Below are 144,179 nucleotides of genomic sequence, written 5' to 3'. Positions count from 1 at the left end.
TAAAAAATTGGGGTAACTCCCACTTGTTGCAATAGACAATGCAAGATTGTTTGAGGAAGTCTACTAAGCTGAAACTTCCCATCTAGTGGATATGCATCTACAATACATTTCACATTGTCTATCGCAATAAGTTGGAGTGTTGCCTCACTTTTTATTTTTGGAGGCTAATATTGGGGTGAGTTGGACTAAACCCCACTGTGGAGAGCAGACGCCTCTCTACGGTATCTTCAAACATGTACATGGAGTGTTGTTCCTCCACATATTGCATTGCTCCTAGGAAAGTGACATTACAGGTGGTACTCCTTTCTCTCACCTGTAAAGCTTCTGTTGCAAAAATGAGTGAATTTACCAAAATTAGTTTTCGGTGAGATTTAGTCAAATCCGCTGTCAGATTCGATTTGATCCAAATAAATGTTGTCAGAATCTAAAGTGCCCCAATTGCCCTGAAATGTTTAGTATGACACCCTGGGATCTCCCTGGACTATATCCAACCCCTTTAAAGTTCTTTAACGCCAAAACAGCATAAGTCAAAGTGATAGCAAACAAATCTGTCTATGGGTACACAGATGGTAGACTGTTAAATAGCACACTGCAGATTTTTTTTTTTAAAACAGTCCCAAAAAAAATCCCTTTTCGGGGGCAGATGTCTTCTCTGTCTTCTGAACTGTAAAATGGTGGTCACTATTTTGCGCAATTTGGGCAGGATGAATCCCACAAGTTTCAGCTTCAATGAAATCTGAAGGTTTTAAACAAATTTGATCTGCGTTGAATTGATTTGCTCATCTCTAAGTGGGTGCCATCAGACTTAAGGGCCTGATGACTCCTTAAAGAAGTTATGTAGTGGCAAAGAAGGTATTAGAAATATGACAGGAGGGGGACACTGCTGTAAGCTTCTTTGTGTGGTGCTAGCCAGGAAAGCTTAATATTTAGGGCAATATGTGTATCAAAAGTGAGGTGATCGTGGTGCTCCTCTGATAGGTATAAGTCCAGGCCAACTAGGGCGAGATAGGGTCAGAGACCCAGCACTTGGATCCTAGAGACCCCAATGGTGGCACCACTTTGAGACCCTGTGGTAAGACTGTTCCTTTTTTACTGAGTACTGGTAATCAAGGCACACTCGTGCAGCACATATTTTTGTATATTACTGTACTTACGGGCTATTATCTTAGATTTCTTGTTGATTAAAAGTTAAGCTTTAACAAGGTCACCCATTTTGTCATTATATATCCTGTTTACAGGGTTGCCCAACATTTATCATTATTGACCCATTAGAGTTTTGTTTTCATCACTATCTTTGACAGTCCCATAGAGAATGAATGGAGGGGAAGAATGCATGATTGACCAACATTCATTAATTTGAGGAACTCGAGCGGTCAGACCACCACCAATCACATGCTTATGCCCAATCATATGGACAGGGGATACGTTTATATCTTTGTACAAACCCTTAGAAGTTGAGTGAAATATTGGTTTCATGGCATAGGTCACTGGCCCTAAAAAAGTTATTCCGTTATCTCTTTATTGTGAAATTTTAAACAGAATAAAAAGGAAGTTTAGTTGTGAGAAATCACATTTTCGCAAATACTTTGTCATATGTCTTAGACACCTCATGAAGAGTAAGATTATACCACAAAGAGGAGCATCCAGACAGCTCATAAATATAAGGGAATATGTATGGCAGAATTAGAAAATGACTGTCTTTGTGTGGAAGCCTATTTTGTCTGTGATTAAAAATAGCCAAGACTAGCTTTACACATTCAAATGGAACACGATGTCCAATCTACTTTTTGACTCATACGTAGAGAAAAGACTTCTCCTAAATACACGTATGGAGAGCTGATGTTTTTTCCAGACAAATATTTTATAATGCTAACATCTGGATCAGAACAACAGCAGATGTCTCTGTGTATACTGCAATTGACAATAAAAAAGACTGTGCTTTTCTACGGCAACCTTTTAAAGATGTGAAAGTCTTGAATGACAGACATGGTGGTTAAATAGCTTCAATGGTGGCTTCACATGAAGAAATGGAGTACTCACATCAATCAAGGTTTAAAAAATGTTCCTACCTGTCAGATTTTCAAAGTTACCAATGATAACATCACCCATGCAACAGCTAATGACTATTGGTGGTAACTGATGTAGATTGTAGCTCACCTCTCCCCCATCATATCATGAACAATCTCACGGTGAAGACCCTTTGTTTTGTTCTGACTTTGTCCTTCTCCTCCAGACGTTCCTTGTTGCCAATGCATAACCACTCAAGATCTGGGCAACCGACCAGTAAAGTTCATATCTTCTTAATCTAGGAATAAGGGAGATGAACAGAGAGGTTCTTAAGACTCTGCAACTCCAGCCAGTGCCAGACCAATAGTGGTTTAGGACTCACTTCTCTGCTGAGAATCAAAAACATGAAAACCCCAAGAGCAGAATCAGTACATATATGCCAAGAGTCCCTTACAATTCTCTACACAAATAGCTGATTGTTCCAACAGACCAACCCCTTTTCTTATGTTCTAGTAGGGAATATGAACATCGTAGAATGAGGTTACCAACTCCAAAGTAAAGTTTCTATGCTGGGAAACCATCTTTGTGTTCATAAATTGAAACACACCCAAAGGAGTAGAGGATAAGAGTGATGGTAGCAAGAATGGTGGTTGCAGTTGGTGCTCACTCTGACGTGCAGTGATGGGAAGGGCGCATCTCTCTTCCTATCAGGGCACACCCTGGTCTTTGGATTTCTCCTGCCTAATGGTGGTTCGGGGTGCCCTTGATTGGTGACGAATTGTGAGGTGCAAGGCAGGGTGGCCTGTAGTGTTGGATAAGGCAATAATGCAGCAGCCTTGCAGTAGAACAGTTCTTAACTGAAGATTCAAGTTCAAGCACATAGTTACAGTTCTTAGCAAGCATGCACTGGCAGATGTTACACAAATGTACATTACATATATCTTACAGGTTACACGGCTGCAAAGGTAGTTAATAGGCTAAGATGTCTCTTTAAAGCAATTCTCCTCATACTACACTTCTGTAGCTGTAGTATTACACCTAGGAATGAGGTGTAATACTTATTTTTATGCAATGCAACCACAGGGTGGACCTCAACGTCAGACTATGTTCTACACTTTTTTTCCAGGTTGTTAATAGGCCAAGATGTCTCTTTAAATCAATTGTCCTCACATTGCACTTTTGTAGCTGTAGTATTATACTTCATTCACATTCACACACCTCATACATACCCTATATTGGCACTAAATTAATTTCTGTTTCCTCAAGGTGGCTATTACAGAAAGAATTACAAGGAACTATTTCAATAAAAGAGGCCTCAAGGTAAAAACCAAAGCAAAATTCATTATGTTCTTCTCCTCAATCAACAAAAGCCATATGACAGGCACCAGTACAAGGGTTATACTATAATTGTAGAGAATGAAAAACTTTTACATGAGGGATAGCTGACATCTGCCAGGAGTCCAGGTCCACAATCTATGTGTTTTACTGTGTTCTACTGAGTAATTTCGTAGCTTTGCCAAGAATGATCTCAATGTGTTTTCAGCACACACAGAATCAGAACTTTAGAGTTTTCGACATTTACCTGTGAACTTGGAGACTGGTTTCTGGAGCAGATATAAGTTTACACTTTAGTTGCCAGAGCATTGAGAGATACAGAATGTAATCTTAAGAATTTTATTAAAGGAAAATAATTTTTCAGGTCTGACAGTTCTTCAAGACCTATGGTAAATGGCATGGTGGTATGGATTGAGCTGGCCCTAGTACACTATGTACAAATCAATCTGTTCCTAAATGTCCAGTACTAATAGTACTGGACGTTCAGTAAGGTACATAAGGTAATATGAAAATCGACTGATTTGGTCATTGTCGCATAATAAAAATATGTACCTTTGTTACAGTCTTGTTCATACAGAAATTTGTTCTGAGGTCAAAAATTTAATCGGAGTAATAATATCGGACACCATATGACAGGAAGGGAAAAGATCATGTGGAATTGGTTCAAAGACAAGACCATAGATAAAATAAAAAATATATCAGTTTGACGACATAAATCAAAGGAGAATTGCATTTGTTCACTGGGTAAAAGAGGTGACTTGATTTCAGTAGCAGATGAAGAGGTCTCCTAAGTCCTTTCTTCTTCTCGCCCTACTACCTGCATTAGTCACTCTATTGCCTCATGCCTCCTCCAATTTCTCTACCCAGCTGCCTCCAGTCACTTAACTCAGGGGCGGACACAGACAGCAGAGGGCCACTGTGCAAGGAATGTACCTGGGCCACCCCACCTCAAACCATACATACAAATATAAATACAGTACAGACCAAAAGTTTGGACACACCTTCTCATTCAAAGAATTTTCATGACTATAAAAATTGTAGATTCACACTGAAGGCATCAAAACTTTGAATTAACACATGTGGAATTATATACATAACAAAAAAGTGTGAAACAACTGAAAATATGTCATATTCTAGGTTCTTCAAAGTAGCCACCTTTTGCTTGGATTACTGCTTTGCATTCTCTTGATGAGCTTCAAGAGGTAGTCACCTGAAATGGTCTTCCAACAGTCTTGAAGGAGTTCCTAGAGATGCTTAGCACTTGTTGGCCCTTTTGCCTTCACTCTGCGGTCCAGCTCACCCCAAACCATTGGGGTTGGGTTCAGGTCCGGTGACTGTGGAGGCCAGGTCATCTGGCGCAGCACCCCATCACTCTCCTTCATGGTCAAATAGTCCTTACACAGCCTGGAGGTGTGTTTGGGATCATTGTCCTGTTGAAAAATAAATGATGGTCCAACTAAACGCAAACCGGATGGAATAGCATGCCGCTGCAAGATGCTGTGGTAGCCATGCTGGTTCAGTATGCCTTCAATTTTGAATACATCCCCAACAGTGTCACCAGCAAAGCACCCCTACACCATCACACCTCCTCCTCCATGCTTCACGGTGGGAAACAGGCATGTAGAGTCCATCCGTTCACCTTTTCTGCATCACACAAAGACGGTGGTTGGAACCAAAGATCTCAAATTTGGACTCATCAGACCAAAGCACAGATTTCCACTGGTCTAATGTCCATTCCTTGTGTTCTTTAGCCCAAACAAGTCTCTTCTGCTTGTTGCCTGTCCTTAGCAGTGGTTTCCTAGCAGATATTCTACCATGAAGGCCTGATTCACACAGTCTCCTCTTAAAAGTTGTTCTAGAGATGTGTCTGCTGCTAGAACTCTGTGTGGCATTGACCTGGTCTCTAATCTGAGCTGCTGTTAACCTGCGATTTCTGAGGCTGGTGACTCAGATGAACTTATCCTCCGCAGCAGAGGTGACTCTTGGTCTTCCTTTCCTGGGGCGGTCCGCATGTGAGCCAGTTTCTTTGTAGCGCTTGATGGTTTTTGTGACTGCACTTGGGGACACTTTCAAAGTTTTCCCAATTTTTTGGACTGACTGACCTTCATTTCTTAAAGTAATGATGACCACTCGTTTTTCTTTACTTAGCTGCTTTTTTCTTGCCATAATACAAATTCTAACAGTCTATTCAGTAGGACTATCAGCTGTGTATCCACCTGACTTCTCCACAACGCAACTGATGGTCCCAACCCCATTTATAAGGCAAGAAATCCCACTTATTAAACCTGACAGGGCACACCTGTGAAGTGAAAACCATTTCAGGTGACTACCTCTTGAAGCTCATCAAGAGAATGCCAAGAGTGTGCAAAGCAGTAATCAAAGCAAAAGGTGGCTACTTTGAAGAACCTAGAATATGACATATTTTCAGTTGTTTCACACTTTTTTGTTATGTATATAATTCCACGTGTTAATTGATAGTTTTGATGCCTTCAGTGTGAATCTACAATTTTCATAGTCATGAAAATAAAGAAAACTCTTTGAATAATAAGGTGTGTCCAAACTTTTGGTCTGTACTGTATATACGTGCAAATAAAAAAAACATCTTGTTAATATGGGTCAATATGTTTACAGTTGTATACATTTTTTTTTTTTTTATACTAGGTCACGCCTCTAACTCTGCCCAAAGCATAACTATACACAACTAGTCCCCTTAATGCCCCCACATAGTAATTATTCCCCCTTTGTACCTGTACATAGTAGTAATGCCCACACTGTGCCCCCTTTCACATTAGCTATGACCAGAGATGCCCACTTCACAGCAGTTATGCCCAGATATGTGCCCCCTTCACAGCACTGCCCCTTCACAGTACTTATGCCCAGATATGCGCCCCTTCATAGCAGTTATGCTCAGGCCTGTGCCCATTTCACAGTAGCTATACCCAGACATGCCCCCTTCACAGCAGTTATTCCCAGCTATGTGCCCTCCTTATAGTAGCTATGCCCAGATATGTGCCCCCTTCACAGTAGTTATGCCCAGATATGTGCCCCTTCACAGTAGCTATGCCCAGATATGTTCCCCCTTCACAGTAGTTACGCCCAAATATGTGCCCCCTTCACAGTAGCTACGCCAAGTATGTGCCCTTTTCACAATAGTTATGTCCAGATATGTGCCCACTTCACAGTAGTTATGCCCAGATATGTGTCTCTAACAGTACTTATGCCTAGATATGTGCCCCCTTCACAGCACTTATGCCCAGATATGCACCCCTTCACAGCAGTTATAACCAGATCTGTGCCCATTTCACAGTAGTTATGCCCAGATGTCCCCTTCACAGTAGTTATGCCCAGATATGTGCCCACTTCACAGTAGCTATGGCCAGATATGTGCACCATTCACAGTAGTTATGTCCAGATATGTGCCCCTTCACAGTAGGTATGCCCAGATATGTGCCTCCTTCACAACAGTTATGTCTAGATATACCCCCTTCACAGTAGTTATGTCCACATATGGGCCCCCTTCACAGTAGTTATGCCCAAATATGTGCTGCCTTCATAGTAGCTACGCCAGATATGTGCCCCCCTTACAATAGTTATGTCCAGATATTTCCCCCCTTCACAGTAGTTTTGCTCAGAAATGTGCACTTCACAGTAGTTATGTACAGATATGTGCCCCTTTAACAGTAGTTATGTCCAAATATGTTTTAAGTCAATGTACAACCTTTTGAAAGGCCTTTTTAGACATGACTTGGATAATATTTAAGCCAACCTCTCATCTGCAGATAGTTGTTTCAGGGTGATTGCTCCTCATCAGAGCAGAGCAGAGGGTACTGTGTGAGAGGCCTAGGTCAGGATGGAAATACAATATCTCCTTATGGAGAGGGCCTTAAACAGTGTGAGGAGTCTTATAGGCCATACACACTCCTCTGGAATTCTGGGAAGAGGTTATGCAAATGAAACTCTTGGTCTCTTCTCACCTAACCAGCTTCCTCTCTGCTCTCTTCTCAATCCTTACAATTGTTGTCCGCACTCTACTTCTCCTCTTCTTCCCCTTGCTGTTTAGATTTCTCAGGGGTCAGTCCTCAGTCCTCTCCTGAAACCAAATCTGTCAAAAACAACTAAACTTCTTGTGTTTCCACCATCTAGTAATATTTCTGTTTCAGTACAAGGTACAACCATAACTCCTAGGAAACATGTCCACTGCCTTGGGATTATTTTTGACTCTGATCTTTCCTTCACCCCCCCTATATTCAATCACTTGCTCACGTGTCCTGCACCTCAAAAAATATCTGCAGAATCTGAGCTTTTCTCACTGTGGAATTGGTAATAACTCTCATTGTTGCCCTGACTCATTCTCATCTTGATTACTGTAACTCATTACTAATTGGGTCTTCTAAACTCTCCCCTCTCTTCTGAACGCATCAGCCAGGCTCATCTTTCTATCCTGATGTTACTCCGATCCCTCCATCCTGTGCCAGTCACAACACCGATGCTTCCACCCTGTGCCAGTTACTGCACTGGTGACCCTGGTGATACATACATAGAATACAATTTAATCAGGATTACCGAATTTCCTCCTTTAGGCTGGGTTTGGACTCTGATGGCAAAACCTTCTGCTTTCTGATGCGGGTTTTCAATTTGAATGTGGCACTTTTAGCCCCATTTAATGGGACTATTGTACGAGCAGACTCCTGACATGATTTCCAGTGATGTCCATGCAGAAACTGCACCAGGAATGGACATCTGTGGAAAAAACACACTTAAATAAATCTGCATCTGTGGTGGCAGAGACCACCAGGTGTGGATGCCACGTTTTTTTAGTACAGAATTTGACCTGCAATCCGTAGACAGAACCCACCGTGGGAACTCACCCACATTTTATATAAACTATATACAATACAAGGTGAAGAAAGAGAAGTATCTGATGAGGCTGACAGTCAAATCTGTAGACACAGCTGCTAGAACTTTCAATTTTTCTTTCAAAAAGAAAAATTTTGAAAATGCCATATTATTTGCATTCCTCGTTTGGGGCAATGGCCGGTCGTAGAATACAGTGTGAACTCATAATGTAAGAAGTTGAAACACGCCAGACATTTGTCACATTACCCATTTGATTTATGATTCAGAATTCTTCAAACTTGATTTGGTTGTTATCCAATTTTCCGTCACCACTGTGCCGAGCCAACAATGAAAGCCAGAACATCGGCAATGAAATAACAATGCCCACTGTGCAGAGGCAATAACAGAAGGAATAACAGCTCCTGTGACTGGAAGAACAAGCTCAATGTGTCCTTCAGGGCATGTTTTTACAAGAAGCGTGGCCTGTTGGGCTAAATAGATATCTGATATGGTGTATTCATAAACCTGCAGGACATTTATAGGCCAATAAAAATCTTACAGCTAATGAAGAATCATGCACACAGCCATATCTGATTTTCCATCCACAAAAAAACAGGTCTCGGAAAAACATGTGCACTGCGTTTTTCCTCACTCTAGTCAATAGTAAGGGCAGACAATGAATAGGACCTGCAGTGAGTTTAGCAAAACGGGCACATGGATCTGTTAACCCCCAAAAAAACGGATGCGTGTTTGTGTGCATGGCACCACTGAATCGCATGGCTCAGTAAGCTATCTGTTTTAAAAATGGAGAGAACACTGAGGCAATTACAGTCTTAAGCATGACCCCTAAAACCATACACATATAGGTAGGATATGGATTTTGGAAAGTCTTAAAAAAAAGTCTATTTAAAAAAAAAACTCATTAAAGAGTTGTCCCACAAAAAATATTCTACAGCACCTGGATCTGCATATATTTGAACTGCATGTAAACATTTAGTATAGCCACTGAGTTATTCAATAGCACCACCTGCTGTTTGTTATTCTCCTTACTTCTCCGTCCGGAGGAACCCGGAGTAACTGGAGGAAACCCACGCAAACACTTACAGGAGTTGCAGAAGAAACGACAAGCCCCCCCCCCCCCCCCCCCCGAGCTTTGATTGGGAGAGAGTTGGAGCAGAAAGGACATATCCCTAAGAAAGGACACTCCCCCTGAGATGCCAGGTTAAAATAAATCTAGCAGAACAAATGAAGCAATGAATGGGGAGATCTTTGGATCCATGTGAGGTACAGGGCTGGTTCTAGCTCAGTGGTCCCCAACCTTTTTTGCACCAAGGACCGGTTTCATGCAAGACAATTCTCCCAAGGACCGGGTGGGAGGGGGAAAGGGGGCGGGCGTTCTGGGGCGGGGCTTAGGGGGTGGGCGGGGCTAACCGATTCACGCGCATAACAAAACACAAGGTGCATATTAAAATATATAACACTATATAACGACTATATAAACTGACTATGGTCTCTGCTGCACTGGTCTCTCCTGCACTGTACCGTATTTTTCGCCCTATAAGATGCACCTAGTTTTAGAGGAGAACAATAAGAAAAACATTCTTTTCATTACACCTCAGGTCAGACCAGCAATCAGACCCCCAATGTTAATCAGACCTCAGATCAGACCCCCAAACCTTTAGCCATCTATTAGCCCCCAATGTCAGCCATAAACCTCCCCAATGTCAGCCATAACCCCCCCAATGTCAGCCATAAACCCCCCCCAATGTCAGTCATAAACCCCCCCAATGTCAGCCATAAACCCCCCATTAGCCCCTTATGTCAGCCATAAGCCCCCATTAGCCCCTCATGTCAGCCATAAGCCCCCATTAGCCCCTCATGTCAGCCATAAGCCCCCATTAGCCCCTCATGTCAGCCATAAGCCCCCCATTAGCCCCTCATGTTAGCCATAAGCCCCCATTAGCCCCTCATGTCAGCCATAAGCCCCCCATTAGCCCCTCATGTCAGCCATAAGCCCCCCATTAGCCCCTCATGTCAGCCATAAGCCCCCATGTCAGCCATAAGCCCCCCATTAGCCACTCATGTCAGCCCAATGTCCCCCATTAGCCTCTCATGTCTGCCCAATGTCCCCCATTAGCCCCTCATGTCAGCCATAAGCCCCCCATTAGCCCCCCATGTCAGCCATAAGCCCCCCATTAGCCCCTCATGTCTGCCCAATGTCCCCCATTAGCCCCTCATGTCTGCCCAATGTCCCCCATTAGCCCCTCATGTCTGCCCAATGTCCCCCATTAGCCCCTCATGTCTGCCCAATGTCCCCTATTAGCCCCTCATGTCTGCCCAATGTCCCCCAGGTCAGCCATCAGCCCCCAGTGCAAATAAAATAAAATAAAAACACTTACCTCTCCTGCTCCTGGTCACCATCGCGATCCTCTTCATTCATTCTGCTGTCGGCTGTGCATCGCGGCGCACAGTGTGAGGTCACAGAGCGACCTCACGCTGTGCGCAGCCCTGCACAGCCGATAGCCGAGCCGAGGACCAGGAAGTGGTGAGTACAGATCCTTCACCACTTCCTGGTCCTTCTGTACTAATGAAGCGCTTCCATAATGGAAGCGCTTCATTAGTACAGCGTTAAAGACGGCCCTGATCGCCGCGGCCCGGCAAACCATCCTCCAGGGCCCGGTCCTGGGCCGCGGCCCGGCGGTTGGGGACCGCTGTTCTAGCTGTCTTAGAAAGAGATCATCATGTACTATATGATGTCTGATTTTCGTTTTTCCCATTAAAGGGGTTGTGTTAAATTTTTTACATTTAATTATGAAAAATGAATCTAGTCTCCTAAAGGTCATAATAGTATACCTGTCAACTCTTCCTGAGTCTTCACTTCTCCATGCTCCCACTGCACTCCATTGTTTACAGCCTGAACCTACAGGTTGTGGGTGTAGATGATGTGCAGGCACAACACTTCCCATAGGTCTACTGCAAGATCAGCCAGAGATGTAAATGCCTACTTCACCCTTCTCTGCCCTCTATACCCTCCATCATCCCCTTGCTGTCTCCTCCTAATGTTCCCTCCCACACAGCTTCAATATGAGAAAAAGTGGTCTCCTCTCGCCCATGTGACCATCTCTGGAGCAAGACCGAAAAATTAGCGCAAGTAGATTAGTAAGATGCAAGGCCTGGCAGGTGAAGCCCAGGGAAAAATTTATACCCGGATATCCCCTTTGATCATGTTGCGGAAATGCTGTGGATTTTCTGCCGAGGAACCACAGGTACAAACTACACAGTGTCTTACAGTATGACCGCCGATACCACCACCGACAATATCCACAGTGGGGGCCGCTAACAGTGAGTGGTTTCTACTGTGGTGGACCCAGTCCTTCCATCTACAGAATGGTGCTATGTGATAATAATTACATGCAACACTACCGACATCCGTATGTAATATCTGTGCAAAATTGAAGTCAATAAAAAGTTATTAGAAGGTCCAGGTAACACAAGGTCCCTATGGTTCATGAGCAGGAATGACCTGTTACAATCCATTGACTCCGTTCACTGACTTTTAGCTCTTAATAAATATCGCAGCATTCTTCGGATTCCAGGGGACTGCTTCACAGCTCTGACTTTTTTAGAACAAGTGACTCATTTAGCTGTCTGCTCTCAGGAAGCCCATGTTGGCCAGGCTCCACCACAGAAGCTGCAGCTGTGATCTTTTCCATATAAGGCTGGTGGAAGCAAATAGTACAAAAAAGGCGTTATATAGCCTATTATCGGGAAAAATTTAAAACTATATAAAACATGTAAATTACATATAGATTCATAACAAAAACTTCTCCATTTATATAAGGCCATACAACGAATGTGCTCTGATTTGCGACATCTTAAAGCCACCCTCCGAAGAAATTCACATAAATTGCATAACGAACAGAACACTTACCTGGTGACCTCCTTTTCATCTTTTTAGCTGTAGATCCACCGATTCCCAGGCTCTTTTTCTCTTACCTAAGTGTCGTTCGGTAGACCAAGACACTTCCTTCTTTTCCAGTATGGAAAAGTAAAACCTATAAAAACTATACATATTTGGTATCACCAAGTCGTTATTTTTAAAGGGAATGTGTCATCAGAAAATGACCTAATGTTTAAATCACATTTTTATGTTTAACATATTTAACAAAAAAGTAATTTTTAATTTTCCATGTCAATATCTATATTAAAAAAAAAAAAAAACATAAATACTGCAGTTTTTGCACTGCCCACTAAGTTTAATAATAGGCATCACTTCCTGTTCTGCAGTTATCTGCTTATCTGTCAATCTAATCCTGCCTGAATTGATATCACCTCTGTGTATAGATAAGACAGGATCCACCTTTCACAATAGGTGATTATCAAAGTTTATCTCTTCTTTCCTTGTGCAATGATCTCTTCACAGGTCACGGAGCATGCCCAGAAAACTGCCCCATAGAAGTCAATAAAGGTCCCCTCCTGTCCATTGTGTCTATGGACCATGGGGCTGCAGTAAAGCTATTTTCTTTCTAAATGCTGTTAAGAACAGCTCAGGCAAGATAGCCGACCACAGGAAAGAGAATAAAGAAATCTACAATCAGAAAATAAAAACAGATCAGAAAAAAAGGAATATGTGTTGCTATCTGGTTTTAACAGGCAGAAAAAAAATTATGACACATTTCCTTTAATGAATGGCAAACAGCAAAATATTAAAAAATGCACGTTTTTTTCCACTACCCCAAAAAAAAAGAATAAAAGCAAATCAATACATTATACTGGAGACCACAAAATGGTGCAAAAAATATAATTCAGTCAGAAAAAAAACAAGCCCCTTCATGCATTAATGGAAAAATAAAAAAGTTATGACATTGGAATAAAATGTCTAACTTTTTTTTTATTTTTTTATTTCAACTTCAGCCTTTTTCAGAAAAAACATAGTCACCTGGTCCCCAGCACTCCTTTCCGCCTGCCTGGCTGTCTTCACTGGTCTTCTAGACCCCGTCTGTAATATTCCGGATGGACAGGATCACGTGCACCGCTATAGCCTGTGACTGGCCTCAGTGGTGATGTGTCTCCAAGTGGCAGTTGACCCAGCAATGATATGCTTAAGGACAAGTCACCCCTGAGGCAAGTCAATGGCTGCAGTGCGCATCTGGCTCCGTCCATATAGTGGTCAAAAGTTGTTGACATTTTTCTGACTCAGGTAAAGTTAGAATTTGATCAAGTGAACATGATGGCCTTCACGAATGTAACAAGTAGAACAAGTACGATATGTCATAAAGAAATAATAGAATCATGTTTTTGGCATGAAGCAACATTTTTACAACTAAACTACTTCAAATGAAATTTCCACAAATCATCCCAACCACATCATGGTTTAATCAAATTCTTAATATAATACAAAAAGGGAGATTTATCAAAACTGATGAAAACTAAGTCAGGCATGGGCAACTAAGCCAGTTTTCCTTCAAACCAGTTTTGATAAATCTCTCCCAAAGTGTCCTTATATCCAAAATATCTAGTGTGGCCTTAGTTGCCTGTTCTTCTGATAAGTAGTTGTCCCTCGAGGTCCATCAATGATTTCCTTTACCTCACCAACACAATAGCATCTCAGCAGGGTCAAGAATTCAGAAAACAATCCTGAAGAAGGACTGTAGCTTTAGTCACTGATAGCTCTGATACAAATGTTCTGTTAAGTGGCCATAAAATGGTGCAGACCACTCACCTCCACCATGCAAATTGAGTCTACTGCCAAAATACTGTAGTATGAATCTCCAATATTATGCAAGTCAAAAATTACTACTAACTACTGCTGTTGGCGTCAACGGCTCCTTATCCTCACTCCCAGCCTCCATATCACACATATTCTGTCAGCCCCTCTATCTACCCTATGGCCATGCAACAGATGACAGTGGCTTAGTATTTGGAGATAGGTACCGCATTTTTCGCCCTATAAGACACACTTTTCCCCCCCAAAGTGGGAAAAATAGCAGTGCGTCTTGTGTGGCGAATGCTGCATTTTGCCGAATTTTCAATGATATACCGCGATTCAGCTGAGAGGGAGGAGGGGCTGGGGGCCGGCATCTGGTTTTATAATGACAGCGGGGCCCGTGCAGTGACTGTATTCTACTACACGGGCCCCGCTCACTGTATATAATCTTATCTATAATTGTAGGCATTGTTAATATATAAAAATTCAGGGTAATCAGCGCCTGTATACTTACAACAAGCGCTCGGTAGCAGAGAGGAGGGAGGAGGCAGGCCGGGAGGACGGGCGCTGGCAGCGTGAGTCACTACGTCATGCGCCCACGCCGCCTGCTTCATTCATAAAGTGGGCGGCGAAAGCGCGTGACGTAGTGACTCACGCTGCCAGCGCCTGTCCTCCCGGCCTGCCTCCTCCCTCCTCTCTGCTACCGAGCGCTTGTAAGTAATACAGGCGCTGATTACCCGATTATATACATAACAATTAACAATTACAGATACGATTATATACAGTGAGCGGGGCCCGTGTAGTAGAATACAGTCACTGCACGGGCCCCACTGTCATTATAAAAGCAGATGTGACCCCCAGACCCTCCTTTTGATATCGATATTGATATCGATATTGACCGTATTTAGTCAAGTTATAGCAGATGGTAATCTCGGCTATTCAGCCGCTTACCTCCTTTCTTCAGGGATTGTTTTGGCGTCTCCGCTGGTGTTACCGGGGGGGGGGGGGGGCAGTGCGGGAAACTCCGGCGTCTTGCATCGCACTCCTCGATTAGGTGTTCTCGAGTTCTGTATTAGCAAACTCTCGCGGGATCACGCTTACAGGATTTCTCTTTCGTCCAGAAGTGATGTCTCTGGTATGTCGAATAAGAGCCCGATCTTTCAAATTCTTTTATGATGATGTCTGCATCGCCATACGACTAGAGATATTTCGACAGGTGTGTGGCGTTACCAGACGCGTTTCGGGATATGTCACTACCCCTTTCTCAGTGGTTGCGCTACACCTGTCTGCCTCCATCTTATATACTAAGTAAAGGTGAAGTCAATACATGGAAACCAGGTCCAAAATCTAGGATTCGATGTTTGCGATTTTTTGTTTGCGATTTTTTTTTTAAGAAAAGGAAACATTCATTGTGATTTATTTGCGATTTATTTCTTACAATTTTTCTTCTTTTATATGCTTTCTAGATCAGACACTGTAGTTTACTAAGTCAAAACCCATTTGGAATTCAGTTTCTACCGTGTCCGTCTTTAATATGGTAATTATTTCATATATTTCCCTTGCGGTTTTTTTGCGATTTTTCTTCATTTGTTAATTAAAACACAGAGTTAAACTGCTGTTATACCATCATTAAAATATGTGGACAATTGGTTTCAACATCAACATGAGACAATACTATGTCATATCTTGATAGACAAATACATCCAATCGTTCAAATAATGATAACATTCCCTGAACTTGAGGGTGAATTCAGGGATGGACCTCGACGGTGAAAGTGGAGGCGGGGGCCCCAGGCCGAGGGAGGGTCGCAGTGCTGATAAACGGCCGGACATGCAACCCCCCATCAGGCCGGGGGCACCCACCTACAAAAAAACTAAGAGCTCCAACTCCGAATTCAGCCCTGCTGGTAGCAAAGTCCCAAATTCATATATTCGTCGGGACTCCATCCTAGACATCTGTTTAATGAAGTTCCCTCCTCTCCAGTGCTGATCTACCTTTTTCAGTGCCATGAAGACAAGATTGGTTGGGTCACTATTATGGACCTCTTTATAGTGTTTAGACAAGAAGTGTTTTTCGTAGCCTCTTCTGATATTGGCTATGTGTTCAGCCAATCTCGTCTTTAGTAGTCGTTTAGTCCTACCGATGTACTGTCTATTACATGGACACTGGATCAGGTAGATAACACCAGTAGAGTTACACATAAGGCAGTCCTTGATATGCCAGCCAAAAGTATTTTGTGTGGAAGAGACTGTTATAGTCTTAAGAGGTTTATTATTGAGGAAGGGGTAGTGACATATCCCGAAACGCGTCTGGTAACGCCACACACCTGTCAAAATATCTCTAGTCGCATGGCCATGCAGACATCATCATATAAGAATTCGAAAGATCGGGCTCTTATTCGACATACCAGAGACATCACTTCTGGACGAAAGAGAAATCCTGTAAGCGTGATCCCGCGAGAGTTTTCTAATACAGAACTCGAGAACACCTAATCGAGGAGTGCGACGCAAGACGCCGGAGTTTCCCGCACTGCCCCCCCCCCCCTCGGTAACACCAGCAGAGACGCCAGAACAATCCCTGAAGGAAGGAGGTAAGCGGCTGAATAGCCGAGATTACCATCTGCTATAACTTGACTAAATACGGTCAATATCGATACCACAAACTTTTGGACTGTGTCAAAGTATATTTGAAAGTAATAACACCACGTGTATTAATTGCGACTGTTTCTTCTCGATATAAGACCAACCTTCTTAGCCCCATAAGGAAATAAAGAGCAGAAACAACACTTACAGCAATTGCGATTATTTTGTTGATCATTTTGTCGATTATATTGTCGATATAACACTAACCCTTCAAGCTCCATAACGAACAAAAAGCATTATATGCACTTATATGGTAAAAGAGATCTCCATTTGTACCACGGACTCTCACAGTGGCACCCAGTAGTTGTCCCAATGTGGATATTGTGATTTAATTGTTTTCATTTTTATACTGATTTTATGTGTCTGATATCATTTTATAGAATAAATGTGTGTTTTATGTTAGAGTGCTCGCCCAATACATTTTCTATTACTGTACATATTGTTATTTATTATTCACTTAAAGGGGTAATCCTATGATTAATTTAGAAAAATGAAAAATCTGACATCATACAGTACATGACAAGTTGCTTCTAACAAAGCTAGAACCAGCGCTGTACCTCACATGGATCCAGAGATCTCCCCAGTCATTGCTCTGCTAAATTCATATCAAGCTGAAAGCTCAGGGGCGTGTCTTTTCTGCTGCAGCTCAGGAGGCGTGTCCATGCTCTCCCTATCACAGCTCAGGATGCAGTTGAAGGATGAAACTGAGCATGTGCGGCCATCTCAGTGAGCAGGTCAAAGAAATAAGAAAATGACAAACAGCAGGTGACGCTATACAGATACATTTTACTAAATAACATTTTTAATTACATCCAATTACAAAAGTATTCAGATCCAGTCGCTGGTTTGAAAACTGTAGAATAATTTCCCTGTCCCATCTGCACAGTTATGGCCATATGTGTCCGGTAGGTGTTGGTCGCCTATCTTGAGAACAGGGGCTGGCTAGGCCGGGGGGGGGGCAGAGAGGCAATTGCCCCCCAGGCCGCCCTAAAAAAACGGCAGAGGAGGGAGAGGCGTGTCCCTCCCCTGTTCTTCTTATAGGCCGCAGGCACTAATGCCTGCAGCCTATCAGAGGCCGGCTCAGGCAGCGCGATGACGTCATTATCATCGCGCCGCCTGTGCCGGGCAGCACACAGCAGGGACACAGGCCAGAAGAAGCCTGCATCTCATCGCTGCTGATGGAGGTAAGTATTAGTGTTTTTTTTTTCTTTGCGGGGGGAGCTGGCACTATGGAGGAAGCTGGCACTATGGGGGGGCTGGCACTGGGGGGGAGCTGGCACTATAGGGGGAAGAGGGCTGGCACTATGGGGGGCTGGCACTATGGGGGGGAGCTGGCACTATGGGGGGGCTGGCACTATGGGGGAGGCTGGCACTATGGGGAAGGCTGGCACTATGGGGGGCTGGCACTATGGGGGGCTTGCACTATGGGGGGCTGGCACTATGGGGGCTGGCACTATGGGAGAGCTGACACTATGGGAGGGCTGGCACTATGGGGGGAGCTGGCACTATGGGGGGAGCTGGCACTATGGGGGTATCTGGGGGCTCTAAAGGGGCTTTTTTTAATTATTGGCACATTATGGGGGCACTATAGGGGTAAAAGGCACCATGGGGCACCAAAGGGGCCTTTTTTATTGGCACATTATGGGGGGCACTATGGCATTTAGTGGCACTAAGGGGGCATTTTTTACTGGCACATTATGGAAGGCACTATAGGGGAGAGCGGCACTATGGGGCATTATTTGGGCCACTATTGGGGCATATAGTGGCACTAAGAAGGGGCATTTTTTACTGGCACATTATAGGGGAGAGGAGCACTTTAGGGACATCTGCTGAGAGCACTAAGAAGGGGCATTTTTTTACTGGCATATTATGGGGGACACTATGGGGAAGGGGGAGAGGAGCACTATGAGGGCATTTACTGGGGCACTATATAGGGGTATTTTATACTGGCATACATTATGGGGACATTAGCTCAACTGAGGGCACTAAGCGGGGGTATTTCATGTACTGTCATATTATAGGGAGAATTATTACTACTAGGCGGTATTATGGGGAGCTTTACTACTACTGGGGGGCTATGAGGAACATGATTACTAGTATGGGCACTATAGGGGCACTATTACTACTAAGTGTGCTCTGGCAGAGAATTATTTCTATTAGTGGGATTTTGGGGAGCACCGTTACTTTGGGGGGCACCCTGGCATAGTATCAGCTTAGCACAATTATTTTTGGGGGACATTATCTTTATACTATTAGTTTCTGGGCGCAGTTATTTTTTAGAGCACTGTGTGCCAATAATTGTTTCTGCAATATAGTATTGGGGAGCACAGTGGGCACAGTATTGGGGGCACTATCTGTGTGGTAGTAGTATTTCCAGGGGGACTGTTTCTGCAGTATAGTATTGGGAGCACAGTGAGCACAGTATTGGGGGCACTATCTGTGTGGTAGTGGTATTTCCAGGGGGACTGTTTCTGCAGTATAGTATTGGGGGCACAGCGGGCACAGTATTGGGGAGCACAGTGGGCACAGTATTGGGACACTATCTGTGTGGTAGTAGTATTTCCAGGGGGACTGTTTCTGCAGTATAGTATTGGGGTGACAGGAAAGGGTGTTCAGAAGATGTGAACATGATGGAAATGTGGGAAACTAATGTCTGTTTGTCGATCTCTGCAGAGACGGGAGATGGCTGAAAAATCATCATGGCGCTATGTAGGAGAGGAGATGCCATTTGCAGAAGGAGGATTCAGAGTTGGGTGAGGACGGCCAAGGGGGGCAGCAGGCCACGGGCAGGTGGCAGATGGTGGGGGGAACCACAGGCCTTGAGCAGGATCGGGGGAGGGAGGAGAGCGGAGGAGCTTCCTGGCTGTAGCCTGCTGTCTATTGTATAATGTGAAGCAGACAGTGCAGCCAGGACAGACCTCCCCTCTCTCCGTATGATGTGTAGAGACAGGCCGCAACTATAGAATGTCAGCTGTAAAGTTTTTGTTGGGAGTGGCCTATTGTATGTAGGAGGGGCTTTTAATAATGGGCGGGGCTAAAATGGGCCACTTGACTGGATTTGCCCCCTAGGACTAAGGCTGCCAGCCCTGCCCTGCTTGAGAACATGGCCTTTTCTTGCACTGCTGTGAATGGAGGGGTGGCCGTGCACGAGTTGTGAAACAGGGACCTGTTCTCAAGATAAAAGGCATGTCCTGCACCTATAAAATAAGCCTTAACTGTCCAGATGGGAATACCCCTTTAAGCCAAAGCCATCTAGGCAAAATATTTCACCAACTCCATGGGCAAATAGAAAATAATTTGGTGCCATTCTGATCTAAAAGCTAAATCATGTTGTCCCTGAGCTTGTTCCACTTATCAGTGCGTTCTGTTCATTTTCAGTAAGTCGTCCAAGGGCAGAGCTGTCATCTACAAGTCTGAGGTCTTCAGATTGGGTTGCTATGGACTCAGTTTAGAGGTTTGGCATTCCAAAAGCATTTCATATACTTAGTGTGAAAAAAGACATATTTAGGCATACTTCAAGTACTTCGAGATGCTTGAAGTGAATAAGCAGCAGAGTCAACTTCAGCCAATCATACACATAGGGGGACGTTCTCTGGCATAAAAAAGTCACAAATTTGTAGCATTTTTCAAATGTTTAATGCTCTTGCCTCTCTTTTTTCTTGTTTTTGTGTGTCATCCCGAAGTCCAATAGTTATTTGCTTTTTTGGGCAAACAATGTACACTGCCACTCTGATTAATTTTAGCTTCTGATTCATTTTAGAATTCTGGTCTGGGGTCTGAAGTAATTTCAGGGCGTGATTAATTTTAGGACTCTGGTATGGGGTCTGAATTCATTTTTGCAGTCAGGTTTGGGGTCTAAAGGAGCCTGGGAATCTATAGTAGATTAATTTTGGGGTCTGGTTTTATTTTTCTACTAACAAACAATAATACCTCGGAGACATTTTTACTAATGGTGTTCAGCTCCGATCTTGACCTTCACACAGGTCCTTGCAAACTATGAACCTTTACTAAAACTGGTTGAGTACCTACCCCTACAGATCTAGGCTTTATTTACTGAATGGATAAATCATGTAGTTATCACGTATTTACAGAGAAGCGCTATCCGCAAAATGCCTTTAAATGTGTGTGTGTGGCTCAGAGGTGGGTTTCCTCTTATGATTTAGATCATTGTCATAAATATGTTGCTCATTGAGCTTCAAATCCTGGACTAATGACTATAAATTCTTCCTCAGTATGGTTCCATCATTTATGGCAAGTTGTCCAGACCATGAGATAATAGCACCCCTACATAATCACACTACCCCCCATTAAGTTAGATTTTTGCTACAATGTTCTTATTGTAACATGATGCTACCTTTAGCAAAATCAAAACCCATGTCAGACAAAAAGCAATGCTGTAACTTTTTCTGGATTTAGTCTGCTGTTCTAGCTTTGTATCTAAATACTTTGGTCACTGTACAGGGGCATGTTGGTGGACCCTCTGGAATCCAGCACCAGAGGCCCTGCCAGCCACCCTCTATGTCCCTGCAAAAATTCTACTTTCCACTCATCAATTCACAGTAAATTATCCCAAAAGGCTCAAAGAAGGGGATGGAGAGGTAGCAGACCTAATACCTTAATTGGCCCAAAGGCCACATAACAATTTTCTAAAAGCACGTGGTGGGTTAGAGGCTCTCTTGCAAATTTAGGTGGAGATCATTTAGGTCTCCGGGAAGGTGGTCACCAACATGTTTTTGGAAAATGTAAGAAAAATTCCTTGTGTTCGATTGGTTAGCAATAGTTTTCTTTTTTTTTTAAATCAGATAGTTTTTTTATTGGCAGAGAATCAAGATGATATTACAGCAGTCATACAGCTTGACCATTACATATTGCAAATAAATTGTTGGAAACAACTCTTTGTATACTGTCATAGTTTCATCAGTTACATACTTAAAAAACACAAGAACTGCAAAAATAACCCAGATTCACCTGACAACCACCCACCCCTGACATTAAGCTTATTACCTTTACCATCACATATTAATGCGTTGAGAAAGTAGCCAAGTACCCCACAATTTCTCAAATTTTTGGGGACAACCTCTCTTAAGAAAAACTGCCTTCTCGCAAACCAGCATATCATGCACTTTAGCTGCAAATTATTCCTTGGTTGGAGGACACGACTGTATGCAATGTAAAGCAACAAGCTTCCTGGCCACATATAATAGCCTACCCACCGCGGTCCTACTATATTCATCCGCCCCTAAAGCAGAGACATATCCCAAGATACAAACTTTGGGGTCTTTTTCAACTCTAATCTTCATACACAGGTGAATTACCTCTAATAAATCTACCCAATACCTCCCTATAATGCTACAACTCCATAACATATGGAGCAGATCCGCCGGTTCCACCCCACATCTCGGACAACAGGCATCAGACCTTACACAGATACGGTGTAAAAATACTGGCGTTTTGTACACTCTATGAATAATAAAGAGTTGGGATAATTTCCCTTGCCTACTGAGAGAATCCAGCGGAACCGCCTCCAATACATCATTCTATACGTCACTTGAAATGTCCCCAAGGTCGGACTCCCACTTATCCAATAACATAGCATACAGTATGGATATCATTCCCCTTTTATCACAGCCTGTAAGTATATACTTTTGAGCCGCATCCAACTTGACTACCTGAACAGCCGTCTCCCTCCCTCCTCTCCTTCTCATGGCATCATATGCGTGTCGTACCTGTAGGTATTGGTAAAAATGCGTAAGAGCCAACAGGAATTCCTTTTGTATGTCCGAAAAAGCTTTAAAGAATCCATCAACCACTAAATCTCCTATCCTTAAGATTCCCTTTTCCCTTCAGACCTGGTATGGAAAAAAACTCCGGGAGGAGAGAGTTATTCCAAAGTGGTGTAAGCTCACAAATACCCACCACTCCCCTCACCTGCTTAATTTTGGACCACACTTTTCGCATGAGAGTAATTAAAGGCAACTTAACTTCTAGAAATGATAACCAAGCTCCCGCCAGTATCCACATGAGGTCATCTTTACCTAATTTATACTTCAGGATTTGTCCAGTAACATCGACCAGTGTGTAAGATTTCCAACCCATAAAGTACTGACATTGTGCTGCTAAGTAAAACAGCCAAGCATTTGGTACCACCAGACCCCCAGGCCGCCTTAGGATACTGTAGCGTTTCCAATTTAATCCTGGGACTACCCTCTTCCCCCTTCCCTGAAGTTAGTATTAATTTTGTGAAATCTATCCTGGGAGATCCAAACTGGAGCATTTTGAAGTACATATAACAATTGTGGCATCAGTACCATCTTGGGAAGGTTAACCCTACCCACAACTGAAAGGAAAAGTTTATTCCACACCTTAACTTTCTGCTTAAACTGCACAAACAATGGGGATAGATTCAAATTTTCAAAATCCTTTAACCTGGGAGAAATCTGAATTCCTAAATATTTGATAGACTGCACCCAAGGAATATTATGAGCCCTAGCCACAACGGAAATCTCCTGCCCATCAATAGCCATCAGTGCCGACTTTTGCCAATTAATGGTCAAGCCCGACAATCTGCCGAACCTATCCATTAAGGACATGGTCGCCTCCAGAGAGGAAGACGTATCCCCCAAAACAGGGCTCTTTGCCACTTCAAGTGCAGCTCTTGCGGTGGAGATGGAAAGCAGCTGCACAGCCTAATAGAGAACATGGTATGCGCCGCTTTCAGCGCCTACCATGTTCTAATCACTAGCACAGTGGAGAAGGAGGGAGTCCCTCTCTCTCCACTGTGACACGGCTGCCGCTGCCACCAATGGGGAGATAGCAGGGAGGAGAAGGGGAGCTGCTGTGGCCACTGCACCACCAATGAATGTAATTAATTCAAGTATAGGAGGCAGCGGGTGCCTGCAGTGGTATCACATACCCGGCACCAGGCTTCAATAACAGGGCATGCGATCCGCCGAACCGCGGAAATTAACCCCTCGGGTGCCGCACCTGAGAGGTTAATTGCCGTGGTTCAGCGGATTGCATGCCCTGTTATTGAGACCGGGTATGTGATACCACCGCTGGCACCCGCTGCCTCGTATACTTGAATTAATGTGTTAATTACATTTATTGGTGGTGCAGTGCCCCCCCCCCCAAGTATTAGTATCATTGGTGGCAGTGGCCGCAGGTTCCCTCCCCCTCTTGATTGGTGGCAGTTCCGATCGGAGCCCCAGCAGTGTAATCCTGGGGCTCCGATCTGTTACCATGGCAGTCAGGATGCTACTGAAGTCCTGGCTGCCATGGTGAAGTTCTATTGACCCTAATAGAGCTCTATTAGGCTGAATAGGACAAGAATTCTAGCCCCTAAGGGGGCTAATAGTGAATAAATATAAAAAAATAAAAAGTAAAAAAAAGCACCAAAATACTAAAAGTTTAAATCGCTCCCTTTCCCAATTTTACACATAAAATTTACAAACAATAAAAAATAAACATATTACATATCGCCATGCCCGAAAAAGTGTGAACTATTAAAATATAAAAAAATAAATCCTATGCGGTGAACGCTGTAACAGAAAAAAAAAATCACAAACGCGCGATGTATGGCTTGTGGCTCCTGGTAGTCATATGTTTTTTTTTCTGGCTCTTTGTGTCCGTAAGGTTGGCCACCCCTGCCCTAAAAACAGAAGAGTGTCATCAGCATACAATGCAATTTTATTTTGCAGCCAACCATATTGGAAACCTTTAATGACAGGAGACCTCCGCACTGTTGCCGCCAAAGGTTCAATAGCTATTGCAAAAAGAAGAGGGGACAATGGGCATCCCTGCCTTGTACCCCTCGCCAACTGGCAGCAGTCCGATACCCCTTCATTAGCCCTAATCCTTGCTTGACTTGAGTACAACACCTGCACCCATTTAATAAACTGTGGACCAAAGCCCATAAATCTCAACACATCCCAAAGATAGTTACATTCTACACTGTCAAAAGCCTTGGCAGCGTCAAGCGATAGAACAGCCCTGTCACCTCGGTTATCTGCCTCCACCTGCAAGCTAGTATACACCCTACGGATATTAATAGCTGTGGATTTCCGGGGCATAAAGCCCATCTGGTCCGGGTGTATTATATTAAGTATTACTTTTGACAGACGCTTCACCAAGACCTTGACATCTGAGGTCAAAAGGGATATGGGCCTATAAGAGTCGAGATATCTCGGATCCTTCCCGGGCTTGGGGAGTACTACAATAAGGGCTTCCTGCATTGTAGCTGGTAAACTACCCACTTCCTACGAATAATTAAATACTTCCAACAATTCTGACAATCATTTTGAGGATTATATAGTATTATGGAGATACTACCAGATAATGGAGGTCATCCATAGGAAAATATGTCCTCTACTTTTCAGATGTTTTATTTTTCTTGCTTCAGACCAAAAATAAGATCCACATGTTTTAGTTCCCGTGTTAATGCAGACATTCTCTTTTTCCAATGAAAGAAAGGAATGTGAGCGCTATACACTGCTGTTCAAAGCTCGGAAACACAGAGTGCCTCCCAACATCTATAAAAGTTTCAGATTACTTTTATGGTATCCCAACCAGTAAGTAGCAGAAAAACATTGCATTCTGTACAGGGAATAGCTGTGAACAGGTCATGCTGCCAGACACACGTAAAAACACCAGAGACTACTCCATATGACTCGTATATACAGAGCAGTTTTTTTTAACACTTTGGACAACCTGAAGCTTGCTGAATTCTGCGGCAAATATGTCAGGATTCAGCCAGACAAAAACAGCTACACACAACGAATCCTGGCATATTTGCTGGGCAGTGTCCGGATCTCCACCAGATGGATAGGCCAGCGAGCATGCGGTAACATCCAGCTATGACGAATCCAGAGAGCTCTGCAAGAACAGCCTGCCGGAGAGTAAGATCCAGATGTGAAAGAAGCCTGAAATGGCCGCCTTTGACATTGCAGCCATTGATATAAATTTCCTTTGACACAGTGATTCTCTCTTTGGACAGGATCCCCTCTATAGTCGTCATATAGACAGGCATATAGACAGGGGTTGTCTTCATGAGACAATCTTCTTAATGTTTGCTGGACTAATGTTGTCATAACTCAACAGTAATTTTCTGTAACATATCAGATGGTATGGCTCTTGTCCATAGAACAAAGATATTACAAGTATTGGCTAAATTATAATGTCACAACAGATACAACATATTAAAACCATATCTGGTGGAGAACAAGGACTTCATAAAGGATCCAATTTCTCATCTTTTTATTGGCACTCCTAGGAACACCATGTCAAAGACATATATCCAAAGAGGACCAACCTGCTTCTAACCTGGTGCTGACTTTTTAATATCCGAGTCGTGTCTTAAGGCCTATTTAAAGGGTTGAACATTGACTTAGATGATAGCTGCCTTCCATCTGGTGGCATCAGAGGCAAAGCTTGTGAAGAGCTCATTTGTATCCCTTTCTTCCCAGAATTCTAGAGGAGCGTGTATGGCCTATAAGTCTCCTCAAGGCGACTAAGGCTCTCTCTCCCCAAGGATAGATAGTACCCCCCCAAATCCTAACCTGTAAAACCAAGGAAACCATATGAGAAAACATCAAACATAGTTTCATATATGCGAATGAGCATCTATCTATCTTGTATAGTTTATTATAACAAGGACGGTTGTTGTTGGGAAAAATTTTGTACAGATAAAAACATGTATATCAATAAATTTTGAAATTTGTGAATGCTTGAATTATAAATTCAAGCATTCACAAATTTCAAAATTTATTGATATACATGTTTTTTTCTGTACAAAATGTTTCCCAACAACAACCGTCCTTGTATAAAATAGCAAGTAGCCTTTCTGCTGCCTGTGGTGAAAATTGAAATGGCGCCCCCTGCCCCCCCCCCCCCCCCCCTTCCTGGACCAAATTCTTAACCTAACCCCTTATTGTGGGCAGTCTAAGGCACACCTGTGCAATATTCCTGCTGTCTAATCAGCACCTTGATATGCCACACCTGTGAGGTGGGATGGATTATCTCGGCAAAGGAGAAGTGCTCACTAACACAGATTTAGACAGATTTGTGAACAATATTTGAGAGTAATGGGTCTTTTGTGTATGTAGAAAATGTTTCAGATCTTTGAGTTCAGCTCATGCAAAATGGTATCAAAATCAAAAGTGTTGAGTTAATATTTTTGCTCAGTCTATATAATTACATTTATAGGCCCAGCATAACAGCAGAATATACTGTAGATATGCCCTCAAATTCACTTGATTATTCTTCACTAACTCATCTGGCTGAGTGGCTCCAGACTTCTCCCTTGCTGCTCTGCTCACTAATGTGGAGGGTCAGGAAGCTTGTGTCACATGGTCTACGGTTGGGGATAAGGACAAACGGAGCACACAGCATCTGAGAGAGAGAGTGGCTGCCTGGCTGTGAGTTCAAGCTGCATCTCACTCCAATGAAGCACAGAACAGGCAGTTTGAGCAGAGAATCCTGACCTGATATTAGCACCACACCAAGCACCTCCAAAGCCCGGCCCTCCCTGCATATTGCCGCCGCCCCCACTTTCTTGTAGGTGGCGCCGCCTGAGGCAATCGCCTCACATCGCCTCATTAGCGGTGCGCCCCTGATTTCCCCACTCAGTTACTTAATTAATAAATCGATAACTGGATACCATAACACAAGACACATGAAATCGGGAATATTTTTATGGCAATAAAAGAAGAACATAAGGTATAATTAAAAAGTGTTTTTATAGAGATTAACTAGCCCCTGGTTTGTAAAGACTGTATGAAATAAATCAGAACAGAAGAATGGAATAAAGTTTCCAGGTGATGCTATACAGCAGCTTCGTTACACCGGATGTGAATCCTGCCTCAATGGGATGGCCAGCTTTGGAGAATTCCTTTTTGTTAAAAGGATTTCTTAATGATTAGCTGGTTACATTGTGTCCTGCTGCTGAGACCCCAATGATCAGCCTGATAACCATCCCGTAATTCCTATGCAGCACCACCACTGGGGAAATTAAGTATTACACAGTCCCCATAGACGTTACTGGCCTGTCCATGTATTGTATGGATTTGAGGGGTCCTCCACAAGAAGAGATGCTCTTTGTAGACACTTTCTGCTCTGCCGAATGAGGATCCCACCTCTATCAGTACATTATTTCTTAATAATTTTAAAATAAGGTTAAATAAAACTCTTTTATTTGCTTTACTTGAGGAAAAAACATGAGCACTTTATAACTTTTTGGAAAAGAGCTCTATAGTTTGATTTATCTTCAAATGCAGAAAATGTTTTCTTCTTGTCATAAGACATTCCTTTGCTTCTTCAGCAGTTTTTCTTGTAAATTGATTTAAGTTCTATGAATAACATCTCTTTTCGTTCAAGTTGTGCTCTTCTACAACTTAGTTATCATTGTCCTCTTGGCTCCAGAACATGATAATAAACAGATTTTATTCAAATGTTCTGAGAAATGACACGATTCAAAGCCAAACATCTACTGGATATTATTTCTTGATATGGTATCTTCTATTTCTGAGCTATATTTCAGGATAAAGACAAATACATACCAATATCATGACAAAATCAAGATAAATGATGAGTGGATTGGGTGCCCTGTGCATCGGGAACACTCGCCCACTACCCCAGACCTCTGAACATCCCTTTGAATTGTCTCCACATCTTCAGAGCTAAGAAGCATTTCCACCACAAATTATAAGCCAGACTTTTTTTTGTATCATTCATACTACACAGCAAAAGTTAGAATTGGGCTAAATAAATAAAAAATACACATTACACCACCAGTGTAAACATGCATTTCAAATTGACAGGATGGAGTTATTTATGACAGACTAGTTACATACATATACCAGATTTTTCAGATTCTAAGACACACCTTACCATAGGACGCACCCAGAATTTAGACAACATTCAGCATAAATAAGCTACCTTTGTTCTGTGGGTTAGTATGCAGTTACAAAGGTATACAGTATTTCTCAGACTCTAAGACACACCTGACTATAGCACACCGCCAGATTTTAGACAACAAAAAAATGAAACTAAAATATATACATATTTTTTACAAGTTTAGCACAAATAACGTAGCCTTTATTCTTTGGGTGTCACTGAAGCCCTGAACTCTACTCATACCACTGTCTCTACTTGCACGATCCATTCTAAACAACGGCCTGCAACTGGACGACAGTCCCTTCTTGACTAAGTACAGGGCCCTATGCGGAAGCAATGTAAAGGATAAAATAATAAACAAAGTGACAGACAAGCACAAGAAACAATATACCAAAAATGGCAAGATAACAGTAACAAGCAGACCGAGTCAAACCAGGAGAGACAATCAGAGCCAAAATCAGAAGACAATAGCGTATACCAAAGCCAGCTCAAAATCCAGGCAAGAATCATCAGATACGAAGAGAAAAACACACTAACGCAGAAGACCTAAATTCACAGGCAACTGTGGGCAGCAGCTGCCTGTTTAAATAGGCCACACGTGAAGTCATATGGGACATCTGGAGTCATGTGTCCTAGAAGTGCTGGTGTTCGCTACACTTGGAGGCCCGGCCTAGTCACTATGATGATGGAACTCCCGGAGTCACGTGTCCCCAATGACGTCATCACACCAGCCAGGCTAACATTTCCTTTAATTGGCCGGCTGTCTGCCAGCGATCATCAGCGTACAAAGCATAACGATGGGTTAGTATGATATGTGTAGATTTTTTATGTTCACTTAAAAAAAATCATTTGATTTTTGCATTGCCTCATTTTAGAGAGCCATGAGTTTTTTTTTTCCATCAATGGAACTTTGTGAAGGCCTGTTTTTTTTTGTGGGGTTGAGTTGACATTTTCATTGGTACCGTTTTGGTTTACATGGGACTTTTTGTAAAACAAATTTAAAATTATTTTTTATGGTGACAGTGAGCAAAAATGTCTAGTATATTAGACATTCCTCTCTAGTAATAATCGTTATCACTATTACTGTAGCATGTAACTGGTATCGTTAAATATCGGGAATGGAATAAATAAGGACAGTGTAAAATGTAAATACATTGATGTTTGTGTGTACGGGGAGCGAGTGTTTGGTGGTCCAGATGCTGCTAAACACTTTGGTAATTACAGGTGAAACTCGAAAAATTTTTATATTGTGCAAAGTTCATTTATTTCAGTAATGCAACTTAAAAGGTTAAACTAACATATGAGAGACTCATTACATGCAATGCGAGTCTGTAAGCCTTTATTTGTTATAATTTGGATGATTATGGCTTACAGCTTATGAAACCCCAAAGTCTTAATCTCAGGTACCCTTTGCTCAGGGGGGTATGGATTATTTAGCGGACTAGAGTGCGACACTTTGAGCCTAGAATATTGAACTTTTTCACAATATTCTAATTTTAAGTTGCATTACTGAAATAAACTTTTGCACGATATTCGAATTTTTCGAGTTTCACCTGTAGATGTGCATGAGTTCATCTAATTATGATCTCTCCTTTTCTGGGAAAAAAAGACCCTACCATATATATAAATCAGAGAGTAAGTATCCTCTCTGATGGCTGGAATGATAACATGCACTAAAAATCCATGTTACACTTCCCCCTGGGGTTGTGCACTTATATAGGGAGTAGATGCATAAGAAAAAAAGAGGCCAGTGGAGCGCCAAGGGATAAAGAATAAATGGAAGGGTGGTGAAAGAAAACAACAACAATGCAGACACCTCTTGTGGCTATAAGAGGTTTACAAAGCCACCCTATATACCATAGAAAGAGGCTATATAATGTGAAGCCTCATAAATTAAGAGGTATATATGACGTGAAGCTGCATAACACACTCCTACACTGCATTTTCTATATTCACTACAAATAGAAAAATGTGTTTTATTGAATATGTGCTCCATGGGTGGAACACACTTCCGGTTCATGTGACCAGAACTGAGCCCCCCACCACGTGGAACAAAATTTTTCATGTGCCTCATGACTATAAAATACCTGTGAATTGTTGCCTGTGTGTACCACATGGTGCTCCTGAGGAAGGGGTTTTGATTGCCCCGAAACGCGTCGAGCTAATTACAATAAAAGTCACCTTGTACTACTTTTGAAGTCCATTGGGTCATCTATCAATAGGACGACGAATGGACCACCATTCTATAGGCGATCTCGGCGAGGGAGGGTCTGGCGTCAAGTGTCTTGACCTTATCTTGCACCACCCTCCCTGGTGAAGTGAGTAACACACAAGATTGTGTGCATACCCCCATTTTTTGCACTTATAGGGAGAGGGGGAGCTATGCCTCATCTCCTCTCCCTGAAGCCTATTAGCAGGTGTTAGGATTCTCCACACTGGTGAGAGTTCCAGAGGTGGGACCAATATCTAGCACACATTTATTGCATATCTTATGGAGATGACCAAAGCAGGAATACCTCAAAAAGTGTAAAAGGATGTTATGGTTCATCTTGGAACATTAAATCTAATGCAAAAATAGTAGGTCTCACTCGGCTGAGCAATGGCAAACTCAAAATTGCTAATTCAAGTCTGATAACAAACCCACAGACAATAACTACTTCCTGCAGCTGGAGATCCCTAAACAACATTTAAAATATATTTTATCACTTCAAACCAGAGGCATGAGAAATAATAGAGCATAATGATATCAGTCACCGTCAAGGAGAGAGAGTGCAAACAATTAACTCCATAGAAAATATTGGAACTGGCTCCACATTCAGTGCACCCTCAAGCTAAAATATGAATTTATTCTAGGATGAACAAAAGTATTTAGTAATTGTCATTCAAACACCAAAAATGTCTGCTCTGTATAAGCAAAAAGGTAAAGACAACAACATAATAGAGATAAAGCAAGAACTTAGGCTACTTTCACACTAGCGGCACGGACCTCCGGCAGACTGTTCCGTCGGGGGAACAGCCTGTCGGATCCGTCCTGCCGCTAGTGGACGTGTGCTCCCTGACTGCTGACTATAATGGGGGAGGAATTCCGGCGGAGGCACGGCAGCGCATGGCGAGAGGCTGCCCGAATAAAACTACATGTCCGACATTTATTCTGGCAGCATCTCGCCATGCGCTGCTGTGCCTCCGCCGGAACTCCGCCCCTATTATAGTCAATGGGGACGGAGCGGCAGTCTGGAGGCACACGTTCACCCGACGGAACAGCCTGCCGGAGGTCCGTGCCACTAGTGTGAAACTAGCCTTACTCATAACTTCTGGAAGCTGAGTTACTTTATATGTTAAAGACATCTTATTAGGGTTCTGTACCATCAGTAGAAATGAAGCAGACTTCAGCTGGTACCTGAAGGAGCAGCGGGTTGTTGCACAGGTAAAGGACAGTCTAATACATATAGTACAGGTAGAGAACCGCACAGTACATATAGTACAGGTAGAGAGCAGTACAGTACATGTAGTACAGGTAGAGAGCAGTACAGTACATGTAGTACAGGTAGAGAGCAGTACAGTACATGTAGTACAGGTAGAGAGCAGTACAGTACATGTAGTACAGGTAGAGAGCAGTACAGTACATGTAGTACAGGTAGAGAGCAGTACAGTACATGTAGTACAGGTAGAGAGCAGTACAGTACATGTAGTACAGGTAGAGAGCAGTACAGTACATGTAGTACAGGTAGAGAGCAGTACAGTACATGTAGTACAGGTAGAGAGCAGCACAGTATATTTCAACCGCTCAATGCGGTCTTTCTCAAGCATGCTGCCTCATCCTTTGATGCTATACTTTATGATAGCCGTTTGAGCCTGCGGCTGTGAGGATTACTTGCACCCACTTCATCGGTCTTGTGCTGCTGTGGCCCTTTTTTTGTTTTTTATATATATATATATATATATATATATACACACACTCACCTAAAGAATTATTAGGAACACCATACTAATAAGGTGTTGGACCCCCTTTTGCCTTGAGAACTGCCTTAATTCTACGTGGCATTGATTCAACAAGGTGCTGATAGCATTCTTTAGAACTGTTGGCCCATATTGATAGGATAGCATCTTGCAGTTGATGGAGATTTGAGGGATGCACATCCAGGGCACGAAGCTCCCGTTCCACCACATCCCAAAGATGCTCTATTGGGTTGAGATCTGGTGACTGTGGGGCCATTTTAGTACAGTGAACTCATTGTCATGTTCAAGAAACCAATTTGAAATGATTTGAGCTTTGTGACATGGTGCATTATCCTGCTGGAAGTAGCCATCAGAGGATGGGTACATGGTGGTCATGAAGGGATGGACATGGTCAGAAACAATGCTCAGGTAGCCCGTGGCATTTAAACGATGGCCAATTGGCACTAAGGGGCCTAAAGTGTGCCCAGAAAACATCCCCTTACACCATTACACCACCACCACCAGCCTGCACAGTGGTAACAAGGCATGATGGATACATGTTCTCATTCTGTTTACGCCAAATTCGGACTCTACCATTTGAATGTCTCAACAGAAATCAAGACTCATCAGACCAGGCAACATTTTTCCAGTCCTCAACAGTCCAATTTTGGTGAGCTCGTGCAAATTGTAGACTCTTTTTCCTATTTGTAGTGGAGATGAGTGGTACCCGGTGGGGTCTTCTGCTGTTGTAGCCCATCTTTCTTTCCCATTCTGACATTCAGTTGGGAGTTCAGGAGATTGTCTTGACCAGGACCACAACCCTACATGCATTGAAGCAACTGCCATGTGATTGGTTGACTAGATAATCGCATTAATGAGAAATAGAACAGGTGTTCCTAATAATTCTTTAGGTGAGTGTATATATATATATATATATATATATATATATACATACAATCCAAGATTAATGTTTCTGGAAAAACCCATCTTTTTTCCTCTCATCATTTCATACTGTACCTCCCTTGTAAGGTGCTCAGACCATGCACCATTCATGCCACATTTTCCCTTTAAATGAAATGCGTTCAGCCAAATAATATCTTTGAGATATTTTCCGTCTTGGTAATGCTTTGTTAAGATGCGTACGTTTTACCCAGAAAACATTTGACTCCAGGGATGTTTCAGTCTAAACAGTTTACTGACCTTGCATTTTTCATTAACATGGAGGCAGTGATCTCATGCAAGATGGAGTCATTTTACATATTCTACAAATCACTCAGAGGTCATGGCCTGACCAATCTGATGCCAAGAGAAAGGATTTTCTCACAATGGTGAGGTTTTCACGTCTCGTTGCATCATAGATCTGCATGGCTAGGTCATATTTTCCTGGAGCCTTTACTCAGGAACAGGAAATACTGTAGTAATCCGTCATCTATTAATCTGGACAGATTCTTCTCTGTAGTCTCCGCTCCTGACGTATGGCTTCAATTAAATCATTTAAAGTTAAAATATACAAATGCGCTATTTTTAGCGTATAGGACTGAGGACATTGCATTGTAGCAGATGGAGCACTTGGCAGAGATGTATAATCTAGTAATCCGTGCAGCATAGATGGGAGTACATGAACATGGGTAATTACACCTGACCGTCCTTATTGGGTTGTAGGTTTAACGCCATCCTTAACCCCTTCACGCATTATGACTGTACGTCATAATGAGTGAAGGGATGTATGGAGCGGGCCCACAACGATCTCATTGCCCCCGTCATTTAACCCCTCAACGCTGATCGCGGCACCTGTGAGTGAAGGCAGAGCGATGCGGCTCCCCCACAGTGAAGTTAATTGCCATGGCAGTGTGGACACTGCTGAAGCGCTCTAGGCCTGCCATGGCTTTCTCCATACTGAGCTATGCACGAGGCACAGCTCAGAAGGGAGAGTGTAAAAATCCTATTCGCCCTAATAGAGATCTATTAGGGTGAATAGAAGAGGGGATAAAAAGATCACATGTACTAGGCCCCTAAGGGGTCTAATAGTAAAAAAAATAAGTGAAAACAAGTAATCACCAACATTCCCAATTTTACATATAAAAATATATAAACAATAAAAAAAATAAACATAGTAAGTATGGCTGGGTCCAACATGTCTGAACAATTAAAAAAAAAATATATATATATATATATATATATATATAAAAAAAAAAATGACTGTACAATGAACTCCGTAATGGTAAAAAAAATTTAATACACGCAATTCGCAATTTTTTTGTCATCTTGTCCCCCACAAAAATTTTTATAACAGTGACCAAAAAGAAGTACATACCACAAAATGGCACCAAAAAGAATTCAGTTTGTTACGCAAAAAACAAGCTCTGTAGACTGAAATATAAAAATGTTATGGCGTCCAGAATATGGCAATGCAAAGAATTTTTTTAATTTTTTTTCAAAGGTTTTTATTTTTTCGAAAGTAGTAAAACAAAAAAAAAACTGTACAGGTTTAGTATTGCCGCATTCGTATTGAGACGCAGAATAAGAACTTCAGGTAATTTTTAGCTGAACGCTGTGATGTCAAAACCCCCAAAACCTTGTCAAAATTCTTTTTATTTTTTCAATTTTCATTAAAAAATGCATCGTGCCCCACAAAAAATAAGCCCTCATATAGCTATGTGAACAGAAAAATAAAAAAGTTATGGTTATTGGAACTTGGGGAAGAAAAATTCAAAATGCAAAAATGAAAATAGGCCTCAACCCCAAGGGATTAATGGCCATGTGGTCATTCAGAATATTTCAAAACCTGATATATAGCTGTCCATTATTGGTCAGCTTTCATGGGCATATTACACTTAGGCCTCTTGCACACGTTTACGTTCCATTTTTTTTTTTTTTTAATGGATCCGCAAAAAAAAAACAGAAGGTACTCCGTATGCCTTCCGTTTCCGTATTTCCATTCACAGATAGAACATGTCCTATTATTGTCCACATAACGGACAAGGATAGTACTGTTCTATCAGGGACCAGCTGTTCCGTTCTGCAAAAAACAGAATGACCACGGGTGTCATCCGTATTTTTTGCGGATCCGTTTTTTGCAGACCGCAAAATACTGAAAAAGCCATAGGGCCTTAGGCTCAGCCTTTCTGTGCTCCTGCTCTGTTTAGTAGCAGTAGAACGGAAAGGACGGATTCGGCACAAAACTGAGCCGAACAGCGCCTACGGACCCCATGGACTATAATGGGGTCCGTTAGGTTTCCGCTCAGAAGAAGATTTTGAAGCAGAGACAAAAGTCCTGCACGCACAACTTTTGTCTCCGCTCCCAAATCATCTTCTGAGCGGAGACCTAACGGACCCCATTATAGTCTATGGGGTCCTTAGGCTCCGTTTGGCTCAGTTATGTGCCGAATCCGTCCTTTACATTCTCCTGCTCCTAAACGGAGGCTGAACGCTGATGTGAACTAAGCTTTAAAGGTTTTTTCCAGGATTCCTATGGTTTTCAATAGACGTTCTCGTGTAGTTGCTTACCCCATGTACATCTCCCTCATTCTTTTTTTTATTTTATTTGGGCTCCTCGGACCTATTTGAACCATGTACACAAACCATTCTGGCTTGCTACCAAACCCATGATGCCCTTCTCCTTTCTCAGCCACAGCTCCAGCACCACCCAACTAGTTTATAGCATCTCCCACCCATCTACTTACATAGACACCGCCTATCACTGCCCCACCCATGGACATGACATCACAGGAAAGAGCTTCATGGACAGCCCAGAATTGGAAATAGGATCATGAACCTTCTGTTTAGAGAGGCAGGCTGAGGGAACTTGCTAAAAACTGACTATTCCTGGAGAACCCCTTTAAAGACAGATCCTAAAAGCACAAACAGATACAAAATGAATTACAGTATAAAGCCTTCTGATATTCATAGAGTACAAAAAACAGACTCTGGACATCTGTGGAGCAAGCAGTAACTAACACATTGTGCATGCTCGAATTAAATAGAAAAAGTCCAGAAATACAAAAAACATAAGTCCAGTCTTTCTGTGGTTTGTGTTTTATTATCATGATTTACTACATAAAATGGCAGAACAATGTCAATAGGCGTCATCCCCATCAACGTCCTGTTATTTCACTATAAATATTTTTACTGATAATAAGCCCTGAGCTCATCCTCTTCTCCAACTGTCCAGCCAAGTAATACAGCTTAATTGCCGATAAAGCCAAACCTCCTCTGTTTTGTTTAGCCTGTCTCTCTTCTCCCTCTAGGCCAATTCACTTTTCAAATTTTAAAAAAAAATTCCACCACCCATACTGGACTGTTAGACATAGACTGTGTCGGCAGATAAGAACCATTTGGCCCATCTAGTCTGCCCAATATACTAAATACTATGGATAGCCCCTGGCCCTATCTTATATGAAGGATGGCCTTATGCCTATCCCATGCATGCTTAAACTCATTCACTGTAGTTGCAGCTACCACTTCTGCAGGAAGGCTATTCCATGCATCCACTACTCTCTCAGTAAAGTAATACTTCCTGATATTACTTTTAAACCTTTGCCCCTCTAATTTAAAACTATGTCCTCTTGTAGCAGTTTTTCTTCTTTTAAATATTCTCTCCTCCTTTACCGAGTTGATTCCCTTTATGTATTTAAAAGTTTCTATCATATCCCCTCTGTCTCGTCTTTCTTCCAAGCTATACATGTTAAGGTCCTTTAATCTTTCCTGGTAAGTTTTATCCTGGAATCCATGTACCAGTTTAGTAGCTCTTCTCTGATCTCTCTCCAAAGTATCAGTATCCTTCTGGAGATATGGTCTCCAGTACTGAGCACAATACTCCAAATGGGGTCTCACTAGTGCTCTGTAGAGCGGCATGAGCACCTCCCTCTTTCTACTGGTAATGCCTCTTGCTATACACCCAAGCATTCTGCTAGCATTTCCTGCTGCTCTATGACATTGTCTGCCTACCTTTAAGTCTTCTGAAATAATGACCCCTAAATCCCTTTCCTCAGATACTGAGGTTAGGACTGTATCACTGATTTTATATTCTGCTCTTGGGTTTTTACATCCCAGGTGCATTATCTTGCACTTATCAACATTAAATTTTAGTTGCCAGATTTTTGACCATTCCTCTAGTTTTCCTAAGTCCTTTTCCATTTGGTGTATCCCTCCAGGAACATCAACCCTGTTACAAATCTTTGTGTCATCAGCAAAAAGACACACCTCACCATCGAGGCCTTCTGCAATTTCGCTGATAGAGATATTAAACAATCTGGGTCCCAGAACAGATCCCTGAGGTACCCCACTGGTAACAAGACCTTGGTCTGAATATACTCCATTGACTACAACCCTCTGTTGTCTGTCCCTCAGCCACTGCCTAATCCATTCAACAATATGGGAGTCCAAGCCCAAAGACTGCACTTTATTGCTAAGCCTTCTATGTGGGACAGTATCAAAAGCCTTACTAAAGTCTAGATAAGCGATGTCTACTGCACCTCCGCCATCTATTATTTTAGACTAATTCAAAATACTTACAAGAAAAAATGAACGAACACAATTTAATTTTTTTAAATAAAAAACTCAATCATGACTATAAAATGAATCAAGATAAACTCCTCCCTTTCCCTTCCACCTCTCTCCTCAGCTCCCTTCTACTTCCCTCCTACCATCATTTTATTTCCTGCATTTCTCAATCTGTCTTCCAACCTTTTATTACAGCCATGCCACTACTAAGCTTTACCTCTTGGGTATGCGCTATTGTAGAGGGAAGGGGAAGATTTGAATATATATATATATATATATATATATATATATGTATATATATGATGTATATACACTCACCTAAAGAATTATTAGGAACACCATACTAATACGGTGTTTGACCCCATTTTGCCTTCAGAACTGCCTTAATTCTACGTGGCATTGATTCAACAAGGTGCTGATAGCATTCTTTAGAAATGTTGGCCCATATTGATAGGATAGCATCTTGCAGTTGATGGAGATTTGAGGTATGCACATCCAGGGCATGAAGCTCCCGTTCCACCACATCCCAAAGATGCTCTATTGGGTTGAGATCTGGTAACTGTGGGGGCCATTTTAGTACAGTGAACTCATTGTCATGTTCAAGAAACCAATTTGAAATGATTCGAGCTTTGTGAGATGGTGCATTATCCTGCTGGAAGTAGCCATCAGAGGATGGGTACATGGTGGTCATGAAGGGATGGACATGGTCAGAAACAATGCTCAGGTAACCTGTGGCATTTAAACGATGGCCAATTGGCACTAAGGGGCCTAAAATGTGCCCAGAAAACATCCCCCAGACCATTACACCACCACCACTAGCCTGCACAGTGGTAACAAGGCATGATGGATACATGTTCTCATTCTGTTTACGCCAAATTCAGACTCTACCATTTGAATGTCTCAACAAAAATTGAGACTCATCAGACCGGGCAACATTTTTCCAGTCTTCAACAGTCCAATTTTGGTGAGCTCGTGCAAATTGTAGCCTATTTTTCCTATTTGTAGTGGAGATGAGTGGTACCCGGTGGGGTCTTCTGCCTTTTGTAGCCCACCTTTCTTTCCCATTCTGACATACAGTTTGGAGTTCAGGAGATTGTCTTGACCAGGACCACAACCCTACATGCATTGAAGCAACTGCCATGTGATTGGTTGACTAGATAATCGCATTAATGAGAAATAGAACAGGTGTTCCTAATAATTCTTTAGGTGAGTGTATATATATAGAAAACCTACAACAAAACACTGAGGCTAAACAGCAGTAGTAAAAAAGCTATTTTATTGGAAATATATTAAAAACCATACATAAAGAGATGACAGGCGTAAAAATACTGAGTGCAGTACACCACTGGGAGATATATATCAGGAGTATGACCAAAAGGGAAGTAAAAGTAGGGATACTAAAAGTTACCACTGAATGGGCGTTTATACATGTAAAGTGCCAAGTGCTATGCTGGTAATGTGCAAAAAAGCCCTATTACGTATCAGAGGCAGTATCCCCAACCTGGAATATGGAAACAGCGCCTTTACCCCACATACTCCCAAAAGACCAGGTGCTCACTCCACGGATCCACCCGAATCCAGAGAAAATGGTGCAAAAAGTATGAATAATAGGAGGGCACTCAAAATATCCGGGACCACCAGGAAACAAATGTCTATTACCACATTTAATATAAAAAGTTACTAACATAAAATAGTACATACATGAGATAAAATATAATACGGTACAAGCGTGGTATGAATGTGCCCTCGTGGGCATAAAACGCCTGGATGGCAGCAAGCAAGCAATGCGATGGTATCACACAAGTAATATAGTAGCCGCTCTTACAAGCTGTGGGCTAAGTCCTGAGTAGGAAATCTGGATCCCAATGTAATGTCCTCTGAGAATCTATATTGCTGTTGGTCTATAAATTAGACTGCACTGCCATAGGTAGCGTAGCGATGGTATATAGATAAATATAGCCCCATGGGGCAAGGTACATTACCCCTCTTCTTTTACTTGGCAGAGATGGAAAACAGTCTTTGCTTCGCCGCCCGGACTCACCTCGGCGTCCCGTGTAGTCTCTAGGTCTGATACGCAGAGTCCCACGTGACCTGGCGGCACACCACGTGATACACGCCTGGCGATAACTGGACAATTATGTCCAGTTTCGGTCATTTCAAAGGACAGAGGATCAATAGTGATCCTCCGCCCTTTGATAAAACATCTCCGGCAGTGCCAGAAGTTTTACATAACAAGGACAAAGGGAACAAAGGGCTCCCCTTGTTCTTGTATGTGCGGGCACTTCACAGGCGGGAGGATCAAAGCATCCCCCGCCAGGAAGCGCGCGCCAAGACACGCGTGCTGGTGTGGTGACGTCATATTTAAATAACCCAGTGGCGCTGCGCTCAAGAGAAGAAAAGGAGGGGGAAGGAGAAGAAGAGAATCATCCCCAGGACAACGAGCAACCCCTGGAGATGAGGATTAATGGCTGAGTAACCCTTCCTCTATACCACCACTGAGCATTAACCCCTACATTTCCCTGATATTAACCCCTGAACCACCAATAACCCCTGAACCACCAATCCATAATATTAATGTCACGAGGGTGTCAAGAGCCACGTCTGACTCCGTTATACCCGGGGTCAGGAAGTCGCAGCGGGTGGCTGCGCGCTCTATGCCTAAAGATCACGGTGTTTCTTAGTGTTTGTTTTCTGTGTTTGCCTTGCTATCCTTTTTGTCTCACTCAGGGATCCGTAGCTTCTCCTCCTCAGCTGTTTCTTGTCTGCCACTCCCAAACTCCTTATATTCTCCTCTCACACTTCTCTTGTTGCCAGTTATAGAGCTTCCTGCCTGGACATCTATACTGACCCACTGGAGCTGTAGAATCCTGGTTGTTGTTCCAGAGTGCTACCCTCCGGATCCCTGTTGGGCTTTTGTTGTCTCCTGTTGTTGCCCACCTGGGATTATATGTTTAGTTTGTATTGTCTGTCCTCCCCTTGGTGTTTTCCTCTAGAGCTAGTGGTGCGGACTAGTGTTCCCACCGCCCTGTTCACTATCTAGGGCTCATCCTAGGGAAAGCCAGGGTTTTAGGCACGTGATCGGCGTACGGGTGAGGAACCCGTCTAGGGACGACAGGGCAGCCAGGTGCCAGACGCAAGGTGAGTCAGGGGTCACCACCTTCCCTCTCACTAGGGCAGGGCCTCCCTCTGTTCCTCCCTCCGTGTCACGTATGTGACAGTTACGCCGATCGTGATATTATAACTGGCCCTTATTTTTTGAGGAAAAAAAAAAAATAAAAAAAAAATTATTTAATTTTTTTTTCTCTACTTAGAATCCAATATGGATCCTATTGCTGCTTTGGCAAAACAGCTTCAAGGCCTGTCTTTGGAGGTGGCAGGATTGAAGGCGTCTGTCCTCCAACAGCAGCAGCAAATGCAGCAGACCGTAAGCCCAGCGGTTGCTATGGGTAACCAGGTTGTTACAGAACCCAAGGTTGTTCTTCCTGACAGATTCTCTGGGGGAAGGGACAAATTTGTGTTGTTCCGTGAGGCCTGCAAATTATATTTTAAGCTGCGCCCTTACTCCTCAGGTAATGAAGAACAGCGGGTGGGGATTGTTATTTCCCTGCTTCAGGGGGACCCGCAATCCTGGGCGTTCTCGTTACCCCCTGGTTCCCAGGCTCTCCGGTCAGTGGAGGGATTTTTTGGGGCTTTGGGTCTCATATATGATGACCCTGACCGTGTCGCCCTGGCTGAGTCGAAGTTACGGAGACTCCTACAAGGAGATCGGCCAGCAGAGGAATATTGCTCAGAGTTCCGCAGGTGGGCTACGGATACTCAGTGGAACGACCCGGCTCTCAGGAGTCAGTTCTGCTCTGGGTTATCTGAAAGGGTTAAGGATGCGCTGGCGCTGTATGAGACTCCCCTTTCCCTTGATGCTGTTATGTCCCTCTCTATCAGGATAGATAGACGTCTTAGGGAGAGATCGAAAATTCCTGAGCAATCGGTAACCTCTCCCAAGCAGCAGTTAGTCTGTACTGACTTGGATGAGCCTATGCAGCTAGGAGGAACTTCTCGTCAGGTCCGTCCTCCTGAGGTTCGCCGTAGGTGGGGGGCTTGTTTTTTCTGTGGGGGGAAGGGTCATTTCATTAATGTCTGTCCCTCCTTTCCCAAAAACAAAAGACCGTCGGAACTACTAACCCCAGGCTGTGCGGAGGATGTCAGCCGGGGGGTATACGTTTCCTCCATACGAACATCTCAATTTGTGTTGCCAGCGGTTATTGTTTTTGGTGTTAAGACGGAGTCTATTTCTTTTTTTCTAGACAGTGGTGCAGGGGTAAATTTGATAGATGCCCATTTTGCCCGCACTATGGGTTTGTCTCTCTGTACGCTGCAGAGACCCATTCCCATATTCGCTATTGACTCTGCTCCTCTGTCTCAGAGAAACCTCACTCACGTTGTCCATAACTTACATCTTCGGGTAGGGGACCACCATAAGGAGCGTCTTTCATGTTACGTTCTGGAGGGCCTTCCCTCTCCTGTGGTATTGGGTCTTCCCTGGTTGGTAGCGCACAATCCAGTGGTGGATTGGCAGGCCAGGGAGATATTGGAGTGGAGTGAGCATTGCAGAGAGAATTGCTTAAATAACAATTGCTTAATCGCCTCCATAGCTTCCCTACCTACATTTATTTCGGACTTTGAGGACGTTTTTTCTGAAAAGGGTTGTCAGAAGCTACCACCTCATCGTCCTTATGATTGCCCGGTTAACCTGATTCCCGGTGCAAAATTACCCAAGTCCAGGTTGTATAATCTTTCGGGTCCCGAGAGACAAGCCATGAAAGATTATATCTCCGAGAGTCTGGCCAAGGGACACATCAGACCCTCTTCTTCACCCGTGGCTGCAGGGTTTTTCTTTGTTAAAAAGAAAGATGGGGGCCTGCGTCCTTGCCTAGATTTCCGTGAGCTAAACCGGATAACCGTCCGAGACCCATACCCTCTTCCTCTCATTCCTGACCTTTTTAATCAGATTGCGGGTGCTAGGTGGTTCTCCAAACTTGATCTTAGGGGGGCCTACAATCTGATTCGTATCAAGGAAGGGGATGAGTGGAAGACAGCTTTTAACACCCCTGAGGGGCATTACGAAAATTTAGTCATGCCTTTCGGTCTGACCAATGCCCCTGCTGTCTTCCAACATTTCGTTAATGATATTTTTAGTCATCTCATCGGCAGGTTTGTAGTCATATACCTAGATGATATCTTAATTTATTCGGCTGATCTGAAAACACATGAAGTACATGTCAGGCAAGTACTGCAGGTCCTACGGACGAATAAATTATATGCGAAAATTGAAAAATGTGTCTTCGCCGTTCAGGAAATACAATTCCTGGGATATCTATTATCTGCTTCAGGTTTCCGTATGGATCCTGGGAAGGTCCAGGCAATTTTAGATTGGGATCTTCCTGAGAACCTTAAAGCTCTACAACGGTTTTTGGGTTTCGCAAATTTCTACAGAAAGTTTATTAAAAATTATTCAGTGATCGTTAAACCCCTTACTGACATGACTAGGAAGGGGACTGATTTTTCTAAATGGTCTGACGCCGCTAAAATTGCATTTTCCTCTCTAAAAGAGAGATTTACCTCGGCACCTGTTCTAATTCAACCTGATGTCTCCCAGCCTTTTATTGTTGAAGTTGATGCGTCGGAGGTGGGAGTGGGGGCTGTATTGTCTCAGGGTCCGTCTCCTGGCAAATGGCGTCCTTGCGCTTTCTTTTCCAAAAAATTATCTGCAGCAGAAAAGAACTATGATATTGGAAATAGGGAACTGTTGGCGATTAAACTGGCGTTTGAAGAGTGGCGTCACTTCTTAGAGGGAGCAATCCACCCCGTCACGGTAATTACGGATCACAAAAACCTTCTGTACCTAGAATCGGCTAAGCGTCTCACCCCTAGACAAGCTAGGTGGTCGCTATTCTTTACCAGATTTAACTTTGTAATCACCTATCGTCCTGGGGCAAAAAATACCAAGGCAGACGCATTGTCTCGTAGTTTCCCTGGAGGGGGTAATGTTAGTGATCCGGTACCTATTTTACAAAGAGGAGTGGTTGTCTCGGCTGTACACTCTGTTCTAGAGGGAAAGGTGTTAGAGGCCCAGGGGGACGCCCCGGCCTCTTGCCCCTCAGAGAAATTGTTTGTACCGTTAAACCTGCGTCTTGAGTTATTGAAGGAACATCATAATTCGGCACTTGCTGGGCACCCAGGGTAGTAAAGCAACCTTGGAGCTATTGTCTCGTCGTTTTTGGTGGCCAAGGTTGCGTCAGGATGTAATAGATTTCGTGTCTACTTGTTCTACTTGTGCACGCGCGAAAGTCTCTCATACACGTCCAGCAGGGTCTTTATTGCCACTTTTCATCCCCAATAGACCATGGACACATCTATCAATGGATTTCATCACTGACTTACCTTTGTCTGCGGGTAAAACAGTTATCTTGGTAGTAGTAGACAGGTTTAGCAAAATGGTACACTTTATTGCGCTACCCGCACTTCCTAATGCTAAGACTCTTGCTCAGGTGTTTATCAGTGAAATCGTGAAGCTTCACGGGGTCCCTTCCGATGTGGTTTCGGATCGGGGAACCCAGTTTATTTCTAAGTTTTGGAAAGCTTTTTGTACCCGTTTAGGGGTACACTTATCCTTTTCCTCAGCTTTCCATCCTCAGTCGAATGGACAGACTGAGCGTACCAACCAAAACCTAGAAACATATTTAAGGTGTTTTGCGTCTGAAAACCAAGAGGTGTGGTCATCATATTTACCGTTAGCCGAGTTTGCCATAAATAATCGCCGTCAGGAATCCACTGGCAAGTCACCATTTCTTGGTGCATACGGTTTTCATCCCCAATTTTGTACTTTCAAAGAGGGGGGGTCTTCTGGGGTTCCCGAAGAGGAACGGTTTTCTTCATCTCTTTCATCGGTATGGCAGAAGGTGCAAGCTAACTTGAAAAATATGAGTGGTAAATACAAATGCATGGCCGATAAGAAACGGTCGCCAGGTCCGGACCTAGGAGTGAATGACTATGTGTGGTTGTCTACTAGGAATATTAAGTTGAAGGTTCCCTCTTGGAAACTGGGTCCTAGGTTCATTGGTCCTTATAAAATTGTAGCCGTCATTAACCCTGTGGCTTTTCGCCTGGAGCTACCTCAGACTTTTAAGATCCATAACGTCTTCCATAAGTCGTTGCTCAAGAAGTATGTTCCACCTCTAGAACCATCACCGCTGCCACCTCCTCCTGTTGTTGTGGATGGTAATCTGGAGTTTCAAATATCCAGAATTGTTGATTCTCGTCGGGTCCGCCGCTCTCTTCAGTATCTGGTGCATTGGAGGGGTTACGGTCCCGAGGAAAGAATGTGGGTTCCAGCGTCAGAGGTAAACGCCAACAGGTTGATTCAGGCTTTCCATGTCTCTCATCCGGAGAGACCTGGTCCTGAGTGTCCGGAGGCCCCTCGTGAAAGGGGGGGTACTGTCACGAGGGTGTCAAGAGCCACGTCTGACTCCGTTATACCCGGGGTCAGGAAGTCGCAGCGGGTGGCTGCGCGCTCTATGCCTAAAGATCACGGTGTTTCTTAGTGTTTGTTTTCTGTGTTTGCCTTGCTATCCTTTTTGTCTCACTCAGGGATCCGTAGCTTCTCCTCCTCAGCTGTTTCTTGTCTGCCACTCCCAAACTCCTTATATTCTCCTCTCACACTTCTCTTGTTGCCAGTTATAGAGCTTCCTGCCTGGACATCTATACTGACCCACTGGAGCTGATGAATCCTGGTTGTTGTTCCAGAGTGCTACCCTCCGGATCCCTGTTGGGCTTTTGTTGTCTCCTGTTGTTGCCCACCTGGGATTATATGTTTAGTTTGTATTGTCTGTCCTCCCCTTGGTGTTTTCCTCTAGAGCTAGTGGTGCGGACTAGTGTTCCCACCGCCCTGTTCACTATCTAGGGCTCATCCTAGGGAAAGCCAGGGTTTTAGGCACGTGATCGGCGTACGGGTGAGGAACCCGTCTAGGGACGACAGGGCAGCCAGGTGCCAGACGCAAGGTGAGTCAGGGGTCACCACCTTCCCTCTCACTAGGGCAGGGCCTCCCTCTGTTCCTCCCTCCGTGTCACGTATGTGACAGTTACGCCGATCGTGATAATTAACCCTCTGCTTACCATTCCCTATACCACCAACGATCTGCATTGCCCTGCATTTACCCCAGTATTATATTAACCCCTTCATATACCCTGTCCTGCATTATCCCTGATTCCCACTGCCCTAGAGTTAACCTATTTCCAGCCACCAATCCCTGACCTTACAATACACTATACTGATATCCCACTGTATATTAAACCCTGTACCCTTACATTCCCACTGCCACCAATATATCTGCACATTCCTAGGTCCCTGGCCTGCATTAACCCTTGCAGTGCCACCATCACCCTGGATTGTATTTAACCCTTGGAACCCTTGATACCCCGTAGGGACAGTGTAGCCAGATGGGTGGACGTTGTTAATAATGTATGTACGTAAGTGTGTTATTTAGATAGTTTGTTGGGTGGAATTGTAATTATGGATTGTGTCGTGTTAGCATAGTTTAGGTGTATTGTAGTATTGTTACTGTATAGCAGTGTAAGTCTATATGTATATATTTATAACCATTGATATAAATATATATAGATATAGTTGAATTTATAGACTGGAGACTTGTATTTGTGTAATAAATTCCTTTATTGTTTAATACGCAGTTTATACTCCTTTTGGTAGCCGTCATAATCCATCGCATGTAGTTCAGGAAAGGTAGGGCAACAAGGTAGTCAGTATTTATAGTATAAATAGGTGGAGTCATCAATAGACGACTTACGCCTATTTATGAATATCAATTATTTATATTACCTAAATATTAATAATTAATATTTCCTTTTACAGCTATCCAAGTTTTTGTGTCTACAACCCTATATGAAGGTCAAGTAAGCACTTTCAACTGGGTGTGACAAACTTCGCCCACTTCTTTATAAGAGGGTTAAGGACACCCTAGTTTGAGGCTTCTTTGATTTTTGATTGCTATACATTATTAAAGCATCAGTTATAGTCCACGCAAAATTAATAGCAAATTTAGTAATCACTACCTTCTACCTGCCTAATTCCATTCATCAACAAGATCTAAACCAAGAAGGTGTCCATAAAACACCTTCAGAAGAGAGACAAAAATTACCATCTTCTTTATAATCTTATTACCACTTCCACTCTATACAGATGTTTCCCTCAGGATTTTTACTGACCTGGTTTACTCACAGTGAGCCCAACTTTACATCAACTCAGATTTAATATCATCATACACCAGCCTAAAATTTACCCCCTCTCTAATTTAACGAATGGTGAGAAAATACATCTTTATTTTATCCTATATTTTCTTGATAATTGATTGTATATATTCCTCAATATTCCTTATAAAATTCTAATGATCATTCTCCTCTCATTCCATCCAGAGGCATTAACTTCTCCCTATGGACAACCCCAATTCCAAATAAGTTGGGATGCTGTGTAACATGTAAATAAAAACAGAATGTAATGATTTTTAAATATCATAGACCCATATTTTATTCACAGTAGAACATAGAACACAAATCAGATGTTGAAAGTGAGAAATTTTACCATTTCATGAAATTTTTTTACTCATTTAGAACTTGATTGCAGCAACGCATCTCAAAAAAGTTGGGACAGGGGCAACAATAGGCTGGAAAAGTAAGTGGTACTAATAAAAAAACATCTGGAAGAGAAATTTGCATAAAAAGAGCATTTTGAGGCAGAGACTCTCCAAGGCAGAGGTTCACCAATCTATAAAAAACTTCATCTAAAAACTGTGGCCAAGAATGTCAGAAAAATCTTCAACGTAAAAACTGAGAAGACTTTGAATATCCCCCCATCTGCATAATACATAACATCATGAAATGGTTCAGAGAATCTGTAGAAATCCATATGCACAATGGACTACGCCAATGGTCAATTCTGGATGTTCGTCAGCTCTGGGCCCTCAGGTGGCACTGCAGTAAAAACAGGCATAGTTCTATACTGGAAATCACTGCATGAGCTCAAGAACACTTCAAGTTGAGCATGAAATCCAAAAATGCAAGTTAAAACTAATCATGCAGCAAAGACATATGCCAATGCAATCCAGAAACGCAGCTGTCTTCTCTGGGCCAAAGCTTTTTTTTTAAATGGACTCAGGCAAAATAGAAAACTGTTATGTAGTCAGATTAATTAAAAATTAGAAATTATTTTTGGAAACCACGGATGCCATGGACTGTGGACTAAAGAGGAGAGGGACTATCCAGCTTGTTATCAGCACACAGTTCAAAAGCCTGCATCTCATGGTATGGGGTTGCATGAGTGCCTATGGCATGGGCATCTGGAAACGTACTGACCGGTATATACAGTTGTGCTCATAAGTTTACATACCCCTGCAGAATTTATCATTTCGTAACCATTGTTCAGAAAATATGATAATACAAAAACTTTGCACTCATCATCCCGGAATCTACGCATGGGACGTACTTGTACATTACAACATGACAATGATCCAAAACACAAGCCAAAGTTGACCTGTCATTGGCTACAGCAAAATAAAAGGAAGGTTCTGGAGTAGCCATCTTAGTCTCCAGACCTTAATATCATTGAGCCACTCTGGGGAGACCTCAAACGTGCAGTTCATGCAGGACAGCCCGAGAATTTAAGGGAACTGGAGGCTTTTTGCCAGAAAGAATGGGCAGCTTTACCATCTGAGAAGATAAAGAGCGTCATCCACAACTACCACAAAAGACTTCAAGCTGTCATTGATGTTAAAGGGGGTAATACAGGTTATTAAGAACTGGGGTATGTAAACTTTTGATCAGGGTCATTTGGGTAGTTTGTGTTGTGATTTATGATTTAAAGGGAACCTGTCATAAACTTTATGCTAACCTCACTAAGGACAGCATAAAGTAGTGACAGAAATGCTGATGTCAGCGGTGTGTCACTCATGAGCTAAAAGTGGTTGCTGAGAACCAGCATTATAATCATTGCAGCTTAGGCCTACAAAATTTTTCTACTCATCATCCAGATACTTCATGCATTATCATAGCCACTTTTAGTAAACATATCGACCGGACGTTTCGATTGCGGCTTAAAACAAGTTGTACAGACTGAGCATGTTCTTTAGAGAATAGTACGCGGAGTATAGACAGGAGTACAGTACATAAGAAGTGTGAAAGCATAACATAACTAATCATCTACCTCTTTGCTTTCACACTCCTTATGTACTGTACTCCTGTCTATACTCCTCGTACTATTCTCTAAAGAACATGCTCAGTCTGTACAACTTGTTTTAAGCCTTCATCCCTATATTATTATTTCACACCATAATTTTGACCATGTACAACGGACATTTAATGGGGTCCATATTGTCATTATATCGCAGATAACTAGACCGCTGAAGAAGGCCCAACTAGGATCGAAATGTCCGGTCCATATGTTTACTAAAAGTGGCTATGATAATGCATAAAGTATCTGGATCATGAGTCAAAAATTATGATGTTTTATCAATAAATGATACATAATTGCAAAGATTTTTCTGTGTGCGCAATCTTCTAGTCTGCCATGATTGTGATGTTGGTTCTGAGCAACCACTTACTTTTAACCTATAAATGACAGACCGCTGAAATCAACTCACCTGCCTCTACTTTATTCTGCCGTTAGTATGGGTAACATAACGTTGATGACGGGTTCCCTTTAAAAAGAGTAAACACAGTTCTTTGACAATAAATGGCTTCAGCCAACCACTAACCATGAGGGAAAGGAAAGTTTTTGTGTTATCATTCATATTCTCTGAACAATGGTTAAGAAATGATAAATTCTGCAAGGGCTTGTAAACTTATGAGCACAACTGTAGAGGATTTAAAACAATATATGCTCCCATCCAGACAATGACAGACCCCATACTGCATCCATCATAACAGCATGGCTTTGTAAAGTCAAGGGAGCTGGACTGCCCTGTCTGCAGTCCAGACCTTTCACCAATAGAAAACCAAAAATCCTGCAAAGAAGACCCAGGACTGTTGAGAAGCTAGAATCCTACATCAGACAAGAACGGGACAACATTCCTCTCTCAAAACCCCAGCGTTCGGTCTCCTCACTTCAAAGAAATGGTTAAATGTCTCACTTTCAACATCTGATATGTGTTCTATGATCTACTGTGAATAAAATATGGGTCCATGAGATTTGCAAATCATTGAATTCTGTTTTTATATTTTACAATTTACACAGGGTCCCAACTTTTTTGTAATTGGGGTTATATTTCTAATCTAAAATGTTCCCACACTCCTCTATCATGTCTATCACATAATCAATTATTTTATCTATATTCCTTAGATATAGGAGCATATCCTCTGCAAGCAGGAAAATTCTCAGCGCACCTGCTGACAATCAGTGACTATCCTGAGGACATGGGAAGCTGACAGGGAAAATCCACATCTCCTTAAACAAGTGTTAAACCAATTTCGGCTTACATTTCTCACATTGAGATAAAACAATTTAAGGACATATTATCTTCCCCTTCCCTCCGAATATCCTCGCAAGAATGAGTAATTTCACTTGTTATGAATTCTGGTGCCGGTCTTTCTTGTTGTGACAAATTTGTTTGTGGGACTATTTTGTTGCTCTGCTCAATTTTTATTCCATTTACCCTGTCCATGAATATCAACTTTATGTAGCATTGGGAATGTAATCTTATGAACAATATCACATTAGAGCTGTGCACCACTGCTGTGAGAGTCTCTACCAAGGCACAAGTCATCAAGTTCTCCTTGTGGAAACTTCAATTAAAATACTGCACCATAGAGGACATATAATCTGCCTTCTTCTCTTCATAGATTTTATATATTCTTTCTTCAGTATGCTTTTTGGAGATATTTGGACAGAGATAAAAATCTCCATATCTCCATATCAAGGTATCACCCACATTGTCCGTGAACTGCTTCTTGAAGAAGATTTCCCGATGGCAAAGACACATAGCCTACTAAGTTGAGCACCACTACAATCTCCATACACCAGATTAAATGGACTAACCCTATCACGCTCAACTCTATCTTCTCTTTCCGGAGTTGACTCTAGAAAGAGCTCAGTAAAAAAGATTATTACAACTTCCATTTCATAGTAACTGCATGAGCTCCCCCTAGTGGTGGCTGCAGGCTGTCAGCTTTGTAATAGATGGGAAGCATGTCTGGCATGAACACATTAAGAAACATGGCGGTCAGAATGGCGGTCACTTATTCCACTTTACTGACATAGTCGAATAAATTGGGTGAGGCAAAGAGTGGCTTTTCTTTATTACAAAAAACTAAAAGTAAATTCATCAGAAATCTGGGGAGTTGCGCTTTGCATTCTGTATTGCTTGGGAGTAAATGATGCGTGCCTACTAGGAAACTGTGTAGTTGGTATGGAGCCCTATGAGATCTATGCACACCCCTACACTTTTCAATATAAAAGGGGGATCAAAATGTGATAGGATTGCCTACAAAGACGTGTTCATAGGAAACACCTAAACCTGGGGTTGATTGTCTAGGGTAGCGCATTCTAGAGAAGAGGTGCAGCAAGAGAAGACTTGAAGATGGGAGTAGGAGGTTTGCATTATGGAGGATGTCAGTCTTACATTAGATCTTTGTAAGAATATAGAGCATGAGTAGGGTGATAGACAAATATGAGGGAGCACATGTAGGGACATGTGGCATTTTTAGGAGCTTTGTGGGTGAGCGTAAGAGGTACGGTAATGGGCAGCAGGTGTGGATCCACTATACCAACTAACCAGTTTGACTTTGGGCTAGTGCTAGGGACATTATCCTGGAAATCTCATTTTCACCTTTTAACTCCTATATGGCCTTCACTTCAGGGGACCCACCAGGCTGCTACCAGCTGGAATAGTCCTGGTATAGTTGGCAGCTGACCCATGGGGGTCAGAGACACTGATGTAAATCACCAAGGGATCAGGCAATACTCGTAGTCAGCAAATAGGCAGAGGTCAGGGCAGGCAGACTTTGTGCAATTCCATGGAAATAATCAGAGATCAAGGCTGGCAGCAACGAGTCAGTACTGTAGACAGGCTAAGGTCTGGGCAGGCAGTGGAGGATCAGATTCGGTTAACAGGCTTATGATAGCATGTTTAAAAGAGGAGGGAAACACCAGAAAGAGTGGTTAAATATTTAGTTAAATGACTAGTGACAGTCAGGAAGAGAGACTGGAAGAGGTGTGAGGGAAAGGGCCACTAATGCAGGTCGTAGGGTGAGAAGAAGAGAGGAGCCTGAAGACTTCTTCTTCTGCTCTTGGGTTAAATACTGAGGTTGAACAAGAGAAACTGCAACAGGGAAGAAGATCAATGTTATTTGGAGACTGAGAGATATCTTCATGGTAGACATAATAAATTGTATCCTTGAAATACTGCCAGGTCTCCAGCACTGAGCTCTATGATAGGTGCCTATATTTTAGAATTAGGGAGAGAGTGAAAACTGTTTAAGAGGTATTATGGATAATTAGCTTGTGAAGAGTTGAGTGGTGAAGTAGGTGAGTTTGTTAAGGTGAAGGACAGAGTAGTAGGTTCTAAGTTAGACCTTGTAATGGAGCAAATCTGCTCAAATGTTTGGCACACCTACAGCATCACTTTTTTTTTTTTTTTTTTTTTTTTTTCTTTGTTTTTTTATTTATTGGGAAAACTACAAAACATTTACAATAAAAAATTTATTACAGTCTCTCAATTCTTAGTTACCCAAGTGATTATATGTGCGTATATTCCACTCATCTTTTCAAAATATTTAGAAAACCCTCCCCTCCCTCCCTCCCAGTTTGTGGTGCGTCAAAGTAGGACCCTTATATATAAAACAACTTGATCTCAGCTAACCAGACCTCCAACCACCCCATATCCTGGTCCATTGATATTCATTTTCCCTCCGTCTGTATAAAATTTTTTCGTAGTTCATTACCTTATCAATTAAATTTATCCATGTGTTTTTGTTTGGAGTAGATCGGGCAAACCAGGTGCGGCTGATCAAAACTCTAGCCAACATCAATACTCTACTCAAAAGAATCTTTTGATACTTATGATTTTTTAATTTGGAGAGATCATTGAGAATAAATACTTGTGGTTCAAAAGGAATTCGAATTTTTAGTTTACACATAATATAGTTATTGATACCGTTCCAGTAGTTTATAAGTTCTGGACAGGTCCATATCATATGGAGAAAGTCTGCTCCTACAGTGTCACATTTGGGACAGTTGGACGTGTCTCTTAACCCACATTTGTTCATCCACAATGGAGTAATATATAATCTGTGGCAGATATAAAATTGTATCAGGACATGGTTAAAGTTCTGGGATAGTGAAGATAGATTCCCAAAAATATTATCCCACCCTTCTATTTGTACATTCGGACAGTCCACCTCCCACGCTTTTTGTCCTGGAGAGTGTATGTCACTAAACCGTGCTTTAAGTAATAACTTATATATATTTGAAATTTTTATTCTGGAATGTGTACCTCCTACCCAATCATTCAGAAAGGATACATTATCTATATCCAACAGCCGCTTATCATCCAAGCTGGATAACACAGAACGCAATTGGAAATACCTAAACCATGAAAGATTTTTTAAATTTTGTATCATTTCTATATAGGATTTAATTTCTCTATCTTTAACTACCTGTGAGATATATAAAATTTTATTCTTCTGCCAAAATGTGTCAGCTGCAATTTCATCCAGCCTTTGTAAATACAAATTATGCCAAAGAGGCGTAAATGTAAGTGAACCCTTAACTTTCAACCATGTCCTAGTTGTAGCCCACACCTTAAGGAGTAGTTTTATAGTCTCTCTGTAGCCTTGCTCATAGCTCTTCAATAGGCCAGATTCCAACAAGGAAAAAATATTATTGTGGGCATGACTATTTACCAACTTCCCCAGTAGTGCGCTATGCTCTGATTCATAGCACCTCAATAGCTGGGCTGCAATAAAGTATCCCTTAAAGTAGGGGAGATTTAAACCCCCGCACTCCACTGATCTATACAAATACTCCAACTTAATTCGAACTCGCTTTCTTCCCCATATTAAATCATTAATTAGTCTCTCTATAAGTTTAAAATGTTTGTCTTGTATCCAAATAGGTGTATTCCTGAGCACATAGAGCAATTGTGGTAATATCACCATTTTGACTAGTGAAACTCGATCAGCTCTAGATAGGGGAAGTTTCAGCCAAATTCCTATTTTAGCTCTGATCTTTACTATTATGGGGATCAGATTAAGTTCTACAAAATTTTCGACCCGAGGCGATATCGTCAAACCCAAATATTGAAAAGTATCAACAATATCCAACTGTGTAACAGGAATCTCTTTCTGTGGTAGGGGGTCTATTGGAAGCAGACTAGTCTTGGTCCAGTTTATAAGAAGACCAGAAACCTCACCAAATAATTTAACCATTTGAATAATCCTAGGGAGAGTGGTTTCCGTATGATCTATAAAAAACAGAACATCGTCTGCATATAGTGAGATACGATCTTGTGTTCCTAGCGTACCAAATCCTTTGATCTGATCGTCCTGCCTAATGGCCATCGCAAGGGGTTCGATATATATATCAAATAATAAGGGAGATAGTGGGCAACCCTGACGGGTGCCTCTGTTTAACTCGATACTGCTACTCAAAATTCCATTAAGACTCAATTTAGCCCTTGGAGATCCATACAATAGCCTAAGAGTACGTATAAACCTCTCTCCAAAGCCCATCCTAGCAAGAACCTTCCAGAGGAAACGCCACTCCACCCTGTCAAAGGCCTTAGAGGCATCTAATGACAGGATGGAGCGGGCGGTCCCCCCAGGGGCCTGGATATTAGAAAAGAGCCGGTGTAGATTATAATGTGTACCCTTATTTTTAATGAAACCGCTCTGATCCGGATGGACTATGGAGGAGATGACCCCAGAGAGCCTTGTAGCAAGGACCCTCGCCAAAAGCTTTACATCTGCATTAAGCAGTGAAATTGGTCTGTAAGATTCTAAATCTAGAGGGTCCTTGCCTTTTTTTGGAATTAGTATCACTGTAGCCTCCATCATTGAATCTGGCAACCTCCCATCCTCCATTGATTCAGTAAAGACCTCCAGTAATCTAGGAAAAATACAGTCCCCATATTTGCTATAAAATTCATATGGAAGCCCGTCTGAACCAGGAGTAGAATTAGGTGAACATAATTTAATAGCTCCCTCAAGTTCCTTAGTTGAGACCTCCAGTTCTAATGCTTTCTTTTGGTTCTCAGTAATAGTTGAAAAGTTAATCCTATCTAGGTAGAGATCTATCTTATCGTCTGTAATATTAGAATCAGCCTTATACATATCAAGAAAATAATCAAAAAAGGCCTTCTCCACCGGACCCTGACCAGTAACTGTTCTACCATCCCTCACTCGAACCTTCTCTATATGTTTTTTAGGTTGTTGATTGGAGATTACTCTGGAGAGTAGCCTACCGGGTCGCCCAGAATCAGTAAAATATTTTTGCCCTTTAAAGAAAAGATTCTGTTGAGCTTTATCCAGTAAAAAATTAGCATATATTTGTGTGGCTTTTTGCATATTTTCCCTATTTTTCTCCGTCTTATTTATATGGAAGGATTCTGTCGCTAAGATCACATGTTTCTCTAGATTTTTCTGTTTTTTTCCATATTCTCTTCTAAGATTCGTGATATTACTAACCATCAATCCCCTCATGTACGCCTTAAAGGTATCCCATACCACTTGAATTTTTGCTGAGCCGTCGTTGATATCCCAGAATCGGCCTATTTCATTTCGAATTATTTCATGTGTCTTTATGACTGATAGCCAGTAAGGGTTTAGTCTAAAGGGAGGTTTTGATATATATCTATCCTGAGAGAAGCATAATTCAAGTACTAACGGGGAGTGATCAGATATTGACCTTGTTTCATATTTCATTCGTTTTATCAATTTCATATATTTGCTATTTATCAGTACTAGGTCAATTCTAGACAATGATTTACCTGCTTTACTAAAACATGAAAAAACCCTTTTCCCCTGTCCCAGATATTCCCAAGCGTCCTCAAATCCAGCCTCCAGGCAGAACCGTGCGAGGGGGGACCCCTGGACCGTAATGTCACCCCTAGCACTCATAGAGACCCTATCACGTAAAGGATCGATGACACAATTAAAATCACCAATAATCAATGTTGGACATTCTGGCCATTTATCCATGAATAATAGAAGAGAGTTAAGAACCAGAAGAGAAAATGGCGGAGGGATATAGACAAAGGCCAAAATACATAACTCTCCCCCTAACCTGCAATATAGAAAAATAAATCTTCCCTGTTGGTCGACAGAGGATGCCTCACAAACGAAGTCAATAAGTCTATGTATCAACATCGTAACACCTCTCGAGTAATTGGAGAGGGTAGAATGATACGTGTGCACAGCCCATCCCCTGTCGACCACTCTAGTGGTCTCCTCAGTAAGATGGGTCTCGAGCAAACATACTATTGCTGGTAGATGGGCCTGAGTCAAGTCAAAAACCGCTTGTCTCTTACCTCTTTCCCCCAAACCACGTACATTCCAAGAAAAAATTCTAATCATCGTCATCAACAATGGCCAAATGGAAGATTAGGAGAGAGGGAAAAAGGAGAAAACAAGATGGAAAAAGAGAATAATAAACTGAAAAAAAAGGGAACCACACCTACTTTGACGCACCACAACCCAACCCCCCCCCCTCACCCCCCTCCCACAGGCAACCCACCACATATTGTAGTAGATTTCTTTCCTATGACCAACCCTCGACCCTCCCCCCAGTCAACCACCCCCACACCGCCATTTTGAAGCAAAGAAGACTACATTTAGGGGTATGAGCCCCTTATATTACTAATTATTCCCGTCAATTCATAACCCAATTGAGTCATCGATTGTTTCGCTCAATCCAGTCCGCGGCTTCTTCTGAGGTATCAAAAAAAAAAGTTTTATCTTCAAAAATAATCCGCAGTTTGGCCGGGAATATAAGAGAATATTTAATATCCCTCTCTCTTAGCTTCTTTTTAACAATCATGAATGTGCGTCTCTTTTCTTGTATTTCTTTCGAAAAGTCAGGAAAAATGGCCAGTCTAATCCCGTTATACACAACCGGTGAGGATTCCCTCGCCCTTCTCAGGAGGACATCTCTGTCCCCTGAAGTCAGTGACTTAGCAAGGATTGTCCGAGGTTGTCTCCCTGGAATTGGTTTTCCTCCTGGGACCCGATGAGCTCTTTCAATCATAAAAAGAGGAGAAAATGACTCTTTACCAAAGTTCTCAAGAATTAGTTTCTGTACAAATTCGGTTGGATTTTTTCCTTCCTCACCCTCTGGAATCCCTATTATTCTCACGTTATATCTTCGTGACCTATCTTCAAGGTCCACTACCTTTTTCTTCAGGAGATTATTTTCCACTTTAAGTATAGAAACTTCCGTATTTATTTTTTTGGATTCCTTCTGTATAAGGGTGACAGAACTTTCAAGGGTGTTGAGTCTGTCTCGCATTTTGGTCAATTCATCTTTTATTAGTCCCACATCAACTTGAATAGATCCAAGTTGGGTTGTAACCACCTGTATTAAATCTCCGTTCTGTTTAACCGCTAGGAGTATTTCTTCCAGCGGGGACGAATTGTCATCAGGGATAACTTCCCCCATTATTCCATCCTCCTCCTCAGGGTATCTAGCGCCTTTTTGTATTTCTCGCTCAGTTACCTCTAATTCATAATTTTTTTTTTCAGAGAATTCCTTTTGTCCGCCCCTCGTATTGACCCTTGGGGATTTCAGAAACTGGTCAAGTTTTGTTGGTTCAGCCGTTCTAGACCCATGTTTCTGACCTGATAGATCGGTCGAACGCCTTGGGGCTTTTGGGCCCATATCTTATTCCTCTTTATTTTTTAATTTATTTTTTTTTTTAAATATATTTTTTTAGATATTTATTTGATTTTTTTTTTTTCCCCTTATTCCGCCTCCTTTCTCTCTTTTAAATATATACCTTTTTTTTTTTTTTTTTTTTTTTGCTCTTCCTTCTTTCTCTTTCTTTTTTTTGTTCCTTTTCTTTTTCTTTTTTTTCCTTTTTTTTTTTTCCTTTTTTTTTTCCTTATCCCCCTTTTCCTTTTTTTTTTTTTCCTTTTTTTTTTTCAGTGCCTTATTCTTATTTATTGTTTATTTTCCCTTTTTTTTTTTTTTCACTCTTCCTTTTTTTTTTATTATTTTTTTATGTCCACTCTTCTTTATACTCTTTCTCCTCTTATTTCCTTTTTTTTTTTTTTTTTTTTTTTTTTTTTCCCCCTTCTCCAGCTTATATTTTAGACTTTAAAGTTGGCTTTCTTGTGATCTTATGATCAAATGCAGCTTATAATCATATGCAATCATACACAACTTATTCAAAGTCCGTTCAAGGTTAGTTGGAGTCAGCAGTTTATAGGGAGGTTAGTCACTAGAGGAGAGAAGCTTATAGCTTCTTCAAAAAACCATCAGATATGAGGGAACACAAGGTTACTCACTGACATCAGAGCAAGGGGGGGTAGCGGATCAGGCAGGAACCGGAGGCACACTCCACGGAGGTAAAGGAGAGAAAACCTCCAGACGGCAAAACTGTTCACAGTGAAATGGAGAGCAGGAAAGGAGGCAGGAGCGACAGCATCAAGCACGGCACAATCAAGAAAGAGCCGGAGGCAGCCTGAACCTAACAGCCGATATCAGCAGCGTGGCAGGCTTTGGGCAAAAGGCAGCAGCGCTGATCACACGGTCCCGGTCACAGAGAGGGTAGATGGAGGATTCGGCACACAGACGCCAGCATATTCGAAGCGGCAGCGAGGTAGCAGAGCAGCGGGGAGAGCCGGGAGCGCGACGTCCACTACGTCATCACGTCACCCATGTGATGTCAAGCGACAGCATCACTTTAGGTTTGCACTCCAAACCTCCCAACACAGACCACCGGATCTATCAAACAAACTTGTTTTCTACAGCATCACTTTAGAAAACAAGTTTGTTTGATAGATCCGGTGGTCTGTGTTGGGAGGTTTGGAGTGCAGGGGGCACTGCTTCCACCAGGACACATCGAGAGTTTAGCCAGATTGGGACTTGAGAGGGAATATATTTGGGGACAATGAAGATTGTAAGGTGTCTATGATTTGTTGAGTGTTGACAGCATGTAGATGACCCTATGGTTCATATCCTGAGAAAGTCGAGAATGAGAGAGGAGGGTTGGTAATTTAAGTAATAAGCTGTATATTTGTGGTCACCATACTTTTTCCATGGCTTTACGCTAAGGATACCCCCGGAATAACACTTTCCTTTAATAATATTTTTGACTGAGCCTGGAATTACTTGTGTGTAAATGTAATCGTATACAGGATTAGCAGCACGAGTCAGGGAATAGCACGAATATTAGAAATGTATTTGTTTGGGATGAGTTCAAGCCACAGAAGCTGTAACAGAATGAGCTCTATGTACCTCAGCAATCCTCGGCATATCATTCAGTTTGTTCAGCTGCATGGAGCAGCGCCGCATCAGAAGGCTCTTTATACTCAGGCTTCAGCAAGGAAAAGACACATCAAACCAAAGCAAAGGAAATGTAATTCCCTGGCCAAAGCTAGTCATTCAGAATTAACAGCAGTTTGTTTTACTCTTGGGCTGCTTTTCAGTTGTTTTTTTTTTTGTTTTTTTGGGGGGTTGGTACAGAGAAGGACCTATGGAGGGTTTATGTAGAAATCTAGGAAATACCTGAAATGAAGTCTACTGCTACAGACATTCATTTACAAATATTCTATATCACACAAACACCAGGTCAGGCCGGCAAGTGTATAGGAGCAGCAATACTCTGTTCACTTATTCCTGCAAAAATGTAATTACCAAAATTTAACTTCTCGAAAGCAGTATACTGAACCATACTGTAGCTATAGAAGCTTCCAGGAGCTTGAAATGGAGACCAGAATTAGAGTTGCCACATTTCCCAACAAAAAATACTGGCCAAGTTTACATGGATAAAAAGGAGATGTGGTTTGGGGAGCGGGACGTAATAAGGGGCGCTATTTAACATCAATGCTTTTATCATATTTTGTGTTTTCCTGAATTTTTTCTAATAAAACTATTTAACCTATAATTTTTTGGTGGTTACAAACAAGGATGTGAGGCACAGAGCATGGACACACAGATGAAAGGCACAGAAGATTACACACAGATAAGTGGCACAGATGTTGAGTAATACACACACACATATGTATATGAGGTACAGAGCTTTGGGGTTACACACCTGGACTAGAGGCACAGAACTTGGGGGATACACACGTGGAAGTCCCTATATACAGTTTGTACTGTGCATTTACTCCACCATCGGGCCCATCAGCAGTCTACAGCAGATCCACGGCATAGGTAGCTGTCTAAGGCTGCCTCAGCATATCTCAGGGTCACTACTCCTGTCAGTAGGCCCAACTCCAGCACAATACAGTCAGTGGACTGACCACAAGGTGTTTCGAGTTCCTAGTCCTACTCCTGTATGTATGACGAATTTGGATCTTCCCCCTCCCCCTACATTGATGGATGTTCAAGAAACAGTGGCGGGGTTATAGAGATAAATGTTCTTCCCCAATCCCCCACCAAAAAAACAACAAATCATGAAGACAAATTACCTCTACATAGTGAATTATTATACCACCATTCTAATACCGAATAAAAACCAACTATACAAAGACCAAAATTACCACCATATGTTGGTAAATAACAGCCCTACACAGTGCTCTGCAAAAAGTGGTTACAGTCAAATTATATCCAGTGACTTACAGATGACATCTCTGATTTTCCTTTTTTTTTTCTCCATCTGGCCCAGACCACCATGAAGACTTTGTCCAGCTACAACTGTCTGCAGACTTTAATACACAGGCATCTTTTGCTCCTCAATTTTCCATATCCTTTCCACCTCTACACTTACTGTATCATCCTTAGTGCTTCAGACAAACATAATGCTCCCCCCCCCCCCCGCTGAGCTCTATACTGTAATTGTCCTCCCTTTATATATCCACACAGCAATAGTGCCTCTTTTTGTATCTCCACACTGAAATAGCGCTTCCACACAGTAACAATACCCATTGTGCCCCATACAATAATAATGCTCCCCATTATGTCCCCCTGATACCTCAATTCAAGCCCCTTTTGCACTAATTAAAAGAAAAAAACAACAAACAAAAACTCACCTAATTGCATTCCCACGACAAGCTTCTGGACTCGGACCACTTCCTCTTCTTTGCAGTGCAGCTAGCTCAATAAAGTGATATCCTCTACATAATCCCAACTTCTGGTAGGCCAAAGGCCTAAAACAGCCTAACTGCCCCCTCACTGGCTACAAAGACTTACCCTGGGTTCACACCTAAGCGTTCCTCAAACGCGCGTTTTACGCGCGTTTTTGTCGCGCGTTTTTATGCACGTTTTTTGTAATAGTAAACGCGCGTTTGACGCGCGTTTGTGTCATTGACTGCAGTGTCCTATGGCCACAAACGCGCGTCAAAACGCCCCAAAGAAGCTCAAGTACTTGTTTGAGCGTCGGGCGTTTTACAGCGCGTTCGTACGCGCTGTAAAACGCCCAGGTGTGAACCCTTCCCATAGGGAAGCATTGGTTTTCATGTCTTAAGCGTTTTACAGCGCGTTTGAACGCGCTGTAAAACGCTCAGGTGTGAACCCAGGGTTAGAGGGAGCTGCTCTTTGGATTTCTGCCACAGATTTGTAATTTCAAGTCGGTGGATCCAACAGCGGATTAACCCCACTCTGCACCAAGAAAAGGACATGTCCCTTCTTGACGCTGTTTGGAAATCCATGCAGTAAAAAGCTGTGCCCATATGAACAGCAGCATGAATTTCCAATGAGAGGTGGATTCCATGATCAATTTGGTGCACACTACGTCGTCGAAATCTGCGAGATAAAAAGGCAGTGTGAACATGCCCTTGATGGAGATGTCACTAGTGGTTGGGCGGATTACATGTGGGATTTATTTTGAGACTTGTGCTTGTGTGTTTTTTTTTTGGGGGGGGGGGGAGTCACAAAACGCAGGTTTTACGGAAACTTTATTTTTATGCTTTTCAAACTTTTAAAAAACAGGGTTGTGCTTAATGCGAAAGGGAGAGACCTCCCTGAGCCTGGAATGCATTAATGACTCACCCATCCAGGCTCCAGCCCTCCACCCAATACAGTTCTGTTATATATGGTATAAAAGAAACATAATGATGTCAGTGTTATTCAATACAATCCAGAATTCTAAGGGTTACATACAGTAGCATCATAAATCAATAAAATGCTATTCAACCCCGTCAGTGCTAGGGAGGTCAGGACAGGAGCTTCCGCGGGGACACACTGTGAGTTCAGTGTGTTGAACTCACTTGTGTGAAACAAGTCTTAGGATACCCATAGAAAATAGGGACTGAGGAGGAACGTCCAATTAAAAAATAAAGTTAATAATAAGTTTATTATAAAAGGTTATAGGTTTTCCGTGTTCTTCTGGCTATGGCTCTTTAATGCGTTCATTCCCTGCTGTTCTCCAATTAGATTGGCTGGATTCAGGTCTGCTAATTTGGAGAGAGGAGGTCAGGGGGTTGCACCTCTGGCAGATCTTTCAGGGTGGGAGAGGGTCACAAGAGGTTTCTCACATTGTTTTGTAGTCAGTCACTAGAAGAGAAAAAAATCCAAATAAGCAAAATCGTTTAAAGGAGAATACAGAGAGAAGTGACCAAACTTACAAGATTTAGTGGTGCTCTGTTCGTCATTCATATGAATTTCACATGGTTTGGATGGTAAAAACTATCTGTAGATAGTAAATGAGCCCCAAGCAGCAGATGGTACTAAGATGGCCAAGGGGCAGATGTTATTTTTAGTGCTCAGTAGCAGGTGTTATGGCCGGCGGCAGGTGTTTCTAAAATGGCCACGTTCTCTTCAAGGGGTTAGAGGCCTTGATGCTGGTGGTGGCCCCCTGAAGGTCCTCCATTTCCATGTCATCTTGGTACTTGCGGCATTCAACCTCCATTTTTTTTAATAATTGTTATCGCTGTCAGCAGACACCATCTCCATGAGATATTGACATGGGCCAACCATCATTGTTTCATCATCATCACTGTGAACGAACTCCATCTCAATATTATCTGGATCCTGCTGAGGGCCAACATCCATGTTCTCTACAGTTGTCACTAAAGGGATAGTCTTCAGCATCAACCTCCTCCTCTTCTGAGACACACCCATGGTGAAAACCAGCAAGGGAAACGGACACTGGGCATATAACATATAACATTGAAGACAGTAGTTCTTCATGTAGCAACAGAGTTCAACATTTTGTCCTAGTTCCAGCCTTTTTGAAGGTGTCGCTGTTGGAAGAGAGTGAAAAGATAATAAATACAATTATCTATGAATATAAGATGATAGTATTGTCATAAAATGGTCATAATAAAATAAATTATAATAGAGTCTCGAAAAATTATTGGTAGAAAAGATATATGCTAAGACTACAGTATATACATGTAAATTTCTTACATACCAATAAAGTAATCAACTCCCAGAATACAGATGAAAGAGGAGAGCCAAGATATGGCAAAGAAGCATTTGAGTGACTGGAGATGATGAAGTGCGGTGAAAAGCACGGTACAAACTGTGTTCTATGTGGTAGCAAATGAATGTAGGCATACGGATAAATAGAAGAAATGGTGTCAGGAGAAGAGCGCGTCAGGAGAAGGGAGGGGGCAGTGATGGCTGTATACTGGGAGCGTGGAATGAACGGGCTCATGTGCTGAACGGACTGGGTGTGCGTCGGGAAAATTAATCGGCGCATGTGCATAGTGGCATGGTAACTGTATGAATACAGGGGACGTAATAAGGGGGCGCTATTTAACATCAATGCTTTTATCATATTTTGTGTTTCCCTGCATTTTTTCAAATAAAACTATTTAACCTATAATTTTGGGTGGTTACAAACAAGGATGTGAGGCACAGAGCATGGACACACAGATGAAAGGCACAGAAGATTACACACAGATAAGTGGCACAGATGTTGAGTAATACACACACACATACAGTCATGTGAAAAAATTAGGACACCCTTTGAAAGCATGTGGTTTTTTGTAACATTTTTAATAAAAGGTTATTTCATCTCCGTTTCAACAATACAGAGAGATTAAAGTAATCCGACTAAACAAAGAAAACTGAAGAAAAGTCTTTTCAAGATCTTCTGTAAATGTCATTCTACAAAAATGCCTATTCTAACTGAGGAAAAAGATAGGACACCCTTGCCCCTAATAGCGAGTGTTACCTCCTTTGGCTGAAATAACTGCAGTGAGACGGTTCTTGTAGCCATCTACCAGTCTTCGACATCGGTCTGAGGAAATTTTACCCCACTCCTCAATGCAGAACTTTTTCAGCTGTGAGATGTTTGAGGGGTTTCTTGCACGTACAGCCCTTTTCAAGTCACCCCACAGCATCTCAATGGGATTCAAATCTGGACTTTGACTTGGCCATTCCAGGACTCTCCATTTCTTCTTTTTCAGCCAATCTTTGGTTGATTTACTAGTATGTTTTGGGTCATTGTCATGTTGCATGGTCCAGTTCCGCTTCAGCTTTAATTTTCTAACTGATGGTCTCACATGTTCTTCAAGCACCTTCTGATACACAGTAGAATTCATCGTGGATTCTATGATGGTGAGCTGACCAGGTCCTGCTGCAGCAAAGCAGCCCCAAACCATGACACTTCCACCTCCATGCTTCACAGTTGGTATGAGGTTCTTTTCTTGGAATGCTGTGTTTGGTTTACGCCAAACATGTCCTCTGCTGTTGTGTCCAAATAATTCAATTTTGGACTCATCTGTCCAAAGAACATTATTCCAGAAGTCCTGGTCTTTGTCAACTTTATCTCTGGCAAATGTCAGTCTGGCCTCGATGTTTCTCTTGGAAAGCAAAGGTTTCCTCCTTGCACACCTCCCATGCAAGTTAAACTTGTACAGTCTCTTTCTGATTGTAGAGGCATGTACTTCTACATCAACAGTAGCCAGAGCCTGCTGTAGTTCTCGAGATGACACTTTAGGGTTTTTGGAGACCTCTTTTAGCATCTTGCGGTCTGCTCTTGGGGTGAACTTGCTGGGGCGACCAGTCCTGGGCATGTTGGCAGTTGTTTTGAAAGCCCTCCACTTGTAGACTATCTTCCGGACAGTGGAATGGCTGATTTCAAAATCTTTTGAGATCTTTTTAAATCCCTTCCCAGACTCATAGGCTGCTACAATCTTTTTTCTGAAGTCCTCTGACAGCTCTTTTGCTCTCACCATGGTGCTCACTCTCACTTCAACAGTCAGGAGCACACCAAACTAAATGTCTGAGGTTTAAATAGGGCAAGCCTCATTCAACATGCAGAGTAACGATCTACTAATTATGTGCACCTGGTGTGATATACCCGTGTGAGATCTGAGCCAATTTAAGAGGGAATACATGTGAGGGTGTCCTATCTTTTTCCTCAGTTAGAATAGGCATTTTTGTAGAATGACATTTACAGAAGATCTTGAAAAGACTTTTCTTCAGTTTTCTTTGTTTAGTTGGATTACTTTAATCTCTCTGTATTGTTGAAACGGAGATGAAATAACCTTTTATTAAAAATGTTACAAAAAACCACATGCTTTCAAAGGGTGTCCTAATTTTTTCACATGACTGTATGTATATGAGGTACAGAGCTTTGGGGTTACACACCTGGACTAGAGGCACAGAACTTGGGGGATACACACGTGGAAGTCCCTATATACAGTTTGTACTGTGCATTTACTCCACCATCGGGCCCATCAGCAGTCTACAGCAGATCCACGGCATAGGTAGCTGTCTAAGGCTGCCTCAGCATATCTCAGGGTCACTACTCCTGTCAGTAGGCCCAACTCCAGTACAATACAGTCAGTGGACTGACCACAAGGTGTTTCGAGATCCTCTTATTATAAACCTAGCCCTACTCCTGTATGTATGACGAATTTGGATCTTCCCCCTCCCCCTACATTGATGGATGTTCAAGAAACAGTGGCGGGGTTATAGAGATAAATGTTCTTCCCCAAACCCCAAAAAAAACAAAAAACAAATCATGAACACAAATTACCTCTACATAGTGAATTATTATACCACCATTCTGATACCGAATAAAAACCAACTATAGAAAGACCAAAATTACCACCGTATAGTGGTAAATAACAGCCCTACACAGTGCTCTGCAGAAAGTGGTTACAGTCAAATTATATCCAGTGACTTAAAGATGACATCTCTGATTTTCCATTTTTTTTTTCCATCTGGCCCAGACCACCATGAAGACTTTGTCCAGCTACAACTGTCTGCAGACTTTAATACACAGGCATCTTTTGCTCCTCAATTTTCCATATCCTTTCCACCTCTACACTTACTGTGTCACCCATAGTGCTTCAGACAAACATAATGCTCGCCCCCCCCCCCCGCCGAGCTCTATACTGTAATAGTCCTCCCTTTATATATCCACACAGCAATAGTGCCTCTTTTTGTATCTCCACACTGTAATAGTGCTTCCACACAGTAACAATACCCATTGTGCCCCATACAATAATAATGCTCCCCATTATGTCCCCCTGATACCTCAATTCAAGCCCCTTTTGCACTAATTAAAAGAAAAAAACAACAAACAAAAACTCACCTAATTGCATTCCCACGACAAGCTTCTGGACTCGGACCACTTCCTCTTCTTTGCAGTGCAGCTAGCTCAATAAAGTGATATCCTCTACATAATCCCAACTTCTGGTAGGCCAAAGGCCTAAAACAGCCTAACTGCCCCCTCACTGGCTACAAAGACTTAGAGGGAGCTGCTCTTTGGATTTCTGCCACAGATTTGTAATTTCAAGTCGGTGGATCCAACAGCGGATTAACCCCACTCTGCACCAAGAAAAGGACATGTCCCTTCTTGACGCTGTTTGGAAATCCATGCAGTAAAAAGCTGTGCCCATATGAACAGCAGCATGAATTTCCAATGAGAGGTGGATTCCATGCTCAATTTGGTGCACACTACGTCGTCGAAATCTGCGAGATAAAAAGGCAACATGCCCTTGATGGAGATGTCACTAGTGGTTGGGCGGATTACATGTGGGATTTATTTTGAGACTTGTGCTTCTGTGTTTTTTGGGGGGAAAAAAGTCACAAAACCTGGTGCACGCAGGTTTTACGGAAAACTTTATTTTTATGCTTTTCAAACTTTTAAAAAACAGGGTTGTGCTTAATGCGAAAGGGAGAGACCTCCCTGGGCCTGGAATGCATTGATGACTCACCCATCCAGGCTCCAGCCCTCCACCCAATACAGTTCTGTTATATATGGTATAAAAGTGACATAATGATGTCAGTGTTATTCAATACAATCCAGAATTCTAAGGGTTACATACAGTAGCATCATAAATCAATAAAATGCTATGCAACCCCGTCAGTGCTAGGGAGGTCAGGACAGGAGCTTCCGCGGGGACACACTGTGAGTTCAGTGTGTTGAACTCACTTGTGTGAAACAAGTCTTAGGATACTCATAGAAAATAGGGACTGAGGAGGAACGTCCAATTAAAAAATAAAGTTAATAATAAGTTTATTAGAAAAAAGGTTATAGGTTTTCCGTGTTCTTTTGGCTATGGCTCTTTAATGCGTTCATTCCCAGCTGTTCTCCAATTAGATTGGCTGGATTCAGGTCTGCTAATTTGGAGAGAGGAGGTCAGGGGGTTGCACCTCTGGCAGATCTTTCAGGGTGGGAGAGGGTCACAAGAGGTTTCTCACATTGTTTTGTAGTCAGTCACTAGAAGAGAAAAAAATCCAAATAAGCAAAATCGTTTAAAGGAGAATACAGAGAGAAGTGACCAAACTTACAAGATTTAGTGGTGCTCTGTTCGTCATTCATATGAATTTCAGATGGTTTGGATGGTAAAAACTATCTGTAGATAGTAAATGAGCCCCAAGAAGCAGATGGTACTAAGATGGCCAAGGGGCAGATGTTATTTTTAGTGCTCAGTAGCAGGTGTTATGGCCAGTGGCAGGTGTTTCTAAAATGGCCACGTTCTCTTCAAGGGGTTAGAGGCCTTGATGCTGGTGGTGGCCCCCTGAAGGTCCTCCATTTCCATGTCATCTTGGTACTTGCGGCATTCAACCTCCATTTTTTTTTTATAATTGTTATCGCTGTCAGCAGACACCATCTCCATGAGATATTGACATGGGCCAACCATCATTGTTTCATCATCATCACTGTGAACGAACTCCATCTCAATATTATCTGGATGCTGGTGAGGGCCAACATCCATGTTCTCTACAGTTGTCACTAAAGGGATAGTCTTCAGCATCAACCTCCTCCTCTTCTGAGACACACCCATGGTGAAAACCAGCAAGGGAAACGGACACTGGGCATATAACATTTAACATTGAAGACAGTAGTTCTTCATGTAGCAACAGAGTTCAACATTTTGTCCTAGTTCCAGCCTTTTTTAAGGTGTCGCTGTTGGAAAAGAGTGAAAAGATAATAAATAAAATTATCTATGAATATAAGATGATAGTATTGTCATAAAATGGTCATAATAAAATAAATTATAATAGAGTCTCGAAAAATTATTGGTAGAAAAGATATATGCTAAGACTACAGTATATACATGTAAATTTCTTACATACCAATAAGGTAATCAACTCCCAGAATACAGATGAAAGAGGAGAGCTAAGATATGGCAAAGAAGCATTTGAGTGACTGGAGATGATAAAGTGCGGTGAAAAGCACGGTACAAACTGTGTTCTATGTGGTAGCAAATGAATGTAGGCATACGGATAAATAGAAGAAATGGTGTCAGGAGAAGAGGCGTCAGGAGAAGGGAGGGGGCAGTGATGGCTGTATACTGGGAGTGTGGAATGAACGGGCTCATGTGCTGAACGGACTGGGTGTGCGTCGGGAAAATTAATTGTCTGGATTCAGGTCTGCTAATTTGGAGAGAGGAGGTCAGGGGGTTGCACCTCTGGCAGATCTTTCAGGGTGGGAGAGGGTCACAAGAGGTTTCTCACATTGTTTTGTAGTCAGTCACTAGAAGAGAAAAAAATCCAAATAAGCAAAATCGTTTAAAGGAGAATACAGAGAGAAGTGACCAAACTTACAAGATTTGGTGGTGCTCTGTTCGTCATTCATATGAATTTCAGATGGTTTGGATGGTAAAAACTATCTGTAGATAGTAAATGAGCCCCAAGCAGCAGATGGTACTAAGATGGCCAAGGGGCAGATGTTATTTTTAGTGCTCAGTAGCAGGTGTTATGGCCAGCGGCAGGTGTTTCTAAAATGGCCACGTTCTCTTCAAGGGGTTAGAGGTCTTGATGCTGGTGGTGGCCCCCTGAAGGTCCTTAATTTCCATGTCATCTTGGTACTTGCGGCATTCAACCTCCATTTTTAATAATTTTTGTCGCTGTGAGCAGACACCATCTCCATGAGATATTGATATGGGCCAACCATCATTGTTTCATCATCATCACTGTGAACGAACTCCATCTCAATATTATCTGGATGCTGGTGAGGGCCAACATCCATGTTCTCTACAGTTGTCACTAAAGGGATAGTCTTCAGCATCAACCTCCTCCTCTTCTGAGACACACCCATGGTGAAAACCAGCAAGGGAAACGGACACTAGGCATATAACATATAACATTGAAGATAGTAGTTCTTCATGTAGTAACAGAGTTCAACATTTTGTCCTAGTTCCAGCCTTTTTGAAGGTGTCGCTGTTGGAAGAGAATGAAAAGATAATAAATACAATTATCTATGAATATAAGATGATAGTATTGTCATAAAATGGTCATAATAAAATAAATTATAATAGAGTCTCGAAAAATTATTGGTAGAAAAGATATATGCTAAGACTACAGTATATACATGTAAATTTCTTACATACCAATAAAGTAATCAACTCCCAGAATACAGATGAAAGAGGAGAGCCAAGATATGGCAAAGAAGCATTTGAGTGAACGGAGATGATGAAGTGTGGTGAAAAGCACGGTACAAACTGTGTTCTATGTGGTAGCAAATTAATGTAGGCATACGGATAAATAGAAGAAATGGTGTCAGGAGAAGAGGCGTCAGGAGAAGGGAGAAGGCAGTGATGGCTGTATACTGGGAGCGTGGAATGAACGGGCTCATGTGCTGAACGGACTGGGTGTGCGTCGGGAAAATTAATCGGCGCATGCGCATAGTGGCATGGTAGCTGTATGAATACAGTAGGAGCCAGCAGGCTAGTAGGCATGTGCACGATGGTTCAAGGATAAACTGGCACATTAATGTGGTATATGGATAATGAAGTAACAGGGAATTATATAAAATAAATGAATTAAAGAAGCATTGAAAGAGCATGTGATGTAATGGTATAGGGGGAACACAGTAAGAAAATTGTGGGAGAGAGAAAGAAGAAAGGAAAAAAAGGAAAGAAAATAGAGGAAGAGACGAAGTAGATGAACCTGGAGTGGGAAAGGGATCATGGTGATGGTGGTGGTGGTGTGTGGGGGGGGGGGGGTTGAATGGAGGAAAGATCACAGGGAAAAGAGTTGGAAAAGGAAAGAAAGAAAGATGTGGCCCGGCACCATCACCATATACTACCTGTCTACACTGTGGATGAAATGTCCATCAACGAGTCTAAAAAAATGAAATAAAAGATAAATCAGAACCAATACCAATGGTAAACACATAAGGGGTCATTTATTATCCATAAATAAGACTATATTAGGCGTTAGTTGCGCAGCAATCTGTGACTTCTACCCGCTCACTCCAGGTCTAAAGTTGTAGGCGTGCCATGGAAAAAGGTCTAAATGTAAGACATCTCGGAAGCTTAGAACTGGCAGAGGATCCACCGAAGTTATAACTTTGGCCGAACCACAACCAGCTTAGGGGTTTATTAAGACCGGCGTCTAAAACGCCAGTCTTAATAAATGTGCCCCATAATGCATAGACAATAATTGTAGAATGAATTCACGATTAATACCCCGTGGAGATAGGGCTCCAAATGTATGACTCTCTCTTCTTAAAATATTTGATGTGGTTCCCACCGCGTCATGGCTGAGGAACATGTCTATAACTTGAAAACGCAGTTTGGAAATGTGATGTCCAGCCTTGAGAAAATGGTCAGGTAGAGGCAACCACGTCTTTTTGCATCGAATTGTTGATTTGTGACTAGAGATGCGATCCCTACTGTATTGTGAGGTTTTGCCTATATAGAGGAAGCAACAAGGGCTCTTGATCCAAAATTTGAGTCACATGTGAAGTAGACTTTGATGTGGAATGCTTTACCAGAGTGTGATCTCCTTTAAAGATATTGGTACAGCAGGTGCAATGAAGACAAGGAAAGATGCCAGTTATTCTTGAGCGGAGAAATGTTGTTTTGGTAGCTTTATAAGGCTATCAATATCGGACCTAACTAAATGGTTGTGGAAATTCCTTAGGCACATTAACGGAGGATTGGAGAATTCTGTCACTTCTGGATAGGCCTTCCTGAGTAAGGGCCAATGTTTCCTAATAGAATTAAATATTTTGGACATGATGATATGTATGTACAAAGGGTATGCACTTGGAGGTATCAATCCTGGAGGTGTGTATTACTAGAGTGGCAATGGGATAATTCCTTGTCCAGAAGAGGAAGGGGGTAGCCTCTTTCCTTAAACTTGGTAGACATATCGGATAAGCGGTCTTCCATCTGCTAGGGATCGGACACTATACGCCTAACTCTAGTGAACTGGGATTTCGGAAGACAATGTGTGTGATGTAATAATCCATTCCTGTGTATGGATTTAGAAATATGTGTAGAGAGAGACCCCTCATCATCCTTCCTGACCATGGTGTCCAGGAAACTAATTGCCATATTGTCAGAATGTCATCAGATGTCATGGGTCATAAAGAGGGAATTGATGTTAACATATTTGTCCTCAAAATGTGCCATGTATGTATTTGAGTATGGTGGCGCTACAATTGAGTCCATCGCGGTATGGCAGCATTGAACGTAGTATTTGTCACCGAATAAAATGTAGGTCTCATGGAGAACCTAGATAAGAAAGTCCAGACACAGTTGAATCGAGTAAAGTGAGAGGTTAGTATGATTCAACTCTCTCTGAACCACCAAAATGTCATGACGTATTGAGGTGTACAGACTGTTGACATCAAGTGTGGCAAGGATAATATGTGGAGGAATGCATCGTAATTTATGGATAAGTTGTCAAAAATGAAAAAAAAAAGTGAGTGGTCTTAACCAAAGTAGTATTTTTTATATACATAGATAATGGGGATAGAATGGACCCTATATAGTCTACAATAAGTCTGCCTGGAGGTTTGTGGGTTTACTTGTGAATTTTAGGGAGAATATAAAAGACTGGAATAGTAGGATATTGGTGTAATGGGAATTATAATTTTTTGTCAATAGTGTTATTCTGCGTAGTATGTATCTGATAATCGCTGAAGAGCATCCTCCGGTGGTCTTTTATAAATTCCTCCAATTGTGTATTTTCTGTCCCTGACTCATAACAATGGTCTTCTGATCCATATATTGAAGTAGTCGGCCTTCTGTGTAACATTATTCATCGATTGGTGCTAAAAGGCAATGGGAAAAATTAAAGTGCCGCCTCTACTGTAGAACATGGTTATTTGGTATGTGCAAAGAAACTCAACCTCAACCTCATATTGCTGGTTGACTCTGAAATGTCGAGTCATTGATCTACAGATGAAACATGCACAGATGAGATACAGATGACTCCTTGTGAAGTACATTTACAAAGTAAGTTATTCAAGCACCAACCACAAAGTGTCTACAGTGGGCATATCACCACAACGTGGGGATTCCCAGCCTACAGGGGCATGTAAATAGGGTATTCAGATAAGATAAAAATAGTCTTACTTTTTACCATATCCAGAGAAGCTTCTATAATAAATCCTTAAGGTGGACAATTCTCTAGCCAGTCAGAGAGTGAAATAATAAACTTCTGCCTGCAGTCATCAATATAGCTCTATACTGTATGTACTGTACCTATATTGAGTAAGATCCAAGCTTCAGGTCAAGAGGAAGTTCAAACATCACACCCTCGCATCTAAAATGAAGCAACTGAATAGTCCTAATAAAAAATAATTTGGTCTAATGCTCCGATTCAGATCTATGTTTCCATGGAAACAGACTAAAAACAAACTGCATTTTGGATCCATATCCAATCCGCTTTTTTTTTTTTCGGATCCCACATGGACCCATTCATATCTATGGGTCTGCCAGAAAAACAGACAGCACTCATATGTCATCTGTTTGCTGTCCTCATCTGTTTATCCATTCCGCAAATTATAGAACAAATCCTGTTTTTGTCCATTTTGCAGACAAAAATAGATTTCACACAGACGGTATCCGTATTTTGGGGAATCCGTGGTTTGCAGACCGTAAAATGGATAAGGTCATGTGTATGTAGCCTAATCCTGAAGTGCTACCTCCTTTCATGTATCTACTAATTTTTACTGAATTACATTTGATAGGTTAACAAAAAATAGGGGACAGAGGAATGGCAATATGACTACAAAATCAGACCACTGTAGAAACATATATTGGTAGATGTTCACAGGAGCTGAAGACAGAAAGTCATGTGCAAAGTTGTTTCATTTATGATGCATTGGGAAAATGGAAAAAAATGGTTGTGAAGGTGGACAATCCATCAAAGCAATAAATATCAAAGGCACCCTAATGTGTCAAACAAGAATGGTCACTCAAAAAAACCTATAAGAAAAAATACTATATATATATAAAATATGTAATATGCAAATAAATATGTAATGTAATGAATATGTTAATAAAAAGCTATGATTTGTGCTGACAGCATTAGAGGTCAAGTTAGGCCAATCATTAGAATGCCGTGGGTCCATGTACAGTGATCCCTCAAGATACAATATTAATTGGTTGCAGGAGGAACATTGTACAGTATGTTGAAACCATTATGAGTAATCGGTTCCAAAGCCCTTACATATACCAGTCACTAATACAGCTAATTTACCAGAGAAGTGGCCTTGATTGGTTGGATCTGAGTCTGAGTCATTATATGTTGAGTCTGGTTTAAACTAACGATGGCCTAGAAAAGACCACTGTATGTTGAAAATATTGTATCCTGAGGCCATTGTATCTTGAGGGATCACTGTAATTGGAGCAGCATTCAGGATGGGAAATACCTCTGACACACGGACAAAGACATACACGCAAACTAATATCATATTCACACCACAACAGGGACATCATCTACATCTAGAGGAAAGAAGGTTTCAAAACCAACATAGAAGAGGATTCTGACTATGGACTTCCTACCAGAGGAGGTGGTGATGCTGAACTCACTAAAAGAGTTCAGAAGGGGCCTGGATGTACAGTACAGACCAAAAGTTTGGACACACCTTCTCATTCAAAGAGTTTTCTTTATTTTCATGACTATGAAAATTGTAGATTCACACTGAAAGCATCAAAACTATGAATTAACACATTTAGAATTATATACATAACAAAAAGTGTGAAACAACTGAAAATATGTCATATTCTAGGTTCTTCAAAGTAGCCACCTTTTGCTTTGATTACTGCTTTGCACACTCTTGGCATTCTCTTGATGAGCTTCAAGAGGTAGTCATCTGAAATGGTTTTCACTTCACAGGTGTGCCCTGTCAGGTTTAATAAGTGGGATTTCTTGCCTTATAAATGGGGTTGGCACCATCAGTTGCGTCGTGGAGAAGTCAGGTGGATACACAAGCTGATAGTCCTACTGAATAGACTGTTAGAATTTGTATTATGGCAAGAACAAAGCAGCGAAGTAAAGAAAAACTAGTGGCCATCATTACTTTAAGAAATGAAGGTCAGTCAGTCCGAAAAATTGGGAAAACTTTGAAAGTGTCCCCAAGTGCAGTCACAAAAACCATCAAGCGCTACAAAGAAACTGGCTCACATGCGGACCGCCCCAGGAAAGGAAGACCAAGAGTCACCTCTGCTGCGGAGGATAAGTTCATCCGAGTCACCAGCCTCAGAAATCGCAGGTTAACAGCAGCTCAGATTAGAGACCAGGTCAATGCCACACAGAGTTCTAGCAGCAGACACATCTCTAGAACAACTGTTAAGAGGAGATTGTGTGAATCAGGCCTTCATGGTAGAAGATCTGCTAGGAAACCACTGCTAAGGACAGGCAACAAGCAGAAGAGACTTGTTTGGGCTAAAGAACACAAGGAATGGACATTAGACCAGTGGAAATCTGTGCTTTGGTCTGATGAGTCCAAATTTGAGATCTTTGGTTCCAACCACCGTGTCTTTGTGCGACGCAGAAAAGGTAAACGGATGGACTCTACATGCCTGGTTCCCACCGTGAAGAATGGAGGAGAAGGTGTGATGGTGTGGGGGTGCTTTGCTGGTGACACTGTTGGGGATTTATTCAAAATTGAAGGCATGCTGAACCAGCATGGCTACCACAGCATCTTGCAGCGGCCTGCTATTCCATCCGGTTTGCGTTTAGTTGGACCATCATTTATCTCCAGGCTGTGTAAGGGCTATTTGACCATGAAGGAGAGTGATGGGGTGCTGCGCCAGATGACCTGGCCTCCATAGTCACCGGACCTAAACCCAATCGAGATGGTTTGGGGTGAGCTGGACCGCAGAGTGAAGGCAAAAGGGCCAACAAGTGCTAAGCATCTCTGGGAACTCCTTCAAGACTGTTGGAAGACCCTTTCAGGTGACTACCTCTTGAAGCTCATCAAGAGAATGCCAAGAGTGTGCAAAGCAGTAATGAAAGCAAAAGGTGGCTACTTTGAAGAACCTAGAATATGACATATTTTCAGTTGTTTCACACTTTTTTGTTATGTATATAATTCCACATGTGTTAATTCATAGTTTTGATGCTTTCAGTGTGAATCTACAATTTTCATAGTCATGAAAATAAAGAAAACTCTTTGAATGAGAAGGTGTGTCCAAACTTTTGGTCTGTACTGTATTTATGGAGTGTAATAATATTACAGGTTATAGTTACTAGAGAGGGGTCGTTGATCCAGGGAGTTATTCTGATTGCCTGATTGGAGTTGGGATTTTTTTGCCTAAAGATGAAGAAAATTGTTTTATACCTCATGAGACGTTTTAGCCTTCTTCTGGATCAACTTTGCAGGATAACAGGCTGAACTGGCTGGACCTACGGTATGTCTTTTTCCAGCCTCATAAAGTATGTTGCTATGTTGTCTTGTGATTGGCTTGGCAGAATGGTAATCCAACCACTGAGAAAAAAGTACAGAACCATGGCCACAGCCCAGCCACAGCCCACTGCCAATATGACATCCTGCTCCGATCCCTGTTCCTTTCTACTTTCTGATCCTCGAAACAGAGAAAATGGCTTGGACTGACTGCTTAGCCACTGGCTGCAGCAGTTACGTTCCTCAGCCAGTGACTGGCTAAATGGATAGTGCAAGCAACTTCCTGTGTGTTGAATCCGGAGCAGGAAGTGAAGAGGAGAATCAGAGCAGCTTTGAAATGGCAGTGTCAGAGGGATTGATGAGAAAAGTAGTGATTATTTTAACATTTAACCTATTTCACCCCTTTTTTTATTAATTAAATCCTCTCTAAAACCCCTTTGTACTATAAGGTATTATGTTTGAAATTTGTAAAGGATTCAAAAAGGGAGCATCAGGAGGGATTGAGAGATAAGAGGGGAAGAAAGGGTATGTGGTAAGAAGGGGGGGTAGTGGGGGGAGAGAGAAAGAAAGTGATGGAGGAAAAAGGGAAGTGGGTGATAGTAGATGAAAGGGGAAAGATAAAGTGTAGTGAGACGGGCGCCACAGGTTGCAGTAGTTCAAGGGAAAAAGTGTCAAGAGTGAAGGCAGCTCACACCAAACGGGAGAAGAATTGTCCAAACTGGTCTTCTGTATGTCCAGCCTTTTTATACTTATGTATATGTTCAAATTTATATCATCAGTAATGTTTTCTCGTCTTTTATATACGCCATTTAATATATTTATTCAATTTTTTAATTCATTGATTTTATGTTTAATTCATTTTAGGTCTTCTACTTGATCAATTTTATCGTATACATGAAAAAAAAATCATATATTTTTTTTATTAATTATTATTTACTATTTTTATAATGTATTGAATGATCTAGGTTGCAGTGCCAGTGCCTTTTGGGGAGGTCTTGCTCTCCAGTCCATTCCTATTATTATTATTATTATTTATGATTTTACTATTTTGGTTTTGTGCTCTCCAATCATTTTCTCTTTTATTTCCTTTATTTACCCCCCCCCCCCCCCTTCTTTAGCTTTTTAAATAAAGAGGGGTCCTGCCCATCCACAGTGGAACGCATCATTTCCGGGTTGTACCGAAACCGGAAGTGAAGTCACATTGATGAACGTTTGGCGGGTTTTTCGCCTCTATATGTACTGCAAGCTGATCATTCTCTTAACATGGTTATGTCATTTTACTGCTCCTGAAGAAGGGGGAATTATAGAACCCCGAAACGCGTTGAGCTTTTATTGAATAAAGTTCCTTGTCTACACTCACCTAAAGAATTATTAGGAACACCTGTTCTATTTCTCATTAATGCGATTATCTAGTCAACCAATCACATGGCAGTTGCTTCAATGCATGTAGGGTTGTGGTCCTGGTCAAGACAATCTCCTGAACTCCAAACTGAATGTCAGAATGGGAAAGAAAGGTGGGCTACAACAGCAGAAGACCCCACCGGGTACCACTCATCTCCACTACAAATAGGAAAAAGAGGCTACAATTTGCACGAGCTCACCAAAATTGGACTGTTGAAGACTGGAAAAATGTTGCCTGGTCTGATGAGTCTCGATTTCTGTTGAGACATTCAAATGGAAGAGTCCGAATTTGGTGCAAACAGAATGAGAATATGTATCCATCATGCCTTGTTACCACTGTGCAGGCTGGTGGTGGTGGTGTAATGGTGTGGGGGATGTTTTCTGGGCACACTTTAGGCCCCTTAGTGCCAATTGGCCATCGTTTAAATGCCACGGGCTACCTGAGCATTGTTTCTGATCATGTCCATCCCTTCATGACCACCATGTACCCATCCTCTGATGGCTACTTCCAGCAGGATAATGCACCATGTCACAAAGCTCGAATCACTTCAAATTGGTTTCTTGAACATGACAATGAGTTCACTGTACTAAAATGGCCCCCACAGTCACCAGATCTCAACCCAATAGAGCATCTTTGGGATGTGGTAGAATGGGAGCTTCGTGCCCTGGATGTGCATCCCTCAAATCTCCATCAACTGCAAGATGCTATCCTATCAATATGGGCCAACATTTCTAAAGAATGCTATCAGCACCTTGTTGAATCAATGCCACGTAGAATTAAGGCAGTTCTGAAGGCAAAAGGGGGTCCAAGTATGGTGTTCCTAATAATTCTTTAGGTGAGTGTATATGTTGGAGTCCACCGGGTCATCTATTGTAGGGACTACGTGAGAACTACGATTCTACATACTTCTCGGCGAGGGAGGATTGGCAGCAAGTGTCTTGAGCTTTATCTTGTGCCATCCTCCCTGGTGAAGTGAGTAAAGACTTTTCTATTGTTTATGACCCTGAGGGGTACAGGTTGAGTAGAACACTCTGATAATTACTAGATATGTAATTTTATGTTTTTTTCCTTTTTCATGGATTAATCCACACTTTTTTAGTCTGCACTATCTCCCTTACTATAAGGGGCTACTATAAAGGGACCATTAATTTTGAATTATTTAATTTGGGCCGCCTGGCCACATTTGCTTATAGAATATCTAGAACCTTGTCTAACACCCAACCTGGGGATTTATGATATATCCACTGGTGCTATATCCATCAATTATATTTCGTTTGACACTTTCCCAGTTTCCACTAGTTCTTTTTCATTTTTGCCTCTCCATTAATGTTTGAAATTTGTCAGGACTGCATGGACTTGGGAGCCTGATGGCCCACGTCATCATCATAACATGTCTGCTTTCCATGGCTAAGGAACACATAGGTCTCTTTGATCTATGTAGTCTCTCTGAACTATTGCCACACATATTTAGTAGATTCCCAACCTTCATACCCATGACCTCTTGTTTATAACACTAACCACTACAAAACAAATCAGTGAAAATCAGTTTTTTGTGGGCAAAAAGTGAAAACAAAATCCTTCTTTGACCCTTTGAATGGGTGCTGCTGGTGTTTTCAAGGGGCAGAAGGAAATCCGAAGTGTTCATTTCCTTCATTAAAAAAAAAAGTGGAGGAGAGAGAGAATTAATAGTAGTCATTTTATCATAGTTGACATTGCTAGGAAACTAAACATAGTATATTTAGACTTCACTAAATGTTTCATTTAGCGTCCCAATACATAAGCTGAGTGGATCTCTGTTCTTGGTCTCTGGTGACCCTGCTCCATGAATGAGCCTTTGTAAGCTTTTGATTACAGAAATGTATAAAATGCACAAACACCATGGTAAATCGTAGAGCATGGAAAGTGAACTATTTCCAGGCCACATCACTGCAGAGGAAAAGAATTTGCTCACAGCCTCATATCTCAAGCTGCACTTGTAAAAACATAGCTTTCTAGCCACTGGAATGAGCTACTGGGAGACACAAAGCAACTGATTGCCCGACCTCCTAGATCCCATGTAAAAATAAATAAATGTTCTGCTGTTTTGGTAAACCCAGTAACTATACTTTATGGCTGTCTAGTGATGAAGTTCATACAGTATGTGCCCTAAGGAAGTGGATCCTAGTATCCAGGAACCACATTTTCAGTGCCACAGAATATACGGATAAAATTTACTCAAGAGGGATCCTTATACAGTTAGTATTGCCTTCAAAGTGAGCTTTATCAATGTGTGACTGCAGACAGCTGGAACGGGAGCTTATAAAAAGTGCACTGCAGATAGTACAATAAACCCTTCACAATCCTAAACCACCTGGAATGTTATATTGTAACTCATCAAACATCCAATGCATCCGAAGCCCACCATAAAACAGCTGACGAATGGGGCTTATCCAAGGGTTGGGATTAGAAATGAGCCAATCGATTCTAACAAATCCCCCCCTCTTGATTGACAGGGCCAGACATATCACTTGACCCTGTCAATCTCACTCTTGAACCGTTGCTCCTAGTATCGGCACGAGCACAGAGGATCTGTTGCTGCTACCCCTGAGCAGTGCAGTTATTTGGTAAAAGAAAAAGCGCTTAATAGGATACAAACTATCGCCAACCCTCCAAGCCATAATTCACTGTAAAAGTCAAGGACAAGTGTTTTTCTCTTGCCAAAGCTAGGAAGACCAAAATGTTCTCCTGTGCACAAGCATTTCCTGGAGCTCAAAATTATCTATTTGGCCCCGTCAGAAGAGAGCTGGTTTGCATATGGGTGAAGGACCTGTTGGACACCCCACCGAGACTACAGAAGGGACACTCATGAGGTTACTGCATCTCCAGAAATCCTGTTATGAACACAGCCAACCCAGTCCATTGGCTGGTGGAAGAAAGTCCTCATATTAGAACAGAAGGCCTACATATAAGTGAGTGTGCTCAAAGAAATGAAAAAAGAAATGCTTGTGCAAGTGCACCATATTTATCAACCAGGTTTACAATCCTCAGGTGATTTTCAACTGTCCTTCAGGTTACCATACCATGGGCACTTTGCATCTTGGACTACCTGACCTAACATCATTGATGAAAAGGCCTCAGTTAAAGTACCTCATAAACATTTTTGTCACTGATGGTTTACTAGTCTGCACTTTATAGTCATTCTACCCTTGCTGTCCTGGATATCAGCTCCCTGTGCACTGACCTCTCTGTGTTTATGCACAGCAGCCAATCAGAGAAGGAAGAGCTGCAGGAAGGGAGGGAAAGGGCAGCAGCCTGAGCCAATGATGTGGCAGGGGGTGTGTCTTAGACTAACAGACTCCCTGTAGACACTGTAGCTAAATTGTAGTCACACATCACAGCTCTGACCTAATGAAGCTAAGCTAAAAAGAAGCCAATGAGCAAGATCTGAGGAAAATAAGTAGCAGGTAAGCATTACCTATAGGTACTAAGTTACAGATTATTTAAGAGGCAATGTCTGGAGAGTCACTTTAAGAAGCAAGTCTTTATCGGCAACCCAGAAGCAACGTTGTATTGTATGTACTATAGAAAGCCCATTCGACTGCTGTGGAGCCTTGGGAGAAACGTCTCCTATCCCATTTGCTATTAGATGGCAAAACCCTGAGAAACCATTCATTACAGGCTTATGCAAATGCATAATAATACGAAATTCAGATGCTCTGTTCATTCTTGTCTCCCGTCCATTTATATCTGTGCTGTAAAAACAAACATTCTTCAGAGACAAAGTCATTGACAGTGATGAGTACGAAGAGTCATTGAGTGGGAGGAAAAAAATATCATCTTTAATCCTAGACTTAATTTTATAAGATTAGAGCAAAATCAGTTACTTATGTAGATTGTGGACAGTGCCAGGGCACAAAATAGAAATAAAATCAATGCAGAGGAAGGATTATTAAATATACTAAACACAAAAAACACTATTTCCAGCTTGTTACTGGAGACGCATGTGCGTGTTTCTGCTCTTTTGTGCCAGATTGTGCAACCATGATGTTTGAGCATCAAGACACAAGGGTCAGTAGGTTGAAAGGGGGAATTGCTGAAGTAAATAGGCATGGCCGCTACACAGTGAACTGAGCCATGTAGTTCCCATGCATGGGTCCGGCACCGCAATTGGTGAAAATACATCTGATCAGGTGGGGTGAAATAGGTAAGTCCTGGAAACCCCCTTTAAATTGGTAGACCATCAATTTCTATCCAACTCACATAAACAAATATGGAAGCAAGGAGAAACGCAGAAGTGAAAAGTGGTTCTCCAGTGTGTAGATCCTGACAGCTCCACCAATCACCTATTTTTGGCAATGCCGATACCGAAAAAAGCACAGTGGATAGAGCCAGAAGGTTCTGTCCACTGTATAGTGACCGTGCCAGGGTACTGCAGTAAATGGGCTACAGCACACAGCATGTCACTACACAGGGGACGGAGCTTTCTGCTTCTGGATCCAACGACTGTGTTGTTTCTGATGCTGGTAGATGCCAAAAACAGCTGATTAGCAAGGGTGCTGGGAGTCAGACCCCGACTGATCTGATATTGATGACCTATTCTGAGGATATGCCATCAATATTTGCAGTCTGGAGAACACCTTTAAGTTTGGTTCAGTAAAACAGGCTTGACCATAGTGAACTTCCATATGGTGCAGTTTTTAGGTCATGAACATCTAGAAACCAGAGAACCCCTTTAAAGAATGAGAACCCCACACAACATTTTCCCCTATAGATCGATATAATACACTGGCAAATGGACACTCAATTATTTAGGCTCTGTTCACACAATGCTTATACACGTTTCTCTAAGGTTGAGAAATCATCTAGAGAAGCTTTTGGAGTACATCAGGATGTTGAGAAGATCATTTGATTAATTACTGGCCAAGATGCCTGATGTCAGAGAAGACACACCAGATAAAATATTTTGCCAGAGGAAAGTCTGCATGTGACCTTCAGTTTTGTATAAGTACTTTTCATTTAAAGATGGCAGTTAAAAAATCTTCATGTTTTTCATTTTACGTTTTTTTTGTATAATATGTGTTGACTGTTGGCAGATATTTGGCTACTTGGGGTTAAACGCTTCAAATGCTAAATTTTCCTTTCCAACTAGGGAAATACGTTATTTCTGGAACTGAACTAGAGACCTGTCAGGTCCTTTGGAAGATCTAGCAAGAGTTGTTACCCAATCCTACAACCTCTCAATGGGTTGTGACTGCTTAAAATTTTGAAAAAGTTGCACGTTTTTAACACTATGTTGGAGCAGTGGACTGCAAACATCTCCATAAATGTATTTTTTTAAATAAATTTACCCAAAATTTTTAGTAATCCTGATAGCAATATCTAATACCATTTAGTAATTTGTTTAACACATTTGTTGCTGTGAACATTATCGGATTTTCCATGATTTTGGCCCTTTTTATTTAGTCACTGTAAAGTCTGTTACCTAATGAAAAAATCATACTTATCTGCTTCCTGACACTCTGTTCTGGCTTCCTGGCTCTATTTGGCAATCTTCCAGACTCTGGCTTGTTTACCTCCGACCAGGCTATGGACAGGGTCACTTGCTCCACTGCATACAACTGTTCTTAGCGGTATGTCAGTATATCAGTGTTGGGTGATATCATTGTTTGCCGCGGTGCACATGACCCTATGTGTACCTGTTCGGAAGTAAGCCAGGCGTGGTTTGGAAGATCACCAAACACAGTAGTGAGAATCAGGTGAGTATAATTATTTTATTAGTGTGGACTCTAATTGCATTCTTTGGTGGCCATTTGGCACCAGGAGTGGTGTGGAGTGGGCTCGGCATGCATGTTGGTACCTGCATTCCTTGGATATAATGGAGGCCATTTTGGCACCAAAGATTACAGAAATTAAAGCAGGCCCAGCATGCATGTGGAACCTACACTCCCTGAATTGTATGGTAGCCGTCATGGCACATAACAGGTAGAATTTAGTGTTAGGAACCCGTCTTACAGAGATCGCCTTGGCGTGCGGCAGATGGGCTCAAATAATTTTGTACAAAATGATTTGCCAAGCGTCTCTAATTTATAAGTATAGCACTAGTAATTATTATGCATTTTTGTACTTTATTTGGTTTTCAGAGAGCTGTTGCATTGCATGTTTTGTTTTACAATTCTTTCATTAGGTACCTAATGCTATGGGGACTAACAAAGGCCAATATCCTGAAAACCCCCTTTAAGGTTTATGGCTGTAGAAATGGCTCTAGTGTCTTTAAGGAATCCAGTATTGGAAGGAGACTTTATGAGGGCCAATTTGTACTACTACCTCCTAGATCCCAATTTTGTACACAAGGTCAGCCATGTTCTTTGTCCTAGTTCCAGAAGAGGTATTCCAGGTGTGCCACAACCTTATAAAACCATATCCTCACACTGAACCCCACAAGACAAAAATGTAACTAGCTCTCTAGAGGCTCTCTAGAGCAAGACGTCATGTTGAAAGTGTGTTCAGAATTTTGACTTAAACCCATAACTGTAGATCTAGTTGTGTAGTACTATGTGCATTTATTTTGAGAATATAGGCATTGGTTTCCGATGATATTATGTGCAAGAACTGCTTCATAATATTGACTTCTGATTACAAACCCACCTTGTGCAAACTGTCTCACCAGAAATTTCATGACACCAGTCTATAAATTATCTAAAGGATTTCTTTGCTAAGATTACATTTCCTTTATATAAATGCAACATTTATTCATTTCTGCACCTGAAAAAATTGTCCATGTCCATATAACGGTATTCAGTGTTCAGCATCTTCTTTAGAAGTGTGGTGCCCTAGAGGCACTGCAGAAGATGGACAAATGCATCACTTAAGAAACCCTCTCTGGCAATTCCCTTAAGTCTGCTCAGGTTTTTAATGCAGTCTGTTATTGACTCCAAAGATCTTTCATATTTTTGTCTTTTTAAGTCTCGGGTTTCCTGGCTTTAGGTCAGAAATGCTCTGAACCTGTCTGTAAACTCAATCATGCCTCTAAGAGACTCGCTGTTTACAGACACAGTTTTCCCATCACGTGGATCTTCACAATTATAGGCTATCTATAGAGCAGGTCTAAATTCGGTCAAAAGTAAAAAAGAGTAAACATTTTTGTTGCTTTGTACCTTTTTTAAAAAATAAACCTCCCAGTTGATTATGATTTCATCTATTGCTCATGTCATCATTCATCCTTCCCTCAGCTATTGTCACGAACCAGCGGGTGTGAACCCACTGTGCCACGTGTCCTACCTCCCCTAAGGGTGTTGTCTAAGTGAACCTCTCGATTATTCACACTACCCCTGATGGTGGGGATAGACTTTCCCGAGGGGAACACCAGGTCGCTACCTCTTAAGGAGGGTAGGCACACGAGGCAGCTGGTCCAGGCAGACAAGGAGGTACCTGAGAAAGGTACCAGAAGTACAAGCGTAGTCAGGGAGGTGGAGTCGTTACCAGGAGCAACACTGCAGGACCAAAGGATGAGGCAGAGGCGTAGTCAGACAGGCAAAAGGTCAGCACAGGTACAGGTCAGGCAATCCTGATTGGCAACAGGAGAGTCAACACAAGCAGGCATGGATCAGACGGTTAGCAGAATCCAGGAACGAAGTACAAGTCAGGAACACACTTGAGTATCAGGATCTTTAGAAAAACACAAGGACCTTGACACTGAGGCATCTGGGAAGGGGGCTGAGCCACTTATAAATGTGCAGGAGGGCTAGGGTTGGTCAGCTAGGTCACATGACCTAACCCATAAAGCCCAGAAAGTGACGCCGGCCCTTAAGGAAGTTCTGCAAGAAACCAGCAGCAAGCATGCTGTGGCCAGGGCTGAGAGGAAAATGTGGAGCGGATCCTCAGAACCACAGCACCTACACAGACATAGCCCAGGGCTGCATCAGTGAATGGGAAGCACTGACCACAGATCACCACTGAGCACGGCGCCTGAGACCGCGGTGGTAAGCAGGGGAACAGCTATCTTCTGTGTGGAAAGAAGGATAGGAGTGGAGAAAACAGAGACAAATAACATACTAGAGATGAGTGAATCAATCCACCCAGGGGATTCACAAGCTGGGTTGGTCTTCTAGGCAGAAGTTTAAGGGTATGGCCCACCACCTTCAGACCCTAGTTACTCATATGACTTAAATAATTGTCCGACATATGCTTGCTTGGCAGACAGATGTCTCTCCTGACTCCACCATACACATGCACGCTTAGACATCTATGGTGGTGGTTTATCTCCTGTCAGAACAAAAGGATTGGGTGTGGAAATTAGAAGAGGGTAGGGAATGGTTGGTTCAGCCAACTGTTGGAAATTGGCCACAGCAATACAAAACTTCTTGAAGAAACTTCTTCTTTGGGAAGATTATTTAATTTAATTAAGAGACGAGAGCAGCAAGACAGTATTGAAATAGATATAAAAGTTAGACAGATTATGGCATAAGAGATAGAGGGTGGTGTGAAGCAGAAGCAAAAGGCAGGGCAGTGCCTGGTTGAAGTCTCCAGACACAGTCTTTTGAACCCTGAGAACAAAGGAATAATTCATATTATAATTCAAGTTTTCCACAGTATGCTGCTATCCATAAATTTCAATGTTACTCAGACAGATTACATCATTATTCTACGTAACCATTAATATACACAAATTACATCTACAACAACTTCTAATTGGACAAAAGTTTCTTGTCACGAACACTCCATGCGGATTTAATTTGTTCCTTGGGCCTTCCATTAAGCTTCTTAAGTTTTAATACCAATATTCATTTTTCTTTCCAAAGAGCCATATGGGCCAAAAAGAAACGAAGTAAGCCTCTTCGTTTATCACTTACCCCAATACCAAGGATCGAACATCATCATAAACAATGGCCTTCTTCAGTTTCAATAGACAAGTCCTAGCCAAAACCTCCCTCACTAATGCAAATATCATCTACTTTCTAAAGGCCACCATTACATCATGACCCTTTCAATCGATTACTAAAGGACCTCTATTTTAATAACCAAAGTATATCAGGATTATTCACTAACCAAGCTATTTGTTTACTTTAACTGTTTACTAAACTCCTTTCTGAGGTGAAAATACAAGATGTCCGCCTAAAACAACATGGCTGATCATCAGATTTAATCCTAATTCTGCAACACCGACAATAGACTAGTGTATGGGGACTTTAAAGTTCAGCATCATAGCTGGTCGATAGATACTTCATTGATTGTCCCCTCTCCAACCAAACTGTTGTGTTCTCACGTATATGCATGCACTTTTTTTTTTTTTACTTGTGCCCCTCATTGGCACCCTACACAGCTGCCTACTCCACCTATTTTTCAGTTCGCCCCTGAATCCACTCATTTTGCTCATTGGCTGATGCACACAATTCACTAGTCCATGCAATTTAAAGAGATCATGTAAATTATTACATTTTTACAAAGTTAGGCCTCTTGCATACGTCAGTGAATCACGGATGTGTGCTGTCCATGTTCTCCACAGACAGCACATTTATCCATTGACTTTACTGTGTGTATTCAAACATCAGTGGTTTTCCATGGACCGTGGGTCCACCACAGAAGCGTGCCCTACTTTGTCTGTGATTACAGAACCATTAGGCACATTGCAATCTATGGGTAGTTTAAAACCACGGACACAACACGGATATCATCCATGTCTGGTCTGTGGTTTTCAAGGACCATTAAGGCCCCTTTCACACGGGCGAGTATTCCGCGCGGATGCGATGCGTGAGTTGAACGCATTGCACCCGCACTGAATACCGACCCATTCATTTCTATGGGGCTGTTCACATGAGCGGTGATTTTCACGCATCACTTGTGCGTTGCGTGAAAATCGCAGCATGCTCCTCTTTGTGCGTTTTTCACGCAACGCAGGCCCCATAGAAGTGAATAGGGTTGCGTGAAAATCGCAAGCACCCGCAAGCAAGTGCGGATGCGGTGCGATTTTCACGCAAGGTTGCTAGGAGACGATCGGGATGGAGACCCGATCATTATTATTTTCCCTTTTAACATGGTTATAAGGGAAAATAATAGCATTCTGAATACATAATGCATAGTAAAATAGCGCTGGACGGGTTAAAAAAAAAAAAAAAAAATACAATTTAACTCACCTTAGTCCACTTGTTCGCGCTGCCCGGCATCTCCTTCTGTCTTCATCTTAGCTTTGTGTAGCAACAAAACCTGTGGTGACGTCACAGTCATCACATGATCCATCACATGATCTTTTACCATGGTGATAGATCATGTGATGACCGGAGTGACGTCACCACAGGTCCTTGTTGCTACAAAAAGCTAAGATGAAGACAGAAGGAGATGCTGGCTACGCGAACAAGTGGACTAAGGTGAGTTAAAATTTTTTTTATTTTTTTTCAACCCTTCCAGCCCTATTATACTATGCATTCTGTATTCAGAATGCTATTATTTTCCCTTATAACCATGTTATAAGGGAAAATAATATAATCTACAGAATAACGATCCCAAGCCTGAACTTCTGTGAAGAAGTTCAGGTTTGGGTACCAAACATGCACGATTTTTCTCACGCGAGTGCAAAACGCATGACAATGTTTTGCACTCGCGCGGAAAAATCGCGGGTGTTCCCGCAACGCACCCGCACATGTTTCCGCAACGCCCGTGTGAAAGGGGCCTAATAGGAGATGGTTGGGAATCGAATTTCCAGCCTAGCAGTTTCCATGGAATACGGGTGACCCACAGAGGGCAAAAAACAGACACATGAAGCAAACACGGATCCTTCACGGACATCTTCATGGATGATCCACTGACCATGTCACGGAGCTCATCACTGACATGTACGTGTGAAAGAGGCCTTACTTTGTAAATACACTGCATTTCTCATTTTGCTCAGCTCCTGAGCCTGGATCTGTATTATAAGCCTGATGTGGAAGCAAAGCTCAGCAGACCTCTTATCAGGCTTGTTCACACTGGCATTTTTGCCAATCCATCAGGATTCTGGTATTTGTGATGGCAAGTTTAGCAGAGTCTGTAGAGCCATTTTTGTAAAAAATTAAATAAAATCCCCAAAAATCCCCAACAGACATCGTTGTGAGTTAATGGGGTCTATTAGGTTTATATAGCTGGACATGAGCCTCAAGGTTGAATTTATAACAAGGTACCCATGGGCTGAAGCCTAGGGCGGCAGGATCAAGGGGCGGCCACTCAATTCAGTTCAAAAGAATTATTTATTAGTGCAATCCACTGAGACAAAAGTAAGCATGCATGTTTTCAGTCAACAAGAACACGGATGGCTGAAGCATAAAAGCATCGGTCAATGGGGAGCCCAGCTAAGAAACTATGGCGTACCACCTTGGAATGCCAACAGTATCTCTTTTGAAGGTGGTCACAATCTTGGGTATAAATACATCACTGCACAGATCTTTGTAGTGTCCATTGACTACAGATGATATGTTGAAATGAGCGTCACGTAAGGCTTCCTGTAGTGCGATTGACTGAGCTGTTGATAGCATTCACAAGAACACACTCCAGACCTTAGGGACTTGTTCCTATCTCGTTTCTGCTTTATGTTGAGTGTTTCCGTTGTAACCATTACAAATGTATTGCTTAACATACTCATAGATTATAATTGGGCAAACATAGTTCAAAAGTTCATACTTTTGTCTCAATTCAACCCTGTTTATGTCTATGTATGGTTTTTAGAAGGACAGAATAGGGTAGCATACTACACTTTTCTGGCCTGGAAAAAAACATGTATACATTATTTTTTTATTGCAGTAAGTGAGAGACAGATAGACACGTAAGACATTGGATTTTCATCTGGTAATCGTATCCGGTTTTTTTTTTTTCAGATGATGCTTTCAAATCTTCAGGTCTTTAAAAAGAAAGGTTTCACAAAAAACAAACTTAAAAAAAGAGCATCTTCTATATCTTCAAACAGCTCTCATTATAGCTTGAGGACGTGTGTTACACTATTTTTGGAAGAAGGCAGCCATATTTTTCTAATCCTGATCAACCTCTTTGAATAAATGCTGTGACTTATGTGTTTAGTCTAGTCCCCTAATGTGCAAATCGGCAAGCATTACGTGTGACAAATACACAGTAACAGAGACCTTGGAAGACATTGAATTTGTTTTAAATTGCTCCTTATATTTTACTGGGAGGACCATTTTATTTATGGAGGATAATATTAGCGCGTGCTGTTCCTAGTGTTAATACAAATGCTCTATGATGTTTTTCCATTCTCCTGGAACAGTCTTCAGAGACATTATAAGTTTAACGAAAAACTTTTTGGATTTTGTGTTCAAGAGCTTACCAAACATTTCCAGTGGATTTCTCGGTCAGAAGCCCCTGCCTTCCTAGAATAGAGAGCAGCTTGAGAAGTTTAACTCTTAATTAAATGGTCGTGCCACCTGTGACAAACTCCCCTCTTTTGAGGTTGCCACGAGTGCTTGGAGAGGACTACTTGCCAGCCTCTTACCATGTGATTACGGTCCCATGTTGTATGCACCGGTTTTATGCAATAGCGGCATAGTTATATAAGTTCATGTATTTTGCTGTCTTTTGCTACCATGTGGCTAATGGAGTCTGGCCTCTGCCCTTGGGAGAGAAGTGAATCACTTCTCAATTGTCTCCAGGACAAAAGACTGTGTAGAACCGGTTTTGGACAGAAAAGCCATGAGTACAGCCAGGCCAAAGAGACCTGTACTAACTTTTGAATTCCTGGTCTAATTCGTGCCATTTTGGGATGTGTTAAATGTCTATGTGTATTGTAAAGGGTGGGACATAGTATATTTGAGTAAGTGATGTCTGTCCTATTGTCTCCCCGTGTGTATTGGCGATTTCCCTTTGTCCTAAGAGATAATGGAATTACACCTCGGCTGTCTACAGGACAGAGGACATTGTGTATTGTCCTGCCTGGGATAATTATGTTAACTATTGTGCCATAATTATATCACAGGCATACGGGAGGATGTTATGTGGGTTGTAACATTTGTGTTATTGGTTAATGTATGTTTGTTGTGGGTGTCTCCCTTGCATGGGAGCAGGGGATAAAAGAAATAGTATTTTTGAATGTAGGTTGCCTTCCAGTAAAGTATTTCTAGCATTCAGCTTGGGGTCATGTATAGACTTATGTGGTGATACCAGCGATACTAGCGATAATAGCGATTTATTGCTCTGTGGATTACTTGGCGGTGCTATTTCAAGGGAAGAAGGGAATACTAGACGGTGACACGGATGATACCGTCGCACCACCAATCACCACATGGCAATAACCTACATGTTTTGCCACTTTTTGGGACACACAGTAGGGAATGTATCAAGCCTTGCACTCCAGAATTCTGGCTTCAAAAAGTCACAAACTAGGAATATGTGACTTTTTGGGGCTTATTTTTACAAAAATGTAGTGGTAGTTTGTATTTTTTTAAACAACTCACTCCAGTTTTGAAAGGTGGATAGGAAAGTGGTTAGCTATGTTAATGAGTTACACTCCAGATGTATCACTGAGACTTTTTAAAAAAAAAGTTGCTAAAATCAATGTAGCTCACTCCAGTTAAGTGGTGGTATAGAAAGTTGAGCAAGTGGAGTTTTAGACGTGAAATGCACCACACTTATCAAACATTTGATGAATCTGACTGAATTAAGTGGAACACAGCCAAAAATAAAACTCACAATCACTACCTAGATAGATGTAGTAAAGCCAGAAATGTATATTTTGAGTCTCCTCTTCCCAGCTCCATCTTTTCTATGAATGGTCATTTTCTTTCTATTACAGTGGCACTATGCAGACATTTCGACTCAGTGTTGTATGGACATATAATTTGGTACCCACAGAAATCTATTGGTTTATACTATACCTCTGTAAGCCTACAATTTACACATAGACATATCTCTGTGTACCTACAACAAGAAGCATGTTATACCAGTTAAAGGACTGGGCCATTTACCCACTTGCTTACCAAGTGCATGTTCACTTTTTTAGTACATGCGCCTTTTAAAGCCATAACTTTATTCGCTCGGTTATGTAAATAATTTTTGCACCTTTTTCCAGTGATATATTGGGTTTTTGGTTTCAGAATTAGTGTTTTTTGTGTTCCCAGGAAAATATGAAATAAAGGAAAAAGGTGTTGTTCAAATTTCAACTAAAGTGCAACTAAAATATTTTGTTTAAGTGATATCCCTTTTCCATAATGGTTGCTTTGATATAAGGGATGTTAGGTCGCTGTGGGTGGGCTAGAAGCTGCAGTGTGGTGGTGTTTCTTTTTTTTTTTTGCCTAGGGACTTCTTTATTTTTATTTTTTTTTACACTTTGTAACCCCAAAGAGGTCATACAAGATCTCTGGGGGACATTAAACATTACATGTTTTTAATATTGCTGATTTATGATGTATTAACACCAGTTATAGGGGGAATATAAGCATGCATGGGATAGGCATAAGGCCATCCTTCATATAAGATAGGGCCAGGGGCTATCCATACTATTTAGTGAATTGGGCAGACTAGATGGGCCAAATGGTTCTTATCTGCCGACACATTCTATGTTTCTATGTAATACAGCCCCCAGAGAGGCTGTACAGGGCTGCTGAGCCTCACTACAGAGCTGATCCGGGGCTGCTAAGACCCAGCAGCTCATGCAGTCATCAGATCCCCAGTGCTCACATCATCACAGGGACTAAAGCAGGAAGCAACATTGCCACTTCCAGATCTGTATTGACAGTCCTAATTGAGCATTCTATATAGAGAAGATGGGGACAGTAAAAAACATCCCTGCCTTTTCTATGGGCTACCCAGCTGTCAATGACAGCCAGCTCCCCACTCCCACAGCTGCACGATTGGCATGCCCCTGCTAACTCTGCATGGATGTTCATGAATGTTCTTACAGAGTAATATGCTGACCGCCCTTATGTTTAAAGTCTATTGGTGGTCGGCAAGCAGTTGACAAAGTAGATGTTTGCTCACTTGCTTTTAAAATGGCTTCTGCAGTCAGACTTTGGGTGGGCCCCTCTGGTTAGCAGTCTTTAGAACTCCCAGGTCTTCAACCCTTTAACCTCTATACGGGGATCTGGACTCCACTGCTGGGAGCTCAAAAGAAGCAGAAAATGAAGCATAGTCAAAACTGGAAAGTCAATGAATACATCAAGCCAAAATCCAACCTAAGAGTCAATGCAGGATCAAGGGAGAGTTCACATCACCGTTTCTTTTTCCATTCTTCTCATCCATCAGAAGAACAAAACAAAAAACAGGATACCTAAAAAAATAAAAATAAACTGATCATGTGCATCAGTTATGCACATTTGGCATCCGTTTGAGCGATTACCGTCTGAGATCCGGGAAAAAAAGTACTGCATGCAGTATTCTTCCTTACAATCGAAGGTCAGGAAACGCAAGGTCAGAATTTAATAAAGTAAAAAAGGGTAACTTCAAAAGAGTAGTCGTAGTGAAGGACAAGTCCGGGTCGGAAAACTGAAACAACAGAATTAGGTTCAAATGTAACACCAGGCAATAGGAACAATAACAGGCAACTAGGGAAAGCTAAAAAGAGCGCTTGAGGCCCTAGCTGGATGTTGTAGCTCCTCTTTGATCGGTCCATTGGTCAAGCTTCCTGATTGGCCATTCAGCCGGATCATCTGATTGGCTGAGCAGCCAGGCATTACCAAGGACAAGGCGGCTGTGTGGTTTGTGCATATGCCGCTCAACATCCCTGCCAGCTCTGCTGCATGGACTGAAACAGTGGTTGGCAATGGACGGCATTGCAGGAGTGGGGATATGCAAGGGTGAACTACTGCTTTAGCAGCTAAAGTGGCAGCAGTAATTCTCCCTTTAGTTGCTAAGACCATAGCCAGCTGAAGAGGGGGCTGCTTTAATTTTCTCTAGCTTAGGCTGTATAGCCACCATACAGCCAGAGATAGAGCCTATTGATATCTGCAAGTAATAACTGCAGATATCATTCCAAACCTGGTTCTATTCTATTTCTGGCTCTATGGCAATTAGCATCTCAATCCCAGTATAGTTTTATAGCCTATAGTTTAGCTTCAAAACAGGATCTGGCTCCTATCTCTAGCTGCTAAACAGCCTGAGATACAGCAGGTTACACCTTCAGGTGGCTATGGTCTCAAATGGAGAAGGAGGGAGGCCAGTGAGATTCTGAGTATCACAGATAGGGCTATTTTATTTTTTCAGAAAAGTGACTATAAGTTGGCACACAGAGTGCCTAATGTTCTGCAATGAGGGTCAGAGTGCCACAGTACATGCCTTGTTCACCAATTATCAATCAGATTTCTACCCCAGCTGCTCCCCATCCCCTCTCACAGCTTGAGTCTTGCACATGGGCAAAGACTGCAGCTTCCTCCCTCCTCATCCTCCTCCCCTGTCTTCTTCACGTCTTCAGCTATAGTGCTACTGAAGACATTCTTTAGAGACTGATGTTTCAGAGAGTCTGTAAGCGGGGATAGGGAAACAGGCTGATATAAAGTGACTTTCCCCAATGAGACATATTATAAAGTTTAATACACTACATGTTCTACTGATTTATGCAAAAATAATGGAAATGGGCATTGTGACGGACCGCTTGGCACCCCGACTGGGTGCCTCCGCCAATCGACCCTTCCTAGTGCTCACCGAGTACTTCCAAGCACGCCACGGGACACCATCAGCACTGTGGTCCACACTTCCAGCGTTACAGCTTGGCTGGGGCCTCACTGTCCTCCACCCACCCTAGGCCCAAGACCAGGATCCAGCTTCCAGTGGGTAGAACCATGTTGTAATCCCAGGGGAGTATAATACCGATAGCAATCCCCAGAGTAAATATAGCTGTTCCCCCCACACATGAGATGAGACTCTATGTTGAGGGTGAAACAAATCAAGAACTCTCTTTATTGAACACCAACTCAGTATATTAACAGTTCAAGAAGTCTAACAACATAACTCAATTAAACATGAACAGCATGCAAACAGACATCCCCCAGTGTCTTAATGAAAGAATAGGGAGAGAAGAGACACATGTGATGGGATTATCTCCTGAGTGTATCATGGGGTGATCTACTCCTCTACCCCGGAGTCAGCTACTCCTAGAGTCAGCTATCTCAATCCCATCACTAACACAATAGAACAAAGGGACAAATAAACTAACACATTCATTGGGAGTCTCAGTGCAGAGTTAACCCTTTTTGTGTTGCGGGATTCACACCCTGCACTTTTAATGGGCAGCAGGAAAGATGTGGCCTGTAACTCCACACATAAATCAGGGTTAATAGTTCCTTGTAACCCCAAGAGGTCTGAGGGGGTCTCCATAGTTCTGGGTCCATAGTCTGTAGGAAGGAGGCTAGCCCTCAGGCTTCTCCGGCAGCCCCAGTGACGGTTCAGTCCGTCACATGCCTATTTATGAGTTAGGCCCCTTTCACACAGGCGAGTATTCCGCGCGGATGCGATGTGTGAGTCGAACGCATTGCACCCGCACTGAATACCGACCCATTCATTTGTATGGGTCTGTTCACATGAGCGGTGATTTTCACGCATCACTTATGCGTTGCGTGAAAATCGCAGCATGCTACTCTTTGTGCGTTGCGGTGCGATAATCCACGCAACGCAGGCCCCATAGAAGTGAATGGGGTTGCGTGAAAATCGCAAGCAAGTGCGGATGCGGTGCGATTTTCACGCACGGTTGCTTGGAGACGATCGGGATGGAGACCCGATCATTATTATTTTCCCTTATAACATGGTTATAAGGGAAAATAATAGCATTCTGAATACATAATGCTTAGTACAATAGCGCTGGAGGGGTTAAAAAAAATAAAAAATTATTTAACTCACCTTAGTCCACTTGATCGTGTAGCCCGGCATCTCCTTCTGTCTCCTTTGCTGAACAGGACCTGGGGTGAGCATTAATTACATGAACAGGACCTGTGATGACGTCACTCCGGTCATCACATGTTCCATCACATGATCCATCACCATGGTAAAAGATCATGTGACGGACGATGTGATGACCGGAGTGACGTCACCACAGGTCCGGTTCATGTAATTAATGCTCACCCCAGGTCCTGTTCAGCAAAGGAGACAGAAGGAGATGCCGGGCTACGCAAACAAGTGGACTAAGGTGAGTTAAATTTTTATTATTATTATTTTTTAACCCCTCCAGCGCTATTTGACTATGCATTCTGTATTCAGAATGCTATTATTTTCCCTTATAACCATGTTAGAAGGGAAAATAATACAATCTACAGAACACCTAACCCAAACCTGAACTTCTTTGAAGAAGTTCGGGTTTGGGTACCAAACATGCGCAATTTTTCTCACGCGAGTGCAAAACGCATTACAATGTTTTGCACTTGCGCGGTGTTCCCGCAACGCCCGTGTGAAAGGGGCCTTAAAGGCATTTCCATGAAATGTCTGCACTAAATAGCGAGTGATTGTGTGAGTGACCATTTCTACCAATACCTAGTGAGACTAACCACAGATACAATGGCACAGCTCCAACAAAAAAGTGGTACTGACTTCTCCTGTAGACGTTATAAGCTGCAGGGTGATGTCTACTGAAGTTAACGTAGAGGTTACCAACAGCTTGAAATATTAGCAGTGAATGGGCTCATTGAATTGTTGTGTACCCTGGCAGCTACAAAGCTGTCTGCTCGCTTTAAAATGTCACCAAAGAAACAGAGCTCTGTGCTCATTCATTAAGGTGTTTTATTAATTACCACAGCTTGGCAGTAATGAGAGCTAAACCGCTTTTTGGCTTGAAGAAAAATAACAGCTCGGTAGTCAGATAATAAGATTTAACAGGGGTCTACTTTCTGTCTAACGCTGGGTGCATCGCACGGTCGGATGTCAGACCTCCCGCTCGGTGTTCTGCTTTCATCACTCTTGGCACCCTCCCGTTCTTAGAAAGCCAATCAATATTTAGCATGGTCACCAATCCAGGCCAAACCAAGGACATTACGAAGTGACCCAAGAATTCGCTGCACACAGCATAAATCATAGGATGTGGGAGTTTGTGGAAAACTATAGGAGTATCTGCAAAACTGTGGAGGTCCTCCTAACAAAAATGAGCAAAAAAATGCAAATTATGACTGAATTGTAGGATCAATGCAGTATAAGAGCTCATTTACATACGTCCTAAGGTCAAGTTTAGTTCCTTCCAGCTTCTTAAATAGAATTTTGGGGAAACTGATGTTTCGATGAGAGTCTTTTTTGGACCTAAAAATGGCCACAATTATATTGGGTTGTCTCAGTAAGACAAGCCATGTCCATATGTCCTCTTAGCTTATAGGAAAACCAAGGCATCACTTGAGAACATTTCTTAATGTTTCATTAGGGGCCTATCATCATAAAACAGCAACATTTCGGCATGCAGGCCTTCTTCAGGCTGTAAGGTAAGGAGTGCCCACAACAACCCAAATTGGCAACTCCCTCGCTGACACCACTTTTTCAGTGCCTTCACTTATAGAAAACTTGACACTGTAGTCAGAAGCTCTTATTGGTGGTGGTCCACTGCAAAAGGACCCTTGGGAGCCTGCACTTCATTGCTATGAGGTGAAGACCACAGTTCATCTTCATGTTTTCCAAATGAATCTAATAATCGCCAACGTAGCCAGATATTATATAATGTGCCGCAACACCTTATTTCTAGTTATTGGTGGGTGCATGTATCCAATGTTTTCTTTAACTAGAGGAACACTTTAAATAAGCAAAGAAGAAAAATGCAGGTATTTAGTGATTTTCATTTTAAGTGCCTCAGGGGAGTATGGGCTTTGCACTATGAATGCCCATATTGTAGCTCCGGAGTAATCTGCTATACCAACCGTTGACAGATTGCAGATGGCATTTCCATAGCGTGGTTTTAGAATCAATTCAGAAGCATGATCCGGCAAATCCAAGGCCAGTGCTGGCAGAGTTCATGCAACACCTTAAGACAGATACAAGTCAGGGCAAGTAGCAACTCAAAGATTCAAGACACTGCCCGGGTCAACTCCAAAATAGCAAACGATAAAAACCTTCACAAATGGACAGGATCCAAAGAAGATTGTTAGAGTTGATAAGGTTGAAAAAGATATAGGTCCATGAAGGTCAACGTATGATCCTACTGTGTTGATCCAGAGTTAGGCAAGAACCCCTATGAAGTGGATGCCAATTGCCCTGTATTGTAGGAAGAATTCCTTCCCAGCTACAGTAATGAAACCAGAATAAATCCCTGGGATCAATGTCCCATCTCCAGAAATCTAATACTCATAGCCTGCAATATTTTACATTCGAGAAAGAAAGATCCTTCTTGAGCTTGCTCAGTAAATCAGCCATCACATCTATCTCTGGCAGAGAGCTTTAGGCCCCTTGCAGACGAGCGTGTCCGGATAAGGTCCAGATGCGTTGCAGGTGCGTTGCGGGAAAATGTGTGATTTTTCCACGCGAGTGCAAAACATTGTAATGCGTTTTGCACGCGGGTGAGAAGAATCGGCATGTTTGGTACCCAAACCCGAACTTCTTCACAGAAGTTCAGGTTTGGGTTAGGTGTTGTGTAGATTGTATTATTTTCCCTTATAACATGGCTATAAGGGAAAATAATAGCATTCTGAATACAGAATGCATAGTACAATAGGGCTGGAGGGGTTAAAAAAAAAATTTTTTTTTTTAACTCACCTCATCCAATTGTTCGCGCAGCCCAGCTTCTCTTCTGACTTCTTCTTTTAGGAATAGGACCTTTGATGACGTCACTGCGTTCATCACATGATCTTTTACCATGGCGGTGGATCATGTGACAGACCATGTGATGAGCGCAGTGACGTCACCACAGGTCCTTTTCCTGTGCACAGCAAAGATGAAGAACAGAAGACAAGCCGGGCTGCGCGAACAAGTGGATTAAGGTGAGTTAAATTATTTTTTATTTTTTTTAACCCCTCCAGCCCTATTGTACTATGCATTCTGTATTAAGAATGCTATTATTTTCCCTTATAACCATGTTATAAGGCAAAATAATAATGCTCGGGTCCCCATCCCGATCGTCTCCTAGCAACCGTGCGTGAAAATCGCGCCGCATCCGCACTTGCTTGCGATTTTCACGCAACCCCATTCATTTCTATGGGGCCTGCATTACGTGAAAAACGCACAAAATAGAGCATGCTGCGATTTTCACGCAGCGCATAAGTGAAAATCATGTGAACAGCCCCATAGAAATAAATGGGTCCGGATTCAGTGCGGGTGCAATGCGTTCACCTCACGCATTGCACCCGCGCGGAAATCTCGCCCGTGTGAAAGGGGCCTTATAGTCTTACAGCTCTTACAGTAAAGAATCTCCATCTATGATGATGAAACTTTCTTTCCTCTAACCATAGAGGATGCCCTATTGTCATAGTTACATGTTCTAGGAATAAAAAGAACAATAGAAAGATCTCTATTCTCCATTTATTTACTTGTACATTGAAATTAGGTTGTCCCCAAGCAGCCTTTTTTCTGAACTGAATAACCCCAAGTTTCTTAACCTGTCTTGGTACTGCAGACCACCCATTGATTTAATTACTTTGGTCACCCTCCTATAAATCTGATCAGCTATTTCTTTTTTATATACAGGTGTCCAAAATTGTGCAGATTTACTGATCCTATAGATGGAGTAAACAGACAGGCTGTGTATACTTGCACTAGATTTATCACAGGGGCTCAGGCTGTATCATCTGGTGTAGGAATAGACACTTTTGTCCAGCTCTATACCAACTATTGAATGTCCTACTTTGAGACCAGAATTGTAGTACACCTCAGACCATGCCCCTTTTCCTGAGAAGTCACACTCCTTTCTGGTAAGCCACTATCTCTTGGCAAGCTAGGCGCAGGAGATGGTTCTTAAAGGGGTTCTCCAGGAATAAAAAAAATACTCAATATTCACAAATACCTTTCATTACTTAGAACGGCTTGTTATGTCTAGGGAGCAATCATCAGGAGAAATAAAATGGCCGCCGTCCTATCGGTACACACAGAACCTGTCCTAATCACACAGGAGGACAAGTTACTTCACCACAATGAGCCATAGTGCTGCTTCATCCTTCTCTCTGCTCTGCTTGTCAGGAGTCATGATCCTGAATACAGGTGAATCTCTGTGGGAATGGAGAGGATGAGGAGACATGAGAGGAGGGTGAGGTGTTGCTAATGAGCAGCAGCACTTGTTTACAGTCTCCATTACCACAGCCTGTCCTGTCCATCCTATCTGTACTTCATGTCTCCTCATGAACTAAATTCCTCAGAGATTCAGCTAAAGTTCTTATCGTCTGTATTCAGGATCATAATCCCTGACAAGTAGAGAGGAGGAGGAGGAGGCAGCTCTTTACCTCAGTGTTGTGAAGTAACTTGTCCTCCTGTGTGATTAGGACAGGTTTTGTGTGTACTGATGGGACAGCAGCCATTTTATTTCCCCTGATGATTGCTCCCCAGACAAAATGAGCCATTATAAATAATGAAATGTATTTGAGAATATATTTATAATAAAGTAATATTTAAGTATTTTCATTTTCTTAATTCCCGGAGAACCCTTTTAAGATATATACTCCAAATTGCACCAAACTTTGGCACAATTTATGGCAAGCTCTAGGTGCACACACATTAGTAAATTTGGTCCTATATTCCATATGTGGTCTGACTAGTGATTGACTATGATTCTTTTATTTGCCTTGGTCGCAGCTTTCTGGCCCTGGTCGGTAATGATGAGTTTATTGTCGACCAATTACCTTTTACCTAGTGTGGTATTTCTGAGAAGCTTTATATAATCAGAGGTGATCAGACACAGAAGATGACATACTGTAGGCCTGCATGGCATATAAACCAGAAAACACATCTTCCCTGCGGAGAACAAAGAACAGAAGATCAATATGTAAGATGTTAAAAGAGCAGCCTGTTTATATCGCCAATGAAATAAAGAATTTTGGTTGCTGAAGTTGTTTCTTGATAATATCAATAGTCTGAGCAATATTGTGTGGAAGCCAGAAGAGCATCCATGACCAGATGTTCAAATCAACTATCCGTAACTTCTACAAGATACAAACTCTTGTGTAAGACTTCACTTTACACAATCTACAAGCAACATCATGCTTAACGGATGTAGATTCCTCCTTATACTATTTTTGGAAAACCGGTGGTCTACTGACTGCTGTGACCCAGAGATCACTGTAATCCCTAATGGTCCAATCCATCTCTCTGCACCATCTAATCGGTGAGTGAAAGAGGAAGTGAGCCTTCTCCAATTCATCCCTATTAGTCAGTGCAGCTACAAAAACGCCCCTCTTTCTGGAGGAGGCGGTAAGTCTGTTGATTTCAATGGAACATGTGTAATGCTTTGTTTCTCCTCTGGAGGTGCTGTTGGGAAATTGAGCCCTTACTGCAGGGTTTACTGGCAGATCATTGAGGTTCCCAGCAGCGGCATACCTTGAGATGAAGATGAAGACCCTTCTAACAAATAGGCATTGTACCAAGCAGACAATCCTAATAACGAGTGCTTTAATTGTATCAACATCAATTAGTCAAATGCTGATTTGGCTCATCTTCAGATATGCAGGTGTCTAGCCACAAAGTCAAATAAACAGTCAAACATATGCAATGTTTATACATAGAAATATATATAGTAATATGACAGAACTGTAGGTAGAAAGCTAAAGGGGAATACAATGAAATGCTCAGGTTGTGCAGTATAATATCAGCATAAAGCACATAGAAGTCCCAGCATTTTACATGTTCTATTCTACATGTAATAACTAGAAGCAGACCTATGGCACAACCTGCTTGCAGCTACTGACACCTACAGGCACTGTGAAGGACTGCACCGTGGTAATGGTAAAATGTATTCGTTCTTTTTAGGCCTCATGCACACAAACGTATTTTCATTCCGTTTTTTTGCGGACCATAAACGGAGCTATTCATTTCAATGGGTCTGCAAAAAAAAATGAAGGTACTCCGTGTGCATTCCGTTTCCGTATGTCCATATTTGCAAAAAAAATAGAACATGTCCTATTATTCTTCGCATTACAGATAAGGATAGGACTGTTCTATCAGGGACCGGCTTTTACGTTCCGCAAAATACGGAATGCACACGGGTGTCATCCGTATTTTTTGTGGATCCGTTTTTTGCGGAATACATACGGTCGTGTACATGAGGCCTTAGTCAAAGTCCAGTGTAAGTAAGGTAATTTTACCAGTGCACATTCTTCCTCTAATATGGTCACATTTTAGAGGTTCTCCAGGGTATGGATACTGATGACTTCATCCAGATAGATCATCAATATCAGCTTGGTTGGAGTCCGACATCCAGCAACTGGGTGTTGGACCCCCCCCCCCCACTGATCTGATAATGATGACCTATTAGAAGGATAAGCCAACAATATTTGTAGCCCAGAGAACACCTTTAAGTTTGGTTCAGTAGAACAGGCTTGACCATAGCAAGGAGCCTCTATATGGCACCACAGTTGCAGAGAGAGCGGATCCTCTAGGTGTAATGGTAATGCCCCCGTTGCTCCTAGAGGATCATTTGCATATAATAAAACTTAATTTTTATCAGCAATGCGCACATGAACATGGGACCAACACAGACGCCTTCACAGGTCAGCCAGTGTCATAGGTACAAATCTGCCGACAGCTGCCCATTAAGGAATTCTACCCTAAAACCAACCCAAGGGTCCCTACTTCTGTATGCAACTGAACTATTCACAGTCCCAATGCTTCCCTGTCCCAAGCCCAGACCCAAAGTGGTGGAAATACAGGACTGCGGACGAATCAGTTGTGTTTTTAATTTTTTATTGGGCACAGGTTACAACTATTAGGCCCTTTTCACACGGGCGCGATGCATGAGTTAAACGCATTGCACTCGCACTGAATCCGGACCCATTCATTTCTATGGGGCTGTGCACATGAGCGGTGATTTTCACGCATCACTTATGCGTTGTGTGAAAATCGCAGCATGCTCTATTTTGTGCGTTTTTCACGTAACGCAGGCCCCATAGAAATGAATGAGGCTGCGTGAAAATCGCAAGCAAGTGCGGATGCGGTGCGATTTTCACGCCCGGTTGCTAGGAGACGATCGGGATGGAGACCCGATCATTATTATTTTCCCTTATGGAAAATGGACCATGTGATGAGCACAGTGATGTTACCACAGGTCCTGAAGAAAGAACAGGAGACCGGCAATTGGAGGCGGTGAATTAATTTTTTTAAGATTTTTTAACCCTCAATTGATCTTCTACTATGCATTCTGAATTAAGAATGCTATTATTTTCCCTTATAACCATGTTATAAGGGAAAATAACACAGTGAATAGACTTTCATCCTAGCAACCATGCGTGAAAATCGCACCGCATCTGCACTTGCTTGCGATTTTCACGCAGCCCCATTCACTTCTATGGGGCCTGCGTTGCGTGAAAAACGCACAATATAGAGCATGCTGCGATTTTCACACAACGCACAAGTGATGCGTGAAAATCACCGCTCATGTGCGCAGCCCCATAGAAGTGAATGGGTCCAGATTCAGTGCGGGTGCAATGCGTTCACCTCACGCATTGCACCCGCGCGAAAAACTCGCCCGTGTGAAAGAGGCCTTAGGCTTTTATATAAGGATTTTTGTACCTTGCTTATTCTTTCTGGACAAATGAGTTGATTATCACCTTTGTCAAAAAGGTGGATCCCAAAACCGCTTGACACGGAACATGAGAAGGAGTACAGTACCAACCAGTCATCAAATCATTCATACATTTCCGGGAGGAATAACAGATGCTCTGTTACTTCATGGGGATGCAAGTATATAATAATTCGGACATGTCAGGAGAGGCGTCAGGTCCTTTCTAGTACTACATACAGGCTTTTTATTGAATAATCATACTATCCTCAGAGCCTTAGTACAATGTGTCGCTGTTCTCTCTGTTATACCAGATGGCTCAGCATATTCATGGCTCAGGCTCTTCTTCCCACCGCCCTGTATGTGCCATATAATCAAAAAATCGGCAATGTAAAATCTGCAAAAGGAAATGCTTCTTACATGAATCGCTGCTGGCCACGTGTAGGGACAGCAGTTAAATTCTTTATATGAAAAAAGCTCCCTCCTCAGTCTAGACCATACGGCATCTCCTTTCATGACTTTTCAGAACAAAACCTATAATAACACTACTAAGGGAAACGTCAAGAGTCGCAAAAGAGGGTTCAATAAAGATTTGATCCCAGTAGACCTTCCTTTCTATTTCCTTTGTTTTCAGGCTTAACAACTCCATCCTGGATCATATCAAGCTTCCTATTTCGGCAAATGTGTGGGAATACATGCTATATGTATATATTCACCACTAAACAAAAAATGATCAAAACTTTTTAATACAGAAACACTTAAAATAAATACTGTGGATATATCGTAGATAGAAAGTAGACAGAAAGAATTCAATTATGTAATTTAATGTCTTCCCTATCCCCCCCTATCTAGCTAAATATGCTGTAACAAGAAAGTTAAAGGGGTTAGCCAACATCATACAACAGCCCCCCCCCTCCCCCATGTGCCAGGCCCCTCAGAGGGAATATACTTACCCCGCTACCCGAGCTGCTGCTTCTCCCTGTACACGGATGAAAGCATCCGGTGTCGGGTGTGGGTGGGGGAGCAGCCCATGGCAGGCGGGGACAGGGATGAGCCTTCCTAGCGTCACCCGCTATGCTAGGGAGGCTTGTCCCCGTCCCCACCTGCCATTGGCTGTTCCCGGATATTTTCATCCAAGTACAGAGAGAAGCAGCAGTGGTCGTGTGGGGACCAGGAGCGGGGTATGTATATTCCCTCTGAGGGGCCCAGCAGATGGAGGGGCTGTTGTATGATGTTGGATAACCCCTTTAAAGGCTATGGACACTTCTGCAATGAATTATCTTTATAATTCATTTATTTCCTAATGTAAACTTAATCAATTTTCTGAGTAGTCATCATTAAGAATTCTCACCATTTTGCTTTTGCAGAGCATGTGTGAGTCCTCCACCTAGCTGCTATTGCTTCTGAATCTGACACTAACCCATCAGAGCATTGCAAAAAGGAGGGGGAGGTGGTGGAGAAGGGGGAAATAATCCATGGATGGCAGTTTACACAGACTGTAGATTGGGGGGAACACACAAGGCCATTTGCAGGGGATGACAGAAGCATCCTGGACACACAGATCTCACATCCAGCAGGTGCTACTGGGAGGGAGGTCTCACATGAAGAAAGTCTAAAAGCTGCAAAGTGAATATTAGGGGGTCTGCAATCGATTGAAGTAATGAAGATTGCTGACTGAAATCTAATGAAACATATTTGAAAATCTTTTTCCCATGGCATATATACCCACTGAGTTTACAGGATATATATGGTTAGGGTTTGATCCTGCAGTTACTCCCCCTCTTCTTGATAACCTAATGACAGCAGATGGAACACACGTCTGCAGGAAAAGACTATGTGCAGAGGTTTTTATACAATCATTTTTAATAGTGCATCAAATATTTTAATGACAATTATAAAACTTTGTCTCAAAGAGTCCACTCTCGGTCCAACCAACCTATCCACAGTGAAGAGAAAAAAGTACATATTAATTTACAAATTCTTGCTCAAGACTCAAAGGGGTTGTCTCTTCTCAGACACTGATGGCATATTTCTGGTATATGCAATAAATGTCAAAGGTGGGACCTGCACCTATCTCCAGAAAGGGCCCCCCTTCCCCAAAGTGAAGGCCTCCAGTTACCACTATAGGTCGCTGGTCGCTGTCTCTGCTATTTCCAGCAGTTCCATAGAGGTGAATGGAGAGGTAGCCATGCGCGCGTGGTCAGCTCTCCATTAACTCCCCCAAAAAAATTCAGAACTACCATAACAGTGAATGGAGAGCTCCTGCACATGCACAGTGTGCTCTCCCTCACTTTGGGGGCCCCATAAATACAGCTCCAGAACCAAGCCGAGTACATAAATACAGCTCCAGAACCAAGCAGAGTACATAAATACAGCTCCAGAACCAAGCAGAGTACATAAATACAGCTCCAGAACCAAGCCGAGTACATAAATACAGCTCCAGAAACAAGTTCAGTACATACATACATACAGCCCAAAACCATGCTCAATACATAAATACAGCTCCACAAACATGCTCAGTACATAAATACAATTCCAAACCCAAGCTGAGTAGATAAATACCGCTCCAGAAACAAGTTAAGTACGTACATACAGCTCCAAAACCATGATCAATACATAAATACAGCTCCAAAACCATGCCCAGTACATAAATACAACACCAGAACCAAGCTCAGCGCATAAACACAGCTCCAAAACCATGCTCAGCACATGACCATGCTGCGTGCATAAATAAAATTTAAGAACCAAGCTCAGTACATAAATACATCTCCAAAACCATGCTGTCACGCTTCCATGTGAGAGGGAAACACCACACCGAGCATAGGAGGGAAGGGGGAAACAGGGAATCAGACCTGGGTACTAGGGAAGGAAGATGGACACCTCCTAGTGTAAACCCTAACCAAAATCCTGACTGTCTACCAGTATGAACAGAACCCAAAGGTAAGTGAGTTCATAAGCAGTAATACCTAGAGTCCTATCTAGCCCTATAGGACCCTGGTACTAATGGCAGGGACGAGACTACCTGTTCCTCCAAAAGGAAGGACGAACAGGAACCTACTTCAGGCCTAATACAAACAATATTGAAATGCAACACACAGAACCCAAACAAAATACAAAAGGGAAAGGAAAGACTTAACTTCAAAGGGCTATGGAAGCACCAGGAACTCAGCCGAGATCCAACCCAAACTATCAACAGGCACAAAAGTTATAAGCCGCACAGCATTGTGGGAGAAGCAACTAATTATAAAAAAAGGTTAAATGACCACATTAGCAACACCTGAGGCAAGGGGTGTGGCCATTACCAGAAACAACACAGACCCCTATTGATCAACAAGGAAAACCACGTGTTGCCAGTCTCACAGATCTCCTGCCACTCACTGTCGCCGGGATGTCTATATGTCTTGGTACGTCTGTGACACATGCCCAGTACAGAGATCATTTGCAGAAACCAGTGAATCCACTGCCATATGTCACATTGAGTTTCCCCCAGAACAAAAAACTTGCCCCTGAAAACAAATAGTGGCGCTGGGCAGTGGTACAGGATGCCTGGAAAGGGTTCCCTGCACCTTGTAGCAGTGTTACTATATTCATCTGTATCCTCAGGATAGACCATCAATAACATGGGTATGGAGTATTGGGACTCCTAACAATCAGACATTAATAGAGCCCCTTTACATACTGCCATCTTCCTAATTCAATCCCCTAATGTTTTGACATTTCATGATAATCATGCTCACAAGAAAGGTTTGCCTATATCCTGTAACCACAGAGGTAAATCGGCTCAATGTCTTATAAGGTCTTTTCCTCTCTGCCATATTCCAGAGAATGTGCTTGAGCTGCCGTACTGGACCAAGTCACGGTAGACATTCTACTATTGTCTAGACCTGTGATGGCTAACCTCCGGCACTCCAGCTCTGGTAAAACTACAACTCCCAAGATGTACACTTGCTTGGCAGTTCTCAGAACTCCATAGAAATGAATGCATCATGATGGGAGTCGTAGTTTCACCACAGCTGGAGTGCCAGAGGTTAGCCATCACTGGTCTAGACATTCTACTACTGTCTAGACATCTAGAAGACATTCTACTACTCTCTGTGGCAAAAAGCTATTCCTCCAGACAAAGATGTACTGAAGTATTAAATATCAGTGCGGCTAAGAGTTCTCTTTGTTAACACCTTTACTTACTTCTATTACTTTTCTTGGAAAGGATATCAGATGGAACGACTGTCAAAACAATCTTGTTATTTTTAACATTCCTAAAAGTTTCAATAGAAATACTGAAATGTGACTGAAACATATAAAAAATGGACCTCATCCTTAGTACACAGGGCTGTAATTTATAGTCAGTGCATATCTATAAACCCTATTATCCCAATGACAATAAACCTTTACTATAACAACAGTATTGTATTTACACCTATGACTTGATGTTTCCATATAAATGAGTATTTTGAAATTTTTACTGCTTGTCTATCTCAGAACAATCATATGATAAAATGCATGAAAAAATTAAAAAAAATTTAAAAAAATTGCAAATTTCCAAGTTTCAATTTCTCTACTTCTATAATACATAGCAATACCTACAAAAATAGTTATTACTTTACATTCCCCATATGTCTACTTCATGTTTGGATCATTTTGGGAATTACATTTTATTTTTTGGGGATGTTACAAGGCTTAGAAGTTTAGAAGCAAATCTTGAAATTTTTCAGAAATTTTTAAAAACCCACTTTTCAAGGACCAGTTCAGGTCTAAAGTCACTTTGTGAGGCTTACATAATAGAAACCACCCCATTCTAGAAACTACGCCCCTCAAGGTATTCAAAACGGAATTTACAAACTTTGTTAACCCTTTAGGTGTTTTACAAGAATTCATGGAAAATAGATATACATTTTCAAAATTTCACTTTTTGGCAGATTTTCCATTTTAATAATTTTTTTTCCAGTTACAAAGCAAGGGTTAACAGCCAAAAAAACTCAATATTTATGGCCCTGATTCTGTAGTTTACAGAAACACCCCATATGTGATCGTAAACTACTGTACGTGCACACGGCAGGGCGCAGAAGGAAAGGAACGCCATATGGTTTTTGGAAGGCAGATTTTGCTGGACTGTTTTTTTTTTACACCATGTCCCATTTGAAGCCCCCCTGATGCACCCCTAGAGTAGAAACTCCCAAAAAGTGACCCCATTTTAGAAACTACGGAATAGGGTGGCAGTATTGTTGGTACTAGTTTAGGGTACATATGATTTTTGGTTGCCCTATATTACACTTTTTGTAAGGCAAGGTAACAAGAAATAGCTGTTTCGGCACCGTTTTTATTTTTTGTTATTTACAACATTCATCTGACAGGTTAGATCATGTGGTATTTTTATAGACCAGGTTGTCACGGACGCGGCAATACCTAATATGTATACTTTTTTATTTATGTAAGTTTTTCACAATGATTTCATTTTTAAAACAAAAAAAATTCATGTTTTAGTGTTTCCATAGTCTGAGAGCCATAGTTTTTTCAGTTTTTGGGGCGATTATCTTGGGTAGGGTATGATTTTTGAGGCATGAGATGACGGTTTGATTGGCACTATTTTGGGGTGCATATGACTTTTTGATCGCTTGCTATTACACTTTTTGTTATGTAAGGTGACAAAAAATGAGTTATTTAGCTCAGTTTCAATATTTTTTTTTTTTATGGTTTATCTGAGAGGTTAGGTCATGTGATATGTTTATAGAGCCGGTCAATACAGATGCTGCGATACCTAATATGTATACTTTCACCCCCCTCTATTTTTTTACCAATTTTTACCAAACTTTTAATTTTTTGGGGGCGAAAACTTTATTTTTGTAACATTTTTTTTAACTTTTTTTTTTCCGCAGTTTGGGACTTCAAATTTTGGGGGTCTAATCCTTTACAATGCATTCCAATACTTCTGTATTGGGATGCATTGGCTGTATGAGTAATACTGTGTGTATTACTCATACAGCTTCCGGCCTGTGAGATCCAGGGGGCTGGATCTCACAGGCTCGTCACCGGAAGGCATCGCGCTGCCTTTCATGCCATCAGGTCCCCCCTACAGCCCTATGGGGACCCAATGGCATCACCGCCCGCCACACCATAAAAAGCTGCAAACCGCAGGTCTGAATTGACCTGCGGTTTTCGGCGATCGCCGACACGGGAGGAGGGTAACAGGACCCCCTTGTGCATTTAGCCTAGGTGCTTGCTCAACGATTTAAGCAGGCACCTTGTTCCGATCACCGCCCGCCGGGCGGCGATGATCGGAAATACACATGACGTACCGGTACGTAATGTGTCCTAAAGAGGTTGTGGCCTCCTCACAGTATACCATGCAAGGCGCAATACATTGTATTGTGGCAGTGCTTAGTATTGAAGACTGAACTGAAGACATTCCGAACGGATTGCTCCCCACCCAGAATGCACTAGAACAAAACCGATCAGTTCCCCCCCCCCCTGGCACCGAGGCCCCAGGACGGAACCCAATGCCGGAAAATAACAAAGCTAGCGTGAAATTACCCTTAACAAACCACCCCAGGATTTTCTCCCTAGCTTTTTATATATATATATATATATATATATATATATAAAAATCTTTATTGCATTTTTACAACCATTTACAAAAATTCAATTAGTAAAGTTTTTGCAACCATTTCAGCAATTGCTCATTATTCAATTATTACATTTATATACATTACCCCACCCCCCCTCCCTTTGCGCGCCGCATGCCTCTTTTTAAAGGGGGGGGGGATAAAAAATAAAAATCTTTCTCTAAATAAAAAAATATAATAAAAAAATGTTTTATCAAAATTTCTCTTCTCCTCACCATCCCCAATGTCCCCGTATCTCCAACTCCCCCACATCCCCTGGTCCCTACTCTCCCCCCCCCCCCCAAGACCACTCAATTTTTATTTAACCATTTCTGCCATAACCTAGCGAATCCATATTTTTTCTTATTACCTACCAGATGAAATTCCTCCCTGGCAAGCGAGACTCTAACGGAGCTCTCCCATTCTTTAACCGTGGGAGCACCACTCGTCCCTCCCCCCCATTGTCCAACAATACATTTCCTGGCCTGAAATAGAAGTTTAGATGCTATCTCTCGGTGTTGCGGGACATCCACTCTATCCATCACCCCCAAAATACATTTTTCAAATTGCCTTGGCACTTTAAACTGGTGGTATTCCTCAATTTTTTCATTAACCTTTTCCCAGTACTCTTGAATGTTTACACATGTCCGCTCCTACATCACCACATTTTGGAGAACCTAAACTCTTTAGACTTGTAACACTTCATTAACATCTTGGGAGAGTAGTAGAGGCGGTACGGTATATTAAATTGAGTAATTCTGTGAGAAAAATTCCTTGAGACCTTATTTTTTGCCTGTATGGCCAATTCCCAAAAATCTTCACGTTGAGAATTTAAGTCCCTCCGCCATTTATACATTAGACTATCAACTGCTCTTCTCTTGTTCTTTTGATATAGCAAGCATTGATATATTCTTGAAACCAATTTCTTCCCTGGTTTTAATTTAATGATATTGACTAAAGATTGCGGTAGAGCAGCTTGTTCAGTGCTTGTTTTAGTTGAAAAAAAAAAAAAACTCAACTCTGTATTTTTCAGTTGACAGTTATCTTTAAGTTTTTCATAGGGAATTATATCCCCTTCTTCCCATACCTGGCCTAGTTTATATATTCCATGTTTCCACCTGATTTTTTGTTCAATTGACTTTAGTTCTGTGAGATAAATATTATCCCACAGTATGGTGTCAGCATGCAAACCACTCTGGGACCACAAGTCTCTTGCCACCTTCCAAATTTTAGACATCAACACAATTAGAGGTATCTTATTGCATTCCTGTTGCGTCAGGATGCCTGCTTCCAATATTTGAAAGATATTACATTTTTCCAATCTTTTATTAATCCCTGCTATTATATTGTTCTATCATCGCGTGTTGCTCCATAATATCGTATTTTTTATATAACCAGAAATGAAATAAAGTTCCAAGTCTGGTACTGATAATCCACCCTCCTTCTCCTGAATGCACAATATTTGTGCCTTTATGCTTGTTTTTTTCCCCGCGTCATATTAAATCCGTTAATAAGCTAGTTATTATTTTAAAAAATCTTTTGGGGATTATCACCGGTGTATTCCACAAAATATAGTTCAGAGCGGGTTTAATAAACACATTTTCACCAGAGAAATGCGACCAGCCATCGAGACATTCAATCTTTTCCAGACCTCTATTTTCTTCCTAATTTCTTGTATTTTTGGGACCACATTCAACTGTACATAATTAACCCAGCACCACATCTTCAGACAGCTATTTTGGGGTGACTTCTACTCATTTGCATGCCCTCTTCCCAGAATTCCAGAGGAGCATTGCCTTGCCTATAAGACTCCTCATGCTGATCAGGGTCTCTCCATAAGTAGATACAGTATCCCCTGAATCCTGACTTAGGCCTCTAACCTAGTTAGGCCTACTCTGCACTGATGAGTGGCAATCGCCCAGAAACAGCTGTCTGCAGATGAGGTGCTGGCTTGACTATTATCCAAGTCATGTCTCAAGGCCTGTTTACAAAGGTTGAACATTGACTTATAGGATAGCTGCCTTACATCTGGTGGCATTAGAGGCAGTGCTTGCTAAGAGCTCATTTGAATACCTTCTATACACTGTGACAATGCATAAATCTTGTCACTGTCTTCACTTTTCAAGGGAGTCTGTCATCAGTTATAACCACAAAACTGATGACAGCACTAGGGGAGGGGCTGTGAATAAGCTGACAAGAAAGAGCGCTTCAGAGTAAGGGACCACCTTCAGGGCACTTCTGGAACTGCGCCCAGCAAAAGTTCTTATTCGCGGTAAGGCATTCAAATAGCTGACCGCTGGCGGGACCTGGAGTCGGACCCCACCGATCAGATATGGATGACTTATCTTGACAATAGGCTTTTAATATTTCCTTCTTAAAAAACTACTTAAACTTCTAATTATCTTGATAGAGAACATCAGTGGCTTAGATGTTATATTGAAATAAATTGAAATGATATATTGAATATACGCCTATAAGTACAATAGAGCAAATAACATGGGGATAGGCGCTAAAACAAAATAATAATGTCTTTATTAATTGTCTGATTAAGAAATAAGGGGTATCAACCGTCAGTATAATGTGCAAAACTGACTTTAACAATTGTGAAAACACTGATATATACCAAATAGCACCACCATCTGGATTGCCAGTGTAATCTCACAAGCTACTAGCATAAGGGGCTCATTCCACCACAGGGTTCAAGATGTGTATCCCAGGGTGAAAGGTATCAAGGGGATGTATTGGTATAGGAATTTCACCAAACACCACTCCAAAACAGTGAGAGCCAGCGCGCAGACTCTCACTGCACTAATAATCACAGGTGCTGGACTATGGCAGAGCAATAGCATTCACTCCAGGTGGATTAAAGGAGCAATGGTTGCCCTGACATGTCCCTTATTGGCAACAGCTCAACGCGTTTCCATGCATCAGGGATGCATTTCATCAGGAGCTATGTGCACCAGGTTAATACTAGAGCCCAGAGCCTCAGTGTTGTTTTACTAACCGAGGTAATGGACAAACAAACAGTGATAGAGATCCCTGCCTAGCGCCGTTTTCCTCTAGTGTGAGGTACGGAGCTTTACAAACAGTCACTATCCTGCCTGAGCTAGCAACCTCTAGGCTGAGGTGCTGCGTGCTAGTGTGCATGTAATCCGGCACTGTGATGGCCGCAAAGCAGCCCACAGAACGCCGAGCTTTACAGGGTGAAGCCCCGCCCTGTTAGACACGCCTCCGTCAATCAGCCAATCCGGCCAGGAGGCACGGCACAAGGCAAACCAAAGGCTGAAGGGAGGAGGAACACGGTGAGTCACAGGGAAAGCGCAGCAAGCGCCACATAAACAAAGCAAGGAATTGGAGGAGGAATTGTTCTCATCTCAGTGATTTTAGGGTGGCTGCTAAAGATCTCCAGCAGAGGTTTCAGTGTCGTGGTTATCCTCAGCAATGTCTAAAGCAGGCTTACCAGCACTCAATGAGTACCAACAGGGATCGGTTGTTGTCTCCGAAAAAGAGGGACAATAGTGAGAATATTGTGAGGATTATTGGGACTTTTGACGGCGCCCATGACGAGGTCCGCCATGTCCTTAACGAGCACTGGGACATTTTGAAATCCGATCCGGATATTGGTGGGATGATTTCAGCCAACCCTTCAGTCACTTATCGCCGCAACAATAATTTACGTGATATGTTGACACATAGTCTGTACATCAGCCCCCGTCCGCAGTCATGGCTGCGAAACCCACTTACAGGTACGTTTCCTTGTGGATCCTGTAAATTTTGTGGGTTCATTAAAAAATCCAAAAGCTTCACTAACAGCACTGCGGATAAAACGTTCTTCATTAAGTCTTTCCACAATTGCAAGTCAGTTGGTGTTGTGTATTTAATGACATGTGTATGCAGCATCAAATATGTGGGTAAAACCATCAGAGAGCTAAGAAGACGGATTGGGGAGCATATTTTAGATATTACCAATCTCAAAGATACGCCAATTGCTCGTCATGTTCTTGACCTTCACAGGGGGGATACATCATCGGTCAAATTTCAAGTGATCGACTCTGTGAAGCCGTCACCAAGGGGCGGTGATTATGATCGCATATTGTTGCAAAAAGAGGCGAGATGGATTTTTTCTTTGAATACCATCAAACCATCCGGCCTCAATGATGCGATCTCATACGTCCCGTTCATCTAGTGACCAGGCTGATTTCTTTGTGTTACTGTACAATGCACTATGAGAAGTGGATTCATGTGTGTGATCATTGACACAAGTGGCTACACACATGAATCTATGTGTCTGTCCGTTTTTACACACTTCTCTTGGAGTGACTCTCCTTTACTGTATATTACAATAAAGATGTCCATGCTGCGATAAATGTATATAAAGCCGCTTTGTAAATTCCTTGCTTTGTTTATGTGGCGCTTGCTGCGCTTTCCCTGTGACTCACCGTGTTCCTCCTCCCTTCAGCCTTTGGTTTGCCTTGTGCCGTGCCTCCTGGCCGGATTGGCTGATTGACGGAGGCGTGTCTAACAGGGCGGGGCTTCACCCTGTAAAGCTCGGCGTTCTGTGGGCCGCTTTGCGGCCATCACAGTGCCGAATTACATGCACACTAGCACGCAGCACCTCAGCCTAGAGGTTGCTAGCTCAGGCAGGATAGTGACTGTTTGTAAAGCTCCGTACCTCACACTAGAGGAAAACGGCGCTAGGCAGGGATCTCTATCACTGTTTGTTTGTCCATTACCTCGGTTAGTAAAACAACACTGAGGCTCTGGGCTCTAGTATTAACCTGGTGCACATAGCTCCTGATGAAATGCATCCCTGATGCATGGAAACGCGTTGAGCTGTTGCCAATAAGGGACATGTCAGGGCAACCATTGCTCCTTTAATCCACCTGGAGTGATTGCTATTGCTCTGCCATAGTCCAGCACCTGTGATTATTAGTGCAGTGAGAGTCTGCGCGCTGGCTCTCACTGTTTTGGAGTGGTGTTTGGTGAAATTCCTATACCAATACATCCCCTTGATACCTTTCACCCTGGGATATACATCTTGAACCCTGTGGTGGAATGAGCCCCTTATGCTAGTAGCTTGTGAGATTACACTGGCAATCCAGATGGTGGTGCTATTTGGTATATATCAGTGTCTTCACAATTGTTAAAGTCAGTTTTGCACATTATACTGACGCTTATATGTTATATTGGCCTATTTGACAATATATATAGCTGCAGAGTGTGCACAGCGCTGAATTCCGGAGAAACTATGTAATAAATGCTGTAACTGCTGGAAGCGTGTTAGAATAATCAAGAAGGCCAGATTCTTTGTAGTGCAGACATACACAAATAGGAATCTACTTCTGTGTGAGCAACGTGATGGATCTGGACTGCAGAGCAGTCAGTTCACTTCATAGCTGTCTGAAGTAAGCTCTGAGTTGGCAATGAAAATCTCAGGCCCCTGGAGTTTAGCCAGTCCTTTCACTTCTGTCTGCTGTGGTGTTTAAAGCATCATGTCACATGTATTCCCTAAGCCACAAGTCTCGTGCAAGGATCAGAAAGATGTCCAGCAAAGGAGAAGTCTTCAGTTGAGGCCAGTGGGTGTATTCCATAAGGAATTAGAAAAAGTAAGCTGGTACAGATAAAAGTTCTCTGAATGTATGTCCTGCTGTGTTCACTAATCTTTAAAGAATTGTATGGATGAAACTAACCTTATGGGGCACCTCATCACATACAACCCCGTTTATATGAGAACCTCAACAGCAATCAGCTGATCGATATGAGTTCCAGGAAAAGCCACCAATAGACAAAATGTAGCATACATGGCAGCTTGATTCTAGTTGGTTCAGGGTGAGGGACGCTCCTTAACAACATCCATAAGACTTCAGAGGGACTATGGACAGAAGTTGTCCTTCTGGGCACTTTTAGCCTTGGTGGCCACAATGTCAGGCCCCTTTTACACGTCTGTGTTGACACCTGTGACAAGATGATCAATTGTTCATCAAGGAAGATGTCCGTGAAGGATCTGTATTTGGTCCACATGTCTGTTTTTTGCCCTCTGTGTGTCATCTATATTCCATGAAAACTACTAGGCTGAAAATTAGTTTCCAGACCATCTCCTGTTAATGGCCCATGAAAACTATGGACCAAACACTTCTGGTATCCATGTTGTGTCCATGGCTTTATGGTCTCTTAGAATATAATGTGTGTAAGGCGTCCGTAACAACAGACAAAACATGGTATGCTCCCATGGTGTCACCATGGACCCACCGACTATGGAAAACAATTGATGTGTGGATACACACATTAAAGTCAATGGGTGCATGAGTGGTCCATGGAGGCCATCGATAGCACACATCCGTGATTCATTGACATGTGAAAAAGGCCTTACTGTATAGTCATCTACCTGAATTCAACCTAACAATCTTACAACTCAGGAAGGATGTATGTATGTAAAGGGGTAAAAAATGATCTAACGGTAAGAGTAGCTGTGGAGAACCACAAAAATCTGCATTAGGTCTAATTCATTTTATTAAAAAACGTATGGGTGGCATAGAGAGTAAGTGTCAGTTTTTGCTGAACTATTTATACTATACTTAAGGTGGTTGCTCAAATTTCACGTCAGTATGCTCATGTGCCACTTGCGGACACATCACTGTTGACCATTCATTGGCTACAGAAGCACATAAGGCTCATCCGTGCCCAAAATTCACATGCAAGGACCGAAGCACAGTGAAGACACCCAAAGAACAAGAACCAAGTGTCGCCGAGCAGGTAAGTATTGTGGGGATTCGCTCTGGTAGCTAGGACTAGCGGATGCAGTATAGAAGCAAAGTACACAGTTCTTGAATCAAACAGCAGTGTTTATTCACACATTGGTGTATAACAAAATGCAGATAAGGTGTATCACAAAATGCAGGTTGCTTGGTGTTTGTTCACACACAAGGAAAGTGCATAAACAGTAAAAGTGTACACCTTTTCTCCTGGGTGTTAATTCACATCCTGTTAGCAGTTCAGCCTCATCAAGTCCATAGGCGGCCTGTTCGCCTTTAGAGGGGCCTGAGTCCTCCAGCCCGGCTCAAACCTCAAATCCCAGCACGGCCCTCAGTTCACAGCACACAGACTCCTGACCTCCACTGTCAGAGGGAGGTAAATCCACCACACCTGGCAGTGCTGGCTGTTTTTTATGCCTGGCAAAACCCGGCCTGGAACATGGGGAGTAGTCACCCACCCAGCACTTTGACTACTCCCAGTAAGAGCCGTCCTGGATCAGCTATGACAGCCATGCTAAATCTCAAGGTGTCAATTAGCAATAGCTGCTGCTGACACAAAAAATACCGGCTCTTACTTCACCGAGGCCAGAACCCTCGGTGACACATACCTTCCATCCACAATGATTCCAGGTACCTTCTTATAGAATGCTTCCCTTGACAGATCCTGATGGGTGTTTTTTTGACAAGTTTTTGCAAAGAAACAAGTCTAGGGCCTCAATAAATTAACTGCCCTGCTTAAAGCCACTTTACACTGCCCGAGTATCAGGCAGATCATCGCTAACAAGCGTTCGTAGGTATTATTCAATGCCTCTGGCATGGCCAAATAGTTTGCTCGTTAATAATGATTTGGAATACTAAGTATTGTCTAACAACTTCACCTATGCTAAACTGTCTGAGCTGAGGGTTGGACCCAGAAGTGGAGCTACAGTACCCTTCTAGAGAACTGTGGAGAAATCTACTGTAGAGCGTCCCATAGTTTATAGAAGTTTATTTACTTCTTTTGCACAGTCTAGCCCCTCCGCAATATGCACATGGTTTCCAACATGACGGCCAAGTCTGCTTCAAACACCAATTTTATTGTAATAAAATATGTCAACTTTGAAGAATACAAAAAGGTGCTCCAAATAATAAAAATAGTCATGAGAACCTTTGACTCTTATAACCCATAAATGAGGCAAGCCAGAATACACCTACATATATTGCTTTGGAAAATCTAACAAAAAATATAATTCATCTCTGGAACCAACAGTTTAAGAAGTTAAATGGGGATTAAAGTACAACATAAAAGAAACTAACAAATATCAGAGACCACCTCTCTCTTTGATTTCCAGTCATAATGGCTATATAGTACAAATTATTAATCTTTTATTGTCAGGGGAAGAAGCACAATCCTCCTGATCCTGATTCTTTCAGTACTTCTGCACACTTTGGTGTTTTTGCATTGGGTTTACAGAAATTTCTGGTAAACTAGTGGATTCTGACTACAAACAGCTTTCTCTGTAGTCAGATGTAGGGGAGGCTCCCAGCTCACAAGCTGTGTTCACTTATAATTCATTCTATAGCTACATTCTCTCCCAGGTGTCACACAGTAGACTGCAGTGACCTAGAAGAATCATCCCACCAGCAGCAACAAGAAGAATGAGAAGACTGAGTAGTCTCCAACCTAGAGTGGAGAGAAGGGAAAAAGAAGTGACTAGCTCAGTGTAAGAGAGAAGGATCTCACACATCTCACGGATGGAGAAGGTGTAGTATGTCCTACCATTCAGTTTACTGTGATAAGACAGTACTGTACCTCAGTGTAGAAGAAAATGATCTCAAAGAGAGGGACAGAATTTGGAACTTTTCTGATAAGCCATTCTGAAAGGGTAGGAGCTCCCAAAAAAATCAAGGTCTATGCACTCTCACAAGGTCTATGCTGAACCTCACATTCCTAAGGTTAGTTCACACAGCAAATTTTGCAAAATCCACCACATATTCCCTAGCAAAAACTGCCACAGTATCTCCTGTGGGTTTTCAACCTGAATGTCACAAACCCCCTCACAGTTTAGCTCCATTGAAGAGTGGACGGACATCTGCAGCCGTTTCCAGAGGAGCACGTCCAGACACAGTGCCAGCAGGGCAGATTCATAGGTGTTGCTGGTGTTTTTTTATTGTGGCATCCATACCAAATTCCATCAGCAAACTACCCTGTGTGAACGGGGTCATAGGGGAAGCAGAGCTTTCAGCTGCACTGGGCCATGGTGCTTGAGAGCCCAAAGGTCCATATTTTATATGAGACAACTTACCTATTCTGAATGGGTGGTGATGATTCTCACTGTCGGAGGGTAGAATGAGCTATGTCTTTGGAATGTTGGTTATGGTATTTCTACAATCTACTTATGCTTATATTTTAAGTGGAGCTAGAAAGGAAATTTTTAAAAGAAATGTCAAAAATGCCCTTTAGAATATTTGTATTGATCGCGCGCCACGTGATGCCATATTTAGAAGGCGAGAGGTATAAAAAGTAACTGTCTGCTAGAATCATCAGAGGTTTTATGGTCTCCTGCCGAGACTCCGTTCTTGGGTTTAGTTTAGCAGCTGCTCCGGAAAACATTTAATTCCAAAGAGAATATAATAGCTACTGAGACTATGTTTTGATTGGTTTTCAGTGGAGAAAAGCCAGTGTTTTGGTACATGGAAAGTGAGAACCGAGAAGATTTTAGCCTTAGCTACTGTGTTCCAAAAAATGTTGAGTATTCTGGACCATGTCATTGTGGAAGGAGTCTAGGCTGTTATTGAATTCTGTCCGTTTCCAAAACACCAGGGAATAGAACATTAAGAATCATATCCCATAACTGCTAACCACCTCCCTTCTCTCAGCATGGTACATAATGTTATGCAAGCCACTGCCGTCTCTAATCTGAGGAGAAAACCTACAGTTCTAGGAAGGAAAAACGTCTGCTTGCCGCATATAAGAGGAACACAGGTGTCCATATTTCCTGCATACACGTGCTGATGTGGTATATATTCACACCTGGGACAATTGCATCTAACGTTAAAAGGGGTTAATTCCTCAAGATATGCCTCTCTTAGGAGATATGAACATCACAGTGGTCGGTTCCGTGATTCAGTCCCACCTCACTCTGAGGAGTGGTCCCACTCTGACAACCACAACTTGCCCATGTATAGCCAGGCATGGCTTCAAATATTTTTTCAGATACTGTTGCAAGAAAAAGTATGTGAACCCTTTGGAATGATATGGATTTCTGCACAAATTGGTCATAAAATGTGATCTGATCTTCATCTAAGTCACAACAATAGACAATCACAGTCTGCCTAAACTAATAACACACAAAGAATTAGATGTTACCATGTTTTTATTGAACACACCATGTAAACATTCACAGTGCAGATGGAAAAAGTATGCGAACCCTTGGATTTAATAACTGGTTGAACCTCCTTTGGCAGCAATAACTTCCACCAAACGTTTCCTGTAGTTGCCGATCAGACGTGCACAACGGTCAGGAGTAATTCTTGACCATTCCTCTTTACAGAACTGTTTCAGTTCAGCAATATTCTTGGGATGTCTGGTGCGAATCGCTTCCTTGAGGTCATGCCACAGCATCTCAATCGGGTTGAGGTCAGGACTCTGACTGGGCCACTCCAGAAGGCGTATTTTCTTCTGTTTAAGCCATTCTGTTGTTGATTTACTTCTATGCTTTGGGTCGTTGTCCTGTTGCAACACCCATCTTCTGTTGAGCTTCAGAGGTGGACAGATGATCTTAAAGGGAGTCTGTCACCTCCATATGGCCATATACAGTGCTTACATTGCCCTATGGCACACCTATACATGAATGTAATGGTAACTTTGTCTTTGTCTTTACAGTTGCAGAAGCTGGAAAAACGAACTTTGATTGATATGCACCTCAGCTGTTCTTCAGTAAGTCTAGCTCTGGGAGCAGCTGCATCCACTGTGTGGTGGACAGGCTGGACACTGCAATAACCAGTTCTTTCCACTAAACATAATGGATAAAGCTGTGTAGTTCTGGGGTCAACCTCCAGCTACCAAAGAACCGCTAATAGCAAGGCTTAGGACCCCTGCTGATCAAACATTTATGGCCTGTCCTGAGAACAGGACAACAATGTCAGGCAGCTGCTGCTGGTGCTATGGGAAATAAAATCTATGGATGCATAAAAAAGCATAGATGCTCACAACAAGAACATAGTTTTGTCAGACCACCCATGAAATATTGAGAAGGATTCTTGGCATCTGTAAGAAAGACATGGCTGAAATACAGCAAATATAGAGGAGGACAACTAAGGTAACTAGGAGAAACAGTGGACTGCAGCACCAAGACAGGTTATCAAACTTGGGGTTATTTAGTTTGGAACAAAGGCAGCTTAGGGGTAACCTAATTACAAACCGGATTCCAAAAAAGTTGGGACACTATACAAATCGTGAATAAAAACTGAATGCAATGATGTGGAGGTGCCAACTTCTAATATTTTATTCAGAAAAGAACATAAATCACGGAACAAAAGTTTAAACTGAGAAAATGTACCATTTTAAGGGAAAAATATGTTGAATCAGAATTTCATGGTGTCAACAAATCCCAAAAAAGTTGGGACAAGGCCATTTTCACCACTGTGTGACATCTCCCCTTCTTCTTACAACACTCAACAGACGTCTGGGGACCGAGGAGACCAGTTTCTCAAGTTTAGAAATAGGAATGCTCTCCCATTCTTGTCTAATACAGACCTCTAACTGTTCAATCGTCTTGGGCCTTCTTTGTTGCACCTTCCTCTTTATGATGCGCCAAATGTTCTCTATAGGTGAAAGATCTGGACTGCAGACTGGCCATTTCAGTCCCCGGGTCCTTCTCCTATGCAGCCATGATGTTGTGATTGATGCAGAATGTGGTCTGGCATTAACTTGTTGAAAAATGCAGGGTCTTCCCTGAAAGAGATGACGTCTGGATGGGAGCATATGTTGTTCTAGAACCTGAATATATTTTTCTGCATTGATGGTGCCTTTCCAGACATGCAAGCTGCCCATGCCACACGCACTCATGCAACCCCATACCATCAGAGATGCAGGTATCTGAACTGAGCGCTGATAACAACTTGGGTTGTCCTTGTCCTCTTTGGTCCGGATGACATGGCGTCCCAGATTTCCAAAAAGAACTTCGAATCGTGACTCGTCTGACCACAGAACAGTCTTCCATTTTGCCACACTCCATTTTAAATAATCCCTGGCCCAGTGAAAACGCCTGAGCTTGTGGATCTTGCTTAGAAATGGCTTCTTCTTTGCACTGTAGAGTTTCAGCTGGCAACGGCGGATGGCACGGTGGATTGTGTTCACTGACAATGGTTTCTGGAAGTATTCCCGAGTCCATTCTGTGATTTCCTTTACAGTAGCATTCCTGTTTGTGGTGCAGTGTCGTTTAAGGGCCCGGAGATCACGGGCATCCAGTATGGTTTTACGGCCTTGACCCTTACGCACAGAGATTGTTACAGATTCTCTGAATCTTCGGATGATGTTATGCACAGTTGATGATGATAGATGCAAAGTCTTTGCAATCTTTCGCTGGGTAACACCTTTCTGATATTGTTCCACTATCTTTCTGCGCAACATTGTGGGAATTGGTGATCCTCTACCCATCTTGGCTTCTGAGAGACACTGCCACTCTGAGAAGCTCTTTTTATACCCAATCATGTTGCCAATTGACCTAATTAGTGTTAATTGGTCTTCCAGCTCTTCGTTATGCTCAAATTTACTTTTTCCAGCCTCTTATTGCTACTTGTCCCAACTTTAAAATGATACATTTACTCGGATTAAACGTTTGATCTGTCATCTACGTTCTATTACAAATAAAATATTGACATTTGCCATCTCCACATCATTGCATTCAGTTTTTCTTCACAATTTGTTTAGTGTCAACTTTTTGGGAATCCGGTTTGTACAATAGAAGATGGTTATAATGATTTTTTTTTATAACTAGGTCTGTAACCATAAGAGGACATCCTCTATTTCATCCTCTAAGAAAAGAAGGTTTCACCATGATGGGGTATTCTACTATAAGAGAAGTGAAACTATGGAGTTCTCTTCTCTACCGGAGGATGTTGTGATTGTTGATTAACTGATCAAGAAGGGTCTGGATGATTTTCTTGAAAGTAATAAGTTAGGGTTCCCAGATTTCTAGAGATGGAACATTGAGCCAGGGATTTATTCTCAATGTCATTGTTGGTGTCGGAAAGGGATTTGTTTCTCTAACATGGGGCAATTGGTGACCATGTCATAGAGTTTTATGTGCCTTCCTCTGGATCAACACGATAGGGTTATACAGTAGATTGGACTAGATTAAGTTGAGACTATAAGAAGTTGAGGGAAGCACTATATCTTAATCAGATATAGTGACACCGCTACAAAAGACCAGGTCTTCTTGACCAGACCTGATTTTGTGCGGCAGATTTTCAGTTCCACCATATATCATGCACACTGCCCATTTTCTTTTTATGGACCACTGCCACAAAAACCACTTTTCAATGCAATTTGGGGTGGTTGTCTCAGGAGGTATCAATGTATATTATAAAGTTTTGTGTGTTCACATATACCACCATATTCTGAAATATATTTTTTTCAAAAATGTACATAGAAACACATTTTTGTCAATTGACTTACAAGGAAATACAGCACTTCTCACAGCGAAGAGTATCCATAATTTTATTTCTTACAGCTGTATACTTATTTCTGAAGACTTTGCCACACTAAAAAGACACTGTAAAGCATAAAAGCAGAGCAGAGGAAGTTCTTAACATTTCCTGAGACTATACAATTATTGGGCAGCCAGAGGGATGAAGTGCTAATAGCAATAACCTTTGGCTGGTGTTCCAGGCTCTAGGACTATGACACAAGGGTGGCACCACAGGTACTGGAGGAACCAGATGAAAAAACATTTATAAAAATTCATTTTTTTTTTAGTTTCCTCTCCAGACAAAGTCAAACATAATCACACAATAACCAGATACTATAAAAATAGTTGTGAATTATTATTCTTATTACATTTTTTCAACTATATTTGAAACTGAGGAAAAACTATATTGAAATTCATCACACACAACGGCATGAAGTGTAACAGTAACATTCCTGCTGGCCTCATAATAATACATTCTGCAGTGAATACCAGTTATAGGTGCATAGAGGAACATTTACTTCAATGAACGTTCTCCTCCAAGACTCATTCAAGTTTTTTTTTCCACAAACTTAAAGAGTATGTACATTTTTGCAACCACTGGTTTATTTTTTAATGCATTAAAATAGAAACGATATTGCAAATGGGCTTGCAAAAAAAATTCTACTGTTTTGTATATACGGGCTGAGATTCACTAAGGGGAAGATTAGGAGTACTAATGAAAACTATACCACATATATAGTATAACACCCCCAGCTCCACACAGTATATGGTATAACACCCTCACCCTCATTGTAAATAGTATAACACCCCAAGCCCCATATAGTATATAGTTAGTATAACACCCTGAGCCCCTCATAGTAAATAGTATAACACCCCTAGCCCCATACAGTATATAGTTAGTATAGCACTCCTATGAGGAGGAGGTCCTATCAGTGATTGACAGCCTTCCCTCTATGAGGAGGAGGTCCAATCAGTGCCTGACAGCCTTCCCTCTATGAGGAGGCGACCTTATCAGTGACTGACAGCCTTCCCTCTATGAGGAGGAGGTCCTATCAGTGATTTAAAGCCTTTCCTCTATGAGGAGACAGTCCTATCAGTGATTGACAGCCTTCCCTCTATGAGGAGGAGGTCCTATCAGTGACTGACAGCCTTCCCTCTATGAGGAGGAGGTCCTATCAGTGACTGACAGCCTTTCCTCTATGAGGAGGAGGTCCTATCAATGACTGACAGCCTTCTTTCTATGAGGAGGAGGTTCTATCAGTAATTGACAGCCTTCCCTCTATGGGGAGGATGTCCTATCAGTGACTGACAGCCTTCCCTCTATGAGGAGGTCCTATCAGTGACTGACAGCCTTCCCTCTATGAGGAGGTCCTATCAGAGACTGACAGCCTTCCCTCTATGAGGAGGAGGTCCTATCAGTGACTGACAGCCTTTCCTCTTTGAGGAGGAGGTCCCATCAGTGACTGACAGGCTTTCCTCTATGAGGAGGAGGTCCTATCAGTGACTGACAGCCTTCCCTCTATGAAGAGGAGGTCCCATCAGTGACTGACAGCCTTCCCTCTATGAGGAGGAGGTCCCATCAGTGACTGACAGCCTTCCCTCTATGAGGAGGAGGTCCTATCAGTGACTGACAGCCTTCCCTCTATGAGGAGGAGGTCCTATCAGTGACTGACAGCCTTCCCTCTATGAGGAGGAGGTCCTATCAGTGACTGACAGCCTTCCCTCTATGAGGAGGAGGTCCTATCAGTGACTGACAGCCTTCCCTCTATTAGGAGGAGGTCCTATCAGTGACTGACAGCCTTCCCTCTATGAGGAGATGGTCCTATCAGTGACTGACAGCCTTACCTCTATGAGGAGGAGGTTCTATCAGTGACTGACAGCCTTCCCTCTATGAGGAGGAGGTCCTATCAGTGACTGACAGCCTTCCCTCTATGAGGAGGAGGTCCTATCAGTGACTAACAGCCTTCCCTCTATGAGGAGGAGGTCCTATCAGTGACTGACAGCCTTCTCTTTATGAGGAGGAGGTCCTATCAGTGACTGACAGCCTTCCCTCTATGAGGAGGAGGTCCTATCAGTGATTGACAGCCTTCTCTTTATGAGGAGGAGGTCCTATCAGTGATTGACAGCCTTCCTTCTATGAGCAATTATTCCTATCAGTGATTGACAGCCTTCCCTCTATGAGTACAGAGATAGCTGTCAATCACTGATAGGACCATCTCCTTGACTTAAAAGCCCAGAAGGAGCAGGAATTAAAATTAATGAAATGCAAATTATACTGAATATTTTCCCATAAATCTATATATCAATCTGCTCAGCTACTCCTGCTCTATAACATGCTGCCTGTAAATTACACTGCATTTTCATGGTGAATGGTTCCCTATAATTTTACCTTCAAATTATCTGCTAATCCTAAAGGTTTACATACTTCTGCCACTCACAGACATGTGATAAAGGATTATTTTCCTCAATAAATAAATGATCAAGTCTAATCGTTTTGTTTATCGTTATCTGCTTTTAGGACTTGAAAATCTAATGTAGTTGTAGGTCAAATTTATACAGAAAAATATTGAAAATTACAAACCCTCAAGCATCTATGCATATCTCAGATGGCATCAGATGTTTAGCCATGGATCACATAACTTCATGTCTACTAAGTGTCTTTTGCTTTGCATGTGTTAAATATTGTAGACTTTACAATTTGTCGTTAAGAAAGAATATTTCAGTTTGCAAATGTTTAAAGGTGAGCGACCACTGAGCAGTTCCAGAAGACTGGACAGATGTTACGACAGACCTGTACATTTTGATATCATTAGTCAGTGCATTGCTGTCCAGTCATATATTAAGTCAAAGAATTTAGGTCTTAGAATCTGTATTTTCTTCATCTCATCACTGACTACCTGCTATTTGTTTGAATGATGACCCTTTACTGTTTGCACATCTGGAGAACCCATGTTCATGGGGCAATAAAAAAGCTATTTAGAGTTAGATTCCCAGACCTATTTTTCACATGGAAATGTAAGTTGACATATAATGACTCAATTTCAGAATTGTTTTCTTTGTTCTAAGCGTTACTTCATCTGGGTGAACTTTATTGTGACTGTGACGAATACCGCACCTCGTGCCCGCTTGACGTCGCTTACGTCGAGCTCACGAGACGAGGTATGGTCACAGGTTTACCAAAAACTTGAATTTACGCCTTCCAGGAGGAGCAGGTAACGTCAGGTTGGTACAGTTTACACACACAACTCCTGTCCGCTAATGGGATTATATAGGGTCAGAAACCAACCCGCTGTAGCTTATAACTACGCCAAAACACGGACGTGTGGATTCGTGATCGAGATACAAGATAGCACAAGATTAAATTATATATTTAATTGCCGTAAGGGCACACTAGATTTAACACAATATACACAGAGAATATATACAGTGGTCTGAGGTTACAGATTGTAGGTTATATGGTTACAACAGGGTTAAGCCGTGTAAAAGTCAGTTACCGGGTAAGATCAAAGTTCCTTTTGGTTGGGAGATGTTCTTTGCTGGAGTCCACATGAAGGGCCATGATCTCAGCGAGTTCCTGGGTCCCTCTAAACACATTTGTAAGATGTGACCCTTCTTCAGAGAAAGACCCGGCCACTTGCTGGCCCAAGCCTTTTAACCTGTAGCCGGCCCCTCCCCTCCCGGCCTCAGGGGGGGTCCACTCCCCCTCTTCTGGGCTGGCAGCAAATGACCCACAAAACCCTTTAGGGTTCATAGCTCCAGACCAGAGGGTCACAGGGAAATGGTTCTGGGACCAACAGACCTGCCTAGGTTCCGGCTACAAGAGTCCAAACCTGGTACCGTTATGTGTTTTTTATGGGGAGATATGGATATCTCCCCTCCCTGACCTCGCCCTATTAAACAAAGACCCTGGGCACGTACATCATGGCCACCGGGACACAAATATGTATCCGGTTTGTGCCTGCGATGGCCAGGCGATTCATAATTCCTTATGACATGTAGGTGCCAACATGTCTGGGAGGTCGCATTGATCCTGCCAGGGCTGATAACTCCTGCTGGGGGGTTTTCCTGCAGGATTTAGCTTGGCTCCAAACTGGTGGTCGACTGAGGTGTGACCTTCTCCACCTGGGGCCTCCTTGAAGCCTGGACCCCTGGGGCTTTTTTCCTTGCCAACTGACACTCAGATGGCTGGGGGGTGGAAACTTATTTTGCATGTACCCTGAACATGCCAAGAGGTGAATCAAATTACAATCAGGGCTGGGGGCTTGAGGAGTGGAGTTCACTACCTCTGCTATCTGTCAGCAAATGGGGGTGTGAGGACATGGCTGACAGTAAATATTAATCCATATTCCTCACAGTGGCATTTTAAGCATATCTGTTCATTTGCTCTTTAGAATTGACAACTGATGAAGCAAATTTTGTCAAGAACATTTGCAAGCTATGTGAAAGGGTTTTTCCGAGAGTATGGTATTGATAACCTATCCTCAGAATAGGCCATCAATATCAGATCAGTGGTGGTCCAACATTCAGGACCATGGCTGACCAGCTGATTGAGGAGGCAGTGGCGCTCTGATGAGTACAGCTTACCAAGCACAGAGACGCCGTGTTTGGTACTCCAGCTGTATCCCATGTGACTGATGATTGATGAACGTGACATCACTGGCCTAGGAAGAGGCGTCGGGGCTCACCCGAACGCAGCAGCCTCTTCAAATATTTTATTGGCGGGGGCCTTGGGAGTCAGAACTGAGGACAGATCATCAATATCAGAATTTTTTTTTAAAAACCTTTAAAGGGAACCTGTCACGGGGATTTTGTGTATAGAGCTGAGGACATGGGTTGCTAGGTGGCCGCTAGCACATCAACAATACCCAGTCGCCATAGCTCTGTGTGCTTTTATTGTGTAAAAAAAAGTTTTGATACATATGCAAATTAGAGAGAAGTATATAAAATATTATCTGGTATGGATATAATGGACCACAGCAGCGGCGCCCTTAAGGGAGTAGGTTCGATCTCCTGAATATCTAAATAAAAACAAGGTGCGGGAGCCGCGCTCTAAATAAACAATAAGTGTCAGTAGCAAACTCCTGCAAATACTGAAAATTGGGAACAAAATCGTCCAGTTGTCAAAGATGGAACTCACTGAACCAGAATGTCCATGTGTGAAAAACACAGTTCTCCTGCTACTAAACCATAGGTAGCATAATGAGTCTCACACAACTATGACCACACTCCGAACCCACATATGAGAGGTAAACACTTGCTGGAACGTGTTAGTTTGTGAAGAAGGAATCACCAAACAACTCCTGCTGATCCACAGATCTCGTGCTGGGTGTCCAACCTCTGAATCCAGAGCACCGAACCTTCAAAGGAATAAGACAAATGGTGCAATACCCTCGGTATCTTCAAGGTAAAGAATTTATTGCACTTACAATTGATAAGTTTGTCAATTCATGTGGTTTTGGAGCGATTAGATTCATTATCGAAAGGAGGAAAAAGAAACTTACCTCACTATGCAATAAGATTGATGATATAAAAACTAAATTAGCTCCATTTAAAGAACTACCTGAATACCATGAATTATCATTAAAATGCCAGAAGGAAGTAGTAAAAGCTGAGCAGGAAGTAAAAAAGAAAAAACAAAAAAAGTATCTAAAGGTAGTTGACGACTATAAGAACAATACAGTGTACAAATGGAAACAAAAAAATGATGAAACAGCAGTTTGTGTCAGTAAACCTGTGAACAATGGCTACTCCGCACCTGATTATGAGAGAAATACCACACATGACCATCATGTGGAATCCAAAACCGGGTGGGGTCAAACAAATTTCCGTGGTTACAAACCAAGGTGGAATGGTTACCGTAGGAATTACGGCCATTATAACCATGGAGGGAATAATCAGTCCCAATATAACAGCTACCAATATTGAGGTAATAATAATCGATACCACCATGGCCCCCGAGAATATCAGAATTCAGGGAATTCTAGACAACAATACCGCCCGTATTTTGACAATAGAGGTATGGAAAGTTATGCACCTGAATATAACGGAAGGTAACAGACTGAGACAAATTATAGGTATCAGAATGAAAAATATCCTAATGAGACAAATTATGGGAAAAAAACAGCATATGGACCAAGGGGGAATGATTCTCCTAAGGTCAATAATCAACATGAAAACCAAATTGATAAGAATAATATAAAAGATGTACGATCTTATCCCAATGAGAGAACTGATAATAGCGTTCAGGAAGAAAATTTTCCACACAAGTCAATAAAGGGAAAAACACCGCAAACACCACAAAAGAAGGAAGAAACACCCAGAAAGAAAAAAAGGGAGGTAGAGTTAATAGGGGAGGAAAGAGACACAATAAGCCCCGATGCAAAGAAGGGCAGAGGGAATCCATAGGTATTTATAATTTAAGTTCCTATGTTCTATCGTCTGATGAGCTGTCGGTCCTTAATAAGGGTCTCAAGTTTGCCCCCACTTATTGGGGTAACAAGTTTGAGACCTATTTGGATCTACATCGATTCATCAGAAAATTGAACATCCAAAAATATCTCATAAATAATCCCATCCAGAACCCTCAAACAGATGGAACAGGGATATATACAGACCTAAGGAATAAATCTACATTTTACCCAGATAACAAAGAAAATGAATGCATTGAGGCTTTTAAACGAGGTGTTTTGAAGGGACTTGACCAAATAGATACAAGGGGCATGAAACATAATAATTTGAGTAAAAAAGAAAAACAATCTTTAAAAAATTTAGAACAAAATGACCAAATAATAATTAAGCCGGCTGACAAAGCGGGAGGGATAGTGGTACTAAATATAGTAGATTACAATGCTGAAATGCAAAGAATCTTGGGTGATGCAAACACATATAAGAGATTAAAAAATGACCCGGTCAGTGATTACAAGAAGGAATTAAAAACACTTCTTGATAGAGGGTTAGCTCAAGGTGTCCTTAATAAAAAGAATATCAATATTTGAACAACCTATATCCTAAAACTCCAACTATTTACTACCTACCAAAGGTGCACAAGGATGCGGAGCGCCCCCCAGGTAGACCGATAGTCTCTGGCATTGATTCAATCACCAGCCGTGTATCTGAATATATAGATATTTTTTTGCAGCGATATGTTACCACCACTCCCTATTATTTGAGAGATACAGGGCATATATTGGAATTGTTGAAGGCATTTGATAATGTCCCAGAAAATATCCATCTAATGACACTTGATGTCACATCATTATACACTATAATACCTAATAATATTGGTATAGATGCGGTTAGGTTTTATTTGGATAGCGATGAACGAATGAGTGAGGATCATAAATTATTTATTTTGGATTGTATACGGTTTTGCTTAGGACACAATTACTTTTGGTATGACGATCATTATTTCTTACAAGTCTCTGGTGTGGCGATGGGTGCGAAATTCGCAACCAGTTTCGCCAACCTCTTTATGTCATATTGGGAGCATTTCACCATCTCCCCTGCCCTTAGAAGGGACACTGAGGGTGGCAGTCTTCGGTTCTGGAAGAGATATATCGATGACTGCATTGGCATTTGGTACGGTACTGAAGAAGGATTATTGAATTTTATTTCATGTTTAAACTCTAATGAATAGAATATAAAATTCACGGAAGATATTAGTAAAACCGTCATCCATTTTCTTGATCTTGAAATTAGATTGGAACAAAATAAAATTGTAACCAAAACCTATTTTAAACCAACTGACCGCAATGGGTACATTGAAAGCAGCAGTTGCCATTACAAGCCTTGGTTATGTAATGTACCAAAAGGCCAACTAAAACGCATTAGAAGAAACTGTTCTAATATTAAAGACTACGAGAATCAAAGTAGCATTATCGTAGATCGTTTTATTGCAAAGGGATATGAAAAGGAAATATTATATAAGCAAAGGAAAGAAATAAAATTAGATAATGATGAACTAAAAAATAAAAATAAAAATAAGGATTCTAAGGAATATATGGAAGGTATGAGGGATAAATATCAATTTGCTTTTTCCACTTCTTATTCCACTATTTGCCCCCAGATTAGAAAAATTATACATCAGAATTGGAATGTCCTGAAAAACGATCGGATTATTGGAGATCTCATCCCAAAAAAACCCTCTTTTATTTTTAAAAGAGCCCCCACTATTAGGAATCGCATTGTACATAGCTTTGTGAAGGATGTCCCTAGTACAATTAAATCTTGCAGTGTGTTCACATGGTGCGACTTTTGCCCTTGTTGCAGAAATCGCTCCAGGGATGAGAAGAAAAAATCAAAAATAAAAGAGATTGTGTCTACCTCCAAAGCAACTGTTTTAAAGATTAAGGGAAATATTTCTTGTGAAACTAAGGGAGTCATCTATATGTTGGAGTGCCCTTGTGGGCTCCAATATATAGGTAGGACTCTAAGGAAGCTCAAAGTTAGGGTGGCAGAGCACATTAGAAATATTAAAAAGGGTTTGGAGACGCATAGTGTATCTGCCCATTTTAAGAAAGTGCATCAGAAAGACCCTAGTGGTTTGAAATTTTGCGGTATATAATTGGTTAAACAATATTGGCGAGGAGGCAATCCTGTAACACAAATTAATAAGATAGAAGTTAAATGGATTTTCGAGATGGGCACCTTACAGCCACAAGGATTGAACATTGAGTGGGATATTAAAGCAGTCTGTATGGCTTGATCCGCATGATACCTGTTCTCCGTTTTTATATATATTTGTTTTAATGGGAATTTTATATATATTTTTTATATACATATATGTTCTTAAACATTTTATACATGTGTATTTATATTTATATGTGATTGTGTTATGTGATTTTGAATGCATATTTTATATTTTGGACATTTGATATTGTGATTGACATGTAATTGATTACGGAAGTCCGTTCTAGTTCCGGGGTGGAAGGGTACTTCTACTCGCGGTTTGCAGCGGCGTATATACCGCAGCCCCTGAAGAAGCGAACAGCGAAACCCGGGTCGGGCTTTTTTATGCGCAAGTTTGTAACTTACTGATTGTAAGTACAATAAATTTCCTACCTTTGAAAATACCGAGGGTATTGCACTATTTGTCTCATTCCTTTTGAAGGTCCGGTGTTTGGATCGAGAGGTCGGATACTCAGCACAAGATCTGTGGACCAGCAGGAGGTGCCTGTGATCGGTCCTTCGTATAACCAACACGTTCCAGCAGCATTTGGTTCTTTCATTTGGGTTCGGAGTGTGGTCATAGTTGTGTGAGACTCATTATGCTACCTATGGTTTAGTAGCAGGAGAACTGTGTTTTTCACACATGGACATTCTGGTTCAGTGAGTTCCATCTTTGACAACTGGATGATTTTGTTCCCAATTTTCTGTATTTGCAGGAGTTTGCTACTGACACTTATTGTTTATTTAGAGCGCGGCTCCCGCACCTTGTTTTTATTTACATATGCAAATTAACCTGAGATGAGTCCTGTCCCTGAGATGAGTCAGGGACAGGACTCATCTCAGGTTAATTTGCACATGTATCAAATCAGTTTTTTTACACATTAAAAGCACACAGAGCTATGGGGACTGGAAATTTCGGATGTGCTAGCGGCCATCTAGCAACCCATGACCTCAGCTCTATACATAAAATCCAGGTGACAGGTTCCCTTTAAAGGCAATCTGTCAGCTCCGAAACAGGTCAATTTCAACACCTAAGAGAAAAGTAATGTGTACATTAGAACCTGTACATGTCTGCACAGTAAAAATGCATAATCTGCATCGTATGCAGCCACCCTATTTGTGCAAAAGCAGTAGAAGATCAAAAACTAGACATCTTTGTTATCGCTTCAATCGCACAGGTACATCAAATCCTCCACTCCCCCAAAAAGTTAAATGCAATTAATGAATTAAATAAAAATTAATTAACTTCTCCTGCAAAAAAAGCCCTCATGTGGATACATCTACAAAAAAAATATATATTATGACTGTCTGAATGTTGCAATGCAAAAACAAAAAAGTTCCTGAGGTCCTTAACACCAAAACAGACTTGATCTTTAAGTGGTTAAAGATCGAGAAATTCTTCCATGCTACCAGAAGGAGTAGCCTGAATTCATAGTGGCTTGGTTTGAACACAGGCCTAGAAAGGCTCCTTAGAGCTTTCTGACCCATGTTGACATCATACAGCTGCTGCAGATTCATTAAGCAAATCACCACATACACAGGGAGAGATCTGCAACAGAAAGGATAGCCCTCTGAGCTGTTATAAGGAGAGAGTGTCACGGATGATGTTTGCAGATAGCTGGAACTTATAAATAAACGAGCGACTGGCTTGATGCCAAACTAAGGAGCTTATAGGTGAGCCCTATAAAACCCTAAGAGCTCTCCCTGACTGCTATGCACATGCAAGGGTCTCGATGGTAGACGATTGCATGCCCTCGTACCTAAGCCTGTGTGACACCTGAAAACCCTATAATAGTGAGGGGACACGACCACCGGCTCCCTGCACTTAATACAGACGGAGTCAGGGTCACCTAGAATCAAGCCAGCAAGGAAACACAATAAAGTAAAGGACTTATCTGAGCAAACAGCAGAAGCAGCCTCCAGCAGTGAACACTTCATCCAGGAAGTAGTATAAACCGCAAAGTCAGGCAGTATGGGAGGGAATATAAAGGAAGATGATTAGTCTAAATAAGTGACACCTGGCAGAAGGCATAGAGATGAGAAAGTGAAACCAAAACAAAGAACATCATACAAGAGGTAGAGAAGAACGTCTGCCAGACCTTCTCACAGAACTGGCGGTGACAGAGAGCTGCTGCAGAAAGGGCATGCTCATGGAGAAAGGACACCCGCCCTGAATGCCAACATAAAAATAAATCTGGTAGAGCAGTTGAAGCAATGAATGTGGAGATCTCTGGACCCATGTGAGGTACAGGGCTGGTTCTAGCTTTGTTAGAAAGAGATTGTCATGTTCTATATGATGTCTTATTCTCATTTTTTTACATTACTCATGGTATAACCCAGTGGTGGTGAACCTATGGCATGGGTGCCAGAGGCGGCACTCTGAGCCCTCTCTGTGGGCACCCGCACCCTGGATAAAGTCTATGGTGTACCAATATGCCTTAGACTTCTCCTGGCATTCATCAGCGCAGGGCGCACTATGTACAGCACAAGCAGCACACTGTATGTAGGCAGCTATTATAGGTAAATGAAAAGTACATGGAAGATATACTATATTGGACTGTAGTATTTAGGGTAAATTGCCATGTTGGCACTTTGCGATAAATAAGTGGGTTTTGGGTTGCAGTTTGGGCACACGGTCTCTAAAAGGTTCTCCATCACTGGCATAACCCATTTAACGATACTTTTCTACATACTAATACTGTATGGCATAATTAATCTACTGTCGTCTTCATGTCAGCTTAAATCATTCTGGTTGTCTCCATGTTTTTGTTTTACACATGGAGGTGAGGGAGATTTATCATCCCCCCTATGCCAGTTTTCTAGTGTAAATAAGAGACACTGTAGACACTGTTGTGAACAAAAATCCTGCAGTTTCTGAGATGCCAAAACCACCAATAGTCTATCCAAGGTCAAAGTCACTCATATGGCATTTCTTCCACATTCTGGGGCTTGGCCTGAACATCAGCTAAACTGCTTGCCCGTGTCGTTTTACAGCAGCTGAGAGGTTAAATGGGGATCGGAGGGCTCCTTCTTTCTCACCATAATGACATTTTTTTGCAGAAATTATAGAGGAAAGGCAAAACACAGAGTCATAAGAAAAAATAATTATTTCATGGGGAATGTAACTGGTTACTAAAGCAGCCGTGTCAGAAGAGGTGAGAGGTCCTCTTTAATTCATAATGTCCTCAAACTCTAGGTCCATTTTGTACCCAGGAGTCCTGAATTGCACGCACTATTCCAGATGTGTCCTGACTAGTGTCTTCTACAGGACTGTGTTTTCATCTCTGAACACTGCAATTCAGTTTAAGTCTGCCTGAATTCTTAAGTACTTTTCCATGTGGGATTTATGTAGTGGTATAATAATACTCTTTACTGTGTAATAATGATATCCTGCAGAGTCTAGCGTCTCCTGTGGCACCGGTTAGCAAATAAATAAAACTGTTTACCATTTTCTCATTATGATGTTACTGGTCCCTCTGAATGCTAGTAGGTCCAAAGATTAAAAGTTAAAAGGATTTTCCTGGCATTTAAACATTGCTGACCTATCACCAGGATACATCATCAATATCTGATCGGTAGTCATCCAACTCCTAGCACTCCAACCATTTAGCGGTTTGAAGAAACCACAGTGGTCGGGTGAGCGCTGCAGCCTCATCCTCGGGTTATGACGTTATGTCCATCAGTCACCCACAGCTTTTTTGCAGCTCAAACATTCAATGAATTGGACTGAGCTGCAATACCAAGAACAGTCTCTATATGAAGTACAGTGCTGTCCTTGGTATACTATCAAGAGACCACTATAAACAGTGGATCGATGAGGGGCTCCAGGAGTCGGACCTCCACCTATTATACAGTTGTGTTCAAAAAAGTGAAAAAGCTCAAAATCCTTCTACAAACCGGATTCCCAAAAAGTTGGGACACTATACAAATCGTGACTAAATACTGAATGCAATGATGTGGAGGTGCCAACTTCTAATATTTTATTCAGAATAGAACATAAATCACGGAACAAAAGTTTAAACTGAGAAAATGTACCATTTTAAGGGAAAAATATGTTGAATCAGAATTTCATGGTGTCAACAAATCCCCAAAAAGTTGGGACAAGGCCATTTTCACCACTGTGTGGCATCTCCCCTTCTTCTTACAACACTCAACAGACGTCTGGGGACCGAGGAGACCAGTTTCTCAAGTTTAGAAATAGGAATGCTCTCCCATTCTTGTCTAATACAGGCCTCTAACTGTTCAATCGTCTTGGGCCTTCTTTGTTGCACCTTCCTCTTTATGATGTGCCAAATGTTCTCTATAGGTGAAAGATCTGGACTGCAGACTGGCCATTTCAGTACCCGGATCCTTCTCCTACGCAGCCATGATGTTGTGATTGATGCAGAATGTGGTCTGGCATTATCTTGTTGAAAAATGCAGGGTCTTCCCTGAAAGAGATTACATCTGGATGGGAGCAGATGTTGTTCTAGAACCTGAATATAGTTTTCTGCATTGATGGTGCCTTTCCAGACATGCAAGCTGCCCATGCCACACGCACTCATGCAACCCCATACCATCAGAGATGCAGGCTTCTGAACTGAGCGTTGATAACAACTTGGGTTGTCCTTGTCCTCTTTGGTCCGGATGACATGGCGTCCCAGATTTTCAAAAAGAACTTTGAATCGTGACTCGTCTGACCACAGAACAGTCTTCCATTTTGCCACACTCCATTTTAAATGATCCCTGGCCCAGTGAAAACGCCTGAGCTTGTGGATCTTGCTTAGAAATGGCTTCTTCTTTGCACTGTAGAGTTTCAGCTGGCAACGGCGGATGGCACGGTGGATTGTGTTCACTGACAATGGTTTCTGGAAGTATTCCTGAGCCCATTCTGTGATCTCCTTTACAGTAGCATTCCTGTTTGTGGTGCAGTGTCGTTTAAGGGCCCGGAGATCACGGGCATCCAGTATGGTTTTACGGCCTTGACCCTTACGCACAGAGATTGTTCCAGATTCTCTGAATCTTCGGATGATGTTATGCACAGTTGATGATGATAGATGCAAAGTCTTTGCAATTTTTCGCTGGGTAACCCCTTTCTGATATTGCTCCACTATCTTTCTGCGCAACATTGTGGGAATTGGTGATCCTCTACCCATCTTGGCTTCTGAGAGACACTGCCACTCTGAGAAGCTTTTTTTATACCCAATCATGTTGCCAATTGACCTAATTAGTGTTAATTGGTCTTCCAGCTCTTCGTTATGCTCAAATTTACTTTTTCCAGCCTCTTATTGCTACTTGTCCCAACTTTTTGGGGATTTGTTGACACCGTGAAAATTTGAATTAACGTATTTTTCCTTTAAAATGATACATTTACTCGGATTAAACGTTTGATCTGTCATCTACGTTCTATTACAAATAAAATATTGACATTTGCCATCTCCACATCATTGCATTCAGTTTGTATTCACAATTTGTTTAGTGTCCCAACTTTTTTGAAATCCGGTTTGTAATAGCTTTTATTTCCATACACACAAATGCATTGGGAACACTTCACATTCTATTCCAAATCAAAACATGAAGAAAAATATATCAAATGTGTGTTGTTCCTCTAAACAAATTGAAGAAAAGTGAATATTAGACTGTTCAAAAAAATAGCAGTGTTTGTATTCTTCTTTACAAACTCAAACATTCACTAAATAAACTGAATTTTTTTTTGAAGATTTTGCTTTCCTTTAAATCACTCCACTAATATTTAGTTGTATAACCGCTGTTTCTGAGAACTGCTGGACATCTGTGTTACATGGAGTCAACCACCTTCTGGCCCCTGGGACCAGGTTCTCCAGCCCAGGAGGATTGGACTACATTCCGCAGTTCTTCTCTATTTCTTGGTTTTGCCACAGAAACTGCATTTTTGATGTCGCCCCATAAGTTTTCTATTGGAGTAAGATCCGGGGATCGGGCTGGCCGCTCCATAACGTCAATCTTGTTGGTCTGGAACCAAGATGTCTCACGTTTACTGGTGTGTTTGGGGTCGTTGTCTTGTTGGAACACCCATTTCCAAGGGTATTTCCTCTTCAGCATAAGGCAGCATGACCTCTTCAAGTATTCTGATGTATTCAAACTGATCCATGATCCCTGGTATGTGATAAATAGGCCCAACACCATAGTATGAGAACATCCCCATATCATGATGCTTGCCCACCATGCTTCACAATGTACTGTGGCTGGAATTCAGTGTTTGGGGGTCGTCTGACAAACTGTCTCCGGCCACTAGACCCAAAAAGAACAATCTTACTTTCATCAGTTCACAAAATGTCTCTTTAGGCCGTCAATGTGCTCTTTGGCAAATTGCAAACCTCTTCAGCACATGTCTTTTTTTCAGCAGTGGGACTTTGCGGGGGCTTCTTGCAGATAGCTTGTCTTCACACAGGCGTCTTCTAATTGTAACAGGACTCACAGGTAACTTTAGACCTTCTTTGATCTTCCTGGAGCTGATTGTTGGCTGAATTCTTGCCATTTTGGCTATTCCTCTATCCATTCGAATGGTAGTTTTTCGCTTTCTTCCGCGTCTTTCAGGTTTTGGTTGCCTTTTTAAAGCATTTGCGATCATTTTAGCTGAGCAGCCTATCATTTCCTGCACTTCTTTATATGTTTTCCCCTCTCCAATCAACTTTTTAATCAAGGTACGCTGTTCTTCTGTACAATGTCTGGAACGACTCATTTTATTCAGAATTTCAGAGAGAAATGCACTGTAACCAGCATGTACAGCATTTGCTGCCTTCCTTCCTTAAATAAGGGCAATAATTGCCACCTGTTTTTAAAAGAATGAATGTCCTCACTTATTGAACTCCACACTGCTATTATTTCGAACATTTCGAACACTGCTTTCAATAAGTAATTGAATTACAGAGAATCAACAGCATGCATGTTTTGAATGTTGGGTTTCTAGTACTCTACTACACCTGCTAGTAAAGTATTTGCCATGTAGAAATATAATTTCTACCAAAAACAGTGACTGATCAGGCTAGTGATGTCTGACTGCTATTATTTTTAACACAACTATATATTGATGTTCAATCCAATCTTTATTTAAAATGTTCTGGCGTTTTTGAGTTACAAGGGTTATAAAATTAGTCTGCAGAGTATCACTTCTCAGTTCTATCAGATGAGGCTCATGTGAAACCTTATCTCTGATCTCCTGACCCATTTCAGTTTGATAAGAGTTTAGCTATACTGAGTGTTTATAAGGTAAGGGGGTAAGAGTTAAGGCTTCACATGAGCTGTTTGCAGAATTCAGGAGCTACAGTCTGCAAATAGACTAATTTTTTAACCCCTGTATCTAAAAAATGTCTGAACATTTTTAATAAAGACCAATTTAAAAAAAATGATTTAGCCTGAAATTTGTAAAATGCAATCAGAAAAAAAAAATTGCCTGAAAATGTCCATAGTCTTTAATTTCATAGCTGCTAAACCTGCCCTCACTAGACCACTCACGGGACCCACTGGAGTATCCGTAATCACAACTATCACCACTAAAAGATACTAAGACAATTATCAGGGATTCAATTGTGGCCATGGGTTCTTTCTAGCCTCTCAGTGTGACAGCTTTACTTCTCCATTCCCCTTATGAAAATGAAAGAGAATTGAGCTGCCAATTTCAAGGAATTAGAAAGTCTTAAGGATGCCATAATGGTTGCCTGAGGTCTCTGCTCAAGGTCCACCAGAAGGTCTTCCATCTCTATGGTGGACCAAGCCAACGCTAAAAAGCACTGATCCAGATACAGTATACCAGCTTCACATCAGTTGGAGACTTTGGCTACTGAACCAGCTCCTTGAATTATTCGAAGGGCCCTCTTCTCCACTGTGGGGTCTCCATCAGTGAGTAGTAAAGTTTCTGAACTCCACACAGGTAAAGTCTTCTTGCTGGGGCTGACTCCCCCTATAGGCTGAATACATCACTGTGGTTTGAGTGACATCTTGTGGTTGTTTCTGGCATTGCATGTAACCTTGATTTAAAAAAATAATAATTTGGGGTCGCCCCTACCCCCGAACAATATGTGAATTTGAAGTCAATAAAAGGTTGTATGTAGCCTAAAATGGAACTAATATAGACTACAGCTCACCCTGCAAAAAAAACAAGCCCTCATACAGCTCTTTAGGAGGAAATATAAAAAAGTTGGTAAAATGCGGTGATGCGGTAAAATCCTTTTTTTTTTTTTAAAGGTTTTTATTTTTTGAAAGTGGTAAAAGAACAAAACCTATATAAATTTGGTATCGCCATAATCATACTGACCTACATAACAAGGTTGTCATCTTATTTTGGTGTACTGTGAACACCATAAAAACAAAACCCAAAAATTGGCAAAATGGCAGTTTTTTATCATCCTTTCACCCACAAATAATTTTTCCCAATTTTTAATACAAGATATTTATTAAAAAATATAATTTTCCTGCACAAAAAGCTCTCATATGGCTGTGTGAATGTAATATGAATTTTGTCTTTTGGAATGCAGGGAGTAAAAAAAAAGAATGAAAATGTGCTGGGTCCGAAAGGCGGCAAAACCTTTTCTAAGTGTTCCAAAAGCTTAGAAACAATCTAACAGCTTTAAAGAGACCCCACATGCCCAATTGAACATTATTTTCTTTTTATTAATATAAATAATAAAAATATTTAATGTACTTTTTATTGTAGTTTTCAACTATAATCAGAACATTTGATTTTTCTACGAGCTTTTTTAGAGTCGTAGTCCCTTGTTCTTTTCTGTAGAAGACATACAGTACATTTAAATAAAAGGAATAACAAATACAAGTCAAAAAACTAAAATATATATAAATATACACTGACGAGCAAACAATGTTTAGAGCTTTTGACTTTCAGGCTCCACATCTCACCATCCTCTACAGCTTCGAACATGAGACTCCCATCATTTTATGCACAGTCATCTTGGCTATCTTATAGATAAATTGGACTTGCAGCTATTTAGCATATGCTTACGGTAGTTACGCAGATACTTGTCATGTAACTGCATTGTTACTGTTTTGCTCCTGGTGGTGGAACAATCTTTTTCCTCTTGTATACTACAAGTTACAACGTGGTCTCACATTCCCTAATAGCTCTATGTGGTATTAGCTTGATTCCCAAGCAAAAGGTCAGTAGTTTGAATCCAGGAGCAGCCATGAAGAAGATCCCCCAAGAAAAGAGAAACAGCAGCATCCAGCTCATTCTTGGCCGTATCTCGGCCAAGAAAATTGCCAAACTACATCATGTGAGTGTCATGACAGTTGGAAGAATACAAAATGAAGTCCGTCCATCCATTCCAAAGCCAAGAGGTGTTGACGTCCAGGAAAAATATCGGAGTCAACAAGTCGGCTCATCACAAGGTCTATCAGTTCTGGCAGGACAAACACGGCAGTGGAGGTGGCTCATATGCCTCGTAATAGTGAGATCACAGACATCCATGCAAGCACCATACGACGCACATCACACAAGTCTGGAATGGTGGCCCGAAAAAAGGTGAAGAAGCCTCAATTTCAATATTGTCATGAGGAGAGCTGGCTCTGGTTTGCAAAAAAACGACAAACTGTGGACAGTAGAAGATTGGAAACAAGTGATGTGGAGCAATGAGATGAAAGTCAATAGACTGGGCTCTGATGGGTGCAAATGGGTATGGAAGAAACAAGGGAAAAGGGGGCTAATTGATCGAGAAATTGAAGGAACTGGTGGAAAAAGCCTGATGATATAGGGTTGTTTCACAGCTAAAGGGGTTGGATACTTGGCCAGGATCAATGGTGGTCTCAATGCTGAGCTATATGTGAGTATCCTACAAGAAGAGTTACTTTGTACACTTGAGTACTATGGGTATGAAAAGGACAACATAGTGTTCCAGCAGGACAACAACCCAAAGCATACATCGAGATTGTTGAAGAAATGATTCAATGACAATGAAGTAGAGGTAACTGGATTGCCCGCACAGTCCCCAGACCTCCACCCAACTGAACACTCGTGGGTAGAGTTGAAGAAAAAGCCGTATTCGTACCCAAGTGATTCGACCAGTATGCACCAACATTGGGAACGTGTAGAAGAGACCTGGGATCATATTTTGGTCGAGACATGCTTGAACCTGATGGAGAGCATGCCCAGAAGGATTTAGGCAGTGCTGAAAGCCAAAGGTGGATTTACAAAATACAAACAAAATAATAAAATTAACCCGTAGGATACCAGCGCCGTACATGTACGGCGCTGGAAAGTGGGTCAGAAATCCCAGCGCCGTAGCTGTGTACACCTGGTCCCGGTGTACGATGGCTACTCTGCACAGCAGGTAGCCATCTTTCGTACGGGCACAGGGAGGTTTCTGCAGACCGGCCAATCGCAGCTCCAGATGTATTTTTAACCATTGATAGAGCTGCAGGGGGGTTGTACAGGGGTGACTGGTGCTGAACTAGTCAGCACCTGTCTCCCCCAAGGTCAGGCAGGGGACACCTGTGTGGCGAAACCAACCTCGCCACAGTGTTTTGGAGGGGGCTGTTTACCAGCCTCCTGCCCTGGGATTATGGTCCCTTAAGTTATTGGGTCTTAAGGCACTTGGGACGGAGCCCTCTGTCCCTGGATTGCATCCTTTGCCTTACTTGCTTGGAAGAAGCACATGGTGAGAACAATAGATAGCGGCCATTTTAGCTCACAGACACTGTTCTGACTTTTCAACATGGTGCTATCTTGCCTGTATTTGGTGCACAGAGACATCATTCAGTAGTTTGAAACTACCAAACAGGGGACACATTTATTAGTGACTATTTTTGGTATAACTTGTATATTTTCAGTGTAACTGTATCTTCCAAACTACTGAACGGATGTTAGTGAATTTTGGACATGTGGTTCACCCAGATCCCCCGGTTCCGAGGATATATTGGTTATGGGGTTATTGCATGTTTTGGGGTTCTTGTGATATGTTTTATAAAACTGTATTTCTCTGCCTTTGATAATTATATTCGTCATTGTGTTCAATGGTCATCATCGGCAGAGGGGAGGATTTTGTGTGGGTGTGTTTCTATTGTCCCATTGTGTGTTTAAATGGTGATGTCTGTCTTGTTGTCTCCACATGTGTATTGGTGATCTCCCCTTTGTCCTGAGAGATAATTGGATTGTCTTCGGTCGTCTCCGGGACAGAGGGGAGGAAACCATGATGCATTGTGGGGATGTGTTGTATCTGCAACAAACTGTAATAAAAACCAGGCTGGGTGTGCCAGCACATGAGAGCACTGCTTGACCCTCAACACGGAGCCTTGTCTCGTTATTGGGGGGATTCCCTGTATGCTGTTGGAGACTGATTGCCAGGAGTGTAAGCTGACGGATACGCTTTTCCTGTTCGTCTGCCGGCAGCTATTTGCGAGGTTCCAGTTTGGAGTGCTATTTTGTATCCAGTTCGGGAGGTTGGTGTTCTGCAGTAGCTGTGCCTGTCTCTCGGAAAGGGGCATATCGCCTGAACGGATTTTAACCCCTTGTCTGCGGAAACGGGCCGTTACAACCTGTGTTTGGCGTCCCCTGCCAGCGCTGTGATTGGCTGGAACAACGCTCCAGACAATGGCAGCGCTATAGCTGCATAGGAAAGGGCTGAACCTTTCTAGCTGGTGACTGCGTGCAGAGAGGTTCTGCCCTTCTCTGTGCTTCTTGTTGGCTTGCTGTGACTTGTGGTACACCAACACTGCTATTTGATCTTTTGCTGCTGAAAGAAGAAAAGAAGAACATCTGGAATTGCTGCTCTGATTTATTTTATTTTTTTCATTTGCAGCAGTTCCAGGTCCCTAATCCACCATCCATCCCTGTCCCTGTCCCTTCCCAAGGTTTTTATTTACATTTTTTGTATGAAAAAAGACCTGCAGTTAGTGGTAGTTAGTTAGATATATGTATATATATAAATTTCTTAGTGTCAGTTTAGAATTTGCGTGCGTGCGTGCATTTTGCAACCACTGAGCATCGATCGCGTCTGATCAGTTTGCACTGCAAGTTTTTATTTTGTGCAGAAAATACTTTTTTTTGCAGAAAATACTTTTTTTTTGCAGAAAATACTTTTTTTGTATAGAAAATACTTTTTCTTTTACAAACTTTTTTTTCCTTTTTTTCTCCTAAATTTAATTTAAAATTTATTACAAGCCCCTTCAGGTGTGAAAACACAACATACACACCCCTCACACGTCGCACCGCAATAAAATAAAAATGTCCCGTCCATCCCAACAACTATACTCAGCTGAAGAGGCATAAGCCATGCTCGCCTCTGATACTGAGTCTACCAGTGAGGGAGAAGAGGAGGCCACTTTCCTCTACTCCTCTACCCCCTCGTCATCATTGTCTGCTGATGAGGGACCCTCTAGAAGGCGCCCCAGGGTAGCAGCTGAGGCAGCCCCCCAGAGTGAGCCCACATGGACCCCACCCCCTAAGTTTGTGGGCAACTCAGGAATTCAGATAAAAACAGAAATTGTTTTTTTTTAAATCTTTTTCTCTGAA

The sequence above is a fragment of the Bufo gargarizans genome, chromosome 11, assembly GCF_014858855.1.
Source record: "Bufo gargarizans isolate SCDJY-AF-19 chromosome 11, ASM1485885v1, whole genome shotgun sequence".
Lineage (NCBI taxonomy): Eukaryota > Metazoa > Chordata > Amphibia > Anura > Bufonidae > Bufo > Bufo gargarizans.
Note: the sequence above shows the minus strand (reverse complement) of the source record.